At 46.4% G+C, this 121,896-nt stretch overlaps 1 protein-coding gene and 2 long non-coding RNA genes across 10 annotated transcripts; all 3 read right to left on the bottom strand.

Moving 5' to 3' along the window:
• Positions 1-3,651: 3,651 nt before the first annotated feature.
• On the bottom strand, positions 3,652-90,755 carry CD44 (CD44 molecule (IN blood group)). Of its 8 annotated transcripts, XM_014851040.3 has the most exons (17): positions 90,400-90,687; positions 55,793-55,958; positions 52,200-52,333; positions 46,211-46,279; positions 43,875-44,108; positions 36,105-36,230; positions 33,196-33,309; positions 32,618-32,734; positions 29,215-29,343; positions 27,603-27,740; positions 24,533-24,634; positions 22,688-22,777; positions 21,614-21,820; positions 19,010-19,063; positions 15,312-15,383; positions 13,032-13,110; positions 3,652-6,890 (listed from the first exon to the last, which is right to left on the bottom strand). In XM_014851040.3, exons 1-17 carry the CDS (start codon positions 90,464-90,466, stop codon positions 6,686-6,688), a joined length of 2,103 nt encoding a protein of 700 aa, XP_014706526.1. In that variant the 5' UTR covers positions 90,467-90,687; the 3' UTR covers positions 3,652-6,685. The 8 variants fall into 8 exon arrangements, with proteins under 8 accessions (XP_014706526.1, XP_070343618.1, XP_070343617.1 ...); XM_070487517.1 differs by lacking the exon at positions 27,603-27,740; XM_070487516.1 differs by lacking the exon at positions 29,215-29,343.
• Positions 90,756-100,057: 9,302 nt separating this feature from the next.
• On the bottom strand, positions 100,058-104,209 carry LOC106837490 (uncharacterized). Its single transcript, XR_001399630.3, has 3 exons — positions 104,009-104,209; positions 103,686-103,787; positions 100,058-100,465 (listed from the first exon to the last, which is right to left on the bottom strand). It is a non-coding gene; the product is annotated as an uncharacterized lncRNA (long non-coding RNA).
• A 1,330-nt stretch (positions 104,210-105,539) lies between these two features.
• LOC139040739 (uncharacterized) lies at positions 105,540-108,040 on the bottom strand. Its single transcript, XR_011495007.1, has 3 exons — positions 107,906-108,040; positions 106,023-106,079; positions 105,540-105,674 (listed from the first exon to the last, which is right to left on the bottom strand). It is a non-coding gene; the product is annotated as an uncharacterized lncRNA (long non-coding RNA).
• Positions 108,041-121,896: the final 13,856 nt, after the last annotated feature.

The raw sequence follows: 121,896 nt of genomic DNA, 5'->3' as shown, positions 1-121,896 counted from the left end.
CCCTTCCAGGTTCCACCACTTTCTGTGTGTGTAGCTTGGGGACCATAATTAACCTGTCTGCGTGCCAGGTGCCTCACCTATTGAAAATGGGATAAGAATTCTCCTTCATGGGTTGTAGGGAAGACTCAAAGATGTGCAAACCCAGGCATTCATAATCGCTCAGTAGGTGGTGAGTTCTGATGCTATCAATGATCTTCGCGTGTTGGAGCTACAGAGCCAAATTCTGCCCTCAAGAGGCTCACCGTCTCATGGAAGACACAGGCCCATGGGCCAGTTAATGAGATGGCAGTGTAAGACCTGCTTCATGGACATGTGGACAAGGTAAAGAGGCAGCACTGAGTGGAGGAAATGGCCCCAGCCTGGATAGGGGTGGGGTGAGACAACTTCCTGGAGGTCATGATTGAAGCCGGAGGCGGAGCCCCACCTCTGGTTAATCTGCAGCCACAACTTGAATGGCCCAGGCTGCCCGCTAATCTGCTTCCTGGACTCCTTGCTCGTCGGCCTTGCTTTGATAGCAAAAAGCACTTCTGTTAAAATCAAAGGGCTTCCCCACAAGGAACCTTGGATTCTGAAATATTCTGGTTCCAGGCACTCTGGGTTAATAGCAACACACAATTAAAAGCTGGTTAGAGTTTGGAAAACTGGAGACGATGGGGAAGGGAAGAGTTCAGTGCCTACGGTGTGTGTGTGGGAGATGAGTTAATGTTCAGATAGGAATTAATGTTTCTGAGGACCTAACATGTGCCAGGCACTGCCATGTGTTTATCACTTCCTTTAATTCCCATAGTGACCCTATGAAGGTCGTCTTGTTTTACAGATGAGAAACTGAGACTCAAAGTGTTTGAGATACGTGAGCTGGATTGCACAGGAGACTGGTAGAGTCACGATGAAAACTCAGGTTTGTCTAATTCCAGAGCACATGTTCTTTCCACTGTACCAGGCCATCTCCCCAACATGTATTTACACAGGATCCTGCTCCTTCCTTTGCCAACAAATGGCATTTATGAAGTTGTTTATGGTTTTCTACGTTAATGCTATTGCCAATGTGGCCAAACGGCATAAATGTGAGAGATGCCCTTGAGCATAAGAATCTTTCAATACATCTGTCACAGATTAATTGTACTAATGGCCCTGATCTCAATGTACAATGGCCTCCTTGTAGCCACACTTTTTGCAATGTGACTTTGTAGCTCCTCCCATTAAGAGATGGGAGCTATTTCACTTCCTTCAAATCTGGGCTGCTCTTGTGACTTGCTTTGGCCAATAGTATATGGTGGAATGATAGAGTGCCTGTTCTTGGCCTAGGCCTCAAGAATCCTTGAGAGCATCTGTTGTCACTAGGAACTCTGTCAGGTCTCGACTAGGCAGCTGGGGGTATGTGAGGGACAAATAGAAAGAGACTCCAGTCATCCTAGCCATCCCAGATGAAGCCATCATAGATTTTAGCTGACCTGCTTGTTAACCACGGTCATGCTCAGCTGAGCCCTGCTTAGATCAGCAGAAGCACCCAGTGAATGGGTAGACTCATGAGAAATAATAAATATTTGTTGTATTAAGCTATGTTTTGGAGTGGCTTTTAATACATCAATAGTTACCCGGTATAACTAAAAAGTAATTTTCTTCTTAATTAGAGGTCAATGAAGCCAAGACATTTATTGTTTCATTTATTAGTCAGAACTCTGGTTTGGACTGATTGCTCCCCAGATCTGCTGGACAGCTGTCATCTCGGGATCTCCCTTTATCATCATTTTAGGAATTCCCTTTACTTTGCTTTCTGAATCTCACAGCTTCCCCTGTCCTGGTAACTCCCTTGTTTTGCTGGAGTACATCCTTTGGGAGTTGCCTGAGAATGGGTGAATAGGTTTGGAGGCAATGCACGTCTGAAATGTCTTCGTTCTATCCTCACACTTAATTTGAGGTTTAGCTCAATTAGAGTTCTGGCTGGGAGACGTTTCCCTCAGAATTTTGAAGTCACTGTTTTAGAGTCTTCTATCTTCCCATGTGGCTGTTGAGAAGTCTGATTCTATTCTGATTCTCGAACCTCTCTATGACATCAATTTCTCCTCTCTAGAAGCTTATAGGAGACTCTCTTTGCCCTGATTGTCATGAATTTTGGAGATGATGTGCCTTAGCGTGGTTCTGTTTTCATCCACTGTGCTAAGCACTCACTTGGTCCTTTTAGTCTGGATACTCATGTTCTTCAATTCTGGGGAATTTTCTTGATTTATTTCTCGGGTGATTTCTCTCTCTTCATTTTCTGTTTTCTCTTTCTGCACTCCTATTATTTGCATGTTAGAGTCCCTAGGATTTTTCTCTCCTTTTCCTATCTTTTCTCCTCTGCTTCCACGGCTCTGTCTTTGTTCCATATTCTGGGATATTTCTTCAACTTTATTTTCCAAACCTTCTATTGAGTTTATTTTTTAACTTCTGCTTTCCATGTTTAAATTTTAAAGAGCTTCTTTTGTAAGGTGTTGTCTGATGGTGCCTTTTGACCTCAGCATTGTGTTTTTGTTTCCTAGACACACTGTCTCCTCTTATCTTACCAAGAGTATTAAAGATCTTTTTTTTCCTTAAGTTTTCTTCCCTGTGAATTGTCTCTGCTTCTCATGTGTGAGACTGAGCCACAGAGAGCTGATTAAGAGCCCTGAGGACCTCATGGGGCTTGAGATGTGATCTCAGCTGTAGATTGCTTTGCTGGGCCATTTCCTTGGGGAACTGTCATATTAGTATCTTTAGGGTTTTCTCTCAGTTTTATCAGATTCTCCAGAAAGACTGAGCTTCTGCGTGGAGGATATATGCTTGGCTGCCTGGCATTCTGGGAGCCAAGTTGGGGAGAAGCCTAGGGAGTCTCAACATTCCATATGTGTGGTTTCACTCATCACCATGGTTTTTCTAACATCAGCGGTGTATGCCTAGTTGCCCCTCAGACAGAGGCTCTCTCCAGGGAGTAAACTTCCAGTCTTTTGCTGGGATTGGGAAAAACAGTCACTGAGTACTTAGAGTCTGGAAGGAGGGCTGGGGTTCTATCTGCTTCGTAAACAGACTTTAAACCCATCCTCCTAATTTTGACCCTGCCTTCTCCCCAACATCCAGAGGTAGCTAATGCTGCCAATTCCTGAGCCACAGGGGGATTCTGATACGCAAATCTGGTTGCTTCTCAACTTTCCCTGCTGCTGGCTTAGGATTCAGCTTTTCCAAATTTTCTCAGTCAGTTACCAATTCAGATTTTTGTTGCTATTGTATCATTTTCCATTCTCTCAGACTCATTGATTTATGCCTTTTTGGGATATCTCTCTATTGTCTTCTTAGAGGCTTAGCTGAGGGAATGCAGCCGAGTATGTTCACTCTTCTCTCTTTAACTGAAGGCCTGAAGTAGTTCTTGGCTTTTGAAGAACTAACACTTTATGGTATCTCACTTAGTTTGAAACATGTGGATCACGCCCCTCCTATGGAAAATTAAGCTTTCTCCAAAAGAAGACCCCTAAGTGATAGAAAACCATGTAATTATTTCTTTTAGAAAAAATGAGTGTGAAGCTTCAGCCATCTCACAAACCTTTAACCTTGTGCATCGAAATTACCCAGCCAGCCAGATAATCACAGTTGCCCCCTCCCAGCCGCTCACTCCCCCTTAAATTAGAGATCCTGAGTCCATTTGCTTCCCTTTAGCCTTTTAATATTTTCCAAGAAGTGCTTTGAACTGGGCAATATACATGTCATGCTTTCCTGATTATTACCAGTCCATCAATAAATATACAAAAATCAGAGGATGGATGTGCTGTAGAAAGTCAAAGTAACAATGGTCATTATACATCACGAACAATGAGCTATTCTTTGAAAATTCAACCAGTGATTTACAAAAAGGAATATCTATGACATAAAGGTGAAAGGACAAGGTTATTCTTATCTTTCAGTACATTTTACTCTTCTAGAGAAGTCAGAGGTTTCCTTTCTCCTACTCCTCTGCTGTACCAGCATTGCATGAACATTGGCTTATGAAACCGATTCTAGGTGGCATGGTCTCAATGTGACACTTTTGGAGAAGTGCTGCTGGAGAAATCCATTCTGCCAAGATAGAATCTGCAAAATATGGATATGAAGGTGTCTTTGCCCCATTTTAGTTTTCACCTAGTGCTAATTTAAAGGAAGCCCCCAGAAGACACAAAAGATTTATAATTATAGGAAAAATTGCATCTTAAGCTCTCAGCTTTGCAAAATTCTCAGCTTTGTTCTCTTAAACTTTGCCAAATAATGAAATACTGACCCCTTACTTTTACAGACAAGACCCAGTTTAATGACGTAGCCAGGTCACCTGGCAAGTCACCGGTAGGAATGACATAGTCAGGTTGTGCTTCCGAAGTAACGCCATTATTTCAAGTGAGAGAGAATACATCCTATTCCATGAACTTCAGGTAGTATTGCATGGGTTTTGCAGTCAAGGATGGAAGCTGTATACCTCCCCTATTCCTATCTTGAGAGCACAGAGGTGTATGTAAGCAAGGCACTACAACTATAAAAGGAAATATTATATTTAATTCCAAAATAAGATAGAAAACATCTCAGCCTGTTCGTTGGGAATGTCTAAAGGGGTGGAAATCATCGAAACTTGCATGACTATCTATGGCCCCAAAGAGAATCTGGGGGACCCGTAGAGCCTGGGATAGCCTGCCTCAACCTGGTCCCGGAGTGGCTTGTTGCATCCGGGTCACAGAGCCTGAGTGAGCCTGTCTGGGTCTACAGCAGACCCAGGAAAGCTCTTGGAAAGCAGGGACCAGTTTGACACTGGTGGCAGTAACAACAGAGTGGCCTGATAGCCATTTTCTTTTCTTTCGACTTGAAAATGAAAAGAAAACCAGACAGCTGAGTATGGAACCGGCCAAAGACGTTCACAGAAAAAGAGAAAGGAAGTTTCAAAGACCATGGCAGCAGGGAGGGTGTGAGGGTGGATAGGGGAGAGCAGAGGTTGGAAACCAATGCAGAAAGTGAGCACTTCTCCTTTAAATATATCCTTCAGAATCAACTCTTGTATAAGCCCAGCCCTGGTTTATGTGGCAGCTTTTTTTCCTTTTTCTTCTTCCTCTTTCTTTTATCTGAGAACATTGTCAGTTAAGCATATTAATTTAGGCAACAGATAACTTTTTATGGGAAGCAAAGGAAGGAGGTTGCATTTTATAGGATCCCTAACTTTGTATTTTCAACATCCTCTATTATAAGTAGCCTTGGAAGTTCCAGGACCAATGGGGCCTCTTGGACTTATGAACAGAGACCACAAAGGACTTTCCAAGTGGGGAATAAAGGCATTCTTCTCTTATTTGGACATAAACCTGCCTATCTGGTGAAAAGATTCCAACAGTAGGAAGCCCTGTAACCTCTGAGGGATTCCCCAGCACTTAACTTATCCTGAGTAGCGACCACATGAGGGACAGACAACTGGCTTGCTAAAGTATAAACAAAGACAGCCATAAAAATACCCAACCAGGATCTACATTCGTCCTGCCCCCTTTACCAACCTGTGCCAATCAGTTGACTACTGATTTTGCTTTGTTTCCTTTCCATCGGAGCCTCCTTTTACTACAAGAAGTCAAGAGGCACTTCCATATTGTTTGTGGACATCACTAATAGGGTCAGGATCTATGAGACGGGACCCCACAAATGGTAGGTCATGCAAAGGTAATGTGACTTTCACAGCCCTTCAGGGGAGAGAACAAGTGGCTATTAAAACATAAAAGCAGCTGAAGCTCCTCCTTCACGATTCTGGTTCTAGGACAACAGGACAGAAAGCCTTTGGGGCCTCAGAAACAAAATAGTGCTGTCTTCCTTGATCTTCTAGGAGATTTGGTTGAGTGAGCCAGAGTCGGGGTTAGTGGCTCTAAGATGAAGACTTTCAAGGAGGACCATTCTCACATCTTCCTGATGAGCTGTTGGGCCCCAGACCTTACTGGCTAAGAGGCTGAAGGATCACAGCACAAAGGGTTAAGGTGGAAGAAGTGCAGGAGTTTATAATCAGCTGAGACCCTTTTATGCCTCTGACAATGTAACGAAAAAAAATCATACTGATCAAAGGACCTCCAGGGTTTAATATTTCAAAAACACAGATAAATAGCTTACTGCAGATAAATAGCTTCACCCTTTTGGGTATCTCCCAGAAGCATTGGAAAAATTTCCAGGGGGTTCGTAGAAGGGGATGTGTAACCGGTACACCCCAATCTCCCAGCCCACTGGAAAGCAATGTCCAGGGATTGGGCTGCTGGAGGAGCAATACAGACCCATTCAAATTTCCTCCCAGGGACCAAGCCTTCTCAGCCCTGGAGAATGTCCTTAGCAGGTGGCTGTCATCTGGGTAGACAGGTGGAGAGAAGTTTGGGGGTCGGGAAGATGTATTTGTGGCTTTTGTTAAAAGCCATGGATAGAACACCCCAGGGGGTAAGAGGTTTCTAAGTGGGAACTGGAACCGTCGAATTCTTACCGATTATTAATTGGGCCCTCATTTCAGAAAGCAATGTTGTTGCTATAAATTGAACCTGACTTTAAAAAACAAAACACAAAAAACAAAAAGGAGTAGAAAATTTTATGTTAAAAAAAGATCCCGAATGAAGCAGTCAGTAGCACATCGCATCTGTGAAGTATCCCAGCCCCCTGCGATTGCTCTCTCTGACTGTGGTTTCTTCCCAAGGTCAAGGTGCAGGTGCTACACCCCAATCTTCATGTCCACATTCTGCAGGTTCCGTGTCTCGTCGGCTGTCATAAACTGGTCTTGGGTCTCTGACGACTCCTTGTTCACCAAGTGCACCATCTCCTGAGACCTGCTGGCCTCTCCATTGAGCCCACTTGCCTTTCTGTCGTCCACAGCTCCATTGCCATTGTTGATCACCAGCTTCTTCTTCTGTCCACACCTAATAATGTAAAAAGTCACATGAGAAAGGGGTGCAACGACGCAATTGTCATTGTCATCGCCATCATCATCACTACGGTTTATGATGGTCTTAGTATGTTTCATCTCACTGACTCCAAACAATTGGCACTTCTCAAAGGGAGGTCCCTGGACCCAGCAGCAAAAGGCTCCCTTGTGAACTTGTTAGAAACGCAAATTCTCAGCCCCACTCTAGATGAACTGAATCAGAAAACTCTAGGACAGGGTCCAGCACCTGCGGTTTAACAAGCCCCCAAGGGGCTTCCGATGCACATTCGAGTTTGAGAATCAGTGGTCACAACTCTGGGAAGCCAGTGCTATTATAACCCCCCAGCACAGGTGAAGAAACTTGGGGGCTCCAAAAATTCAGTAACTTGCCCCTGTTCCTCAGCTCGTAATAAAAGAATCAGGATTCACCCTCTGGTGTGTCCGACTCCCAAGTTGTGATGCTTCTTCCCCGTGCCCCGTCACGGGAACGTGTGCCTCACTTCAGCACATTAGCAGTTTCTCCAGTCATGGCTAAACCATCAGCACGACAACTATAAATCCCTCTGATCTGTGTATTCAAGAAAGTCTCATTACGTCCTCTCCCAGTCAAGACTTTGTTGGCCTTGTCAGAGTTGTTACTTCACGTTCTGAGAAGAATGAAACAATATTTTTCTGGAAGTCGAAGGCCATATTGATTTTTCCCTAACATTGGTTAACTTCCACCTAACTGTGGAGACAGGAGGTTTAACTAAGATAAGCTGTTCATTGTTACTTTAAGGTTGCTTAGTAGCATTAAGATTCAAATGCAGAAGAAGATTTCTATGAAAGACCATGACCTTGATCTTGTCCCCGGGTCACAGCACTGTCATAGTGTCGCCTCGCCCCACGCGGCCTGACGCAAAGTTTCCTCCTTCCTGCAACATGATCACTGCTACATGTCTAGAAGTCGGATTATGCTTAACGGAAGCAAAAGGGCAGAGCCACACAGCTCCCAGCGGGGTGGGGAAGACCGGCGTGGGCCTCCTGAATGCCAGACACTTCGCATGTAATTTCACGTAAGCCTCACAACCCTGCCAGGCAGCTAGTATGCCCATCGCACAGCAGTGGAACTGGAGGTCCAGAGAGGTTTAACAACTTGCTTGAAGTCACACAGCTAGTAAGACAAACAGAGTCACATTCAAATCTAGGCCTTTATGACTGAAAGGCTGGGCTCTGCCCGGCTCTCTGCACGCTGCCAACCATCTGTGGATTGGGAAACAGCACGAAGTCGGAACTGTTCGCTTTGCTGCTGGATATTTGGAGTTGCAGAGACAAAGCCTCTATTATTCATGATCATGGGCCATTCCCTCTACGACTGCCAAGGCCATAAACTTTAATCTCTTGTTTGGGGAAAGAGAAATTATACCTCCTGAACAGGTGGCAGATCCTGTCTCCTGTGGCATCGTGCTTGATGAGGGGTGGAGGGAGGGATGCTTGAACCGTGGAGCAGAGCCGGGGGGCTGGGAATGTATATGGATGCAGTCCATATAGATAAGAGCAGGGGCTTGGAAGGTCTGGTTTTGAGACCTTACTGCTGTGTGACCTGGGGCAACTCACTCAACCGCTCTGAGCCTCAGTTCTCTTATCTGTAACATCAGGCTGTTAAGAGTACCAATTTCACAGGACTGTGGAAAGCTCTGGAAACAGAGCCTGGCACTGGACACACAAGTCTATTATTGTGATTATTTGTTGCTCTCAGGATGTGGGATGAGGAAATCAAGGCCTTGGATAAGGACTCAGAACAGTGTCTGGAACACAGTCGATGTTCGAGAAGCTCTGGCTGCAATTCCTTAACACAATGAGAGCCACAAGAAATTGGGGGGGTTTGCTTGTTTCTTCTGGCTGCCTCTATCTGCCCTGCTGTGTCTGCTATGACGAGGACCTCAAGGCTGCAGATGGAACTTCTCGTATCACGTCCGGTCCTCAGCTGTGTCTCAGCCGGTCTTCAGAGGGAAGGCGTCTTCCTAAAGTCACGCCCATCTTCTACCTAATGAGCGGTTTAGAAGTGGAATGAAATATTGTGGGAAAGTGATTTACAAGCGTAGAAACATGTCTGCGCACGGGGGCGAGGCGGGGCTTAGCGTCATCAGTCTGGACGAAGCTGATTTTGAAAGCGGAACACACTCGACCTGCGGGGGCTGGGTGGACCGCGCTTGGGCCTCGTCCTGCCCGTCTGTCTCTTTGGGTTTATGCGTGTCTGTTACCCGAGTTCTTTCGGGAGGGTAGGATGAGTCTGAGAAATAACTCAGTCCACTCTTTAGGGCTCCAGGCATCGAAGAAGTACTTTTGAAACACAAGTTCTAATTTTTTCATTCTTCTTAGTTACGGGAACTTTAAGAACACCATTAGAGCTGAGGGGACTTCAGAGGTCACCTAGCCTAAGCTCTTCATTCTGTAAACTGGAGACTGAGTCCAAGAAGGCAAGGCTAGCGACCAAAGGCACGCCGCTGGCTAGGGCAGCACCTACACAGTACCGACAACTTCAATTCTCTGAGTCCTCGTCAGAGACCTCCACCCCACTGCATCTTGCCTTTACCTCCTTTCCCCTTCAACCTCAGGCCTTAGCTGAGCATACAGTGACCACACAGTGTGGAAGGAGCCAGACTGGAGCCCGGCCGGGAGAAGGCGGGCCGGCTGGCTGGGGCTTAGAAAGCAGGTGACGTGTGTCTAGGGTGTGGAGGCTTTATCTGGAAAGACTTGGGGATGGGGGTAACTCAACAGCTGATCTTCTGCCTTTTCCAGCTGACAACCCTTAGAGATGTTTGGAGATTTATTTTGCACTGTGTTGTACGGTAGCCACTAGACACAGGTGACTATTTAAAATTAAATAAAATTAAAAACTCACTTCTTAAGTCAAAGTAGCCACATTTTTTTTTCTTCTTTTCCCCAAAGCCCCCCAGTACATAGTTGTATATTCTAGTTGTAGGTCCTTCTAGCTGTGGCATGTGGGATGCCGTCTCGTGAGCAGTGCCATGTCCGCGCCCAGGATCCGAACCAGCGAAAGCCTGGGCCACCAAAGGGGAGCGCGCGAACTTAACCACTCGGCCACGGGGCAGCCCCCAAAGTAGCCATAGTTTGAGTGCAAAGTAGCCACAGTGGTTAGTGGCTGTGTATTAGCGCAGACGTAGAACATTTCCAGCATTGCAGAAAGTTCTGCTGGACGGCTCTGTTGTAGCCGGCAGAAGGAGGTCGGTGAGCATAGATTACGGTGAGCCAGCCTGCAGCTTAAGAACAGGAAGACATTTCTAAATCCCGGAGCTTGACAGAGGGGACAACCAAGTGGAGGGTGGATGACTGCCTGCCTGGGTTTACAGGAAAGACGATTACTCCCACGAGAGAGAAAGCTGGGGAACGTCTTTTCTGCACAATCCATGTAGAAACATCTTCAATCATCCCTGTTTTTTGAAGCCTTCTCTGGTCAGGTCCTCACATTTTTTCTCCTCTTCATCACACAAATCAAATAAAATCTTTAACGGAAAGGCACCTAGCTTCTTCTCTTGGGCCTCATCCAATATCTACCAACACAACGGACTCCTAAAATAACTGTTTGCCCTTAAGGAGGGTGAATAAAGTACGATTTCCGTTGGGAAGCTGCAATTCAAGGACTCTGGTTATATGAAGAACAGCAAGGAAAGATGATGCGAGTTACGAGAGAAACGGGAAAAGCGCAAGAAATAACAGGACCCCCAAATCAGCATCTCTAAGATGAGATGACTCACAGATCACTTCGTCATGGAAGCCCCTGGTCCACCCTTGAACCTCAACTTCAGCCACAAATGCTCTTCCATTTTTATCTTTTAATCATAATTCACATAATAGTGCCTGGCACAGAGTATGTGCTCAATAAATACTAGCTGACTCAAATTCAATAAGCCAAGACTGCCACTACCTCTCAAGATTCTCTTAGAGAAGGGATGGTCCTTGCCGTTTTTAATCTTCTCTTCCTCCTCGTCAGTGCCAACAGTCATAGCAGCCACTCAGAAGATGTTTACCGAGTAAACGAAGGCCTGTCATAGGTCCCTATTTTCAACCAAACTTTCTTGGACGAAAATAGGATTCTGTATCTCTCTAAAATGTAACGCTCAAAGCAGAAAGGCCCCAGCCTTTTAAGAGGATTAGAAATGGGCTGGCGGCTTTAGCGACACAGCACACATTAAGGGGCCTGCACAGTCACTGGGCTACGTGGCAAGTCTGTTTGCGACAATCACATCAGGACATGGTGACTCATGGCGTCCCGTCAGCTGCTCTCCCGGTGGGAGACTGGCTGTGCTGGATCCCGTGTGGCCCTGTCTGCCTGTTGCCGGGGTGACTTGTTGCTGGTCTCGGGACAAGGGGGAGGGCAGCAGTGGGGCCCGTTTTTGCTGCTGACATGCTAGGGAGGAACACGTGAGCTAACTAGCCACGCTGCACGGACTCCAGCTGCATCCTCCTGGGGATAGCTGAGCGGCTTCTCCAAGGTCCCCCACGTCAACGGCACTGGGGCCAACGTTTCTATGGCGACTTATGCAAAACTTATGGACTGTGTATGTGAGCAGCAGTGGTGTGTTCTAGGGCCTGGAACAAAAGGACTGATTCCCAACAATAGGAAATTCATATTTAATTGAGCAGAAGTAATCTAAGAGAAAACAAGGAGGCTGAGGGAAAGTGTAGACTCTTTGTAAGGGTTCCCTCGAGACACACCATTTAAACCCAGCTAAACCCATCCCTTCCCATTTGCTCATGACAGACTTCCAGGAGGCCTTTCAGACTTCTTTTCCTGGTTTTTGTTCCTTATACAATCGGCTATGATGACTAATTTTTTTTTCTAATGCCCTCCAAGATGCAGATAGCAGCACAGCTATCTGACTGTACTGGAGTCTCTTCATTAACCTGTCCCGGTGTAAACGGCATCGTTTGATCCTCCGATCAGCACAGAGACAGCATGGGCTGCGCGCAGCAGTGCGATTCGCTGTTTGCTGCTTTCCAAAAGCCGACCAGAAAGAAACTATAATCTTCTCCAGGTCCTCTCCCAAACCGAGGGCCTTTTCCAGCCTGTTAGGCGATCTCGTGAGACAATAAAGGTGGCCCCACTTGGAAATACATTTCTTTTACCTTATAAGAAGAAATCTGAAGGGACATTTATGAAAGGTTTAATGTTACTCCACATCTGCTCAGAGAAGAACAGTGCACGTTGAAAACACCTGGAGCAGCAAATTTAGACAGACTTTTGGAGCACCCCGGCAAAGTGTGCTTCCTCTGTTGCTAGAATTACTCGTTTCCTTCACCTGGCTTTCGGTAGTGGTGTTTCTGGAGGCTGTCACAGCTCAACTAGGTATAGCCATCATTTCAATAACTTCCAGGCCTTGGTTGAGGGAGGCAGGGACATGAAAATAGCCCACACGCAGATGTCGGGAGTTGACTGTCTATTCAGACTTTCCTAAGGAAAGTTCATCGTTTCATGGATCTCACTGTCAGGCAGCTCTTCCTACGTCCTAACCTGAATCCTTTCAACTGCAGCTTCCAGAAAATAGAAAATAGTGTCATTACAAAAAGCAAACAACCAGCAGACACACAAACCCAATGCTTGCTTTAGGTAAGGGTTCTAGAAGGTTCCACGGGCCTTAGGCTAAAGAGGATGACCAATCCTTGAATCTTTATGCCGTGTTTTTCTGCATTGTGAACGCACTTAGTAAGTATTTGTTTAATGAATCAATGACTGAGCGTATACTTTTATGCCTTCCCGGTGAGATGGTTCATAACTTTCATCAGATAGGGTCTCCGTGGGTTTAATCCCAAAGATATTAGGAATCACAAAAGATTCAACCACTATTTAAAAGCAGTGATCCAAACAGTCACAGTATCTCCTTCGTGTAAAGAACACGCCAGAGCAGGGCTTGCTGCACTCTACTGTGCACACGAATCTCTGGGATCGTGTCAAAGCACAGGCTGGGACACAGGACAGCTGGGGCAGGGCCTGCGACTCCGCATGGCTAACTAGCTCCCAGAGTGCCGACGCTGCTGGTTCCAGGGGCTGCACTCTGAGTAGCAAGGACGCAGAGACTAAGTTTAACCCATGCTCTTTCGAAGTCGAAGGTCCCGAGGTTCGTCGACTTCTTACCTTCTTCGACTGTTGACAGCAATGCAAACTGCGAGAATCAGAGCCAGGGCCAGGAGGGACGCCAAGATGATCAGCCATTCTGGCGTGAGGAAAGAGACCAAAAGACACCATGAGCTCGGGAAAGACACTTTGTTAAAGCAAAAATGCGCTCTATAAATTGGCCTGGTCCAAGCAAGAGCCACAGTCAGCACCACAATGAGTCTGACCAAATGGCCGGCCAACAGGCAGATCACACTGGAAGAAAGACTTTGCTACAGGTGTTAGTCCCACAGGCCTCTTGTTTTAATCTCTTATCATCAGTCAGGATTTTCAAGTCCCTCTAGAAGGAACAGGTTTCCAAAAAAGTATAGAATAACCTGTTGAACTTGTGGATGCCTTTGGTGCAATATTATTAAACAGACTAAAGGAAATTTATGCTTCCCTTGAAGGAACATTCCTTTTCTGTATAAAAGTATCCACCTTACGTTTTATTAAGAAACAAAAATGGAGGCCACATACAAGAAGGTGTGAAAAAGGACACTCCTGTGGGGGGGCTGAACCTGATGCACATTCTCTGGGGAGTCATTTGGCAAAATTTGTCAAAAGCCCTCAAAATGTTCATGCCTTCGGTCCAGCAGTTAGACTTCTAGGAATTACGACCTGAGAATCTGCTATGAAGATGTTCACTGCTGTACTGTCTAGAATAGTAAAATTGAAAACAACCTAATATCCAATAGTAAGGGATTGGTTAAATAAATCAGGGCATATTCATTGCATTGTGTACTACGATACAGGGAAGGACATTTAACGACATTGGAACCAGTTGGGAATGGTAGTTTACTAAACAGCATGGATGGTATAATTACATTTTTGTATATAAATGACACTGACAAATGATAGGAAGGGCATATATAAAAACAGTAACACTGGTATTTCTGGATGGTGAGTTAGATAATGAGCAATTTATATTCTTGCCCTTTTGTTTAGCTGTATTTTCTAAAGTGTCTCCAAAAATCATAGGTCATTTGTGGACTGCTAAAAGGTTGTATTACATGTTTTAAAATCAAGCTTTAATAGGATCAAAATATGACTTGACAACATAAATAAAGTCTCTTGCCTAATTTCTCTTGCCAAGTGGGCGGTAAATGTGTGCGATAAGTGAGAGTTTGAGACACAAGGAAGATGGGGAGTCCTTCATTGCCCACTCCTCTTTGGGAGCCTCGGTTTCCTCCGATTTCCTGCTCAGTATCCTGCCTCTGCCCAACCTTTACCTCGTTAGGCTAGTTGGCGGACGGAGGAAGAGTCCGGAGGTGAGGGGGCCGCCACGAGGGTATCATTTCTGTTCTTTCTCCTGGACTCCAGCCCTGAAATGCCTCACATTCATTCTCACTGGAGCTGGGCAGGATCCTACTTCCTGCTTATAGCTATTTGCCTCTCACCCACCCGCTCCTCCCTGGCAGCCCCCTTCCTCTCTCCTTGTGCCCATGCTCTGCCTTCAGCTGCGCTCAGGCAAGCTGGGGCAAGGGGGCGAGGTCGCACGACGTTCTTCCCTCTCCCAAAGGGAGGCTCAGTTTGAGACCTCTGCAGGGGGAAGAGTTGAAAGGGTAATTTATAACCCTAGGAAAACCCTTCTTTTTTTTTTGTAATCCCCTTTTACAAATGCTCAATTTTGAGCCTAAGTCAAATAAAGAATTTGCCTCAAATGCCTTAAATCTTGATGCTCAGGTGAGCCAGGTGCCTCAGCACTCGCATGCACATGTGACAATTTCTGAAACTTCCTTCTGTCTGGATCAGCGAAGACTGTCCCTTGAGAAAAAGTAGTTTGGGGACCAGAAGAATGTTTTCACTCCACCCAACACACATGGCCCCCGCATGCCCTCACTATCTACAATGTGAGAGGAAAGTTACAGACTGCACCCCAAACCCAGAAACGAAGGGGAAACTGGACTGCGATAGGAAGAACCTGGGTGTGACATGGCGTCCCCTGTGCCATCACTCGTCTGGGAAGGAAGCTGCAGCAACTAACATGGCACTGCTCTGGGACAGGCCAGGGACAGGTCTGACTGTGAGCTCAGCCAGTCTATGGGACCGAGGGAAAAAAAGTTCCATCCTTTCCTACCCAGAGGCTGTAGTGCTCTCACTCATCCTTTAGCTTGCAGAGAGGAGCCAATCAGATCCAAGGGTTGGAGACTTAGGAGAAAGTGCTTTTGAACCGGTCTCTTCTTCCTTTCTGGGACATTCAGAGAAATCTGGTCTGGCGTCTTTTTTTTTTTTTTTTTTGCTTCACATCTTAAAACTCACCTGGAATTTGAGGTCTCCGTATAGGACCCGAGGTTGTGCTTGCCCCACCTTCTTGACTCCCAGTCGAGTGTCCTAAGGGAAAAACAACATCTCTCAACTGAAGCCTGGAACGCGTGACCACCAGTTCCTCACAGAGCAGCCCACGGGGGCAGCCTCGACGGCCGGCATCGCCGTGGAGCTATTCACAGACCCAAGCCACAGGCGGTCACAACGTGTTACACCAAAGACATCGCTCCGGAAGAGTCCGGTCTGATTCAGGCTAGGGTTTGGAAACGTTATTTTTCATCAAGAACATGAGGACTCTCCCCAGCAGGGTCGTCCAGTGTGTAAGACCTTGGGCTCTAGAGCAGGACAGCCCTGGACTCAAGTCCCACCTCTGCCTCTTGCTGGCAATGTGCACGGGCTCAAGTCACCCCTCCCAGGCTCAGTGTTCTCGCTCGTCAAATGGGGTAATAATAGAATCCACTTCATCATAATTTGACTGAGGTTTAAAGAAGCACGCAATCATGGTAACTGCGTGTAGTTGTTATGCTCTACTCTTAATTCAGGATCTCGCTACTCAAAGTGTGGTCCCTGGACCAGCAGCGTAGGCAACACGTGGGAGCTTGGTAGGAATACAGATTCTCAGTGCTCGCCGCAAGCCTACTGCATCAGAATCTTCATTTATCAAGATCTCTAGGAGACTGATATGCTCCAGAAAGTCCAAAGCAAGTCTAAAAATCACATCCAATATCATCTTAGAAGTGAACATAAATATTACAAAATAAAGACTTGGGGGCCATGGCCCTTTCTATGAAAAATCATCTTACTAGAGTCCCTGCTAATATATTACTGAAACACGCCTTGTTTTTAGAAGGCTGAACACTTTCTACTGCCACAAAACAAAATAAGGAAACAAACAAAGAGTCTCAAACTGGAAGGAAGCATCAAAAGACAGAGACTCCACCAATTAGAACAGGAGGTTCACTGAAAGGAGGGAGGTGTCACGTTTTAAAACAAGCTTCTAAGAAATCTAGAGAAGAGACTCACCCAAATGAAAGCTTTGGTTTTTGTGTTTTTTATGCTTCTTCCACTGCTTCAAAACAAAATTTGAAAATTCCCACTAATAGGAACTCTTTTTTCCCTACCAAATGGGAATCCACTGCAGAATCCGGAAGGCCTCCAAGGGAAGAAAAAACCCAGGGACGTCTTTTGGGCCAACCAATGGATGAAGATGCCTGGGCCTTAAGCGAAAAGCTTTCCTCGGAGAGTCGAACTGTGGACTGTGCATAGTGGACACTGAAATCTTGATTATGGTCGTTATTTTGATAGGATGGCTCCTGTTCACGCAATTTGATGTTTTTTTTAAAACTCAGAATGGAGCAAGACAAATTCTTACCAGATATCCTGACATTTCAACATACCTCATGCCATTTTGACAGTGGCTTTTCACTTTACAAACTTCAGAAGGAGTCTATGGCGCTTTTTCTAGCTGCCTCCCAGAGTCCTTGGTCATGGGCAGGTGTTCACCTGCACAGGTCATGGGATACTGGCCATCTAAACTGGAAGTCTTTGGCTTCGAAAACCACCTGAGAGTACAGTCATTCTCGCTAGTCTTTCTCTGACTCAGAGCAGCCTTTGATATTTGAAAGGGAGGTCATTAATGGATCATCTCTTTATTGTGATTTTCAAAAAAAGCCCTCCCAGCAAGGAAAGATCTGGGTGTGTGTAACCAGATGAAAACTCCTGTTTGAACAATAGACACCTGCACAGGAGTCAAACAAAAGAGACCGCTCCTGCCCACCTGATTCTCACTTCAAGTGAAAGGCGAGGAACATGGACGAGACGCAGCAGGCCCCATCTTGCGCCCTAGAAGTCTGCAAATCTAGCCAGGGTAGGGCTGGCCAGGAAAGCAAGTGCTACAAAGAGGGACACTTGACCCTGCAGTTAGGGGATGAGGTCCAATCTGAAAGGTGTGCATGGAGACAATTCAATTGGCTTCAACTGTGAGAAAAACAGTCTCGGACAGTGCTTCTCAAACTTCAGTGTGTAAACAAGCCACCTCGTGAAAGGGGAAGAGGGTTGGTGAAAATGCAGATCTTGATTCAGGAGGTCTGAACGGCTGGGTCCTCTGCATTTCCAACCAGCTCCCAGAGGATGTCGCTGCTGCTGGTCCAGGGACCACACTCGGAGTAGCTGAGGTCTCCTGATTTTAGACAGCATTGCCTTTTAGTAACAATTCCCTAGCTTTTCCAAAATACTTTCATATTCCTGATACCTCATGTTCTTCACAAGAACTCCAGGAGGTACCTGAGTCCGGTGTTCTGATCTCCTTTTTACTAGCAAGGAAACTGAGGCTGGGAAAGGTTAAACGCCCCACCCAGGCCCCTCGAGAGCCTGTGACTTCTGTCTTTATTTTAGAAGCATTTCTAATGAGCCCCCACACCCCGGGGCTCTTCCCTAAAAGGTTATGACTGAAGCTACCTTGTAAATACCCATCTTTATATTTGCTTTGTGTGTGAAGCGTTAAGCCTGGAGGCAACCCCGGCCCTGACTGAGGGCAGGAAGAGGAGGACAGCAGTTCACGCTGATCACCTGGCTTGCCTGGGGGCCCGGACCGACAATGCCTGGGGCGACCGTGGCAATACCAGGTGGTCTAGACGGTTCCGGAGTTGGCAGGCCCTTTCAGTAGCCCCGGGATCAGGGGGCACACGGAAACCTGCCTCAAGTCAAACTTTTGCTGCCTGGAGTAATGTTTCCAGGAGTGTGATCCAGTCACAGCAAGCAGGAACCCATTTAATAACGCATGCCTGGCAGGAATTCTGGTCATCACAGACGGCTTGCTCCAGGTCACGCTTACAAGAGGCAATTTGAGACCCCCAGGCTCAAAACCTGGCTTCACCACCCAACTCATTAGTCCTGTCAACTCAGCCAAGTTACTTAGCCTCTCTGAGCCTTAGTTTCCTCATCTGTAATATGGGAATAATAACAGTACTGCAGGATCATAGGGTGATTAAATGAGATAATAATAAATGAAAACCGGGGAATGGCTGATATCTGTTGACGTGCAGAAACGGCAGTTTCATAGGGTCCAACCTAGTACACGTAAAGTGTTTAGAACAATGCCACTGATGCGCAGTAAATTCTCAAGAAATGCTGGCTATTCTGCCATGTGCTGGGGGTAAGCGAAATGCTTTACATGTATTCTGCCATTTAGACTTTAAAACAATGCCCGGTGAAAATTACTATTATTTCAATTTTATTGGTTAGGAAATGGAGTCTCAGATCCTTTAAGCAATGTCCCCATTTAGTATGTGAAGTTGCTGGGATCAAATCCAAGCCATTCTTACTCAAAAACCCATGATCTTAACCACTCTGTTAGTGCCATGTTGAGACCCTGCTTGAATCTTGCTGATCTTCTCATATGAAAGAATTTTCTCCAAAGCAGGAGATTCTCAAAGGATAGTCTAGGTCCCAGCAGCATGAGCATCACCAGGGAACTTGGGAGAAACACAAATGGTCAGGCTCCACCCCAGACCTACCGCATCAGAACTTTACGGACAGGGCCCAGCAATATGATGTCGTAAGCCCTCTGTGTGACTGTGAGGCATGCTAAGAAAGTTGGAGAACCACTTTTGTAGAGACAGATTCATACTTCACTAATAACCAGCAGGTTCTATGAGGATGACAGTAAGCGACTAAAAGAAGCGCAAACTCACCACTTGTTTCAGATCCGTGGGTGGTCTGGGCCCTCCCGCCAGAGGCTTGGTCTTCTGTAAGGAGAATCGGGGAAGGTTTAGTGCGGTGTGCTCTGGTTACACTGTCATCTGCATGTCCCCATGTTTGCATTCTCATATAGCCCATCACAACATTTAGTCTTTTCAAGGTAGCCGGAAAACAATGGCAAAAGAGCCTTGAATGGGTCCATGATATTAATTAGTGGTCATCACTTAATCCCCTGAGGAGTGGGCTAGAGTTTTAATCAAAATTTAGGAAACTGAGAAAGCACAGACCATCGAGGATGACCATAGGAAGCGTGGCTTTGGTAGAAATCCAATACTGTAACACTCTAAGAAAAATATTACGATGTCATCACAGGTCTGAGGTTGAGACTTGAAGTGTCTTTAAAATAAGGACTATAAGCTTTGGATGATGACAAATGTGATCATAAGGAATGGGTATACTCTGAGGCGTTGGTCACGAGACATTGAAAGAGATTTCTCTGAAGCAGGAAATAGAAAAAGGTTTGGGTGTACAGTAAGAGATCTTGTGGTTGAATTATGTAAAGATTCAAAGAGAAAAGTCAACCGCTTATTTAGAGAAAAAGAACCTGAAAATAAGTGAAAAAGAAACGGGGAGATGATAGCTAACATGAGTAATGTATATCTGGCTACTAAAAAATATTTCAAATAATATTATTTTTCAAAAATTAGATCTGTATTTTCAATCATCTCAAACCTACATCACCACAAAGCTTTAGATTGAGACAAGTTCATGAACTGCTAAAATCTGGATTCACAGGTCAAATCTTGGATTTAGCATACGAAAACTCCCACTTTTCTCCCTTTTCCCCACACATTTTCCAAAACTATACTGGAATCTTAAAACAGAACAGAACAACGGTCTCATCAAATGGCTCTACTCCCCCACTATGAAAGTACCTATAAAAATATACGGTAATCTGATCATCAGCATGTCCTCCATTAGAGAAGGTGACCTGTAATCTCTCATGGAATTGTATCGAGGAGACAGATTGCTTTGTTCCTTGGCTGATGGTTAGAATAACTGAAAACAGCATTTGCTGAAATGCCAGCGTAAACACCACCATCACCACAATTCCGAATGTTTTAGTTCCTAATGTTAAGCATAAAGACTGAGAAAAACGTATGGGAAGAAATGAGCCTTATCTGAGTGTTTCGGAAGAAAACCAAGGATGACAGTTGGATCACTTACTAACCACCTAATTCATAAAGAACCACGGAAAACCTGTACCGTCATGGAATGCAGAAGGAATCAGCATGTGTGAATATAAATTTTATAGAAAGCATTTTATTTACTAACAAATAGGATATGTAATCCTTCTAGGCTACTATGACTACTAAAATTGCCATTTAAAATTTAAATTCATTAGGTTGCATAAGAAGCCTTTTTTGCCCAGAGAAACTAGGCAGTGCTCTAAGGTTCATTTCTCCAGAAGAATATCAACAATGCTACTTGGAATTTTTAATAACTGAGGGCAAGACCAGGCTGAATAAAGAACCAGAGGGTGTAAGGGGCTTTGTCTTGCCAATACTATGAAGTTAATATTTTTTAAAACTGTTTTCCTGGAAGCCCAGGGGTGGACAGCCCAGAGGAAAGAGGTCAAGCCTGTGGCATTCTGGGTCTTCTGTGCCCACATCATCAGAGCACCACCAAAGGCATCTGTTTCATATATTGGGGTTTCAGAAGACTTATTCTTCTCTTTTTTGTGGGGAGATGGAGTAAAAGGACTTCTGCTACAAAAATATATATATTTAAAATCACTAATCTTTAATATGCCTTCGTAGTTGAGTGTAAGAAGCACTTGGGTTTCTTAGCCAGAGTAGTTATTTTCCAGTTCCCTTTTCTTCAGTGTTAGTTTCTTAATGCAAATGGAGAAACAAACAAAAACAGAAGTAGGGAGGATTGCTTATTTGAGAAAAAAGTCTCATTCTCGGTCCACGTCCAACTTAATTGAATAAATCATCTTCAGTCATCTGTTTGCCATTGCAACAAGAGAAATGGTGAATGGCCTATTCATTAATAGTAGATTAAATCATAAAGTTTTAAGTGTGCATCATAACTAGAAAAGGTTTATCCACAAGCCCTTCACCGAAAAGTAAAATTCACCAATCCATCACCAATAAAAGATAATAATTTCAGAGCAAAGATAATAGTATATTAAAATTATTCACATGTTGGGTAGAACCTTACTAAATAGACAGCCTGTATTAGTTGAATCAAATGCAATCGCTAGTATTTAACTACTTTGACCTACAAAAACATTGATTTCATATGATTCAACTTAATACACCACAGATCAGGAACAAGACAAAGAAAGAAATTCTACCATAACAACCAAGTCCCACAAATAGATGGAAATTACACTGGTAAATGAAAGCATTATTTATGTAAAATAGATCTAAGTTTACTTGCACTAGAATGATGATGTCTGATGAAAGCCATTCCCACATCACAAAGCATTCTAACCACAGCCTTTACAGAAAATGTCTCCCGCAATATGAGAGTATGTGCTATTTTTCTTACATAGAGAAAGCAAACCAGATAACAAGTGGCCAAATTACCTGAAAAGGAACCATCAACATGAGAGTTAGAATCGCCAAGAACAATAACTTCAGTAACTCCTGGGGACCCAGTCTTAGCAGGGGTCACTGGGGTGAGGGTGTTGTATTCCTTTGTGTCTGGGGCATGAGCAGTATAGCCCTCTCCTGAAGTAGCTGAGTCTTCAGAAAAGTTTCCACTTCTTCTTCCACCTCTGCCATCATTCCTATCTGTGTAGAGGTGCAATCGATGGTAAACCCACATTTCCAAGACCACCACCCGTTGTAAACTTATCTTCAAAATGTGCAATTGCTGCAAAAGTTTTCCACTTGTCATTTATGAACATGGAGCAAAAGACAGTGCGACATGTTACACTATTGAACAGAATCAGTATTTTGCAATCGACAACACCTGGACATCACTCAATGGAAGAGATTTCGGTGATCCTAATATCCAGAAAAGGATTGTGTTGCAACATCTGCCTGGGTTACTAAAGCTTTACAACACTACAACTGCAACCTTGAAGTCAACTCGGGTACTAGATAATCTTGAGCTCTCACTCAGTTGGACCCACCTTAAATGAAGTAGAGGAAACACACCATTGAATGGAAAGGTAAAATTACGCTGCATGCAATTGGAATAGCAAATGCAAGCTTTCACAGACCTGAGGCTTTGGTTATTTTTTCCTTTGCTAGAAGGGCACTGTTTCTTAGTCACCATGGATTTATGGTCCAGAGGATAAATGGCAAAATAATATTATTAATGCAAGGAAAACAGTGAGTGATATAATTCAGACCTTTACACCAATTATAAATCATAGATAAGCAATCTGTTATTTTTAAATTAAGCTACTAAGTCTAGAGTTTAAGAAACTCGATCTTTAAGATTAAGAAATACAGTTTTAACTTAATGTATATGGCTTCTAAAGGTCTACAAAGCAGAAAAATCAGAGAACCATCACCAGCCACACTTTCTGATCAGAAGTAAGAGCATAACAGCAACCAATTGATGTACCTCCACCACAGACACTGGAAAAACACCCACAGTTCACTGATTTTTATCAAGAGCTGAAGCCAACTGGGCTTTACAATCCTTACTGCTAGATGATGGAGTAGAAGTCATTGGATGGTCTTTATCTTCTTCCAAGCCTCCATGTGACGTAGAGAAGCTCTGAGTATGACTCTGCTCTGTTTCAATAAGGGATGAATCCAGCGTTAATTCTGAGCCATGAAACAAATCGCCTGTTATCTGCTGACAGGGAGGATCTAGCTACTGTAGTGTCAGACGGGCAGGGGCGTAGGAATACCGAAGTTTGTGCACACCATTCTCTTCTGACTGAGGATTCTCCAGTTGGCTCCTCAGACCCTTCGCTTTTCAGTATAATCAACAAAGGTAATGAGCCAACATGATCCCTGAGCCAAACTTTGCCCACCCCACATCATCCTGGCCCAACTGTAGTATTTCTTCCAGTTACTCAGGAAAACCAGAGAACATAGAGACAGGGAAAAAGGAATGTTTGAATCCCAGTGTTCCTATCAACAATCGAGAGCCCCTAGCTGTGAGCCAAGAAGTGTGACTGTAGGGAAAATAAACACGACAATAGCAAGTAGTATACTTGTGACCACAAAAAGGAAGAAGCTTATCTAGAATGACCCGCTCAAGTAACTCCAGATCAACTTCATACAAGGAAATACTTAAGTCCCTTCCAAAGAACATTAAAGTTAATTTTACTCTGTTATTGGGTTTTTGATCTCATCTGTGGATGGGGATTCTCGTCACTGCACTGAAATGCCACGAAACGCCTGCCTGCGCAAACACAGAGCCCTCACTGACACACATCAATGTGAGGTTGAACCATTGCCCATATCTGAAATCACTTTGACTGTTTTGAGCTGATTTGCTTTTGCATTCTTCTAAGAAAGGTACTGACGAGTTGCGGGCACAAGCACTCCATAAAGCACACCCATAAGCTGCGTCTACCACCAAGCAGACGTGACAACCAGGAGAGAGGCATTCACCAAATCCCAAACCCAACAGCAGAACGTAAGTCAACAGGGACATAAAATGGAACTATGAGACCTCGTGTTGGCAGGGACCATCTTAGGCTTATCTGCATCTCCTTTGATGCTCAACACACCGCTATTTACATTGGTGATGCTGGCTGATTTTTCCCTTTGCCTAAAAGGGCTCACATGAAGGACTCTGCCCATTATGTGTAGCAAGCAGTGAAATGAGATCCTCTTAATTCTGGATTTCTTTCATGTTCTGCCAAGAAATTATGAATGATTTCAGAGTGATCTCTAGGATAGCCCTGTACAGATAGTGGCCATTAAGGCTCCTAGAAGTTTAGCATTGCTTCTACCAGATGTTTAGTAATAGGAAGAGATATTAGCAAAATGTCCCTCTGTTCCTCTTTTGTTCCTAGGCCTGACACCTTTGTCATTGTCAACAACAGGCCTTGCCCCTCCTCTGTGGGCTGATGCAATTTCTCTATCTTCTATGATTACTGGGCCCAAAAGTATCTTTTCACAACCATTAAAGCAATCCTACCCCTCTTCCGCCTTGATTGGAGGAAAGATGGGAATCCAAAGGAGATGGTCAGTTAAAAAAAAACATAGAGAAACCACTGCCCTAGCTGTGGCCTTGGGTTTCACTGACATAACCTAGTGAAGGAAAATCCACGGAATGGAGTCCCAAATCCTTTTTTTCCTTAATATAAAGTCATTGGATCTGGGAAGCACCAAGAATTAAGGCAAAATAAGATTTAAAGAATCCCGCCAAGAAATATAGATAACAAAGATATCTTTTACATCTTGGGCTGAGCTGAGCCACAAAGCACCAAATGCGCCATTCCGCCACCAAGCTCTGCATCCAGACCAACGTGAGCAAGAGCTGAAGCAGGAATACAGGTCAATAAAGGGGCTGCAGGTCATTATCCTTACGAGTTGTCATTGAAAGAGGTCTTGTCCTGTCCAACTCTTCCACCAAACCTGTGCTTGGATCTGCAGAAGGCTGAAGCGTTGTACTATGGCTGGAGTCCACATCTGAAGGAATTAAATTAGCGTTATTGCTTGACTTCCTAAACCACTACCTGAGGGTGGTTTGTATCTACAGCCAAACTATTCTTATATTCAAACCTGGGCAAGAGGAAAGAAAGCACATACTGATCCGTGTCTCCAGAACTGGAATACATTAATGTTTCTTCAAAACAGCATCACAAGAAGTAACTGGCTTTTATTTAAGGGCTGAATTGTATGAAAGCTACAATTTTTGTTTGTTTTCGCTGAGTCTGGAAGGACTCTAAGTGAGCAAATGATGGGCCTCCCAAGCTTCGCACAGAGACAGAACATAACCCCCGGTATGTTAGGGCGACTCCTAGGATGGCCCTAGACTTCCCCCATTCCATACACATCGCCTTTCTTGCAGACACATGGGATCTGACAAATGGAGAAAGGACAAAGCACACTGTTCAGGCAGCATTTTGTCACATCCCCCTTACTTGGCAAAAGCACATTTTTTATAGCCTTCTTCTCTCATTTGGTCCTCTTTTGTTTTACAAAGCAAATGTGCAAATAAAATATAAAATCATCATCTAATGCTACCTAGGTGGAGGCCACAGGAAGTATTCAGGGGCAAGAAATAAGAAGCAGTGGGTGTTAGTGAATCATTCTTCCTGTAAACAAAAGTATGAGGTGTCTTTGGAATTTAACATGTACAATGTTGAGCAGTACAAAAATTTCACTGAAATATTTATACGTGCTGTTTCTAATAATTATGACAGATCAAGTCTGCTGAAATAACATGTCCCGAGTGACGCAGAGGCCAAACAATCCATAAACACCATCATTGTTGCTGGCTCTCCAGTGAAAAGTCTACCCACACTGCTGCCTCTGGGGAGATGTAATCAGTTCCAGATGACTCCAGAGGGAAACACTGGAATACTGGTCACCCACATCTACACTGCAGCCTTTACGTATGAAAAGAAAAGAGAGCCAAGATCTTTGCAGGATGAAACATGGCTACTCTATTATCCCAGATTTCAAAAAGGAGGAAAGGTTAGCTAACCCCAATCAAAACCCAAAACAGATATTCTCCCAGAAAAAGTTCTGTCTGCTCTTGGTCTCTAGACATCTTGTTCATCTTCCCTCTTATAAGTAGAAGCTTTCAAGAAGTATCACACCATTCCATGGTTGAAGCCCACTGTAGTGTCCTTAATGTGTTCATCAATTTAATGGAATCTCTCTCCGTTCATCAGTAAGCAGACTTAACATAGATTCTGAAGTTATTTTACTGGCTTGGTTTTCCACTATGGCTGTCATCGGTGCCTCCAGCAGCCATGTGCATAAACGTGTGTGCTGGGTCTGCATGTGGTACTTCAGCCACGCAACATAATGGTCCTAGCCTAGCCATTCAAACTCATCTTCCTTTGTGACGAACGGATCCACTTAGTCTGACAAAGTCATTCCTTGGCTTTCCTTCCTTTGTGCCTTTCCTTACATGAGTCTCCTTCCTAGAAAAACCTTTTCCTGATTTCCTTTCTCTGATTATCCAGGTTTTTTTCCATTTTTCAAAAGCCAGATCCAATCTACCTTTCTCTGACATTCTGCAGACGGTACTCTGAATTTCTTTGGTGTTTATTGTTGGAAACATTCATTTGACATCTACTACTTACTGTCTCGTATTGTTAGATATATTTTGATGCTAAATGTTTACTTTTCTTAGCTAAATTTTAAGTTCCTTAAGAGCATGAACCATGAATGGTACATTGTCATGTCTCCATAATCATGAATGGTGCATTGTCGTGTCTCCATAATGCCTTGCATGTTAGCAGATATTTAATACAATTGTAGTTTAAGGGATATATGTTCACTAATATTTGGGTATGTCAGAGTGTTCTAAAAAACTGAAACTGCTGGATTCACTTCGGAGATAACTTTGTTTGATTCAATACCAAGAGACATCATTGTTGTGCTCTTAGAACTCACTTCAATAAGGACTGTGTTACATAAACCCTTGACAGTTTGGATCCAGGTTATATAGTCCATGCTATGACTGAAAATTCACATCCCCATATCGGTTCTTTTGGTTTATCTCCCTTTTCACAATGTTACATTTCTATGACAAAGATATCCCGTTAAAAAACCCCCAAACTTGCAGAACTATCCACGGGTATAGTAAGAAACACGGGATTCTTCGACTTGGCAAAGATTGAGAAAAGAGGAGCATCTCCTACTACCAACTCTGCAGATTCTCTAAGGAAAGTTGTCATCTGTTCTGGTAAAGGAAGAATTCCTTTCAAATATAAAAATTGGTCAAATGAAATCACAATTCTCCATTCCGCAGGACTACAACTAGTATCTTTTTATTCTCTCTTGTTTAATTTTGCTTTTGAATTGCTTATAGGTAAATAAGGATGATATTTAAGAAAATAGGGATTCCATCCTGTGTAAAAGTTGTCCATTCATTAAATTCACAAGTGTTTACTGAGGGCCAAGAGTGGTCTAAATCCTAAACCACTGAGTATTGTATTTATTTCTAAATGTGGCAAGAGTAAGTGATAAAGTTTTTTGAGCTTTTTAGTTACTTGTTTGGAAGGAGTACTCACCAATTTTTGACCTCCAAGATTTCTCTACCAAAGATGAGTTACATCTTTAGGTCTATAATGGAAATAGTCATGGAATAGATTCTATCACTTCATTCTGTTAAAAACCCTGCACTTGGAAGCAAACGGGAAAAAAATCTTGAGACTGCTTCTTCTTCAGAGGAAATGACTTTCACGTCATCTTAGAACTAATTCTTCTTTACTCCTCCTGCCAAATTCTTCACTCACAGCCCAGGACTTCATATTTAGATGAATGTGCTTATCACTTCTTACAAGAAAACTAACTTCTGAAGAAACTTCAAGTTCCTTAGGAAAGTAGACTGGTCTAAAACCAAAGGCATATTTCTAGGAAAATAGCCATTTGGTGGTTTTCAAAAACATAATATATAAAAAAGCTCAGATGTTATTACCCATCCATCTTTCCGTGTGATGACCTCGTCCCATTGGATGTGAGATTGGGTCGAAGAAATAAGTCCAGGAACTGTCCTCTTGACTCTGCGTTGTCATTCTTCGATTTGGATGGCTGTCGTGGGCTGAGGCTGTTGTGACTAGGCAGTTCAAGCAATTGTCAAAGTGTTAGTTGACATTTGGCCAGGGATATACTGATTTATTAAAAAGGCTATTCTTGAGACAAGACAATGAAACCATCTTCCTGGCATAGGGGCCCAGGAAGTTGCATAAATGCAGAATGTTTTAGCAGGTATGGGTTCATTCATGCTCATTTTCTTAGCAATCAGCATGTGAACTGGAGGACACAGAAGCATTAATGACTTTCTCAGTGGTTAGAGGATGAGCTAGAGACACTGAGTGAAGATGAAGAAGCAGTTCTCGACCCATGCCATGTTGCCACCGTCCCCCAAAGGAGGAAGTGTAAGAGCCCAAGCACATGACGTCATTCCGAGACAACCACACCCCAGTGAAATGCACATTAGGCTGGCAGTGATTTAGAGAAAGAATAAGGTAACACTCCCCATGAGATAAACGTGAAAGTAAACGCCATTCATCTCAAAAGCATGAATGGAATCCATTAGCAGCATTACCGTCTATCAATTGGATTTATGGCATGAGTGACCTATAAGAATGCAGCATATACTTTTGCTCCATTCTGAGCCAGTGGAGAAGTGTAGGTGGAAAAGAATACAAAAGTGGCCCCTTAGCAATAACCACACCACAAAGCCAGTCACTGAATCCATTGCTCTTGCCAGGAATGCATTCAGAAGTTGCCACACACTGGAAGGACATTATGCGTTATATTCTATATTGCAAATGGAAACCTAGGAATATTTATCAATGATATCAAATGAGAATATGGAATTCATATTCTTTTACAAGGCAGGATGCATTTCAATGTTTCCATCACACAGACAAAAGAATCATGCATAAGAGCTTGCAGAGCCAAGTTCTCTAGCATCACGTAGAGATGATGAAGACTTGAGTCCGGTTTCCACAATCCCACAAGTCAAGAAAAGAGAAGGTGTGTTTTTTTTAAAATCTTAGAAAAAAAATTGTATATTCAAGGAGAAATCTCCAAACAGACATGACAAAAGGGCCAAATGACATCAGACAGGTATTTTTCTCAAAATGTCTGGCTCCATTTCTTCAAACACTGGGGTTCTGACCAAATGCTTTCTAACAAGCCTAGTGTTTCATAGAACCATATTACAAAGCCTGGACCCACACCATAGAGTGGATTCCTCTACAAAAAAAAGGGAGCATTTTCCAAGATCAGAGTCTCTGCTACACTCTCACTAGGGCATGCCCAAAACTGGATCTGAGAGTGACATATTCCAGGGCACATTCTAGTCTCTGTGCCTCCTTCATGCGCTTATAGCCATTCCTGTCCCGGTGATTGGTTATGAGCACATAAGGGTTGGCTCTGTGTTGACTGCATCATAATTTATTAAGGAACTTTAACATCTCATGGCAATTCCTTCAACGTCTTTTTGTTCGCTGTCCTCAGTGCCCAACATTGAACCCAAGAGGAAGTTTCCACCCACATTTGCTTATTAAGCTATCCATTACCAGCTGTCCCTGTTGCTGAAGGAGAGTCTTCCTTTGGCGTTTGGGTGTATTCCCCACGCCATCCGTCCTCAAACCACTGCTCTTTCTGGGTAGCTGTGTCTTCTGCTGTCCTACTAGAAAGCGCCCAGGCTGTGAGAAGAATGGCAATTGTGAGGCATTATTGTTCAATTTCCTCACCAAAACATATCTCTCTACTTCAAGGGCATGTACAAGTGGGAGAGAAGGTAGACTAGAAAAGCGGCAAGGAGGCAGGCCGCCGATATTCTGAAAGGGAGCTTAGAAATCAAGCGGCCCTATCCTTTAACTTTTCAGATGGGAAAACTGGGGCCCAGAGAAGTTTTGATTTGCTCAATATCATATCGTAGATCGGCACAAAGTTAGAACTAGCCCAGAGTCTGTGAATCCCCAGTATTCTTCTTATTTTACTAGCGTCTATGGCCTCATGTATCCTGCCTGAGAAAACTGTTGTTCAAAGAATTAACCTCTTTGCTCCAGTGGTTTTGGGGGAAGGACTATCTTATATAAGAACCTACAACAGGATGAGTGTCATGGGAGACCTTCTCAAATGGTGGTCACATCAGCCATAATTGTATGCACTGGAAATGCACCTGCAGTGGATTTGCCCAGCATAGAAGACGTTGGGAATAACACAGAGGCTACTTCACTGACGCAAATGACTTGTGTTACGTCTGTGTGGCATCCAAAATTGCCAAAATTACTTTTTATCCTTTGGGGGGAAGATTAGCCCTGAGCTAAATCTGCCGCCAATCTTCCTCTTTTTGCTGAAGAAGACTGGCCCTGAGCTAACATCCATGCCCATCTTCCTCTACTTTATACGTGGGACGCCTGCCACAGCATGCCTTGATGAGAGGTGCATAGGTCCACGCCTGGATCTGAACCAGCGAACCCCAGGCCACTGAAAAGGAGCGTGCAAACTGAAGCGCTGTGCCACTGGGCTGGCCCCCAAAATCACTTTTTAATAAAATTAGTTCAGTGGAAGAAAAACTATCTAAGCCAGTGTTTGGTAATATATAAACAATACCAATGTGTGACAGACTTAACATTTCAGCCACTCAGTGTTGTAACTGTCCAGTTTCGAAAAGGAGAAAATGAATGGAACAAAATTGTATCAGGGTTTCTCTGGGAAAAATCAGAAAGCCACTGACATTTTCATCTATAGCAACTAATAGCAGATTTTTAGTTGATCAAGAAAATGAGAGCTTATCAACTTGCCAAGCCAAAGTATATTTTGCAACTTGTAAAACTGATTGCATTTTATTATTTTAGAAAACGATATGTGTGATGTGAGAACAGCAAATACATTTGAAAAATAAAACTAATTTTCCTCGTTTTACCCTTGCAATGGCCAAAACATTCCTGGGGCTAATTGGTTATCCAGAGGGAGGCAGAAAAAATCCCAAATCTTAAGTTTTATCTCCCACTGACTAAATCACTACCTCTTGACAAATAAGCAAGTTAGGAAAACCGCTGAATGCAATTACAAAAAAAGAAAAATTAATCCAAACATAGACTGTCTAGTCAAAGTTTTTACTTTTAAAGAAAAAAGAGAAATGCATATGCATGCACACGTGCACAAGCACACACTATATGCTCCTATCACTATCTTTACAAACACAAAGATCTTTTTTTTTAAATATATATATACCTTTTTTAAAGATTGGCACCTAAGGTAACATCTGTTGCAAATCTTCTTTTTACTTCTTCTTCTTCTTCCCGAAGCCCCCAGTATATAGTTGTATATTCTGATTGTAGGTCCTTCTAGTTGTGCTATGTGGGACACCGCCTCAGCATGGCCTGACGAATGCTAGGCCTGCGCCCAGAATCTGAACTGGTGAAACCCTGGGCCGCCGAAGCAGAGCGTGTGAACTTAACCACTCGGCCACGGGGCTGGCCCCCACAATGATCCTTTAACTATCTAGTAACCTGCTGTTTTCAACATATGAGTTAGCAGAGTATAGGATTTCCCTTGTAAAATATGAAAGTTGACTCTCTTCTACAAATTGTGATGTTCTTTTGATAAAGCCCAGTGGTCACCAACCAGAGCTCTGTGTTTGCAAGCACTGATAAGACAGTTGCTGCAGCTCTCGCTGTCTTCCCTCTGTTAGGCGCTGTCATGTCCGGTTTTTCAACTACCCTCCAGTGATGACGCCCCTCCCTCACCACCTTTTGACAATAGGTTCATTAATTCCAAGCCTCTTATGTAACTTTCTATTTTTTAAGTACAAACTGTCTTAAATCATTTCTGAGTTACACTGTCAGGACCCAAAGGGGACGGTATGGAATCCCATGCTTAAGAGACTTCTGCTTCTCGTTCCTTCTTCTAGCAGAAGATTCTTTTTTTTTTAGCTTGGCCCATAATCCTCACGCGTGTATCAGATCCATTGGGGTAAATAATGAGACATAGGCCTGTTGGACACATTCAGTACAAAGCCCAGGATTTACTAACCTAGTCCTAGCTGACGTCCGAAACATTTCTTTTGTTGTTTGAAGACATCCCTCAAACCATGGTTCCCCAAACCCCTTTGGTTTCTCCCTTTGGCTTCTAAGTGGCTGTTTCTTACATTTTTCCTTTAGGAGTATCCGAGGCTAGGAGAACAACGGTTGAATCCTAGCTTTAAAAATGCTACAATCCTAAATTAAGGCTTTTAAAATTCCAAACATGATAGACAGCTCTTTGAGAAACAGATGAAAGAAGAAGAGTATATACTTCTCACTTTTTGTTTCTCCTATCCTCATGGTCCAGGAGTGAACGAGATTGTTTTAGAAAACCTGAGATGTTTGTACATAAATGGAAATAACAGCATCAAAGCCTTCCCCAAGCTACCCCGGGTTCAAAAACAGAAATAGAACAGTCACAGAATTCAAATATAGACCATTTGAGCTATTGACTATCCTCCAAAATTACAAGGGATGTCTTTCTACAATGCAGTGAGGAACAGAATGGGAAAAAGAAACTGGATTCAACAAAGACCTTCATAGAAAATAAAAATCCCAAAGATCATTGCATTTGTCGAGCTTTCTTCCCAGATCCCACTACTAAACACCAAAAAAACCCACTCTTCATGATACAGTTCCATAAACACACTCAAACCACCCAAGTGGAACGTCTAGGAATCTTTGACACAAAAACCTTGTCTTGGATCTTTGTAAACTTTTTATCTTTTTAAACATTTGGCCTTTTGGGCAACCTAGAAAATTAGCATTTTTCTGTCAATTTCTAAAAATTGTGTGCAGATTTGGCAGCTTTTCATTCTCTGGGGATAAAAGAAATTAGTGTATGGAAATAGAAGATGTGGCCAATGTCTAAAAAGAAGACTTCCCTGTCCTCTGGAACGCCTCCACTAACTCATCTAAACAGACCGCTGACCGCCATCCTTCTTACTTGAGCTTGTAGAATGCTGGGTCTCCTCTTCGTCATGATGCTCATGGTGAACGAGAGGAGAATGTGGTTCCTGGGTCTGACTTTCTCCATAAGCACTGGTGCCACTTCTGTCCACATCTGTTGTGATGATGGTTATATACACTGTGACTTTTTATCAACCAAACTTGATGGTTCTGTTCTTCCATTGAAGTACATGCTACTTAATGGTTCTATCCCTAAATAATACCTCTGAGTGTCTACTATCAATACTTTTGAGTGACTTCACTAATCTCTCCCAAGAGAAAACCAACGGGCATGGAAATTCTTAATGATTAACTGTTATTCCACTATAACCTCTTTGTCAAGGGCAGCACCATAATGGTTTCATTTTTATAACAAAGCAGCATAAAATACCTTATGCCCAGATGGTATGATTGATAAATGACTCCTAAATTACACTGAGTATTCTCCTGAAAGCTCACTAAGAATGTGTGATGAGATATTAACTAAATTCCTCACTGTGTTCTGATGATTGACCTTTGCAGCATCATAGACTTCAAGGGAAAAAAGTCTTTAATTAAGTGTGCATAACCCATTACCAGTCATCCTTGTGGCTGTCTGAAGTAAGATGCCTGGAGTTGAATGGCCTGGGCTCCATTGCCGCCAATCCTCGTTCACTTCTGGGAACTTAAAAATCCGTGGTTTGGTTGGAACTGTGACAATGATGATTGAAGTAATTAAGAAAATGTTATTTCTCGAGCCTTCACCACTTTTTTTGCACATTTCTCCCTCCTTTAGTCTACAGAGTGAATCATCTATAACAGGTTGTATAGATGCTTGAGTGGAAATGGAGGGAAAGCAGAGAGTGCCTTCAGCTTGATTCAGCCATGTTGTTAAGCATCTCAGTGTCCTTTGCATTCTGTCATAGAATACGCTGGGGTCAGAACATGAGATCTTTCGGAGACAGCAGCCAAAGAAGCTGCAGCAGGAGGAAGAGCAGCTTTGAAGACACCAGCCCGCCACCGAGGATAACCAAAGATGTCGGAGCTTTGCCCGTCCGTGCAGTCTGTAAAGGCCCTCTGCACTTGAAAGCACAAGGAATTTGGATCGCTGCAAAGTGTGCTGCATGAGATTTTCAGGCTGCAGAGGTAGATACTTGAAATTTACACCACGATGATCACGTTATTTCGTTAGTAGTTTTGGCGGCGGAAAGGAACACCCTGAGCAGCCAGAGTTTTCCTAGAGATGATTCTAAGAGAGAATAGCTACCTAGAACAGCCATATGATTGAGCTCTACATTTCTGAATATATCAAACACCTATGGTATTCGCATCAAATACAAAGCATTTCATGAGCAAGCCATTCAGAGCCAAGAAAGCAAAACAAGACACACGTGTTCAGTGGAAAAACACCAGAGGCGACCAACCACCATCACAGCAGCTCCCCAGGAAAAAAAGAGGCATACATCCACCAGTGCCCTGATGCCGTCACTCAAAACGACAGGGCTGTAATAGGAAATGCACCTGACAGAAGGATCACGACAAAATCAGAATCAATGACTTTTGTGACAAGGTTATTGGCAAATCCATCCTAATTCTTTCCAACTTTATTTTGATACCCAAATAATACAAAACTCTTTTCAGAACTGTAATACTATCAGCTCTATTTCACAAGTTAAGAAAATCTGGTTTAGAATCCTTAACCATATTCTCAGTAAGTATTAAAAAATGGCAGTTACCACACCCCTACAGAAGAAGCAGGGCATCCTCCTGAATTATGTGCATAGGTGCCAAGCAGAAAAGTGAACTGAAACTGGAAAATATGACACAGAGATGAAAAATGCCAAGGGGAGTTTTCCCTGGTGCTTGATCATACAAATTATTTTCAAGTTAATCTTTTTGGGTTGCCACCAAAGAGAGTTTAGTTTCTCAAGTATCAAGACCACGTCTTTACTGATGACCCCACCTGGAAGATGGGGCCACATCCTGAACCCCGGAGAGAGTGTAACAGTAAAGTTCCAGTGTTTTTGGTTATTTGATTTTCTTTCTGAAGTGACTAAAAAGAGTTTCCTTTTTCTATAGACTTGTTTTCTGAGGTGTCCAGGTTAAGAAATACACCAGTCAAAAATTTAGATATAAAGCATCTAGTTCATCTAAAGTATTTGTCATCTCAGTGCCATATACTCAGATGCCTTCAAGGTCTAAGCTATTTTCTGGATCCCTCTTCTCCTGGCTGCTGTCCATTTGGGGATAAAACTCTTAGGTTTCAATGGGACAGATAGAACTTGAGTGACCTGAGAGAGCTCACGTAACATCCCAAAGGCACGCCTCCTCTAAGGGAAAGCAGAGCTGGGATGGAGTCAGGCTCAGCATTCTCATCTCTGTTCAGCAATATCTTAGGTCATTACAGGTATGTACAGGAAATTCAGTCATCTGGAAGAATATTAGGCCAACTTTTGCATTTTTTAAGGACATTTTTCAGCTCAATTTCCATGTGTGTTTTCAAAAAGCATTATAGCTGTCACAAATTCAGTTACTATTATGCAGTGATCACTATTTGCTTTTAACAATTGGCACTGTTTTGTTAAAGCTCAGCTGACATTTGTCCTTCCCTTCAATGTCTTTCTGTTATATGGGTGCCCAACTCTGGATTCGTCCCCTTGACCTCAATCAGGTTTTGATTAAGTAAGACAATTCTTGAGTTCTGGTTCCCATCTTTTAAGCCTTTCCAGAGCCTTCTAAATCTTCAATGTAGGATCATGTACAGCTTTTAATTACTACCCTCTCAGCCACATTCTCCAAGCCTATCGCTTCAACAGACCAGGAGTTCCTTGAAGACAAGGGCTCTGGCTTTTTTCATCTCTGAGTTGTCAGCACCTAGCACAGTAGGAACACAATGGTTACTTGTAATGTTTTGCTATGCCATTCTCTGACAAAGCTCAATAATTCAAAGAGAATCTGTAGCAGCAGATCATATAAATAAACAAAACAGGAAGAATGTGAGACATGAGAAATTTTATAACAGACACTTTTCCCATTTCTCCTCCAAATATGTTTTGGTTTCCATTCAAAACATTTCTTCATAATCCTTTTTTTTTTTTTGAGGAAGATTAGCCCTGAGCTAACATCCGCTGCCAATCCTCCTCTTCTTTTTTTTTTAATTTTTGCTGAGTAAGATTGGCCCTGTGCTAACATCTGTGCCTGTCTTCCTCTGCTTTATATGTGGAACACCTGCCACAGTATGGCTTGATAAGCAGTGTGTAGGTTCATGCCCAGGATCCCAAACGGCGAACCCTGGGCTACCAAAGTGGAGTGCACAAACTTAACCACTACACCACTGGGCTGGCCCCTATCCCTTCATAGTCTTATTGAGGTAGAACTAAGGTATGATCATGGGCTCATGCTCATTTTTCCTATTAACTATTTCCCAAGATAGATACTATTGGGCATCACTCAGATTAATTAGTAAGCCTCGTGCAAACGATTCTACTGTAATTGATTATTCTTACTGGTGCTGGAGACAAAATCTTCATCATCATCAATGCCTGATCCAGAATAACTGGGGTGTTTGTCTCTTTCATCTTCGTTTTCTTCAGTTGGCTCCCAGCCTGCTGAGATGACATTTGAATCCGTACCTGTTGTGGTGACTCGCATTAGTGGCTGAGCTGGATGTCAAGCAACCCATTTGACAAAGGAAGAAAGCCAGGTACAAAGTGTATAATGGAATCCCAAAGATTATAAGGAGAAAGCGAGATGTTTGACTTGTATACCCCAAATTCTTATATCCTGGTCTCTGAAGCTAATACATAGATCTAAAAACAATCGGCTATGATCTTTATAACTGAACATGCTCTTTAAGGAGTTTAAAACCATAAATATGGACATAACCCCACCAAAGCAGTAAAAAAAAAAAAGGCCAATGAATGCTCCCCCATGCTTTCAGATGCATTTCTTATTAACTTACTAAGCACATGCCATTAAAGTTAGGATGTCAAGAATAGAATGGAAAGGTTTCACATGTGCCTATTTGTTGTGTGAAGCCACCTTCAGAAAAACCTTGGAATCTAAACACACTTCAATCATTTCTAAGATTCCATAGTTGAAATCACAATTTAATAATTCACTTTTTTATCTTCTCTAACGTCAAATCACTGTAGCTCTGAACGCAAGTGAAAGCTACACTGCAGTTCCCAACAGCACTTTAGCATAGAGCAAAACAAGTTAGTCACTTAATAGAGAAGTCACGCTTGGCATTTATTAATGAACCAAAAGGGTTGACTACAGTGGATTGTAGCCAAGATTTTGAGAAATTCTCACTTTTTCCCTTTTGGATGCAATCACAGGAAAGGAGATGGAAATCTTCCAGCTCTGCTCAGTGGTTACTGTAGAAGATGTCTCTGCCCTGAAACGGGGTTGCCTACATTTTGAATGAGATGGGCAATATCTTTTGGAATGACTCTTAGTCTTTTCATATTATTAGTGTCTACCCCAAGAATAGTTCCACTGATGGAGATTTGCTGTGTTTTATTATTTCTAGCTCTACTGTTCTATTTTCTCATGAAAAGTCAAGAACTTTTTATAATTTTGGTCATTTTAGAGGATCTTTCAGAGGCAAAATTTTGTCCTCTCATCAAGAAGGACTTGGCCCCTTTTCACAGCTCCTTACCAGCCTCCTCCAGGGCTATAGTAATTCTACAGAGTAGGAAGAAGAAATCTGCTCACTAATGCTACAAAATCAGACATGGAGATCTCAGAGCTCATGATTTTTCTAAAGTCATCAAAATCATTTGTGAAACTAGAAAGGTCTTTAGACTTTGACAACATCTCAGAGGTCAATGAGAATTATTGACCACTGTCAAGGAGACACATGAAATGAGATAATCAACTCATTGCCAGCCATTCTTGTTGTTGTGTGAAGAAAATTCTTGGACTCTGATGGTTGAAACCACCATGAAAACAAATCTTGGGCTTCTCGCCTCTTCACTGCTGTTTTGGGAGCCGCACACTAGTACTCATCAAAGCCATTGTAACCATAACTGAGTTGATTGCTGAAAGGCTAATTATAAGTTCCTAAGAAATAACATTGTATATGCTTTAACTTTTTCACTACTCAAGAGAATTATCTGTAGTTGATATAGATGGCAGAAAGAATGGGATAAAAGCACAGAAGTTCCATTTCTTTCAGAGGCCCAAGCTGGAGTCCACAGAATGTCAAAGATGGAAGGACCTTACATATCATCTACTTCATGCTCCTCATCTTACAGATGAAAAAATTGTGCTGGACAGACCTTGACTTGTCTAAAGTCAGAAAGCTAAACAACAGAGAGAGATCAAAGAGAGCATGAGAGCAGTCTTCAAATTTTAAAAGGCTATAACATAAGAGAGAGATTAAATTTTTGCCTGTACTCCCAAAAGGCCAAACTAGGACCCGGGGTGTGAACTTCAGGGAGATAAATATTCTTTCAAATGTGGGATTTAAAAAAGTAATAATCTCAACTATCCAACAATGAGCTTCTTCATAAAATATTATGTTCCCCACCATCAGAAAGATCTATTAACAGGAAAGCTGTGTAAGAGATCAAATGATTAGAAGTGTTGACTGAACTAGACCGTCTAAGATCATCTCCAATCTGAGTCTGTGACTCCAAAACCTGGCTGTTCGGAGTCCTAGCCCTTTATCTTTCACACACTCTACCCTGGCCAACCAATATTGTTCTCCAAGAATTCAGGATATGATATTTCTTCCAGCAATCCCAGCCATCCTCAAAATATGGGAGAATGACACATGAAGGGGAAGACTAAAGAAGACGCCTTTCCACTTTTCTCCACTTAGAGTCCAAATCGTCTAACAACCTCGCTCATGGGCACTTTTTATATAAACACTATATTTTGCAAAGCAGAACAGGACACTTTGAGTCCTAGGTTTTGAAAATAGGATAATCAATCAAGACAGACAGACAGACATGAAGTAACCTAATGGTCTCACTAATCAGATCAGAAGCAAGAGTCCTGATCTGAAAACTTTCAAAGACTTCCATTTCTGCAACCACGACGTTCACCAGAAGAATATTAGATATTATTAGACGAAAAACTGAAAAAAAAGTTCTGCGACGCTGAAACTATCATTAAATTCCCAAATACAAAAATAAGGTGAATTAGATTTCTTTCTTCAGCTATCAAGAAAGCCCAGAAATGACCCATGATGAAACACTGACAAGATCATTTCCTTCACACTGTTTGTGCTATGAAGATAAACATTGCAAACATTTAAAAACGGCATTTTGTTATTCCGCTCTCTGTCTGTCTCTTGTTCCTTCTCTTTCCAGAATTGTCTTAATCACTATGATATGCAATCATGACATCAGCACTATTTTTCTTACTTGAATATTTGTCGAAATAAAGGATATAGTTTATTCAATGTCTTGTAAGCTAAGCAAACTTTACATTGGCTTAATGGAAGGACCATTTTTATTGCTCTCCTTCTGTAGAAAGAATGCCTAATTATTTTGAAATATGGCCATATCCTCCATCAACAAAAGTTAATGAATGAAGATATACTTGTAATCTCCCACTGTCAGAGACTTTGAGTCTTTTCCCACAAAATCTCCCAAGTCAGAATACTTTGCAGGGGTTCAGAATCAGTCGTCAAACATTCGGGAAGCTTGTTAGAGGCCTAGATTCTAAAGGAAAGTAACAGGGCACTTCCTACACTTTACAGCTGAGGTTTTAGATGTCCAAACAGACACCCGGGGCCTACACTTTCCATCTGTAAGTCAGTATCTCCATCTACTATTACTGACTGTGATAATTAGATCAGCAGAAAGTAGGAGTCTGCACTTTCTAACACACTTCTTTCTAGAGAACATGTTCTGAATGAATCTCCTAATCGAAGCCTCAAGGAAAAATAATTCTGATTCTACATGCACATTGCCAAAAGGAAAACGAGTAGGACATTGAGAGTATCTAGTCATATCCCCAGATCCATAGGCCTCTCTGATAAATGAAATGGTACAGACTCTGTTCTCACTAAGGATGCTGATGGAGCATCAATAGGAAACTTCAGCGTGATAACGGATGCTCTTTTCCTTAACACTGAAACACTTGGCATTCAGGACAGCAAGTAAGCAAAAAACATAACAGTTTACCTGTCACTTCTGTCGTTGTCCTATCTTGAATCTTAGGCTGTGAATTACCAAACCAGAACCATATCCAATTATTTTGCGTGTGAGCTTCTGCATGGCTGTTTGAGTGCACAGTTGAAGTAACTGGATCAATTATGAAAATATCATTCAGTGAGATCTTTCTACAAAACCTTTACTCTCAGTTCTGTCTATGTATACCATCTGTATCTGTTATAGAATGGAGATCAGAAACAAATCGAGGCCTGATTTTATCTTTCCAGTCTCCTAAAGTCTCTTAGAATCTTAGGACAGCATTAGAAATACAAATTCTGTATGCATATCAATTCAGTGCTGCTCATTCTACAAACTGAACCCCCTGAATACAGGCTCAGAGCAAAATCAAGTAGCAACTTAATAACCTGTGATGGAAAAGAGATTTTGTATTTACTTGTCTGGGTGACCCTGCTGTGAACAGAAGGTCCTTGATGCAGCATTTCCTAAAGTTGCTTTCATTCATTTATTTTTGGAGTATCTTTAGAGGTGCTTGCCTGTATCTTTTGGGTCTATCATTTTACCCAGGTAGCCTGTGATGACAATCAGAATTTCAAACCTCCACCCCCACTCATTAATCTCAACTTAAGCTTTACACTTGAGCAGAAATCAGATCAAGCTTTCTCAAGTATCTATCTACCACTTTCTGTCACTTTTAATTCTAACTCAGAATGTATTTCCAGAAAACAAACACAAATGCGCAAGTTAGAGAAATTCTGGACTCTGTTCAAATTAGAGAAAGGACAATCAGTAAGATTTTACAACTTGAAATCTCTCATTCGACTCTCACGTTGGACTTGAGTCCAGAATGTTTCCCCGTAGAAGAAGAATGGCAAAGATGATCAGGATAAACATGTACACAGCTGAGGTTTTCATAAATCATTCTGAGTCACACACTCCTTTCAAAATTGGATGTTATGGCCTTTCTCCTCACAAAAGTGATCCTACACACTCAAAATTTTGCATATTATTTGAGGCAGCTCTTGACTACCTTATGATCGATCACTGAACCTACTGGAAGTCCATGAACTCTAGGTTAAAATCTTTGACTCTATACACACCCATCGTCAACAACCTGCATAATACGTTCCATGCGACAGAGGACACATTTGCACAGAATAGAAAGTAGAGAGACAGCAGCCAATTTCACCAGTGATTCCCCAAGATAAAGCTGAGCAGCCCCTGGAAAAGTCACAGACACACCATTCTCACCTCAGAAACTTTATTAAGATACACAGCTCCTGCCAGCCTCACCCTCCGGTGCACCAGCAAGAGACCACGGCAAGCAGACAGACAAGCGCAAGCTAGAAATCTGCATATTTCTGGCTTCTGGAAAGCAGTTTTATGAAATTTTGGAAAAATGGAAAAAGCTACTGTCTAGCCAGCAGAGTTTCCAATTTTCCCCACCTAAGTAGGCGATGCCAGACCAAAAAAACAAAAACAAAAACAAAAAAATCTATCTATATAAAGACATATATATGTCTATATATATATATGTATATTTCTTTGACACCCAGAAGACAAGGAAATAGAGCATTCCAAGGCAAGGGTCTGCTTCCTGGGTTAGTTTAGGTTTCTGGATTCCAAAGAATTCCAGATCACCAATAGAAAAGAGGCCAATGACACACCTGCAGGAAGGCTCTTCCAAAAATAGCATTTATAATAAAAAGTCTGCAGGAATTTGAAACCTACCCAGATGGTTGTTCTTACTGGCTTTCCCTATCGCCATCCACTAAGGACCCTTAAGGCAGGAAGGAGCCAGCGGAGCCAAAGTTGCACTTCCATGTCCTGAGCCAGCCCTCCTCTGGACCTCTGCCCTCCTGCGTGCGTTAGGGAGGATTTGCAGCCAGTCCCTCTCACTGAGTCCTGACTCTCAGTCCAACAGTCATGAGGGTTTGGGAATCTCCTCACTGGGCTTAGAAAATATAGCCTATTCAGGAACTCATCAACTGCAACTTGTCCTAGTAACTAGGCTATATGCTACATTCAAGTTTCTACCTGCTTGCTTTCTTTGCCACCCTGCTGTGCATGAATGGATTAATTTGCAGCGCCCACGGGCCTTACTGGAGCCTATAGCACTTCAGTGGCCCTCAGGTTAGCCCTGGACTCACTCTGCTGGACAAACGAGCCTCTCTCTTCCTAAACCATCAACAGAAACTTAGCCAAGTGCTCTGGAAAGAGGAAAGCACGATTCTTTTCTCAACCCAAATCCCGAACTATGTTTTAGTTAAATCTCAAAGCATTCCTTTTCCCACTTGATTTCTGAACAGCATATAACTCCATGAAGACGGGAACAACTCTGTCCCCAGTAACTAGAGCAATGTCTGGCACAGAGAAGATCTCAAATATTGGTTGAATGGATGACTAGCTTACTTCTCTTCAATATTATTTCCTAATGGAGTTTACCACTGGATCCCAAGCCTTAAAACAAGCTGCTACACAGTAGTCCTCAAAATACATTTGCTGATTAACTCACTTAGGCGGGAAAGGTGCGATCTTTAAAAGATGTGCTATGAATGTTCATAAAATGTGCTAACTGCCTTTTCTAAAGCACATGTGAAATACTCGTTATTTTATATAGGCCACTAGCAGCTTGTTAACTTCATCTAGCTCCCACAAGACATATTTTGTCAGGGTTTTCTTCCTTGGTGGGAAATGGTACTTTAGGGTAGGCCTGATCTGCTTGTTGCTGAGACCATTAATTGTTGTGTTTGCCAACAGCAGACAAAATGGCACACCCGGATGATAAGCACCGTCAACACGGCGACTTTTAGAAGTTAGGGAACCCAAGGGGCAGCAAGTAGCCAGCAGCACTGCCTCTTGGTTTGTAAAAGCTTCTTTCATGAAGCGTTGGCCGTGGGATTTCAGACAATGAGGTGACACAATCTCCAGAGAGCCAATAATCCAGGAAAGCATGGGCAATTTGAAAATATCTGCTTTTTGAAATGCTTCAAAGAATCCACAGAGTATGACCAGAACCCCGAGCCTTTTTCCATCATCTGCTCAGCAAGCTGCTAACAGAATTTTAAACCACTGTCAAGCAAGTAAACTTCCATTAAATCATGGTGCTCTGGAGGTTGCCCTGGCTTCTGGATGACGAGGCATAGGAAAGTTCCCCGACTTCACTTTCATAAACCAGGAGATTTCTGCCACAGTCTTTGGAGACCAGAGTTCCACCCCTCAAGAGCCACAGCCCGGAAAACAGAAAATCCACACCATACTAGGAAAGCTGCTCAAGAGGCAGATGCCCTATTTGTGTTGGAATAATCCTCCACAGAAGGAACACAGCCAATCTGGAAATCTGTTTTAAAACAAACCATAGGGAAAAAGCAGAGGGAAGCGAAGAAGGAGATAAGAGGGCCATGTAAACAGTTGTCAACGAAAGTGAAGCACGAGGAGCGAAAACCCAAAGAAATCTAATGCAGTGTTTACATATACCCACTCTTGGCGTCCCAAAGCAATGAGTTACCCACACAAACCAAGCAAGTATTAAGAGCCTTCTCCTACAGCCTGGAAATAAAACTCTTAAGCAGATTTAATTTGATCAGGTAACTCCTTCAGATATGCTTCTTTTGACCAAAAACAAAGGAAGTGTTTAGTGAATCATGGATGATGAATATAACTGAATATTGTACAGTTGATAATATTAATATAAATCAGGTCAAAACGTAAAAATATAAAGTTAAGTTGAAAAAGATAGCAGATGGAATGGTATGCATACACTATGATCCCAACTTCATAAAAACCTTTTTATCCATAGGGTGATAAGAACAAGAAGGAAACACACAAAAAAGAAAATAGCTTCCGTATCAGGCTTGAACTGTCATCTGTCAGGGACAAGAGAACAAGGGAAGTTCTTCTAAGAAACTTCCAATATGGTACTTCTTATCCCAAGGTAAGAAAAGCAGAGCCATAGACGGACATCACTGTAGGCAGGAGCAGTCAGGGCACACAGGGCACTGCAGCCACGAGAGCCCCCACCTCTGTGACACCACCTACTTTTAGAGACAGGAGACACCAACAGGTGAGTGCGCATCACTCAGGAAGATCAGAGACGTTTTCTCAAACACATCGCTATTGGAAAGCACAGTGATTCATTCTCCTTACTGGTAGTGGGAGTCTTCTCTGGGCTGTCAGACACCCAGGGACTGCTCTGGTCTTGGGTGGGGCGAGTGGTTGGAAGGTGGGTGTGGAAGATGCTGTAGCCTCCTGAAGTGCTTCTTTCGCTGGAGGACCCACTGCTCACGTCGTCATCCGCAGGGGTGCTGGGGTTGATGTCTTCAGGGTTAGTTCTGTACTCGCCTTTCTTGGTGTAGCGAGTGCCATCACGGTTAACGATAGCTAGGAGAGAGAGAAGGCACTTTCAGAACTGGACAGCTGACATTCTCTGAGTACAGGAAAGACTGTGGAGTATCATATAAAACAGTGACTTCAAAGCTATTTTTTCCTTTTTATTAAGAAAAACACACCTAACTACCTATTTAGTGGGGTGACAGAATGGCTGAGGCACTAAGAAAATGCGCCCTTCTCTGCCCACCCACGCGCCCTGGAAATGGGGAGGGGAAAGAGGAGGTGTCGGGAAGTGTCCATGTTTGAATGCCAGCTTCGTGTGGCTCTGGACAAGGTAGCCCACTGAGCTTCAGTTTTGTCATCTGTAAAATGGGAATAATACTCCCTCCTGTTACGAGCACTATATGAGACACTGTAAAGTGCTCAGCATAGTTTTCAAGATATAGTTGGTGCTCAATAAATGAAAATTCTCCTGCCTGTTCCCTCCTCTCCCTTCTGAAGTACACGTAAAATTTGTTGCTACTAATTCCATCTATTTTCAGAAAAAATTTAAAGTAGAAGACAAAAAGTAGCCTCTGCAGGGAAGATACATTGACAAATCCATGAAGAATTAGATTTTCTTTTTAAGGAGCAAATTTTGTCAGTTTAGGCAAACCCTTATTTCCGGCTAGGAAATCAGAATGCCTAAATATTGACAGAGGCTCTGCCATCCTCAGAAATTCACCCTTGAAATGAACAGGCATGGATGCATAGAAAGATCAAAATCTTTGCTTTAAACAAGGAGATGGTTAGAACAGACAAGAGGAAAAAGCTGGAAGGAGTTTGTTCAGTGTTCCTCCCTAAAAGTATTTGCTGCCTTCACGTCTGGGCCAGCCACTACATAAGTGTGCATTTAGCTGAAATTTTTCTGCTATATTGTCTTGGTAGGACTAAATATTTCTTATGTCTATCTAGCTTGCCCAGTGGAACTGTTAATAAAACATAAATTAAAAAACAAAGTCTCAATCATCCTGATAATCTCTGTGGGTGAGACCTGATAAGGAAATATGACCAAATTTGTACAGGTCTGGACTTGAAAAGAGATCTGTGGGGACCAAGGAAGTGGAGCATTCATTGAGTAACAACTCGGGGCCAGGCATGCATTAGACATTTTATCTTTCTGAATTTCCGTGACAATTCTCAGAAGTCGTTCCATTACCCAGATGAGAAAACAGAGGCTCAGAAAGAATAAGTCGTTCCTCTAAGATTCAGATCAGACCTGACTGAGACAGCACATCTCACACTTCAGGTCTCTCCTCTCTTTTGCAAGGCACAGGCCAGGGACAATTCCTTGCATAACAGTGGGTGCTGGATCGTGTGGTCCAGGCATATTCTCATCCCCTGCCACCACCACCACCCATGCACACTGAGGGGTCTGCTTCTTAGGATGGAGAAATTGGGCCGCCCAACACTGTGGCATACTTCTCAAAGAAACGAGCTCAGAGGCAACAGGATCAGGTCAAGAGGTTGACCTATTTGAGCGTTCTGGTTGAGATATTCTGTTTTCTACAGGGCCGATACCCACTTCTGTGGGTAATTGAGATGATTTCAGATGGATGTGGCAGAAACAATGTTGAAACATATATCAGCAAGTTTATACCCTTCAAAATTACCTTTCAACACTTCAGTTAAATCAAATAGAAAAATTGGGAGGCTGAAATGCCCCTACCAACACTTACGAATGCCCTTCTATCAGAGCCTTTTCAGGAGCTGGAATTTAAGGACGTTAGTCAATTTTTCTTACATTTAAATTTATTCTTAAGGCTGTTTTGTATGACAAGGGGTGCCGGCTTTTCATGTGCCGTTTCTTTTTCTAAAATAAATGTATTTTAAGTAGAAAATAATGGGTGAATGAAGTGAAAAATATCAAGTAAATGATAGGGCTGTGTATATAGATATGCCCCCTAAAAATGTGAAAGTGGTCTTCAAATGCCTGAAGTCTGAGGAGCAATGTGTTGGGGTAAACCAGAGAGCCGTTTCAGGCCGTCACAGGAGAGCGGGGAGAAAGAGTGAATCGTAGCCCATCGCCCCTAGCCTTGGGGGAGTGACTGGGGTTCATTCAAACATGAGACGGAAAATGCGCCCGTCCCTTCGAGGCGAGAAGAGGCACGTACTTATGGTGATGGGTCCCTCGAAGGCGTTGGGCAGGTCTGTGACCGAGGTGCAGTCTTCTTCGGGCGGAGCTATGGAGCAGAAAAGAAAAGAAGGCATGAGATTTCTTAAAAGATGTGAGCAAAATAATTTCTATTATTTAGTTAGGACTTACATATCCCAAACTTATAACATCCCAAATAATTTTCTTTTTCTGAAACTTGGTTATGTCTTCTAGGAACTTCTCTGAGCTTTGTGTTGCATTTTCCATATTTATTTAGCTTCATATATTTCTAGAAGCTTACTTGTTCCCTTACCCACCCCAACAAATTCATTCATTAACACATACACATGCTTTATGTCAGGCGTCGTGGAAGGCTGGGAATACAATGGTGAGTAAGACAGACGTGGTCCTTCTCTGACGAAGCATACATGAGAAATTACCTTCTTAATTTTTTATAACAAAAGTAATGTGGGAACATTGTAAAACTTTTTTAAAATAAAGAAATGTATGAACTATAATGAGAAAATCATGCGTAATCTCAATAACCTACAGAAATGATGGAAAAACATGGCAGACATAAAATCAAATGTTTATCAACATGAACAGCATGAGAATCTGAAGATCAATATAATCTACAAAGAACTTACTTGATAGAAATATTTAAAAACAAACTTATCTCTAGCCTTTTTCTTAATGTAATAATTAATTTATTTATGAATCTCTTTAGATGCCTACTTCGTATAAGCTGCTCCTCAGCCTGGATTCTCTGCGGGGGTCCGCCTCTGGTCTCGGCACTCAGAACATCTCCTGAGGCTGCCGTTTCGCTACATCTCACCATGGGCACCTCTGGCTTCTTTTTCTTTTGTCCTTCATTTACGTTCTAATTCCCCCCTTTGCAGGAGTAAAGATTTCTGACTGTGCCTTGGGCCTGCCTGCCACCCGCAGACGTTACTAGTAGCCCTCAGAGCAGCACCGTGTAAAAAAAGCCCCAGAAAGGAAGTCCTGAAAGTTCCACCCCACCTGCCCTCCTTGAGTCCTACAAGACTGCAGAACGTCTCAGCAAACTGTTCCACTCGTGACCAAACGCTCTATTCGGTAGCTAGACCTTGTTTTGAGCTCTAAAAACTCAAAGAGCTTGAAACTGGCTTTGCTGTTACAGGAAGGTTGGATCTACTTTTACACTCTGTGTGTGAGTTTTAGGTTAAGTGGAAATTTATTTGTTAGATTGGTTTCTACAGAGTTTCTTCTTGGCAAAGAGGAAGGAAGAAATAAATGGATGGATAGAAGGATGGATGGATAGACAGATGGATGCATGGATGCAGGCAGAATGTTATCACAAGCAAGGCTGTTATCACAAGTATATATTAAGTGTCCTGCCATAAATCACTGGGCTTTCAGAACACTGGACAAAAATACAAGTTGAACAAAACAGGTTTCGGTTGCATCCCAGTTCCTAGGAGCATCTTTTCCCACAGATCAAGAGGATGGCCTTTACCTGCCTATTTCTTCGGCCTCATAGTGAAACTAACTGGCAGCTTTATGTATTCAACTAGAGAAAAGCAGGTGTTAGGAAAAGCCATTCCTGCGAAGCCTGATTAAAACATTTCTCAGAAGAGAGACTCTTCAAAGAGAAAGTCGCCTCCTCGGTAAGGCCATTCCTCGCCATCCAACCCAAACCACCCCCCACCACTCCCCACACCCATCACCATCACGTGTCATCCTGCTCTCGGTTCTTCTTCAGGCTTACCACTATCTAAAATTATCTTGTTCATTTTACTTGGTGGCTATTCACGGCACATCTCCCAGCCCCTACCCCCTGCTGCCCACCCACCTCTATAAAATATGTAAGCTCCACAAGATGACTTGTAACCTTATCTGTCTTGGTCAGAACATTTAAACGTGATGGAAACAGAGAGGCACTCAATAAATGTTTGTTGATGAATGAAAAAGCAAAAAGTTAACAATATAATTTTCCAAAGGTCCATTCTTCCTGTAAGCAGACCTAAGATGTTAACCCCCAAAAGGTCTGCAAATATAAACAGGTCAAGAAGCAATCAGATAAACCCTGGATGGCAACGTCATAAGAAATAATTAAAGGAAGTTTCAGATACATCAGTTCATTTATTCATTTTAAGGGTTTACTCAACACATATGCCAGATCACAAAATGAAAAAGGAGTGAAAACTGAACATGTTGCTGCCCCTGCTTTTGAGGAGTTCACAAGGTCACGGGGGCAATAATAATTAATATTTCTTGTGATGTTTACAGTTTTCAAAAAACGTTTTCCCAATGATTCCTCTATTTGAAAATCAGGGCGTACAGCCAACCTGGGAGATCTCGAAGAATATTTATTCTGTCTCGGGGACACGACCAGAAACTTCCCTGACCTGAGAGATGCTTCTGATATCATGCTGCACAAACCCAGAAACAGACTTTGGATTATTGCTTCTTAGTTGCAGGGATGGAAGAGTCTCCCCCAAATTCAAACACAACTGCAGACAACAGTAGCGTACTGGGCGTTTCCAGGAGTTGAGTTGTAACAGAACGGGGCATGATGCCCAAAACACTAAGTTTTGTAAATGATTAGAGCATTTGTTCACATGGTCCCCCTTCATGCTCCAATTCACCTTAACTTTTGTAAAGAACATCCAATCTGGCAAGCATACTAAGAAGGACGGTGACCTAAATGAGTAGTGAATACATCCATGCTCCCATGTCACATAGCAGAACCTCAACAGACAGCCTTTCATCCCATTTAACGAGCGTCGTGCTGCTGGCAGATCAAGCCTGGGGAGGTCTTCCTGAACTCAAGGGCTTGTTGGAAAGATTCTGGGATGGGCTTCCTAGTGAGCCGCATTCTCGGCTCCACGGCACCAAAGCGGCCAAGACAAACTTGAACTCTGCAGTCTAGCCAATCAGTCATGCCAAATAGAAAGGCCCCTTCTTCAATGCCTGACACATTCTAGGTAGCCAGGAAATATTTGTTGAGAAAACGAGTGAATGAACAAACAAATGAAGGTAGTCTCTTCCCCTAAATTCTACCTTCGGAAGAGAATGAAACACTGAGAGCAAACCTAAAGAATGAACCAGTCAGTTCTCTGTGTTGTTAACACAGAAGCCACCGGGCCCCTGCTGGGCAGTACTGCTGAGACATGAGGCAATCAAAATCTTCAGGGTCTGCTTTATTTTCATTTGTAAACCATGGGCCATGTTTTACGAAAATACCCTGAAACCGTAAGCATCAGAAACTATCTGCTAAGATGGAGCTGGCTCTGGTCCCGGTAGCCAGTTGGGGGGGGATCACATCATTGGGACCTGACCACCTGCTCGTGGGTCTCAGGCTAAGCTAGATTCAGGGATCTTTCCAGTGAGAGCCTTTGCATGTAGCAGACAGTATCAAGCTCAGTAGCTCACTCAATACCCCATCATCTGATTCCAAACCAAGGCACCCAGAATCTGTTTATCCTTAGACATATGTTCTTCTCCAGCTCCTTTTTTCTTTTTTCTTTTTTTTTTTGGTCTTATTGCTTTAACAAGATTCTTAACTCCCAAGACAAGAAATACGGCCTCCGGTTCTTTCTCACCCTACTCTGCCCAGCACAGTACTGAGTGGATACAGTTGATCAATAAATACTCTTTTTAAAACTTAAAAAAAACTTATAAAAGCAGCCTATCCACATTGAGTACATTTAGAACAGAGAAAAAGAAAAACATCACTTCGAAGTTTACTCCTCTAACGCAGCCATTTTGGTATGCAATACACCCCCAGGACTTCTCAATCTTTTCAACTGAACTAACCTCCCTGAAGAAGAGGAAAGTTAATTAGCACTATTCACTCCCTTCTATGAGGATAGGCCCAACCTTATGGGCAAAAATAAGGGCGGGGAGAAAAGTCTCAGCAGTGACTTGCCTAGTTGGCTTCAAGTCCGGGCAACAAAGCAGTGTGAGCTTCTACCTTCAGGAGTTAACGTTCTTTCCAGCAAGTGATACCAACTCGTAAAACAGGTGAGACAATGTGGATATGCAACAACATAATTTATTGCATCCATTCACTCGACAAGACTCAACGGGAGACACAACAGTCAGTATCCAGAGACATTCAAGAGCATGCGGTCTCAAGCTAGCCATTTGCCATGTGACCAACCCCTTCATCTAAAGCACAAAGTCTTCCTTGACCTCTGGCACTGAGAGGAGCTGGCTGGACCACATGTTGCTCGGTGTCTATTTCTGTTGACTTGCATGTGGGTTTTCCCCTTATAATGTCATTAGAAGGCACATCCCGGGTGTGGGTATTGGCCATGTACTGTTCAACCTCAGTTGGTCTCTCCTCCTTTTGGTCAAACTCCATTTGTGTTCTTTGCTCACATGACAGGGAGAAGTAAGCATTCGACAGTCTCCTTATTTTGAGAGTCCCTCCACAGGTTTGGTGACTTGCGTGTATAATTTATTGGCTTCACACACTCCATTCCAGCTAAGCAGCCCTGACACTTCTCTTTCTCCTAAACTCTAGGTTTCTCCTCCAAATCCCCACTCAGATCCTTGCTGCTCACGCCACAGTGGGTGGGTGTGGTGGTACCCCAAAGCTGTTGCTGTAATCTCACAATTTCTTTGATGTCCCCACTCTAGCTTAAAAATCCACACAGATTTTATAGTCTTCTACCATATACAATATGTTTATCTCATAAAAACAATGCCTTGGGGGCTGGCCCCGTGGCCGAGTAGTTAAAGTTCCCCGAATTCCACTTCAGCGGCCTGGGGTTCACGGGTTCAGATCCCAGGTGTGGACCTACTCCACTCAGCGGCCATGCTGTGGCAGTGTCCCACATACAAAATAGAGGAAGACTGGCACAGATGTTAGCTCAGGGCGAATCTTCCTTGCCAAAAAAAAAAGCGCCTTAAGTCATTATATAATCATATCTGTGTGTGTCTCATACAGATAATGTCTTGAGTCACTTTCCAGCTAATATAACACGCCCTTCCCATCTTAAAGGAAAACTGACATGCCAGGAAGACGTGTCAAGTTTACCTGTGGCTTCATCCTCCCCTTCACACAATCTCAAACCTTTAGGGGGAACAGAAGGCCCAGTTTGAAAAGTAAAACATTTGATTGTTAGCATTCAAAAATTTGACATTTATGGGTCCGACTTTTCTCAAAGGACCCTCAAGTTTCGTGATGCATAGAATTCTTTACTTTTACTGAATTTGAGTAGTAGGCGTAAGTTTCTGGGACAGCGATTGGAAGTAAGTCCCCAAGATAGGGAAGGGAGTTGGCCAGCAGCCCTGAGTGCACATTTCAACTTGCTTTTCTTATTCTCTGGTTGTGGGTTCTCAGTTGTTGGGTAAGGACACTCAAGAAGGTCAAAGGCCTCCGAGCCCTCCCTCCCACCCCAGCACATCCTAAATACCTTGAAGCTGAGCCGTTTGGCTTGTACTCCAGTGCCATCAGTAGATTCCTGTCACCCCTCTGTTCAAACCTGCAATGACTCCCCAGCACACAGAATGGAATCCAAACTCTCCACCACGGCCCACAAGGCCCTGCGTACTCTGGCCCCTGCTCCCTCTCTGACCACACGGTCCTCTCTGCCCGCCATCCTCAGAGCTGCCTGGCACACCGGCAGAACGATGGCCTGCAGCCCGGCTCTGGCTGGCCATCTTTCCCCTCACCTCAGTCAGGGCGCTTGCAAACGTGCTCCTCAGATGCATCCTCCCCAACTGCCGTCTCAGAACAAAGGCAGCCCCAGCACCTGGCAGCCTCTTGCTCTGCTTGCTTTCCTATAGTGCTTGTCACTCTGACTTCAGATAAAGTGTTTATTTGTTTACTGTTGGCCTCCCCGACTCAGCAGGTAAGCACCCTGGGGGCAGAAATCTCGTCTCTGCTGCAGAGACGTTCGGTGACTATGTGCCACGGGAAGTTCCATTTAAGCAGGACCGGGCCCTGTCGGCCACGCTGCCAAAGGCTTCCACGCCAAAAGCAAGCGCAACGCAGAGACCCCCGGCTCAGAACCAACCTGAGGCATTGAAGCAATAGGTGTCGTACTGGGAGGTGTTGGACGTGAGGATGTACACGCCTGTGTTGTTGGCGGCACAGATGGAGTTGGGGTGGATCCGGGGGATGACCACGTGCCCTTCTATGAACCCGTACCTGCAAAAGAAAACCTAGAGGTTACCCCTCACAAGGCTCTGACAGGGATTTCATCACACCCCATGGAGTGACGTCCCACACGGTGCAACGCCCCATTCAGTTCACCCCCAGGATGCTAGAGGTTCGACCACTGAATTATGTGACATCCCAAAACAACAGCAGACGGAGAGGGGAAGGGATCTGCAAGGCTGACAGGGACAAAGTCATTTTATTTAGAGCTCTACAAGGAGCTTTTTTTTTTTTTTTTTTTAAAAAGGCTCATGAAAGAAAATATTCGTTTCAAATAAAATCTGTGATCAGCAGTGTCGAGTGAATCTGCACAAGCAGACAGCAGCCCGAGTCAGGAAGCGAGAAGAATGAGCGCCTGATAATGGGAGATTCCCTCTGGCTCCCCATTACCTTCGCGTTTTTCAGAAAATACATAAAGCCACCAGCTCCCATAAGCCAGGGCCAGGCGGCTCTTGGTTACAGTCCGCAAATGTCAAACCCTCCTGATTTCTCACCGCTGCCCTTCTCTTCTGGTCTCATCTTTCCCGGTGATGCCCTTACTCCAGACTCCATTACTCTAAGAACGAAGCCTTGTTTATATGCCAGAGACAAGCACATTTTGCCTCCTGAGCATCCCAGGCATAATTCCATTGCCAGTGGAAGTCAAGTGACTGTCACTAAAATGGGAGTAATAGTGATTAAATGAACAGATAGCGACGCAACATTAGACAAAATGCGAAAGTAGACAACAGACAACACCCAGCCCTTTTTGTCAGCATCACAGTGGCCAAATTCTTACTCACTGCACAATTTCTCCTGAATAGAAAATGCCTCAAAAAATTAGATGTGGGCTGAGGAAATACCATTTGCAAGGGAAGGGCTGGTGGCAGAGGCAGGGCGGAGAGAGAGAAGGTAAATCCAGCGAGCGTTTGAAAATGCAGCGTTGGCTGAATGCACAGCGTGGACCCTTCAGTCTCTCCTGCCTGGGGCCACAGTACCCAGCGCAGCATCGCCCCGCGGGATCCACAGACATGGCTGTGAGTTTGAAATCTCTGAGCACATAGAAGTCATCAGGTCTCTGTTGCAATTGCAGCTCCTATGACTAACTCTTCGTCTGCATGGAGAGACTGGTTTCTCCAGAGGCTCCTTAGCTTGTTGGGGGTGGGAGGGATGCAATTAAATGTTAATAAGTTTCCATATAGCTGAGAAGTGCTACTAATCTGGGTGGGGCAGACAGAAGAGCGCAGCTGCTAAGGCTCTGACAGCCTCTGATACCGCCCTCCATCCTGGGCAGATATCGGATCCACGGCCACCGGAGGGAAATGACGGAAAGGAGTTTTGCAACACTGAAAACCAGCTATGGGTGGAACGATAGATTTCTCTGGCACAGTTTTTCTTTTTTCTTCTTTTTAAATAATAATACTCCCTGGTGAGCCTACACCCCACCCGACCCCCATCACACTCGGCAAGTCTATATATCGACATCTTAGAATCCACATTCCTTTTGTAAGTTATTCTCAGTTTTGCCACATCGTGTGGGCCGCCACATTTATGTGTTGCGCCGTACATGAGTTGAGGCTACTAAAATTTATCAGCGTGCATACTGCATGAGTAGGTTGCTCTTCCAGGAGGAAAGAACTACTGGGCAAATGCACGTGGCACACTTCCACCTCCTGTTTGCTCTCAGTCCTTCCGGAGAGCTTGGTCATTAAAATCTTGCCCTGGGATCAGATGAAACAGCGCAGACTGTGGACTCCTCCCTGTGCAAGTAACGTGGCCCCGGGGCGAGCTGCAGGACCTCTCCAAGCCGCAGTTGCTTCATCCGTCAGCGGAGTGATGCAGTCGACCCAGGTCTGAGGAGGAAGTGGGGGCTACGGGCCAGTGGGCAGCAGGGCCTCCAGCACTCAGTGCTCACTGATCAGCCATGGGGAGTGGGAAGAACCTGCCTTCTTTGCAGCATATGAGAACATCTCTGTATTTCAGAAGCATGACGTACCTGCCTTTCACAATAAAAATCCAGCTTGCTAAATCCACTTTCTAGGCTGCTGGCCTGGTCAGGGCTGTATTTAAACACCTTGCCTTGGGAAGAGAATGAATGGGTCTGCTGACTGGCCTTCCTTCACCGCAGCCTGCAGGTCTGGCTCCATACCTACCAGAGCTCTCTGCCTTTGCCTGCTGTTTTCCTACTCTCCCAGGCTGCGTCTGGACACACAGAGGGCTGCGTCCATCCGCTCTTAGTTCCAGAGCAGTGCTTCTCAATGGAACTTTCTGTGATAATGGAAATGTTCTGTAATCCATCTTGTCCAATACAGTAGCCATTTGTGGCTAATGGAGCACTTGAAATGTAGCTAGTGCCCCTGAAGAACTGAAGTTTTAATTTTATTTAATTTTGACTAAGTGTAAATCGCCACCTGTGGCTGGTGGCTACCACATGCGACAGTGCAATTTTAGAGTAAGATTTTCCCTCTTTCCAGCAAGCGTCCGCCACCACTCACCATGTGGGTGCCTTGTCCCGTAACCAAGGCCAGGGGAGAGATATGCTGACCTTACACTCAGTGGTTTCCTTGAAGAGTTCTGCAGCTCCACTTTGAGAAAGCGGTCCGTGTCTGTGTGCAGGTGTGTGGAAGAGAAGCGGAACCACGGTGCCTGACGACACAGCATGGCGAGAGCACAGAGGAGGGCAGCAGACTGGGGTGGTCACTGCAGGGCGGTCCTTCAGACCACCCAGAGCCCTTCTAATGAAAACAAACCAAGCCTAGACCCTCCACCGCGGGCCTCACTGCCCCACGGCGCTGGCTCTTAATGTGCACCACCGGCCACAGGGTGTCGGGAATTTAAAGAAAAGGCTGCTGTCTGCTGTGATTGTCCTGGAGCAGAAGGACTGCCGAGGGCTCCACAGAGCACTGCGACATCAGGTAAGAGGCAGCTGAGGAGGCCTTCCCCGCTCCCTCCGATTGCTTCCCAATCACTTGTAATAATATACTTTAATAACTTTCATGGTCTTTTATTTACCCTCCCAAACCACAGCAATATAGAAGAGAAATAAAAGAGAGAGCGAGTTGTTTGAAAAATCTGCTTTGAGCCGAGTCTGCAGGGCCAAGACTCCAGCCGGCACATATTTATTGGAAACACTGTCATTTGGTTTCCATCCTCCTGTGGTTCCCAGGACGCTACTGCACGCTTCTTCAGAGCTGGAGAGCGCTGGGGAGCCTTTCAGGCAAGAGGAGGGTTCCAATCGACGGCCCTTAGTGGCCTCCTCTGGGCAACCCCGCCATGACTCACAAAGGTGTCTTTAGCTGGCTTTAAATTCCAGCTGTCACAGGGGTTCCAGATTGCCTCGGCCAAAGTAATAGCTGGGGCCGACCATCCAGGCAGCCACCCCCTCTGCTGTCAGGGAGCAGCTTTCCCAGTGCCAAGCCCCACCCAGCTAGACCAGGCAGCCAGCTTTCTGCAGCGGGTGCTGGCTCTTACCTGCAGGTCTCAAAGCCAATGTTCAGCGCTTTCTGCATCTGGGCCATGGTGGGCAGGGTGCTGTTGAAAGCCTTGCACAGGTCCGCGGCCTCCGTCCGCGAGATGCTGTAGCGGCCATTTTTCTCCACATGGAATACCCCTGCGTATCGGCAGGTTATGTTCAAATCTACGGGATGAAGCAGAAGTGTTAGAGTCTTTCACATAAGTAATTCGGGAAGGGTAAGAAGTTTGTTTTAGGGTAGCTTCATTAAAAAGACTCATTAAAAAATGTCTCTATTGGCCAGAGCCTTCAACAGTCACACCAGCATTTCAAAGCCCCACTACAGTCGGCTGGAATCTGAGATCAGACTGAATACACAGCGTCAGGCTGACGTGTTCTCCAGCAATGGTCCACGACAAGTTTCTAAAAAGTATAGGATTTATTTCTGATTATCCAAGTAATACAGACTTGTGGAAAACTGACAAAATTCAGGGAAGAAGCGAAGGGAAAGTAAGTTCACCACTAAGAAAGCTATCGCAAACCTTTTTAATTAAATGTTTTGCCGTATCTTCTTTCAGTTTGTGTTCTGAATGTGTGTGTGTGTGTGTGTGTACACGCTTACATAGTTAAAATGGTCCTGAAAATACAGTTTTAGATTTGGGAGCCTTTTTTCCACTGAATCTTACATTACGAGCATTTCACCACAATCCCCTGGTGTTGCTCCCGCGCACACGACTTTCAGCGGCTTCTGGCTACACCCGGAATAGCTTCCTTAACGTGGCTGATAAGACCTGCGTGATCTGGCTCCTGTCCCCTTCTCTAACCTTTACGTAGCTCACTCTGCACCAGGCACCAAGCTTTCCCTCCGTTCCTTTGGAACTGAGCTCCTTCCGGCCTTCAAACGTCTGTGTCTGCCCTCCCCTCTGTCTAGAATGTTCCATCCTCAGATCACCACAGTTTCGTCTTTCAACTGCTCATCACCTCATCTTACAGTCCTTTCCTGAACACTCTCAGTCCAACAGACAGCATCTCCCTCATCTCACGCTGCTTCTGTGTCTTCACAGGAACTTGTTCATTTATTTGTACATTTAGTTATTAACCATTTGCCCTTTCTGTGATGGAAGCTCCAGAAAAGCAAGAGTCTTTTGCTCATTTGCAGCTATTTCTCTAGCCCTCACAACAGCGGCTGACAGAGAGTAGATGCTCAACAAATATTTGTTGAATGAATACATGACTCTGAAATTTCCTCAAAATCACACTTTCAACATATTGACAGATAGATCCAAGACCCTCAAAATTTGTTCCCCCAAATTTAATGGCATTCAAAATGAAGCCCAAATACTATCAACTGGTTAAAGAATGATTTAATCCAAGAACATGTGAGTTTCACAGACATTAATCTGAAATCTCAGGAAGGAGCTGAAAAATCATCTGGTTCTACCTGATTCTGTGTGACAATCTCAAAAGACGTCACAGACCTTAACTGAAAGCTCATTATTCTTCTGGGACTATATCATCTCCGGTTTGCACCGGAGGAAACCAACACAGAAAGGTTGAGTCATTGAAACTGTCCTGGTGAAGCAGGATTCCTCCTGAGCTCTTCCAGGAGCCTCAAAGCCCATCCTTCTCCACGGAAGCTTACTGACACTTACTCTGGGCCCACGACGTGGCAGCCCACGTGCCAGGCCAGGCGCCGCTCTGTTAGTTATGAACCAGGCCTGCATTCAGACAGAATTGGCTTTCACTCAGACCCTGTCTGTCACTCGTGCAGGTCCAGACATAGCCAGGAAGATTCTGCTTATTTATCACTGAGAAAACTGAGGCTGAGAGAAGTGAGTTGCCCAAGGAAGCGAGAATTTCTGTCCAGAGCCTGTGGCTGCCTTCCTGAATCCCAGGTGCTTTGTTCCACATTTCGGAGTTGACAGCAATGGAGCGGAGGGGGAAGGCCGTTTCCTGCAGGTCCCTGGGAACCAGCACCTTTGGGTTGTGTTGCATCATCTCCCAAGAACCCTGAGAGGTGAGTTCTATGTATGTATGGATGGATTATTTATAGGTGAAAAAACTGAAGCTCAGAAAGACTGAACGCCTTCCCAAAGTTGCCCAGCTATTAAGTGGCAGAGTGGAATTCCATCTCAGGTCTGTTTAACACCAACATCCGTGCTCCAAACCACTTTGCTGTGTGCCCTAGGATCCTCTCAAGTCATTAGAGCTAGTCTTCGCTCTCAAGGAGAGAGATAAACCTAAACACCTCTCACCTAAAGACAAAGATAGGGGCAGTATCACTGAGCTGTACACGCAACACTGCTTTCTCCTTTGTGAGCAGGAAGCAGGTTCCAACCACAAGAAAACAGGGTCTCGCAAACGCCAGATGAGACGATAAGAGAACTGTTAAACTCCTGTAGGGTCTTTCTTGACTGAAAATAGTAAAAGAAGAAACAAGAAATGGAGCTTTGAAAAGATATAAGCCAATATCAATTGGTTTCCTTTTCTTTTCTTTGCATCATTCTCATGTGGTTGTTTTGCATCAGAACTAGGTGAAATAGACAAAATGTGTTTTTGTGTGATCAGTTCATTTTGGAGCCTAATGGTGTCCTTCTGAAGCCACTAATACAACACTTGGCTGATGAAGCAAGAGGAGCAGAGAGGAGGAAGACTCAAAAGGCTCTTCTGAAACGCTGTTTGTTTTTACTGACATTTTTTCAGCTTTGGCCTCGCTTGGCCAATCTTAGCAAAGGGAAGTTGTTTCACTGGGTGACAGCCCTTCTGGGAGCTCTCCTTGTCTGGCGTACAAAAGACAAACACGGCTTCCCAATCAGCTTCTTGGAGGGGAGGCTGATGGGAGGGACCTGAGCGGGTGCCAGGAGAGGCGAACTGCCTGCCAGCACTGGGCCAGGTAGCTGCTGTCACTCCAGGTTAAAATAAAGTCTGAGGCCTGGACGGTGGTTTGGAGCTGACTGGCAGTTTCTGTCTTACTAAAATTAATTCTAGCTTGTCACCTGGCATGCAGAATATGCAAACGCAAAAGGAACCAACTCAGACTGAGAATTTGCATAAAATTCCTTGAGTTCCGTGTGCAGCAGCCAATGTAACTTTGTAGGCAATACATGCGTGTGTTGCGTGAGTGTGTCCTCATGTATGTATGCAAGTAGTGAGTGTGTGGTTGCGTGTGCTTGTGGTCAGCCAAGAGAGGAGGAAGCAGATAGCTTCAAGCTTCACCCTTCCTAGACTGCGAGCCTTCCAGAGGGCCTGACAGATAGGAGGGATCAGCAAAGGGCTGAGGAATGGATGAAGTTCTGAGCCACCTGAAAATTCCAGTTTACATTTATCTTAATCTCATAAAAAAGGTCCCACTCCTAACTCCTAACTCCTGATGGCATCTGGCTATCTAAGAATTGCAAAGATGGTGCCAAAAACCTCCTTTCAGGTCAACTATCGCACAAGTGTGCACAGTCCTCTCCTCCGAGCCCCTCTTGCCTTAAGAGGAATCGAGACTTCAGGGCTGTGCATTAAGTCCTGATAATTTATGGAGACTTTCCAACAGGGCTCCTTAACACTTCCAACCAAAATTATTACCCCAAAGGGTATTAATAATACTAACGGCCACACGGGCAGCTAATATATATCGTGCACTTACTCTGTGTACGCCAGGCCCCCTTCGAAGCACTTTACAACAACCCTAGGAGGTAGGTAATATTATTATCCCCACTTTCCAGATACAGAAACTGAGGCACAGGGAGGGGAAGAAACCTGTCTAGGTTCACAGAGCCGGTAATGGTGGAGCTGGGATCAAACCCAGCCAGTCTGGGCACCACAAGTCCACAGGCTCAGCCACTAGGCTACTACCCCTAGTCCCGATTTAAGTAAGTTTATGACCTCTCAACCTCCCCAACATGTAGCTGAGAGCATTCCCAAGGTTCAGGTAAAGTTAGCATAAGGCTGGGGCTTGAGTAGCCATGGACTACAGGTCACTGGGTAGGGCACCAGCATCTATGACAATGGCACTGGCCACGCTGCCAACCCTGGAGAGAGGCAGGACTCCCCAGACGTCTGTACATCTCTCTTGAGAAACAGAGGCCTCTGTGGTTCAGGGTCTGCTGTAACTCAAGAGGCTAATATTAAATCGCCAATTGCATCTCTCAAACAAGCCTTTCCAACTGGAAATAAATCAAGAATGTTTTCCGTTGAGCCCTCTGGTCTCCAATAAATCTCCTGTATCATGTAAGAAACTGTCCTGAGTCCCTCCCTCTGAGAGACCCAATGGACAACATTAACTGTTTGAGGCCAATTTTAGATGCAGGGAGGAGCCTGGAGGGAGAAATGCGCCGCCCCCGCCCCCCGCAGTTAGGGGGCTAGTTACTACAGAGTTGCCAGGAGGACAGAGGGCGTATGGGGCCCAGCACCCAGGGATCTCGTCACCCACATGGCAAGAGGTCTGCCGGTGAAGATCAGCAAAAGGAGCTCTCCAAGAGGGTGTCTTTACTATCTAACTACTGTCTGGCACTCAACTCGTGTGAAGGTTGGTAGTTCAGCTTAGTTTGGACCGACTCAAATCTGGGTTCAAATTCTGACACTGTCGCTCCCTCCAGGTTACACAGCTAATTAGTCCCTTAACCTCTCTGACGCTCAGCCTTCTCAGTGGGATGACAACACCAACCTGTCAAGGGTTTGTGGGACTGTTAAATGAGATGAGGTATGTCAAACACTTGACATGGTGTCTGACACTTATTTAGAGCCAATGGGGATTGCAAACTTATGAGTTGGCTTGTATGCTTCAGAAAATTTCATTTTCACAAAAATGCTGTGAAGTAGGCACTATTACCAAACCCATTTTAGAGACAAGGAAACTAAGGCACAAAGAGGTGTAGTAGCTTGCCCAGAGTCAGGGCTCTCATCTCTGTGCTATGCTGCCAGTTATGCAGGGTTCTGAGCAAATTCTTACTTGGATAAACCATAGCTGACCCATAACACTGTTAATCTTGCCTATATTTTCCACTAAGGCTCGGATCAAGGAAAACAGGTCTCTCTAGCAAAATCGCCCCAGCACATTTCAAACCTTCACCTAGATTGCAGAGCTTGAGACGAATGGTCATTTCCCAAGTGGTAGGAAATCCCAACAACATCTGCTGGGAGTAGAGCACCGTGTAATTTTTACCCAACTTGCTGTTATCTCCATCTTCCCACCCTTTACCGGGAGGTGAGTGAGGAGCCAGACAGCTGGCTAGTGATGGAGCTGGGTGACAAGAGGTTTTCAACCTGGAATCCATGAGTTGGTTTTAAGGGGTCCATAAACCTGTGAAATTGTGCGCAAGATCGTGTGTGTGTGTTTTTACACATGCATGGGCATGTGTGTGGGTGTTTTGGTGGGGACAGTATCCCTGGGTTTCACTAGTTTCTCAAAGAAGTCTATGACACAAACAGGTAAAGAATTACAAGAAACTATTATCTCCAAGGTCTCCTAGGTAATCAGAAATTTCCAGGATTCTGGAATTTTGGAACTTCCCTGTGGGCTTCATGACAGCAGGGTCTGTGTGTCTCCGTCACCACTGTGTCCCCCATACCCAGCACAGTCATGCACGGAGTAGGCGCACATTGAACAAATGAATGAACGAATGAGTGAACATTCTTCCCCTCCACATCCCACAGGACAAGCAGACTTATAGGGTGCAAAGAAAGCATCTCTCAGGTCCATTCCCCACGTCACATCCAAAGAATCACCAGCTGGGCTTTGTTGAGAATTCCCCATTGGACACTTTAAAATGTCTTTGACCCGAAGCATTTGCTTCTGAGAAACTTCGCTGTTTTCCCTGAAAGGAAATGTTTCAGAGATCAACTTAATTTTGTAACTGGCTTTCTGTCTGAAATTCGAAGCCGTCTTCTCAGCCACCAGCATGGCCTTTTGCATCCTGTCATAGCACCACTTCTGAGGTCAGATCTCCTGAGAGAGGACGACAGACATCAAGCATCCCACGTGGAGACCCCCAGAAGACCCTCTACAACCACACTCTGCTCAGAGACTCTCAGTTCTCCAAACCAGACTTCTCCAGATGGTCCAAAGTGAATTAATTTATTTTCTAACATGCCACCCAGATGTGCCTCGCCCCTATTTGTCATCCCCTCAGAGGGATAAGGCAGAATTAGATTTTTTTCTACTGATTTGGTCCGAGTAAGCTATGTGTCTGGGAAGTTGCTTTTTCTTGAAGATGAGAATAAGGCCAGTTCCTCCTACTCAATGACTGGTCAGTTCCCACGGCCCTGATGGTAACTTCAGGCACTCACCGAGTGCCTGCTCTGGGCCATATGAGGTTTTCAACATCTTACACCTAAGGATTCATTTAATTCTCACGACAATCCTATGTGCTAGGCACTTTGATTATCCCCATTTTACACAGGAGATGAGTGATCCATTGGGATGACAGGAATAACCTGAGCTGGTGGCCGGTGGACACGATTGCAGCCGGGCAGCCCAGCTGAACACACTGCAGTGCTAAATTGCACCTTGTGCATGGGACAGAGGTTAAAACGACAGGAAATCCACTATTCTCCATGAGGTTTCTAAAGTTCAGAGAGGTGAGCATTAGAAGAGAGTTCTGGAGAGAGGAATTTGAGGTAACTGAATATTATTTGAAGATCAGAGGTCCCCTGATTTCAGGCCATGAGGCTTTAGAAGGGCAGGGCCCTTTGCTCGAGAACTTTGTAAGACTTGAGTGGAAAAACCCTCACTAACGGAATTACCACCGTGCCTGAGGGAAGATTCCAAGGTGTCCATGTTCGCTGGCTTTTCCCAGCAGAGGGTGGCTACCTCTCTCTGGTTCCACCTCTGCTCCTTCCACGATTTCCTGGGAATCGAGAGTCCAGCCTGAGCTGCAGCCTCAGGCCTCCTCTGCCCTTCATAGCCCGTGGGCAGTGCAGCAGGGCAAAGGAAGGGAAGACCCTGAGACTCAGGGTTGGCTCAGGGCTGGGGTGCCAGACCACAGGCTGTCCTTGGGACATTTCGAGATGTTGGCCGCCCAACCTGGAAATCTCAACAGACCACGCTGAGATGCCAGCTGATCTGGCTGGAGCATGGGACTCTGGTCTGACTGCATCCGACTCTATTGAGCTGCTGGGAGCCGGCCACACGCAAGCCTCTTGGGCAGTGGCAGCCAAAAGTATTGGTGAGCTCCCCACATTTTTTCATTTTTATAGTGTTTATCATGAACAGCCAGGATTCTGTTTCTTTTGATTTGCTGAGCTCATGTCTGAAAAAGATTATGCAACTCACAAACCTAATTGAGCTGATTCTGATCAGAAGCCGGCAGAGAAAAGGCCAGTTTTTTCGAAGTATTATTGCTAATTGGATCCTCTGTGTTTAAAGTCAGGAGGGACAATAGAGAGCTGCTAACCAAATTCCCCTGTGACACGAGAGAAAACAAAATACAGAATGACTGAGCATGCTCCCTCAAGCCAGCTGTGAGAAAAGCAGAACCTGAGGGGTCCGTAATTGCTAGACTCCTGACTCCTAGTCTACTTTTATAAGAAGCCTGAGCAGGCCGTTCCCAATAAAGCCATAATCCGCTGTCTTAACAGGACACGAGGAAGCCGATCTCTTCTCCATCGCTTTGACTGCTTGATGTGGTCAAAGCCCAGAAGTTTCCATCTGGGAGTCTTCCTAGCTATTATAGCCCCTGCTGCCACCCAGGCCTGCCAGTCCAGAAGGCTTGCAGACTTCCTGCTGCCCCCACGTCACTTGCCCCCATCCCCTGATGCCCATGTGATGGGTGCCCAATGAAAGGGACTATTGTTCAGCATGCACTTCTGAATGAGGCCAGAATCACACTCGGTGACCCGATCGCCTTTGGCTGCCCAGTGCAGACCATGAGTCTTGAGTGACTCAGTCTCTCCCGGAATTGCCCTGGAGGCGGGTGAGGGTTTAATGAGCAGAGAGAACAGTCATGCACCATCATATCCAGGGAATTTCCTCCAGAATGTGTCCTGCGTTGCTTTCAACTGAGCTATTCATCTCTTGGCACTTAGAAAGGAAATGCACCCCAACTTCTTGGCGCCTGGCTACACCCCGTGAGCCCTCAGCCTTTTGTCCATGGAGCACAGAGCCTGTCATGGCAGCCAACTCTGAACCACAGGGGCCCGTCACATCCACTCTGTCAGAGGAGAATGCAAAGGGCCACCACTCTGGCCTTTCAGTCAAGAACTCCAAATGACCAGCCCAATGAAGCTCTTGGGTTGTTTTCACAGAGTCTAAAAAGAGACCCCAGCCCTGCCTCCTAGTAGGGTGACAGAACTGGGGGAGGGCGCGGGAAGGGGAGAGCAGTTTAGGCCCCCGCTCGGGATCCTGGGTCCAACAGAGTCTTTCTGGCAAAGGACACTGTGCGTCCCAGAACTGTCACCTCAGTGCACAATTCTGAAAGGCCAAGTGGTCCTGAGTGGGCGAGTCTCCAGGAAGAGAGCCGAGGGAGAGAAACCACAGCGTGGACCTCTGCGTGTTGCCACGGTGGTCAGGAGATGTTCAGCTCTGGCCTTGGAACCTTTGTCTTCTTCTTTTCCAGATCCTGTCAGTTTATCAGCCTGACTAGCACGACCCCAGGATGTGGTAAGTGACAGGAAAGAGCATCTGAGGGGCCCACATGGAGTTTTTCCTGTTGCAAGTAGGAAAAAAGGAGGCTCCCACAGTGCTTTGTAACTGGCTCTTTCCTCCGGGTCGTTACAGCGCCGGCTACTGCAGCCAATTCACGTCCAGCTTTTGCTCAGGGGTGTGTTGCCGGCACGTTGAGGAACAGGCTGACTTCAATTTGAGGTAAGTGCTCCCTGAGAGTGAAAGAGGCTAACACAGCCACTCACAGGCAACGGCTGCATTTTGGGGCATGTCGTGGGTCCCCGACACACTGAGAGTCCGGGGTCCACATCTGGGAAAAGGATGAACTGGTTCTAGCCTCAGTCCTGTTACGGAAAAGCTGTGTGACCCTGAAGAACCCACTCCAGCTCCCTGTTCACACCTAGCCTTCCCACCTCCCAGGAGGAAACAAGCAGTTAGGAAAGCTTGGAGCCTGTGGGATGAAAAGAAGAGGAGTGATACACACCCCTGGGACACGATTAAAATCTAGGAAAGCTTCTCAAAAATCCCACATGAATTAAGAAGACACGTTTGGGCTCTGATCCCCGCAGAACGGACGGGTCGGAGTCTAAGCTGGCTTCAGGAAGCCTGCCAGGGAGGGGCCCTCCCCCTCCAACGGGGAAGCCCTCACACCTCCCAAAGCAGCTCTGGGAGGCCCGTTGGGTAGGTGCCAAGGACCCATTTTACAGATGAAGAAACAGAGGAACAAGAGATTCGAGACTCAGTCTTAGAGTCTGAACAAAACCCAGACACCAGCTCCGGTTTTCAAGTCTGTCTCAGTTTCCCCATCCCCGTCCCCAGCGGATCAACAAGCAAGGTGGAAGTGGCAGCTCCCAGCAGGAGGGACGGCGCTCAGACTTGCCTACGCCGCCCCCACAAAGTCTGAGGCAGAACCTAGGGTGGGTGCAAGGAGAGCTGCCCAGTGGGAGCTGCGGTGAGGGTGGAGGGGCAGACCCCAGACTCTAGATCCACCCTCTGGTCTCTCTAGCCCAGCCACCCTCCCCCAATGGTCCCGACGCCCTCCACAATGCTCTAGAAGGCCCCAGGGAACATTCTGGAACCACCGCAGCAGAGGCCAATCACAGCCATGGTAACCACCCCTTAGCAAGGCCTGCCATGTGCCACAGGCTCCAGAGCATTTGGAGCCCTAGGAGGGTTAGTCATGCCACGTGACGGCTGTGGAAACAGGGGCTCAGAGCACAGGGCCCTGCAGCTCACATGAAATGCGTTGTATAAAAGTGCTTTACAATGACATGGGCTCAGCAGTATTGTTTATGTACTTTCTCCCTCGGACTCAAGAATAAAAATAGCTTGCAATGTAAAGCTCTCCACGAAGACCGCCCCTAGTTCACTCTGTGGAGAGCAGATGGCGAGTCTGAATTTCCAACCCTGTTCTCCAGGGTCAGGGACTGGGCGCCAGTGGGCTTGACGGGAGGTAGAGAATCAGAAGCTGAGCTGAGGCCGTCGTCCCGGAGCCACCCAGACGGAGGGGATCAGGAGGCCGCCACCAATTCCCACAGAGCCCAAGGTCACCACAGTCCAGGGCCTCTCCGACTTTAATTTTCTTTCCTCTTGCCTGTCTCTTTTAGCATCTTCTCCAGTGATAAAGAAAAGGTTCTGGAATTTATGGAGTGCCAGACACGAGTCCAGGTGCCGTGACAGATGTCAGACCATCTCTAACCCCCAGAGCAGCTTTGAGAGGTCAAATTTATCACCTCCATTTTGCAGATGAAATCAGTGAAGTTCAGACCACAACGACCCAATATCCCACTGGGACAGCAGCAGAGCCAGGCGTCAAACCCTGGGACGACACCTCGTCTCCAACATGAGTTAGTCAAGACTCAGTTTACCAAAGCCAGGCCTCTCTGCTCACGGCATGTGGGTCCTCACACGGGGGCTTGAAGTGCAAGTGCCGGTGTCCTTGGGACACTCAAGCTCCTGCAGACCCTACCGCTGAGCCCCTGGATGGGCTGCCAGTCACATCCACTCTAACACAGCACCTACTGTGTGCAGGGCTCCGTGCTCAGCGCTTCGCACTGATTATCTCATTTAAGCCCCACAACAACCACATCAGATAAGTGCTATCATCAGCACCAAACCTTTCTACAAATAAGAAAACTTATTTGTGTAGAGAGCTTGAGGAACCTGCGCGTAGTTGCACCACGAGGAGTCAGGCCGCCTGGGCCCTTCTCTTAGTCAGCACATGCGAATGCCTCACTCACTGCTTCGCTCCAGCAGCTTCCAGGCGGGCTGCAGGGCACCACCTCCCGCCAGAGAGTTTGAGCAGCTCTGGGTTCATATTTGCCTGCGCCATGCAGACAGGCTGGTGGAGAGGAGCTGGTTCCCCCTCTGTCTTCTACGGGGGGAACTAACAGACCAAATGAGATGGGGAAAATGTCACAGAAAAACAGGCCTGCACTGGGACTGAAGAGGCCTGTGCCCTAGACAAGGCTGACCGTCCCAGGACCACAGTCAGAGGGAAAGCTTGAGGAATGGAGTGCATATCTGTCTCGCCGGGATGGTGGACAGGTCACTTCCGCTTCTCTTTCCATGACAAACACCTGCTCTTCCCATGATAGACAGTATCTGGTTCAGACAGCCCTTAGACTGATGGTTTTTAGCCTCTTTTCCCCATAGCACCACTTCAATTCAGAGAAAGGACAATGCCAGTCACACTCGGATGGGCCCCAGGTGCCTTAGAGTCCCCAGCGGCCTCTATCTCCATCATTCAAAACATCTCATCTGAATGCAGGTGAGTGAGCATGCAAATTCTTCTAGAAATAGCCACGAGTTTGCTGCAGTTTATAAGAAAAGAAAGTCCTTCATAAGCCCTGGTACTTGGTTGCCAGGAGCCCTGTGCTGACAATGCACATACAACCAATTGTGATCTACAGGTGGACTGAGACAGAACCAGAATCACGCCCCGAGGTTACCGCTGTCCTCGTCAGCGACATCAGCAGCGAAGTGATGCAGCTGCAAACGTATTTATGTGCAAAAACAAGTATCGCAAGTGACTAAGGAGAATTCTAGATTTCCACTGATTCCAAATTCGAAGGGCTCAAAAATCCTCGGATCACATTTTAATAACTCAGCATTCTCTCTCCCTCTGTCCATCAGGCGCTGGAGCGAAGAGTGGTGTGCGTGTGTGTGTGTGTGTGTGAGAGAGGCTGGGTTTCCTTCCCAGTTCAACAACTCTATCACTACTCATTCTTCAGATGCTTTTAAGAGCAAAACAAATGTTTCGAAGCAGAAGCCCTACAGAGGGAGAGCCTGGATTGTGGGGAAATTTAGAAAAATGTGAGCCAAAAGATTTCCAGGATCAGTATGGTTCCAATTGCCCTGTGAGCTATACCTTGTAAGTCACACTTCTTGCCGAGCTCTCATGCTCTGAAATCTCATCCGTAACGACAGACGCCGGTCTAAAATGCCAGGCTCCAGAGAACTCATTTCTGACAAGCTTTTAAATCCGACTCAATCCACAGGGTTTGGACCAAAACCTTTACCATTTCATATTCATCTGGAGAGGGCCAAACATAACTTCCTGTTTTTAAGTGACATGGCCATGCAAAGATCCAGGAGGTTAAAAATGGAGGAAGTTACAAATGACCCTTCTGAGGAGTTGTCAAAGAAAATAAGGTCTTGATTTGCCTTCAAATAAACGGCATCAAACATGGCAAGAGACCACACCCGGTGAAGGCCTGAGATCCTTCCACCACGGACGTTCCACGGTGCTCTAGAAACATCAGCGTGAAGATAGCTGCGCCTCTTCCTGTGAAATCTGTGCCTCCAAAATTGCCTTTAGTCCCCTTAGGGCATGGCACAAGGCATCAATTTAAAGCACCTTCTAGAAGATACAGATGTAAGGTGCCAGATATGATGCTGGGTGCTGGGGAGACATACAACGTCCTGCCCTCAAAGAGCTTATGTTCTGGTGTGGGGAGACAGACAGTGTACAGGTAAATGACCACCAGATAAATAAGGCAATTTCAGGTAGCGACAGTATACACAGAAAATAAGAGGATGCTACAATAGAGAAAGGCAGGGGGGTGCCTTGTCAGGCAGTCTGTGTGGTCTGATGCTCGCTCTTCCATGAACTTATGGGCATATTTTACTTATTTATTATGGGGATTTTGCTGAGACCAGATACCTAGCAAAAGAAAATAATCCGCCTCCACCTCGGCCACACACCCTCCCCACACACATATACATACACGCAGATTAAGTCAGGTTTGGAACTCATCTTTGCCTTCTAGGGTACATAAGGAGATGTCTCTAGAATCTGGACTTAGTAGGGTAAGAAGACAGACTTGGAAAGCAGAGCCTATGGCATCTGAATGACGTGATTTCCGGGAGAAGAGTTTCCATTTAGGTCATAAGGTGGGTACAGTTGGTGGACTCGGGGTGCGTCTGCCCCTTCTGGGTCTTGGCCTGAACTTCAAGAAGGTAAATCAAACAATAACAGAGCAGCCCATCAGAGGGCAGTGTGCTGTGTCCGCTCACAGGCCCTCTGGAGGCTCCTAAGAGTCTCCTGGCAACCCTCATCCTCAGCATCCCTTATTTTATGGTTATCGGTAACAGGTGACTGGAGCGATTTACGCCCCCCCCGCCCCGCCCCCAAGTATTGTAAGATTGGCGTGGTGGCTGCGCTGACAGCCTTTCATATCAGAGGGACTGGGGTCCAAGTCCCAGCTTGCGCCCTGGTGGGATGCTCGGCATGCCAACATTTTCTTAACCTTTCAGCCTCGGTTTCTTCGTTAGTAAGTGAAGGTAATGCCTTCCTCACAGGGTGCACTTCAGGAGTCAGTGAGGAAATGCGCCTGGGACACTCAGCAAAGTACCTGACGCTCAGCGAAGTGGCTGGTACTTGATCCATATTAGCCAATCATCTCAAAGATTAAAGTGTAGTGACGGCAGCTTAAACATAAAGTGCCTCTTACTCTGACTTAAATCTTGATTAGCTGGTGAGCCACTCACTGCATCGTTGGCAACAACCACTCAAGACCTCCAGTTAGGAGCCAGGAGCCTAATTATCAGAAACATAATAGTGTTCTCTCTAAATAGACGGATGGATGGACGGATGGATGGATGGATGGATGGACAGACAGATAGACAAATAGATTATCTATAATACATCATTCTAGGAAGAAGCTGCCTCAAGTGATACTAACCCATATAATCAAAGTGGGTTCCACTGGGACCATGCCTTAGTCATCTTTATATCCTTGGGGTCTGATATATAGGATGGTGCCCAACAGATGTTTCTTTGGTTTAGTGAGAAAAGCACTAGGCCAAGTCCAGTGACCTGGGGTCTAGTGCCAGACTTCTCACTGATAAGTTGGCAGTACTTGGAGAAGCCTCCAGTTTCTTGATCGGACCAGGGAGAACTTGGGTTTGATGATCTCTAGTTCCCCAGCCTACCCAGGCTTCTGCTTCTAGAAGGAGAGGGCTATGTTTCTTTGTAAGTTGCTCTCTAAACACTCCAGGAACCCAAGTGGCTCCTTGCCTGCAGGGTTGTGGCGTTTCCCACTGGAATCAAGGCAGTGGTGGCAAGCAGGGTGGACTGGCCAGGGAAAAGAAGCAACAGACAAAGCAAGAGAGTGTTCCCAGCATCCTGCTCTCAGATCGCACCACATAAACGCCTGCCAGACGCAGAGACTAGAACCTGCCCACGGAAGCTGGAGGGAAAGAATCGTTTCAATTAAGAGAAATATGGCAGAATTGCTGATTTCCTTAGCGACTCCTCCAAAATTACTATAAACAGCCCCTGCCCTCCCTGCAGTGAATTTCGGCATCGTGGGCCAATTCAATCCATTCTTCAGTGGTGAGACAATCCTCTAGTGAGGCCCTGCGAAGCAGCCCCCACCTGCACAGCTGGGAATCCAGACGCCCACCTGCAACTGACTCCCTGACCTTTGGTGGTCTTGGAGGTCCCACCGCCCCGGCGAAAGCGGGAGAGGCAAGTTCCCAGCACCTCCTTGCCTGAAGATAACTCCCACTAGTTCTAAATTGTTTCAAGGCACTTAATTTTCAAGGAGGCAGAAAAATCCAGATTCTGAGGAAGAGGAGATGCCTTGAATTTTCAAGGCCCCAGGTTCTGGGGGTGGAAGAGCAGGATTAACTACATAAAGTGGAACGGGAACTCGTGGTGTAACGTTAAAAGGAAGAGGAAAACTCTGGACTGAATTCCAGCTCCACCACTTGAGAGCTGAGCCAACTCAGGCAAGTTACTTCATCTTTACGGGCCTCAGTTTCTCAGCCTGTAAAATGGCTCTGATGAAGTTCAGTCATTCGTTTGTTCAGTGGATATTTGCTGAGCACCTCAAAGAGAAGTTTATGGGAGTTTGATAATAAATACACAAAAAGCACCCGCATTGAGGGTGGATTATAACAGGTGTTTAGCAAATGTCAATCTTTCTCCTCCCACAGGAAAATAAAACCCGGCCACAGCCCTCCCCGATACCAAGGGGACCCCTGGGTTCTTATTTATGATGTATTTACACCCTGAAAAATTATTTGTGCTTTGATAATTTCTTTTTCAGCCCAAACAACAGTCCGCAGCCACTCTCATGAAATTAAAAGCACAATGAGAACCTGACACAAATGCAAACAAGGTGCAAGAGCCTTACTCACTTCTGAGGTGTGGCTGGGAGTGGGCAGATCTTCCTTTCTTTATAGGAGAGCTGAACTAAGCAGTGAAAGGCAATTAAAGGTATCTTTGGAGATGAGAGCATTCAACACCCCAGGGATGGACGGGTGGGCACTTGATGCGCTCAGAGGCTGGTCCCCCATCCACAACCAGGAAATTCCAACCTAGGGCTTCTGTGCAGGAAGCGGGCTCTGGGAAACTCCAAAATTTCCAGAGTGAGAAGGAAGCTATGCATTAAACTGCCCCTCAGGGCCCTCTCTGCTCTGAGGCCAGGGAACAGCACTGTGCTAGTGAGAGGCAGGAAAATACCACCTCCCCCTCCTGCCCCACCACCAACTGCCAGGACGGAAGGCAGGAAGAGACTGATCCTGCTGAGACAAGCGGCCTGAGAGATTGACTGTCATGTGCAAGTAAAGACAGGACCTGGGGTGCGTCTCCCCATCTGCCTTCACCAGTTACTGCAGAAGCCGGGGTTCCAGGAACATCCCATGCTGCTTTATCTGCTCAGCAAGAGTTGTTCCAGTAAGCACACGTGAGTGTCAACACTCCGGCGTGCCCTGCTAACCACCTTCAGGGGAATTTCAGTGGCTAATGTTTTGCCCAGAAAGGGAATGAAAATCTTCCAGAGGCAGCTGGAAACATTTCTCAAGTGCAGCGGGAACAAAGTTAGGGCTGAATGTAGGGGGAGAGGTCCCAGAGTTAATAACAACAGTGATCACAATTGATACCTAATGAATGCTTACTCCACGCCAGTCATTCTGTCAAGGGCTTCATGCACATGATCACACAAGTCCTTATGCAACCCTACAGGTAGGCGTTATTACTCTATTTTAAAGATGAGAAAATTCAGGTTCAGAGATGTTAAGCAAATTGCTTCGGGTCACATAATTGATGCGTGGCAGGGCTCAAAGCCAGGTCTAACTCCAGGACCCACGCTGCTTTCTGAGTGCCCGGACACCATACTCAGACCGCCTTGTGCGTCTCCAACTGCCCACGCTTGGCCGGAGGCTGCACTACATGGGCTTGAGTCAACATTCTCAAATCTAGCCCTTAGAAGGAGACAGGAAACCTGGCCTTGAGAGACACTCTTCCCACCTGGCCTATTGGAAGTGAGTTCTGTTTGTGAAAGTGTCCAGCGGGTCTAGGAAGCTCATTTAGAGAAGAAATCAAATGAGCTTTCCCAAGTTTTTAACAATGCAAACAATGCAGAATACACAAGTGACTGTTGACTTTAGTCTTCCAAACAACATAAACAATAGGAAGCTCGAACAGATAGTAGGGCACTTTTCCGATATCCTGAGAAACAGTCCTTAAGGAAGCCTGGAGATTATCTGATGATGCTTGTTTGCAAAAAGAGAAAGCTGCCCCACACACGTCCCAAAAGGAAGCCCCAGGGAGCCCCTCCCTCTGCCCGAGCAAGAAGCATCTAGACTATCCAAGGCTCACTTCCCCAAAGCTTGCCCCACCTTTCCCATCCTGAAACAGAAATGTTTCCCCCTTATCTTTCGCATCCAGCCTGAGTGCTCAGACATCGCACATATTCAGCTTCTCTTTGGTGCCCTTGCAGGAAACCACGGAAGAGATTGTTTCTTAGATGATGCCAGTCAAGGAAGGGGAGTGGGAATCGGGGTGGTACCCAGCCCTAAAGAGGAAGGAGAGGATGAGAGAAGGTGTGGCCTGCTTGCTGACCCTCTTTTGCTTTTTAAGCACTTGTCTCTCTCTTTTTTTTTTTCAAAGATTGGCACCTGGGCTAACAACTGTTGCCAATCTTTTTTTTTTTTTTCTGCTTTATCTCCCCAAACCCCCCCTGTACACAGTTGTATATCTTAGTTGCACGTCCTTCTAGTTGTGGGATGTGGGACGCCGCCTCAACGTGGCCAGATGAGTGGTGCCATGTCCGCACCCAGGATCCGAACCCTGGGCCGCAGCAGTGGAGCGCGCGAACTTGACCACTCGGCCATGGAGCCGGCCCCGCATTTGTGTCTTATTCCAATTCCAAATTCCAAGATAGACAGATGATAGATTGATCGATAGATAGATAGATAGATAGATAGATAGATAGATAGACAGGTAAAGTTTTTTTTAAAACTTGAATTTGGAACTCACAGCCTGAACCCACCATGGTAAGCCACAATTCCACCAAACCATCCCAACATTGAAACGGATACAGGCCTTCAGAAAAGAGAATCCCAATCCAAGCTTCATTCATTCAACAAGGTGTCATTCAGTGCTCTCATGTGCTGGGCACACTGCTAGGCACGGGGACCAGGCCACTGAACAAGGCAGGCAAGGTCACTGTCCAATGGAGGTTATGGCGCAAGGGAGAAGACAGACATTCAACGAGTCAACAACATAGCATGATAAATGTAACAGATATATGAGATGCTGAGCACTTACTCTAAAGGGAAGCTTTCCTCTCCAAGGTCTTTGCTATTCCCAAGGGAAGCCTTCCTGAGGCCACGCCATTTCAGCTGAGAACTCGGGATGGATTGGGAGGTAGCAGGCCAATCTAATGCTCAGCAAGACTCATGGTCAGGAAACTCACCCTCAGAATAAACCATAAATCATTTTGGTTTAACAGAATCCATTTCCTCTGGCTCTTTCATCATCAGATACCGAAAAGAACTGGCCCCCTTCCTATGTAAGAAACAATCACATCTTTGAAATGCACTTTAAACATCCTTTGGGCTTCTCTTCCCTGGGTGCAGTCATTATAAATCCTTTAATGATATTTAGGTCACAAAAGGAATGGAAAACAAATAAAAAAGAAATCCTCAAGTTTGTCCCCCATGGTGTTAGGTTCATGAGTTAAATTGCGTGGAGGCAGGGCACTGGCCCAGAAAACCTTCCTGTTCATTTTCGGTCTTACTAAAATGTTAAGATGTTGGACCCTTGAGCTTTGAACTCAAAGAAACTATTAGGAAGGAGTTTTCCTGCTTATGAAAGAGTAATTGTTAATATAAAGTTCAATAGTCAATTCCAGACTCCTTGAAAGTAAATCAGGTCCATTGGGAGCCAACATAGTATGGTGACACGGACATCAGCTCTGAGAGTGGAAAACCAGGCCTCAAATCCTGAATCTGTACTCGTTAACTATACGACCTTGGGAAAGTCATTAAACTTCTCTCCTATACAGAGAATAACAATGCTAACTACGACCTTAATGGGAGGTCTGGGTTAGATAATGGAGCTGAGACACTTCTCATTAAAACATTAAGCACATATTAAAACACTCTAGAAGTGCAGTTATAGAAAACAGAAGCCAGCTATCTCCCTTGGGGGTCATCATCTCGTAATTTACAGGAAGAGATGCTCGTCCAAGGTCATAATTCTTTTTAAATGGATCACTACAGAGTAGTGGTCCTCACGCATCGTGCAGCTCTTGGCAGTGCTGAGATGGGTTGCAAGTAATGAGTTTCTAGTAATGAAGTACTCCAGTGTGCAAAAGATCGACTATTTCTTGAAAATTATAACAAATTTAAGGTTATTCTCTGATACGCTTAGTTGGGGAGAGAAAAGGATAAAATTACAATTATGATTGAGTATAAGCCACAGATCACCTAAGCCTCAAACTAGTGTGTCCCCCATGTGAACTCTATCCATAAGGTGTGTCTTCTCAGGAAAAGGTTGAGGGTGTGGCTTAGGAATGCAAGAACTTAGCTTTGCTTTTTTTCTTTAGCCTAAATAGAGTCTCAAACCACAAATCTACCAGGTGGGTGGACACCTTTTGGCACCTTACTCATTGTAACAGACATTAGTACCAATGGAACAAACTTCTTCTAATTGAACCTTGATTTTGTTCAAAATCCAAAACTTATGCTTCAAGAAAAGTAAGACCTCAATTCCCAGCCCCAGTGGGTGGATCATGACTGGTTTAAGTCGAGCACCATGGTCAGAGTTCTCCTTGCCAATGACTGGTTCAGTGGGGGCATTCCATGGAATGTGACCCCATTCTTCCAATGAGAAGTAAAGGAAAGTCAATTAAGGACTTCTGGAAAAGCTGTTCCTCCATTTTTTAGAAAAGATGTTTATGAATAAGGATTCTTTCTTCTGTTCTGGATATTGATTTTTTTTTCACAGGAGGCCTAGAGTCAGATTGGAACCATGTAGGAAGACACTGTGAGTGGCAGAGTGGAAAGTTGGAAGAAACCTGGGCCCTTGATAATGTCATTGAGCTCCTGGAATGGTCCCATCTCCATACTTCTTGTGGGAGATAACATTTTGTGAGGGTTGATTGCTCTGTGCACACAGAGATATTCAGCCAGCATGCACTGATATGGGTATACCAAGAAACACAAGACAGATAATTACACAGGTGACACATGACAGTTTGAGGCATAGATGGGTTGTAGTTTATGTTCAAGCATGACAGCTATAATTCCATTCCTAACTCTCCTACCCAAGAAAGTACAGCCGAGTAGGATCTTATCATCAGCACTGAGGGATAACTTTGAATCTGTTTTCATTTACAAGTTAACAACTTTTGTTGTAACAGCTGACTGTTTTGGATTAGCTGGTGCCTATACTACCAGTTGAAGCACACTTTTATTATGACCTGTGCTTTCATTTGAAAGCATCTTAAGTGATGTTTTCTCACCACATCTGTCTCACTCTCCTGATAGAGTTCACTCTGACCATCTCCAAGAAATTACCAGCAACAAAGGAAATAAAGGAGTGAGGTCCTTTGGGCCAAATGGTTGGACATGCTTATCCCAGGGTTCTTGCCTGCTTCTCCTGCCTGGACTCGGGAGATGTACCTCCATGACCACTGGAAGTCATCCTGCAAACCACCCACTATGCACACACACTCAGCAAACCCTGGGCCCAAGCTCTAGCTAGCAAAGTGCTCAAAACAAGACCGAGAAACTTCCAACCGGAGGGGTTTAGAAGTCCAATAAGTAGTGTCTCTGAGGAGCTATGGGGATCCTGCAAACATATTTGTTGCTTTTCATCTACGGGTCTTGAGAGGCTTCCCTGGTGCTCTAGATCAGATGAGGACTCCCTGTCTTAGGAGCTCAAATACCCTGTGCTTGGCCTTCAGAGCACTTACCACAGTGTAATTAAATAAGGGGATAATTAGTTGTTTACTGTCTGTCTTCCCAGATAGACTAAAAGTTCCATGAAAGCAGAAAATGTGCTTTTCTTGTTTAAAATTGTGTCCCCAGTGCCAGGCAGAGCACTGGGCATATACTGGTATTCAGTAAACATGTGTTGAGTAAACAAATGAATCATTTGAAAACCACTGATTATTGGCTCAACTCACAGAATTGTTCAGAGAGGCTGGGCAAAAGCCATGCCAGGTTGTGCTGGGCCCCCTGGTTTCCAAATGTTCATTAAGTCAAGAAAGATCAAGATGAGCACCAAATATGCACATACGAGATCCTGCAAAGGAAGCCAGATCCAGGCACAATGTAGGCTCCAGTGGAGTGTAAACACCTATGCTATTTCCCATTGTGCCACAAAAAACAGTACCCTTTAATCTTCCTCTTTTTGTCACTCAAGTCTCCTTGCCCTGGTTGGCCCAGTGTCCTCTTGTCCAGGGTCCTTTCTTCTATCATCTCAAAGGTAAAATGGAAAGAGTGCTGGACTGACAGTCCGATGACCAGGCTTTTGACTTGAACTAGTTGCAGCCTTGGGCAAGTCACTTGCAGTCTTTGAAACGTCCTTCCCTTGTCTGTCCAATAAAACAAGTGGGCTACGCAATTTCTAGCACCCTTTACAATTCTGACATGCCATCACCTTTGGCTTTTTGTTACCAGTCCCTGATAACTTCTCACCTAGGGTCCTTTCTCTCTTTCTCCTCTTCTCCCTCTTTGAATCCATGCTTTGGTTGTGCTGTAAGGGCCCCCGCTCAGCCTGTACCTTCTAAGCTCTAGCAAAGCATCTGAAAATTCTCCTACCCATGCCTCCGGCACTTTCATTGAGTTATCCCAGCAAAGGCATTGCAACTCAACTTGGCAGGGCACCCCAGTCCCCTGCCACCCTAACTGCAGCTGCAGCCTCAGGAAACAGCACAACCAAGACGCCTGGGCACCTATCAGGTCCCAGATAGGCACTGTCCCGGATGGGATGCAGCCTTGAGGAGATGGGTGAGAGTGCCGAAGAATACAGTTTCAATGATTGGGGTCAACCAGCAACAGGAGACAGAGATAGAGGTGAAATCACCTTGGTAATAATAGGATCTTGTAGGCCTACATCACGGGCTTCTGCCCACCTGCACAAAACACTTTCACACCAGCAGGCAAAGGTGGAGAGGTCTCTGGGAGACAGAGGGACTATTACTCCCAGGTGGCTCACATAGTGTACCGAAGCATTAGACAGACAAAGCCCAGTAGTCCAAGGTCACACAATTAGGCTTTGACAGGGTGGGAATTAGAGCAGAGTGTCCTAATCTCACCCAGGAGCTATTTCTAGTAGACTCTTGACGGAGCCTTTTGTTTATACCTAGGTTCTCTCTTATCTTACCTGCCCAGGTAGTGCAGTGAGCTTGCTTTTGCCCTTGGGAATGAGTAATGGGAAACCTGAGTAACCCAGAGTTGGCTGGCCAGCCGAGTTCAGAATCCAGCCTTCTTGACTTGGATGCAACAAGAGGACCCAGGGGGCTGGTCTGTGGAATGCTGCTAGTGTTTGCATTTGGGAGGCAGCTGAGAATGCGGAGGCTCCAGGGCTGATAGAAGTTGTAATTAACGTGCACACACAACCCTTTCATCTTCAAAGGCTTGCCTCACATTAGCTAGTTAGTCCCGCTATCACTGCACCATTTTGTCTTCTTAGTTTGCAGATGGAGAAGCTGATGCGGAGAAGGGACCTTTTGCCAGGAGGCCTGGCCCTTGTTCAAACAGAGGAGATTCCTGGCTCCCAGCATCTAACTTAACTTGGGGTGATAGGAAAACAGAGTGGGGATGAATTGTAAGAGAAGCCTCATGCGACTACACTCCTCTGGGTAAGAGACTGTTTATCGTGTTCTGCAAGCAGGTGGAGTCTACCTTAGGGCTAGCTGACTAGATTCGAGTGGCCCCACTTCCAGAGTTACAACTAACACAAACGTAAACTAGAAAAGCCTGCTGCTCTACTGTGGTGATAAGCATGTGACATGCGGGGGTCAAATCCTTCATATTGTGCCCATGGCAGACATCGCTGATGGATCACGGCACTTTCTGTGGCTGAGCCAAGGTTTGGCTTCCAGCCCTCCAGGCAGCCTCTAGTAATCAAAGGGAAGTGGCACGTGAGCTGAAATCTGTTTGCTGTTGCTGCTGTAGGGTTTCTTTGGGATTCTCTTAAATTGCCACTCTCCAACTCAGGCATAGTTACCAAAGTTCTGTCTCAGCCGATATCGGAGCTGGCCTGCTTCTGAACTCTGTGTAGTACTGTCTGAAGAAGGGGTCGTGAGAACTTCTGAGTCTCTGGGGCAGAGGATTTGGATCTTGTAGATGGTGCCACGGTTACTTGATCGCCTGCAATCTGTCCCACCTCATCCCTCACTGTGTGTCAACATGGACTCTTATTCAGGCTGGCTGAGCCCTCTCCTGACCCCAACCATACTAATTTCTTCCACTAGACTTTCAGCTCTTGCTTTACGCTCCCCTGGGTTGCTCTCTCCTCTCCTCTCCTCTCTCTGTCCATTTTCTTTTCCATACTCAACTCATCCTCAAATTCCACTCCTTCCGTGAAGCCGCCCCATTCTATTGCCACTCAGAGATGTCTGCTCTTCCTGATCTTTCTATGCTTGTTGATGTGAAATCTTGTATATTTCTTCCACCTGTTCATCTTCTCCTCCACCCAACCGTAAGCTGTCTGAGGACAAAACAACATCTTCTACTTCCCTCACTTCTTTCCACAGTGCTAATTACACAATGCTTTTTTTGGTTTTTGCATTTGTTTGTTTGTTTGAGGAAGATTAGCCCTGAGCTAACATCCGCTGCCAATCCTCCTCTCTTTGCTGAGGAAGACTGGCCATGAGCTAACATCTGTGCCCATCCTCCTCTATTTTACATGTAGGATGCCTGTCACAGTATGGCTTGATAAGCAGTGCATAGCTCTGCGCCCAGGATCCCAACTGGTGAACCCCGGGCCGCGGAACTGGAGGGCAAGAACTTAAGCACGATGCCACTGCCCGGGCCCCACACAATACTTTTTAATGAATTGAATTGGTGAGTGTATCAGTATTTTACAACTGGGGAAACAGAGGCAACCAATAAGGGGAGGATCTTGCCCACAGTCATCCTGTGACTAAGAGGGAGAAATGCTAAACCTCTGCTGGCTACATGTGGGTTCTCACTTCTCCCAGAATGCTGTCTATGAGACTGGCTGGAAATAACAGATGACTGAACCGTATCCAGCAATAATTGAGAGCATTGCATACGACATGAGAACTGAACCCATCTGGTATTTTATTTCAACTTCTGGTCAGTAGATTGCAGGCGGATATGAAATGGGCACGCCCAGGATGGCCTGTGATCTGAGTAAGGACTTTTGGTGGCTGATGGAAGGGCAGGACCCCAACAGGGGTTTAGTCTGTGACCCACTTTGGCAAACTCCAAAGCAATGCAATCTTTATGACTTCCGTCTTTTTTTTTTTTTTTTTTTTGAGCAAGAGCTTCTCCAATTTCATGAAAACAAAAAAAACTCTTAGTAGGAGTCTGGAACGCTCTCAGTAGAAGCAGCAACTCACCATCTCAAAGCCTGCCTTGCTCAGTGCCTTGCTTTCTGTGTCTATCTGTCTGTCTATCTATCTACCTATCTATCTATATCCATCTATCTATCATCTATTTGTTTGTTTGTTTTGTGTTGCTTTTTTTCAGATTCCCAAGGCCACCCTAGTTATTTTTCATAGGATACTAGAGCTCATCCTCTAAGCACTGCTTTGGCTGAATATCCTGGTTCACCAACATGTTGCAGAGATCCCTTGAGGGAAGCTGCAAAAGCCATGGTGCTCATCAAGTTTTGAGAGCAAAGGACACAATCTTTTCTTTTCTTCAGGGGTTGGCTTTTCTGGCCACTGGAAGCTATATATTTTTTTAAAGTATAGTTTAAAATAAAGGGTATTGCATTCAGATCCTGCAGGTAATCCCAGGACCGGATTTCTGTAGTTTTATCTGTGTGACTGAAAGACGTTAACTTATCTGGCCTGAGCTTCCTCGTCTGCCCACCCCTGAGTGGTGGAGAGGACTCAGGAGAGTCCTCTAAGCAAAGTTCCTTGTCCCAAGGAGTCGTTCTTGCCCATCAGAGTTTAGAGTATAACTGGGTCCATGTGCTTATTTCTGGCATGGATGAATAATTCTCTTCTGACATTTAATCCAAACCAAGGCTTCACTGGTTTTTTGGTCACTGCATTATGGTTGCGTTATTCTTTCCATTAAGCTGTATGAGACTTTAGATTTTCGTGGGCCCACAGAGTGGTGGATTTTTAGAACATGACCCAGAAGGGACTTTACAGATCAACTAGAATCCACCTGTCTCATTTTACACGTGGGGGAAAGCAGGAGTGAAGTGGTTTCCTCAGTATCACATGGCACATCAGCAATGGAGGGGGACTAAAATACAATAGTCATTTCTAGCTCTTTCTGCTCCTGACGCACCTTCCTCATGCCAGACACTTAGCTCTAGACGCCATGTGCTAAACATCATTCCAGATGCTTCACGTGTGCAACTGCCAAGCTCACACTGCTCTTAAGTGGCAGAGAGGGGAATGGACCTGAGGTCTGCCTTGGTGCCCAGCGTTGCTCCCACACAGCTCTCCTCAAAGCCAAACCTCCTCATTCTCATTACACCACACTACACATCTGGTTTGGCAGAGGTGGTCTTTGGGATAGAAGGTTTTTAAACCATTGAAAGAAATAACTACTCCTTCTTTTGCTTTTAACATGGTGACTGAAAAGCCAACATCTTTTCTCTGAGTAGCACTGAGAACATGGCTTTGAGGCTTAGGGTTCTTTACACAAGACGCTAGATTCGAAAGTAACTGCTGGGTCATAGATCAGACAGACCTATAGGAAAGCAAGACCCCTACTCTAGTGGACAAAACCTAATGAGCTCTAAGCTTCCCCTGTCTTGTGTGACAGGGCAAACCTCAAGAAAGATACACTCAAATTGGAGAGAGTGCAAAGAAAAGCAATTTCAAGGTTTGAGGATCATGACAAGAGACACTAGAAAAAACACAAATAAAAAGGTTTTTATATCCCAGAAAAAAAAAGAGATGAAAAAGAATTAACCAGAACCCATAAAAATCACCAAAGGTAAATGATAAGGATGGCTTGGCTAGCCAAAGCTAGAAATTTCACTCATTCAGTCAGTCATCAAATATCCACTGAGCACCTTCTATAACTGGGGAATTGTGCTCATGGCTGGGAGCTATGGGGACACAAAACATACGTAAAGCATGCAGTTTTCCCTAAGGAGCTGACATGCTCACCGGTGACAGAGAACAGATGGCTGTGACACAGCTCTGAGGCATCCTTTGAACTTTTTCTTAGATGGAGATATCCTGTGGGGTTTTTATGCTCTATTAGAGAGAAATGACTAGTAAACAATAGGGGAAAGTAAAAGCCACTCAGGGAAGTCTAGAGGGATGGACCCGACCTCTAAGGCCGACATTGGGAAGACAAGTCCCACCGCAGAGGAGCCACTGCAAAGACAGACCTCTGGGCAGGAGTTTTCTAGAGCGGCATCACTACCTTCTCCGAACGCTGGTCTGCATCTATGTGACCAGTACTCCTGGGGGCACCTGAACCTCTGCCCTCCCCTTGCAGGGAAGCGTGGTCCTGCAACCCACTTGAGCTGCAGGGCTGCAGGGCTGAGTCGATGACATCAGCTGGGCTCCTGCAGGCTGTAAGATGACGCTCAGTTCTGGGAACTCTGCTTCTCAGACTGGACACACTCAGCCACGGCAAAATTTGTGACTGGCATATGGTAGCTACTCATTTAATACTTCTGAAGTGTCTGAAGACTAGGGCCAGGGGCCTTGGCAGAAACAGGTTTCTAGGCCAAAGGCAAGAGATCAAATACTCATTATGTGGAATCGTTAGTTTCTCGCCGGCATCTCAATTTGCCTAACAGTGAACATTTGTGAAAATGCCTTGCCCGTCATCTCTCCAATATCTTGGTGGGTTCTTTTTGAGGGAGGAAGTGAAAAAAACATGCTGCCTGGACCCATGACTGGCGTGAGGCTTCTTCTAGAAGACCCTGCAGACCTGCTCAAGTGCAAAGAGATGCACTGAGATGGAAACACGGGGATTCCGTGATGAGCCGCTGTCCCCGGGGCAAGAGCCTGGGTCCTTTTCTGCAGACTGAGTCAAGCGTCCCCAGGGGGCCCTGCCTCTTCCCTTCCTGGGTGGCTTGTTTCTCAGCAGGGGCACCCAGAGGAAACGCTGCCTGCCTCCCCATGCAGTGGTCAGACAGAATCCAGCCCTCTGGGTGGGCCAGAATCAGGAAGAAGGGCTGCAGGACGTTCCGAGCTTTTGCTCAGGTCCAGGTGCCGTGGGCAAGTGTCGCCTGATCCTGACAGCCCCCTCCCTCCCTCATCCATTCCGGCTGGTAGAGAGAAGGCTGTGGCACCAAAGACCCTTAAGCAGAGGGCAAACCTTTTACTGCTATTTGATTGGCTCCTTTCCCAGCTTTGTCCAATCATGAGCCAAAGTCCTAGATGATGGAGAAATACCAAAATACCCATTAGCACACTTTACCTTTCATCCAGGTGACAGGTAATGAAGAGATAACGACCAAACGACTCCATTCACCAGCCCTTTCGATCCTACCCCCTCCTCAACTTCCCATCACCTAGAAGAGAACAGAACTTCTATCCAGGGATTGGAACGAACGGGCCACTCAGACCATGAATGGGAAGAAATTTCCATTATAGCTTCTTTCTCTTTCATTTTTGCAATTCTAGCCCCCTCCTCTGACATTGTGTGTAACAGGGGAGAGCAAAGCCACCTCTGTGGATGTCGTGAGCCTACGTATACCTGATTCTCAAATGACATTTATAAAAACAACCAGAGTACTGGCAGGTACCATCATTCGGGTAGCGGCCAAGGGCATGAACCCAGTAGCCAGAACACCTGGGTTTGAATCCAGCTCCATCATTTCTCAGCTCTGTGGCCTCAGGGAAGTTACTTAAGTTCTCTATGCCTCAATTTTCTCCTAAGTAAAAGAGGGATAAGGTCAGCACCCCTTCAGAACGTTGGTACATGGATTAAACAAGTTAGTAGACACACAAGAAACAGCTAGAATGGTGCTGGCGCATGGCCAGGACTCTACAAGCGTTTGTTATTATTACTAATAGTTGTGATGGTATCTCAGAAACTTACGACCAGCCGCAAAGAAGCAAGTGCACAAGGTACAAGAGCTCTGCGTCTCAAGAAAGTTCGTGGGGAAGAAAGACGGGCTCTCAGGCACCGCCAATGGGGACTTGCAACGGCACCACAGCAAACGCTCCAAACTACCGGTCTCTGTGAATAATCTCTCTCCCACTGGAATTTTGCAATTAACCTTTACTCTCAAAAGCTGAAGACTCGAGGAACATTTTTGGGGCCTGGGTTTTGCAAATCACCTCCTTGGTGACTCAGGCCCTCCCCACCCACCCGGAACCTGTCTGCCCACACTTGTGCCGAGAAGGGACATTTGCCTCAGGAGGACACACCCAGGCAGCCAGTGCAGCCCAAACTTGGGGAGATCTGGCTTCATGAGGCTCTATTCCCCCAAGACACCCATTCCCCTCATTCTGTGCTTGACTCCCTGTCTCTGAGTCTCTCTGGGCAGATGACCGAGGGGTAGGCAGGACCCGCCGCTGTTGTGGGCAGCTTCAGTCTTGGCAAGCTCTGGGAGAGGAGGCATGCTTTGCTATTCCAGTGTGGCTCCCCATTAGACGTCACGCTTCCCTGGAGACTTGCCCCTTTGGTAGCTGCAGGAGGCCCACAGAGGAGGCAAGAAGCTTCTGTGAAGTGTTTTTCTGCTTCTCTCCCAGTGACCACCACCTTCCAAAAGCAGGCATGAGGGCTTCGAAGGGCGTGGGCCTCTCACGCAAGGAGTCTAACCTCAGATCAGCATCTCCAAAATAACCAGCCCTCCAAGTGGGCCACTGCTGGGGACTGTTTTATTTTGAGGCTTAAATTTGGGAGTTGGTGTCATCATCCTGCCTGGCTCCCACTTCCTTCTCAGCCCAAGAATCTAGGACCCAGAACTTAGACACACATCCCCCGCCACAGCAAGTGGCCACAAAGCCACAAACAGACTGGGTGATCTCCTAGTTTGGGCAGACCAAACACGAGCCCTGCAGCGGGCAGCTGGCCAGCCGAGTGCCCTCCTTGGCCCCACCCTGAGCAAGACAGCCATCCCCACCTGTTACCATATACGAATAAATGTTCGTGCGTCTTAGGTACCCTGTCCAGCATGCTTCCAAGAGATGTACATAAGTATCTCTATATTGTAGACATTCATTCCAGTTCCACAGTTACTGGTAACAACTGTGGGCCAGGGCTGGGCTCTGGGACCACAAAAATGAACGTGATACAATCCCTGATGTCAGGGGACTCCCACAGCGATGCAGAAGACAGATAAGAAAAGATATGTCGGGTTTGGGATTTCCCCGTTTGAGAAGTGTGAAAGTCATTAGCACCCCTTGAGAGCACCCAAGAGATAACGAGGCCTCCCTGCAGGGTTTTCCTGTGCAGCTTGAAGGCTAGTTAACTGAGGGCCCCTGGGGTCCAGACATCACACTGTCAGAGACGAGCTTACTTGGATGGCCACCATCCTCTCAAACCAGGGATTGTCAACGGGGCTGACTGCAACTCCCCCATTTTGACAATGTCTGGAGGCATTGTTGGTTGTCACAACTAGTGGGGTGTCCTACCTGAACCTAGTACGCGGAAGCCAGAGATGCTCATTCAGCCCTTATCCAGGAAACTCTACACTTGAAAGTGAGCTACTCAGGGGCCAGGACTGCGTCCTGACGATGAGCTTTCCAGGACCTAACTACTTGGTGCACTGAGCAGGCAGCATATAAATGTTTGTTGAATATGCTGTCTAGTTAATTAACTTATTTGAGAGTGGGTAAATCAACGCAGGGTAACAGAAACATACACGTCCCTTTCTCATTCCCTCTTCTTGATGTTCACATCCTATCTGGCCTGCATGGCCACCTCCTCTCTCTCATTGATTCCTCTAGCCCCACTTGTGCCTCAGCTCCGCAATGCTGTTAGCCTTACCGTCTAGACTGGCCAGGTGTCACTCGGTTGCATTGTGTTACACATGTAGGAGCATACGGTTCTTGGGTGTAAGGTCCACACCTTATATGTTTGATTCCCCTGTAGTACCCAACACAGTGTGGGAGCCAGAAAAGACACCTTACAAGTGCTCCACGATTGGCCAGGAATACCACATTATGTGTAGACACGTGTTCAAAGGCATATACACTTACAGGAACACAATGTGTGTATGTCCACATCTAGGAAGCAAGAACAGAATATGTGGATTTTCCTGGAATTTCACAAGCTGAGGTGACCAAGAAATGGAGAACAGACAAATATTAAATGTTTCTCTCCAAGGTACACATTTTCTGAACCGAACATCAATTTAGTGACACTCGACTGATTAAGGAGTTGTAAAGATGTGAATTTATTTATGTAGAAAGCCTTGCAAAGTATTTGACTTCTAATCACAAGAAGCCATGCATTTATTTATTTGTAGAAAAATACATAAACATTTAGTAAAAAATATACACTATTCATCAATTGGTGAAGTATTTACCTATTTGAAATCCTGACCCTCGTGGGAAATCTGGAACCCACACTCACTAATCCACGCCAAGTCAGATTCCACACCCACAAACTTGCAGAAAGCACCCCTCCTTTACTCTGGCAAATTGGGGTGGCTCCCCAAACCTTGCTGACCAGCTTTGCAGAAGTATACTTTTGAAGAAAACTTTCATCTTACTGAGTGAAAAATCGTGTTTAAATGTCAGCTACGAGACACTAGCCTACTCTGGCAATTCTAAAGAACACTTGTGTGCTCCCCATTCAAGCAGGACACAAAGGAAATTGAGTCATCAGCTTCTTGCTGTGCAAACCCCAGAATTTCTCTCTGAGGCAGGAAAGATCCCCTTTGAGAACTACCCTGTGTCTAGTAGCATCTGTTCCTGCTTCAGCTCATTCTTTCACAAGAGCCACTTCCCCTTCAGGCTCTGGGTGGAGTCAGTCAAAATGGAGGTGCCGAGGAAACAGAGCTGCAGCCCCTGCCCCAGCCAGGATGGACTGCTGGGGAGGCCCGGCTCACCTCCCACCACCTCTGCTCTGTCAGGGGACCTCAGCCGGGAACCATCTGACTCTGCAGGCTGATCTGACACCTCGTTTGGGTGGCCACATGTCACCTAGAGCTCCACGTTGGTTTTCAGTTCAAGATCCTTCCCTTTTCTAGAGAACTGTGTCAGTCCACTGCCCAGGATCCTCAAGACTTTCCCTCACTGGGGCACATACAACCAACCCACTAAACGCTGAAGGTTTCCTGTGAGCATGTAACAAGCGGGATTTCTGGTTAATGCCTTTAAATTGCTTGCACGGTCAGCATGAGTCTGGCAAAGCCTCTTCCTTAATTTTCAGGCAGAGGGCATTGCCCTAACTTGTCTCTTAGACGAGGAAAAGCCTCTCCCTTTTTTCCAAACCTGCAAATGAGAGCATGTCTAGAAGGGCAACTGGACCCTGATAAGGCAATTGACTTATTTTAGTAACAAATAACTGGGTTGGCATCTCTTGATAGCTGTGGCCAAGCCTGGGGAGAGACAGGCCAGGGCAGAGCGGATAAGGGCAGCCAAGAGTCCACAGCCTGCCAGGGGGAGAAAGAAGACATGCCAGGCTTCACATTAGCTGGCCACAAGGAACAGGGAGGGTGGGAGAATGACACACAATTTCCAAAGTCCTCCAGAGGCAAAGTAATGCATCAAAGGAGCACGGGCATTGGAGTCCAACATGGAGGGATGTTGGACCATGGAGGACCCCCAACTCCACCAGGCACTAGCTGTGTGTCCTTGGACAAGTTGTACCATCTCCCTGAGCCTCAATTTCCTTCTCTAGAAAATGGAGTTAAGAGAGTGCTAACCATGTAGAGGGCTATTGTAAGGCTTATATGTAAGAGAACCTGTACTATTCAGCCAGGGGGGCTGAATGTCCAGCACAGAGTCAGTGCTCAGTAGATGGTATTTCCTGGGGTCCCGGGACCGGGCTTTGCACAGGAGAATATGATGCAGTAGCAGAGGGTCAGGTTTTTAAAACTGGGGTGCTCCTAACTCTGAGGGATCCAGCAATGCTCCATGAGGCCCTGGGACCCCCAGGACAGTACAGAGACTCTGGAGCAGCAAGTTTGCTTTCTGGTGAGAAATATATATTATTATTCTTAGATTAAACTCAAACTGGGTATATTGTAGAGTAAAATACAAAATCGTAATGGGTGTTTCAGATCGTATTTAAGGAGTGAAACAAATATTGTCACACCAGTAGACCACACCCTCCCGCCCACTGCCTGGAGGTAGAGGTGGGGCTCCTGGCAGTCCTTGATGACGGGGGTGTTTCAGACACCAGTGTCTGTTACAGAGGAGAGCGTCTCCCCGAACTCAGTCTGGCAGAGGGGGAGTCGCTCCTCCATCTTTCAGGCTCTGTTTCCTCCTTGGGAAAAAGAAGGTTTTTTTCTGAATGATCCTGAGTCTATGACAATGAGTCAAGAGATATTTCTTGAATGAATGGAAGAAGATCTGTCATAAACTAAGAATTTCACGCTGCCCAGCATCCCCTCCTGCAGGGGGCAACTTGGAAGAAAATGGAATTTTCTGCCAAACTCAAACACACCTACTTGGCACAGCGCCTTCGCAGGAAGCAGAATGCAATGCGCATTGGGGGGGTAACTGAACTAACTGATGCCAACATCAAGGGTGACAGAGCTTTGCTTTCTTGCTTCTTCAGCTTGGAAAACACAGCCAAAGCTCTAACTCCCAGCAAGAGAGGTCTCTAATGCTCAGTGAGGGCAGAAGGGCGCACGCCACCCCCAAGCCCCGGAGCTCTCAGAGGCATCCCTGTTTCTCAACGCCAGGGGCACAATTCCCTAGCAACAACGCTTGCTCACACGAGAGAGGAGGAGGAGGCGTGAGCAGGGAGGGATAATCCCACCTGTCTTCCACACAGGGCCACTTTCCTGCTCCCGTATATGACACCTGTTTCAAGGCATATGTCCTCCAACTCAGGGTTTCTGGGTCTGATGTTACTTAACTACATTCGCCTACTTCTCTACTTTTTGCTTTCTGATATGAAGATTGGGCCCTTTTTTCTTCCCCAAAGCCTTGCCCTTTTTCAAGGTTTCAGCATTGTCTTCCAGAGGGCCCCCCACCAAAGGGGCAAACACAGGGCCTTTCCCCCTGCCTCCTCCTGCTCCTCCCCCGTCCGCTGCCCAGCCCCAGCCGAGCCCGCTGCTAACTCATATCTTCTTTCCGAGCGTCAGTTCCGTCCCAACAGCCTTACAAGCACATGAAAGCTGGGGCCCAGGCAGTTACGGCTGCTGCACTTTTTTGTGCTTCCTCCAAATGATGCTGCCCAAAGGGACCCTGGAAACCTGGGACAGGAGGGAGCCTGCTGGTCTCTGGGAGGACGGCAAGGGTCAAACAGTGCCCAACATTTGGGGGGTGAGGCCCTTTAAAAGAACCAGAGAGACAGGTGGAGGGGGTCAGGAGTCAGGATCCTCAGAAATAAAGCAGAGGACTTCACCAGAAGCTAAGAGACAGACAACTTCCCTAGAGGCCACAGGGAAGCTGCCGGGCCCTCTTCTCCAAGGCCAGGCCAGTGTTCTCCCTGCCCTCAGCTTTCTCTCTGCTCCCCCATCCCCAGTATTTCTGCCTTCCAAGGCTGGTTGGAGTTCCAGCTGCCTTTGGAAGCCTCCCCTAAGGCCTCTGGTTCACTACGACCTCTCCTTCCCCAAAATCCCACCTGAGTTTGTCCGGGCCATACACAGTCGAACATATTCTGACTAAGCACAGGCGAATGGGCCTGGGTTCACATCCCCCACCAATGCTTCTGCTGTGTGAACACTGGCAAGTCACTTGACCTCTCTGAGCCTCCGTTTGCTTCCCTCCTGTAGAACAGGGCTACTAAGAGGACACTTCTCACTGGGCCATTGTGAGGGTAAAATGAGGTGACACATGTCAAGAACTTAGCACAGCTTCTGGCATAGAGAAGGTGCGCGGTAAATGGTGGATGATGCAGTTATTCCTGTTACTATTATTCTTTCTGTTGCAGGAATCTGAATCCTAGATCCCCACTTATCCTCAGTCTAAAGTACCCAGGTGGGACTGTCTTTTACTTTCCTGGGACCCCCAGAGTCGGATTTAATAAATATTTGCTGAGTAGAATTAACCACAGGCTGAACTGTGTTAACGACCCAGCTGGCATTCCTTAAAAGAAAAATTAGTTTTGCCAGCAATAAGCAAATCGGCCATGTAATTATCTGAACACATATAGACAAAGAAGAGGGAGCTGGGAGCTCAGCCTTGCCGAACACCTCACACTCGGCCGCTCCTCCCACAGACCCCCAGAGGCACAGACCCCGTTTGGGTGGCATATTGGCAGCCCCAGTTCCAGGGTCCCTGTGTGACCCTGGCACCCAGGCTCCCCTCCCTGCTCTGAGCAGCCAGGCAGGGACTACAACCCACATGGCCGCCTGGACTTCCCCTGACTGACTGGCAGAAGCAGGAGGCTGCGGGGTTCGAGCAGCTGGCTCAGTCACTGCCTTTGCTACTCACACTGCCTGCCCCAGGCTGGCACCTCGTGGAGACCCAGAACCCCGCCACGGAGCTGGTCCAAGTTCCCACAGGCGCTAAGACAGGCAGCGACTGGAGCCAGCTCTAAGCGCTTTGGAGCTGGAACCGCAGGAAGCCAGGACTCCGTTCTGGAAAGCTTCCTGCCACCAGCTCTCACACATGCAACTGCGCCCAGCTCTACAGCCACCTTGCTGACGGTCCCCGCCCTGTTCCTGCCCCTCCCCGCCCGGCCGGGCGTCCAGCGCCCTTGGGCACCGGAGCCTGTTAGTCCAGACGGGGCCGCGCGCACCCAGAGGACAGTTACTTTCCGCCTTGTGCTCAGGCCCCAGGGACCTGCCCAGAGTGCGCGCCCGCAGCCTGCCCAGCAGACTTGCTTCTCTTTTTCTCTTTTCCTTTCAACAAAACTGCTTCCCACCAACAAACGCTCCAACAGCTTAGCGCAAATCCTAGCCCCGCTCTCCTTCGCCAAATCCGAGCCGCTCGCCGCGCACTTGACTCCGGTCCCCAGGGCCAGCTCGGCCTGCGCGGCCGCCGGGTCAGTCCCGGCCACTCCTGCCACTCCTCCCGCTGCCGGGCGGGCACTCACCGATCTGCGCCAGGCTCAGCGGCACGAGGCAGAGTCCCCAGGCTGCGCGCCACCAAAACTTGTCCATGGTGTGGGAGCGACGGCGAAGGCGAGCCAGTGGAGCTGGGGGTCCCGGGCGCTGGGCGGGGCCGGGGATCCGCGGGACGGGGCGAGGAGGGGGCCCGAACCTGTCGGAGGCTGGGGTCGGGCTGGGCAATGAGGGCGCCTCGGAAGTTGGGTGCAGTTTTTATTCGAGGCTGAAAGAGTGACATAAGAGGGAGGGAGCGAACGAAGGACACACCCAAGCGAGGGGCTGTGACTAAGCTGGAGATTGTTTAAAGACGTACCAGCCCTCCTCGGCGCCGCCCCCCGCCCCCGCCCCCGCCCCCGCCCCCTTCCCTTCCCTCCCGAGACGCTCCATCCGGGGCGCCGGGAGGGCCGCGCGGTGCCCTGTGCCCGGGACGCACCGCTTTCTTCCCCCGCCGGCTGCCCGGGTCCGCTGGGAGGGCGGCCTCGGGACGGAGGAGACGATGACTGAGTCCTGAAACCTCGCCCGGTTGGGTTCAGCCCCTGGCCTCTCCTCTCCGCTAAGTTTCTCTTTGAATCCGGCTGCGGGAATGATTCTCTCTGGGGTCCGCAGGCAGCTGGATATTCTGGGAGAGGAGCGGGAACACCGGTGAGGTCCTGCGCTGGGTAGTGGTGGTTCCCCGCCCACAGTGGGGAGGAGAGGTGGGGGGCTTGTGATTCTTCGCAGGGGAGAGAAGAAGAGCTCATTCTTTTTCCCTTGAAAAAGAAGCCAAGTCCACATGGCTCAGGTGGGTTTTTGCATCTTATCAGGACTTCTCAGAGAAAGCTAATGGTGGCCAGCCATGAGGCTGGTATTTGGCTCCGCTAACCCCTGTGTCATCCTCCAATCCCAGGCTGGCACCGGAATCCACCCAACTGCTCTTCATCCATCCACTCACCCACAATCTCACTCATCTTCCCAAACATCCTTCCATCCACCCCTTCTCCTATCCACCCATCTTTCCTTACATCCCTCCCTCGCTCACAAATTTGTCTATCCTCCGGGCCATCCATTTATCCAACCACAGATCCTTTCATCTATCCATCCATCCACCCATCCATCCACATATTCTTCCAACTACACTCCCATATAACTTCTCATCCATCTTTCCATACATCCTTTTGTACATCTCTTCATAAAACCACATCCATCTATACACTATCCTCTTGCCACCCACACACATATCTGTTTGTCACTGTCCCCATCCATCATCCACATATCCATCGTTTTACACATCCAATCACCCACCCATCCATCCATCCATCCATCCATCCATCCATTCTTTCTTGCTCCCGTTTATACTCCTATCTATGCAATCATTAATCTACTTTCCCCCATCTAGCCTACCTAGTAAATCTCAAAAAGGGGAGGGGATTGTCATATTCTTCAGGGGAGGCATTTTGAGTTTGAAAAATCATGTCTACCTATAAGATTTGAAAATCAGAAGCAGTATTTATTTCTCATGTGGACTACTGAAAGTAAATCTGAGCAGACTTCTTCTTCTGAGTGAGAGAGACAAGAAACGATAGTGGTTGTCCGTGACTGTGCGGCAAGACCCTAAGGGAGCCACGCCAGAATTTCTGAGGGCAAGAAATTCCCCTCTGGCTTTGTTATTTATTGAAAGAAATTGAAAAATTGAGAGAAAGCGCACCCAGCCATCCTTTCCTTCATTGAACAGCTGTGAGTACTCAAGGGTCTCAAGATAAATAGGACCTGCCCGGTCTTCAGGGGCCTCACACTTTGGTGGGGCATCAGACCCACCGCAGGCAGTGACTACACCACATGAAATGTGCTGCAAAACTCATGTGTGCAGAGTGCTGCGGATCCTAGAGAAGAGAGTCGCACCGTTCCCTGGGGAACATCCAGGGGGCTCCACAGTGCAGGCGAGATTTGAACCAGGTCTTGAAGGAGGAGGAGGAATTCTTCAGAAGAAACTGCAGGGACCAGGCACCCACAGGCAGTACTCTGCAGTGATTCACAGCACAGATTCAGGGGCCAGGTGCCTGTGTTCACACCTTGCCTTGACTGCTTACGACCCGTGTGACTTTGAACAGGCCAATGAGCCTTTCTGTGCCTCGGTTTTCTCATCTAAACTGGGGTTAATAGCAGTAGCGATTTCATAGAATTGGTGAGGATTAAATGACTCAAAAGTCCTGCATATATTAAGCACTAGATATATGTGTATCTATGCATACAGTAAGCACTATTGTATAAATGTTTGCTATTGTTACTAGAAGCGAATTTGTGAGTGAGCCTGGAAAGTTGAAAGCACATGCCTTGTTCGGGCAGTGGAGAGCAGTTTGGAATGAAGAGGCTGAGGGGGATAGCAAGACACGAGCCTAGAAAGGTAATGAGCCAGCCCTGATGGCATAGAGATTGAAAGTTCAACATGTTCCACTTCGGCAGCCCAGTTTCAGTTCCCAGGCGTGGAACCACACCGCTCATCTGTCAGTAGGCACGCTGTGGTGGCAGCTCACATAGAAGAACCAGAAAAACTTACAATTATACACAACTATGTACTGGGGCTTTGGGGAGGAAAAAACAGAGAGAGAGGAAGATTGGCAACAGATGTTAGCTCAGGGAGAATCTTTCCCAGCAAAAAAGAAAAGAAAGGTAAGCCACTTCGTTAACTATACCAGGAGGTTTGAACTTGATCCTGAGGAAATAGGGAGCCAATGTAATATGTTTTTATTGTTGTTGTCACTGTTATTATTATTATTGTGCTAAAATGTACATAACATAAAATTTACCATTTTAACCCAGTGCCTTCACATCGTGCAGCCATCACCACTGTCCTGGTCCATGCAGGCTGCTCATGACTCATTCACAGAACACCACAGTTCAGGAGGCTGGGAATTCCCAGATCAAGATGCCAACATGGCTGGGTTCTGGTGAGAGCTCTTTTCCTGGTTTGCAGTTGGCTGTCTTCTCCTATCCCATCAGGAGGGGAGCGGGGAGAGAGAGAGAGAGCGAGAGAGAGGAGCTCTCCTGTGTGTCTCTTCTCATAAAGGCATTAATCCCATTCGTGGGCTCCACCCTCCACCTAATTGCCTCCCTGAGCTGCGACCTCCTAATACCATCGCCCTGGGGGTTAGGATGTCAACATATGAATTTCAGGGGGAAATACGCATTCAGCCAGCAACGACCACTGTCTAGCTGAATGCAGGTTTTTGAGTTGGGGACAGACTGCTTGACTATAGGCTGCTCCTCTTGCATTTTCAGGGAGAGTGTTTGGGGCTGAAAAATCTCTGGACCTACTCCCCAACACTCAGTGGCTGGCATTCCATGACCTAAGGGGCGGCCTGTCTGAAAGAAAGACAGTGCCCCAAGCCCTACTTTGAAAAATGCTGCCAGTCGTAGCAGAATTGGCCCTGCTGCTGTCTGTGACCAAGAGGAGACTTTCCTGAAACACCAGGGGCAAACTGGCCCCCAGATAGATCTTCAGCTCTAACCACCGGAGAAAGCAACCCTGGTAAGTTCCATGGAAGGAGCACAGGACGAGGAGTGGCCTTGGACGTCTCATGCTACCTCCAGGGCTTTCGGCTTGCTTTGTTTGGAGAAGGGGAATAAAGGGGGATAGGCACTCACTAGAAAGAATGTTTGTCTTGCTGTGTTTCGTGGAGTTTGAAGTCCCTTGGAGACCCCTTAGAAAAGACACAGAGGTCAAAGCAAAGGCTTACCCGGGAACTGTGCCTTCCCCACCCCATCCCCATCCCAACCACAGGCGTTCCACCGGCATACATTAGACCACTGTGAGATTTCACTGCCACCAAGGATTTTACTTTTAAGAAAGAAACCAGTAGACTAGGTCATCTCAAACTCTGGTCCCTTCTGCATTTGTACAGTAAACGATCAGCAAATGAAGAAATGGGCTTGCAAATGCTCTGCAAATTATAGAGGGGCATGCAAATTCTAGGGGTTGTAACTAGGAGTATTCTCCCAGGGGAGAATATTTTGCCTGCCTGCTTCCCGACAGTTTAGTGAGGGACTGAGCTTGCTTGTCCCCGTGCCACAAATGACTCATTTCAAATAACTGACCTGGTGACTTACTGAGTCAGGGCCAACTTTCGGGAATTCCTGGATCACCTCTCTGAGCTAACCTTCTCATCCTATCCAGACCCCGCTGCCCATACCACACGTCTCGATAAGACTTCCCCGTGCTCTTCTTCATGCCTCTGTAAGATTAAATCCTTAAAGAGTTGCTAACTTTTGACCCTCAATGTCTGTTGCATGTTGTACCAGATACCTTTCTAAGCCACACCATGGGATGTGGGAAACTGAAAAAGAGAGCTTGGATTCATCTGGGTGACATGAGATCACACTGTCTGGAAAGAATCCAGGACACAAGCAGCAGCCTTCAACGGAGAGAGCCCAAGTCCAAGCATAGGCTCGCTTCCTCATCAGCCCAGTGGGTGACTTTACTCAAGTCGCTTACCCTCTGGGAGTTTCAGTTATGCTGTCAGAAAATAAGGTTAGTCAGACCTTTTTCACAGTTTGTTATGAGTAGTAACTGAACAAAGGCATCAAGACCTTTTTACTGGGGTGGCTGCTTGATGGTGGGACTCAGTGGCCCTCCAGCCTCTAAGCTACCTGAGGACAGGGACATATCTGTCTCAGGCCCCAATACATACTTAGCTCTCAGCGCCTGACAATTCCCTGTCTCTGGCATGTGTACCATGCTCAACGGACGAGCATTACCTAAATGCATGAATGGCTGTGTTCTTTTTCCTCCAACACTCTACATAGGGTCACTCCAGGGATCACATGAGCCAATAGGTGGAAGCATTTAGGCAACTTGACACTTTCCAGACAGAGGCAAGCAGCAGTGCCGTATCTGGGGGCCCACTTTCAGAGGATCCACTGGAGCCAGAGCGTGATTCAGTCTGGCAGACCAGAGTTTATTTAATTTTTCTAATATATTGGGGCCTTCTGTCTTCTGACTAGTAATAAATCACGTTCTTCTTATGCAAAAAAAAGTCAAATCTAAACCAAATGTGAGCAAGAGTGTGTGGTGCAAGGCTGAGAACGTGGAACTGAATCATGAGATTTGAGGATTATAAACACAGCAGGCCACGGGGCTCCTTTCAAGGGATGACATTCAATTCCTTCGTGGGGCTGCTTCCCAGAGAAGGAGCAATCTGGCAAGGTAAAGAAAACGTGCCATTCCAGTTCACTTTTAACCCTGAGAGAAATCCATTCTTGACGCACACTTGTGGTGTGAATTCTACATATGCAAATGAGCAATGGTGAAAAGGCTCTTGGGAAATAATTATTAGTGAAGTCTAAATAAACTGGTAATTTGGAAAGTAATCTTCCTGATAAATAAACGACGTTCCATAACTAATTAGTTTTGAGCTAACCAAGTGTGATTACAGAGCTGAGCTTTTAGGGTTACTGAGGCTTTCAAATTTTGGCAAATAAAGTAGTTGGTGTGGCTGCTGCATCCTGAGAATGCCAAGGGGACAAGGCACCCCTGGATCCTAGATGTGACTGTGTCAGTTGACACAGTCCTCTGGAAGTGAAAATGGTATACTAAGAGACCCAAATCGCATAATTGGATGGTAACTAATTTAGAAATGTGATTTTTTGAAGATGAAATTTGAATTAATGGTGTGTGACTTTGTGTAGCAAGCTAATTGGAAGAAAGACAAGTCAAAGAGTATATTGTATGCACTATTATTTAAAAGAAATGTAACTGTATTCCTTTTAAGTACATGTTATAACTAAAATTCTTATTTACTTATCTTTTTTGCACTTCATACAAATTGCTTAGTTAAATATTTATTGGAAGGCTCTAAGGGATCTGCATCAATAAACATTTAAGCATGATTTGTGTTGGTCATATCCATGGTTTGTATATAAATGGTGACAAATATCCTTGGGGTTGTCTGAAAATTGATTTTTCTCTTCATTCATTCACTGTATGACTACTATGGGTTGAGCAAAGTTTAAACATTCTTGATTCTGTCATGATTAATCATCACAGTTGTCACTACCCCCACCACCACCATCACCACCACTACTATGACCACCACCACCATCACCACCACCACCATCCCCACCATCCCCACCCCCACCTCCACCCCCCCATCACCACCACCACCGTCCCCACCATCCCCACCCCCACCATCACCACCACTACTATGACCACCACCACCACCACCATTATGACCACCACCACAACCACTATTATTGTCAACATTTCAGCTAGCCACCAGTACTTAGTACTTGCCAAACCTGACGTCATTTAATTGTTGCAACAACCCCATGAAAAGTTCATTCCTATTTTACAGATAAGGAAACCGAGGCTTAGGAAGGTTAGGTGACTTGTCCAAAGTCACATCTTCATTTTACTTAAAGGAAATCTTTCTTGCTGTTAAGAGATGTAGGAATAGAAAATTTTGATCTCTTCCTGATTCTTGATCTAGTAAAAATGCTGTCAATGGAATCTTAATTAACTAGTTTTCCCTGACTTTTATTCCAGTCAGTTTCTTTTAAGAAGGGAGGTCTACTTTGGAAGCTTTTGTTGGAGTTGGGGAAGTGGAGAGGAGGTTGCTAAGGTAGAGAATGGAGAAAGTTGATGCTCATAGCTCACTGAAAACTTCGGCTCCTAGAATAAGGTGACTTTCAATGCAGAGACTCAGACCTTGATTGCTTACTAGAAAACTTTAGATTTGCACAGCACTGTGTCTTCCTTCCGTATAGTACCATTGTGAGAGAGCTGTATGTCCTGCCTAGAGATGAACACCGTTCTCTGTTTATTGCCCCTGAGGGCTTATTCGGTGACTATACTCCTTGCAAGACACTTTTTGGTTTGCTGGCCCAACTTGAAAGTTCTATAACTTGCAGAGTTCCTTCTCTGGATATTGCATCTAGATCCTCAAAGGTAACCCCCAGGTAGCCATTATTTTACTCTGTGACTGCTAACCCCCGTGCTCATGACTGATTGGACCCAGTGCTAGACGCCTGATGCAAGTAGGGCCAATCAGAGTCTTTGTCCTGGAAATCTCAGATTGGAGTGTGGCTAAACCTGTGAGACACAAAGGTGGAAGCTGTGGGGCAGCCATATACCTTCATGTGTGTGGAGAAACAGGAGAAGGAAGAATAAGGCAGAAGCTCAGAGAAAAGCAGAAAAGCTTGAGTTCTGACATTTTGCAGCTTCCTTGTTCTAGTCCATTTCTTGACTCCTGACTGCATTCGTGCCCAGGACTTCTGTGATGCACCTGATGCCCTTTAATAAGCCCCTTTATTCTCCTTGTGTTAGCTCAAGCTGGTTTCTATTGCAACTCGAAAGACTTGAACATAGGAGGGCATCACTCCATTTTACACAAGAGTAAAGAGCGGCTCAAACGGAGGGGGGATGCGCCTGCTACTGGGCTCGAATTCAGGACTCCTGACTCTAAATCTCAGTTCTGCTCATTCTAAGTTCCGTCCTGTGTTCTTTTCAATACCTGGCCTCACCTACAACTCCTCCCCCATATCATTCAATTATACAGAGAGAATGCACTGTTTCTCCTTCACTCTTATCCACACTTGACATCCCTGGTGATTTGCCCACAGTTGCATGGCAATCCAAATGAGTGGCAGGTCTTCTGAGCCCTGTCTTCCCAGGCCTTCTCCAGAAAGCCCCTTTTTTGCCTGAACATGCCTCACAGTCAATTTCGAAGGCAAAACCTTTCAGCTGACAAATAGTAACAGCTGCTTCTCTTCAAAACACCCAAAGGGCAACACTTCTGGTTTCCAACATAGAGGCATAAGGCTCCAGCCAAGTGTGGATGGGGCTTAGTGTCAACTCCTGCAAAAAAGGGAATAGGTACTGAAATTGGACATGAGGCCGGGCCAAAGCACAGTTTATCGCTGGATACTGTTTTTCAGCCGTGGTAGACCGCTGCTTTAGAAGGCTCCTGTGGGTGAGAAAGAGGCTTGTGCTGAACTTAATTGGGAGAGGATGTGGTGAGGAAGGGGGAGGGAGAGAGAAAAGAAGAGACATCTTGAGAGAGCGTAGGAGAAGTGGAAGAAGGACAAAAGGCACAGACATGACTCCACCATGATGTGGAGGGAAAAAAAGTCTTCTAACCATCGATCAGGAATTTAATAGACACCTACTGTATGCACTGCAAAAGCCAAAGATGAACTGGACCTGCCCTCTCTCCTCAAAAAGATCACGGCCTAGATCAGGGCTGGCAGATCAATTGCCTTTATTAGTTCCAGAAATACATAGTAAGCACCTCTGTGCACCAGGTACTACTCTAAGTACTAGAACGACCACAGCAAAAAAAGACAGAGTAGTATTTTATTATCATCGAGGAGGTGGGTGGAGGGTGCTGGGTAACTTCAGTAAGGTCAACAGGAAGATCTGTCTGAAGAGGGGACATTTAAGCCAAACTTGCAAAAATATGAGAGAAAAGCTTTCAAAAAAGGGCACAGCAAAAGTAAAGGCTTGAGAAGGGAATATTCTTGGTGTTCGGGGAACAGCATGGCTGCAGCAGAGTGAATGAGGACGTGTGTGGTAAGAAACGAGATTGTTGAGGAGGGGAAGGTCCCGCTCTTGTGTGGTCTTGCAGGCTGTGGAAAGAAGTTTAGGTTTGATGCTGATTGCACTGGAATGCTTTTGGTGGATTTCTCTTCATCTTTCAACTCTGACTAATTAGTAGTGACTGCTTAGGCCACTGTGATGAGAAAGATTCTGAGGCCTTACAGCTCAGTGGGTGAGAGATCAGTGAGCGTTAATCATATATATCATGTCTCCAGAATGGGGCAATGGTGACACTAATGATCAATACTTGCCATCTCGGCTCAGGACAGAATATTAAGTTGCATTAGTCAGGACAGTCTGGGTTATGCTGCAGTAACAACATCACCAAATCTCAATGGCTTAACACAATCACTCACTGGCTTCTCACCGTACTAAGTCTGCTGTGGGTCCAGACATTTCTTCAAGTCTTTCAGGCAGGAGCTCATTGATTCTGGGCATTTTGATTTTATGGCACCTCCCATTTTCACACAATCAGGGAAAGAGAACAGAAGAGGACCTCATACCAGTGGTTAAATGTCTTGACTCAGAAATAATACGTTGCATTTCTACTCACAACCCATTGGCTAGAACTAGTCATTTGACCCTATCTGACTGCAAGAGGGCTGGGGGAGCCTAATTCTCCCGTGTGCCTCAAGGTAGAGGAGAAGCTAATGGAAGTGAGCAGTGAAAATCCAGCGCACATAAAACAACTTTGAAGAAAGTCCAGTAGCTCTCCAAAGCAGTTTGTCGAGAAGTGAATGAGGAGGAGTAAATGATAAAGGGGTTCGAAGAGTAGTGAGAAGGACTGGTGTAGTTCAGAAAGGCTCTGTTGGAGGGATGCCTGAGTGCGATCTTGATGGGTAGAGTTTAGCAGATGGTCTTCCACCAGCTCAATCCTTCCAACCCCAAACCCATTAAACCCTTCCCTTCCCCTGGTCCGTCCCCATCCACCATTCTGCAACGGGCTGTTTGCACTTACCTGGCTCTTCAGACTTCAAGAGCACTTACCTGGCTCCTCGTTTCGGAGGCAATATCATATGATACTGAAGAATATTATTTCTTTGCGGTGTAACCTTGGGCAATTTACTCAACCTCTTGAAGACTAAGTTCCTCATTTAATGTTTAACATAATTATTGTGAAAATTGAAGTCTATAATGCAACAGTGTATCTATTTAGCTTGACATAGGGTTTGGAAGACAGCAAGGTCCAAAAAATTGTAGTTACTATTACCTTTTTTAAGAGAAAGGCTTTATTGTTTTCTTAACAAAAAGCACAGAAAAAAGTAGTTCCAGGGTTGGTTCAGTAGCTCAATGACAGTGTCACACAAAATCTGTTCATCCTTCTGTACCACTCTTAGCACACCAGCTTCCATTCTCATGCTCTTTGCCTCATCTCACAAAATAGCTGCTGCAGATCCAGGCACTAAATCCTCACATGACAATGTCCAAAGCTGAAGAAAGGAAGTAGGCAGGAAGAAAAGGATCTTTCATCGTATGGTTTTCTCCTTTAATCAAAAAGAAAAATTATTTTCGGAAGTTCACTATCCCCCAGCCAACCTCCTCATGCCTTAAGTTCTAGGTATTCGTACCCAGATGTAGCTATTATTACTGTTGACACACACTTCCTTTAAATTCTACCCTCTCTGACGTATATGCCCTGGCCCATCTTTTATCCTACCTTTAGGATAGATTTCTGTTTTTTGATTTTGTGGTCTATTTTTAGCTAGTAACAAATTAACTCAACAATATACAATGGCTCAAACACATAGAAATTTATTTTGGGGGCCAGCTAATACTCATAAGTGTTTCTGGGTAGATAGGATGGTGGGAAGGGATGAAGGATTTGGGCTGATGGAAGCCCTGCAATTCTCAACACATGACTTCCCAATTCACTGGGTTATTTCCACTTAGTTGCTATAAGGAAAAAAAGCATGGAGGAGCACTGTTTGTGAGGTTTCATGAGTGAGGCCGGGTATGGGACCATCCCTTCCACTCACACTCCATCGGCTAGAAGCCAGTCATATAGCCACACCTAACTACAGGGAAGCTGGGAAATGTAGTCCAGCTGTGAGTCCAGGGGAAGTAGAATGTGGAGTTTAACAGGCTGTTGTCTTCGCCACACTTCTCTCTCCATTCCCGGCCCCTCCTCCGAGTCCTTTCCCCCATTCCTTCTCCTGGTATAGATGTTCTGGTCTGTATCTGCTTGTTCACTTTTCCCTAGGCTTACTTCAACTACGATGCCACACACAGTGACGAAAAAGGAGACACTGGCTGACCTGCACTCACTGAGCATGCCACACCTTCCAAAGTCCCTGTTCACTTTCCTTCTTCCTCCTGCACCTGAACACCAAGTAAGCCCAGCTGCACAGTCGGGAGAAGGTTTGGGCGAAAAGAAAGAGAATGTGGTGCCAGCATGGGTTTGATTCCAAGACCAGTGATCCATGTAGTCCTACACTATAAACCTGTGCCTTTCTCTGCCAACTCACTGGGACCTTGTGAGACTGGTTTTAACACAATTTATAAAATGCTTTGAGATCATTTCCCAAAATACCAATTTCAAGGGATATTAATATAAGGGTGCTCCTCAGTAAAAGGCTTTCAGAGACAAATGTGTTTGGGAAACACTAGATTAAATATAGGTTAACAAGTTTCCTTACTCCGGAGGCTGTCCTTGTTTTTTCACCCGTCAACCATGTGTTGAGTGTTTGCTAGTAACAGGCCCGGTGCTGGGCCTGCAGGTCAGTGTGGCCCAGTCACGCAGTGCCTGTCCTCCGACAGCACATGACCCAGCACTAAGAAACGTTTCCACGAGGGCCCATGGTGTGCAGCTTTTCCCCAAATTATCTGACCACAGACACCTCCCCTTTTTTAGAAATTTCTCAAAAAGTTAGTGCAAAACATAATTTTAAAATCCCCGAACTAGAGTATGCAAGATATTAATATTGACCAAATAAATAAAGTCTTATTTTCAACACATTGTTACAAATCCCAACAGAGTACAATTTCTCTCCAGGTGTATCTATGTATAGAAAAAGGACTGAAAGAATATGGGGTGGGATTATTGATGATTTTTTTCCCCAGATAAGTGAATGAAGGTTTAATGAAAGGATATGTATGGTACCAAAGGAAGATGGAAATCTTTAAAAAAATTTTTTTTTGATTATGGAAAATTTCACTCATAAATATATGCATGTAGAGAAAAAAGGATAATAAATTCCCATGTACCCCTTACCCAGCTTCAACAATTACCAGCTCTCATGGACCATTTTATCTATCTGCACCTCCTACTTCCTTCCTCACCACTGGATTATTTTGAAACAAATCCCAGACATCATGTCTTTTTATCTGTAAATAGTTCAATATGTACCTCTAAAAGATAAGGACTCTTTAAAATAACATAACCACAATAATATTATTACAGTATTGGTGACTTAAAATTTTCACCATTAGAGGTTTGTATATGTATTATAAAATACATATATCACTTTTGAATCAAACAACAATCTTATTATAAAAACGTATCAAGATGCAGTAGACATAACCGGCGTATTCAGGTACACACGCACAGACACACACGAGTGGCTCTGACATCATCCCTCAGAAGATGCCCTGGTCCTGAGGGCAGTCCCACCACACGCTGGGTGGACCCGTTCTGCCTGCAGGAGTTGGGAAGCGGGTCCCGCCCATCCTCATCCCGGGCCCGGCCCCGTGTGAAATGCAGCGGAGGGGATCTGGCCCGGTCTTACACGTGCTGCGAGTAGCCCAGTCAGGTGGCCGCTGAAACGTGATGGGAGTGAGGGGGCAGCAGGAGGCAGAACCACCAGGTGACGTCCCTCAGACAAGGTCCTGTCAGCCCCTCTTATGCCAGCCAGCTGATGCCCCAGTGGCAACCATCAGAACTTTCAAAGTCCGGTCGGTCACTGTAGGCTCTGGGTCAATGAGTTTAGAAGGTCACTCGTCACCAGCAAGTCTGGTCCACGGATGGTGGATGTGGGTAAAGCCATGAGAACTCTGAGCATTAGGAAAACCCAGAAAGAGAGAAGACATATGTGGCTTTTGCAGCCACTGTCCCCCTTCCCAGTCCTGATGGGGCTGTGCCACGGAGGGTTGGCACTCTTCAAGTCATGGCTTGTGCAAGGATGGAAAACTTTCTTTATCCTGACCTAGCCTTGAGGGGCAGGGGGACCCCCAGGTCAGGGGGTCATGTATATCCAACTGTGGCACCCACATTGCCTCATCTCATGGAGAAACAGCCCCATGCCCAGTGACCAGTCCTGCCCCACACAACGTTCTATGCATAACGCACCAGTGCTGGGCGTGGCTGGATGCTGTCCACAGGCTGCAGAGGAATGAGGAGAATCCTATCATTTTCTCAGGTATTTTTCATCTTTCCCACCCCGCATTCCTTCTACCTTCTTTTAAGGTCTGTTCTCCTCCTGTCCTGTCTCCCTCTCTCTTTCGCCTGCCCTCCTCACATCCTCGTTGCTCAGCCTCCCCCATGGCCCTTCATTCCTATCTCTTGACGGGCTTTCCCTCCCAGCAGCCACATATACGCTCTTTCTTAGAGCTTCACTCTCTCTCTGACCTTGGATCTGCCCAGTGGCCACCTCCTCATTCTGGGTTTGTCCCTTTCTCTTTCCCCTCCCACAGAATGCCGGCCCCTGGCGGCCTGATTCAGGCCGTTCATAGGCTTCCATTCTCATCACACGCAATCTGGAAACTCACCTCAGAGCAGAAGGATGGCTCTGCGGTGCCGCCCGCAGGACATCCCCGCTTCACACCTCTCCCTTCCCTCAGGAAAGCGTGACGGGCTTCTCTGGTCACTCGCTGGAAAGAGAGAAAGCATAACGGAGTTACCCCACAGGGTGGGTATGGACGGCCCAGGAAGTGCTTCGCTGTTGCGGTGGTTATGGGGAGTCCCATCCCCACGGGGAGAGAAATGCAGGATGACGACAATACTGTTTCTGTTACACCCCAGGCACTGGCAGAAGGCTTCCTCGGGGCATCTCACTGAATTCTGTGTTGTAGGAGTGGCGATTGCCACTTACAGCTAAGAATCTCAGGATCAGAGACGAGAAGTGGCTTGCCCCACAGCCACACAGCCGGGAAACAGTGGAGCCAGCGAGGGAAGCTGGTCTCATGCCAAAGCCCGTGCTCATTCCACTGTAATGAGGGCCTCTGCGGACTGAGGAAGCCGGCTAATTGCACTGTCTTTTTTTGTCTTAACCATCTGAGAAAATCTATCACCCAACACTTCAGCATTTGTTTCTCTCCTTCCTGCCCTTTACTCATTTGCATCTCGTTTCCTCTAGAAAAGCTTATGGTGTATACGTGCTCACCGCCGCCCCAGTCCTGCCTGCGTCTCGTCTCGGTGGTGTCATCAGCACTCTGGGCAAGTTTGGGAAAACTTCCCCAACATGTTGGATCTTCAGGATTCAGGCTGTCTGGAGTCAGGGCGGAAATCCCCCTTCCCCGTGCGATGCTCACAGGAAACTGCGCGCAGGGCCTCGCGTCTGCTTCAAGCTGAAGGAGCCCCGGGACTGGCGAGGAGGGCAGTCCGCTGCGGCCTTCTCCCAGCCTGGCCACTGTCGGCAGGCGGAGTGTGGCCGGGCCACTCCGACTCCCCGGCTGGCCTGTGGGCCCCCTCCCCGCCGTGGGCTATGCCCTCAGCACCTCGCACAGCTTTTATTGACAAGGTAGAGCCTTGGCAGCGTTGAGAACACTACTGGTTAAAAAAAAAATTCACCCAGATCCTGCTTGTTAGTAAAAGTTGTTTCTGTTTTTGCATCTTTCCCTTCAGTTTTGAGCACACATGGGCAAATGTGCCTTGTCACACTGTTGCCGTCGTGGAGCACACATCGTGTTCTCTTCTGCCTTGTCCGTTTAGCTTTGTCATCTACGGGGCTTCGTGTCCAGCGTAACGTCCAGAGTTCCCATCGTAGAGCAGGCCTGGGCTTCTACAGAACGTATTGGACCAGAACGTACTGAAATAGCTCCCTTCTCGTGTCCCTTCCATTTGCTCCTCTGGCCACAATTCCATAAAACATTCTAAGGGAAATTTTTATGCATGTGACTTTTTGTTTCTCTTGGATTGTTTCCTCAGAAAATGTATCAGGAATGGAGATGGTCATGAACGGTTCGACTGTAACATGGAGTCAGTACGAAGAGTGGAGTCGCAGGGAGCGGGTCAGAACCCAGGGTCGGCACCTGCTAGCTGTGTGACCTCGGGCAAACGACTTGACTCTTTAAGTCTCAGTGTCCTCAGATGTAAAACAAGGCTAATATCATCCTCAATCCACAGGGTTGTAGTGAGGCGTGCATACAAGGATTGAACAAAACAAAACCGCATAAATGCCATAGATCTTAGCCCTGAGGGGCGGCCCACTGACACTAACACCACTTCTCTGTCCCTTTAGACTAAGCGGACTCAACACCGTGTGGCTGAAACCCAGAATGTTTTCTAGGGGCAAATGCAGCGTGGTTTGCAGCAATCCAACAGGCAAACTATTTTAGAACTTTTTACTCCATGGACACCCGCACCCGCACTGCCTGCTCCCGTCACAAACCTGCCGTCCATCCGGAACAGAGACTGTAGGCCGGTCTCAGGCTTACCTGACCTCTTGAAAGCCTCTTTAAAGCCTTTGTGGGGCTCTGGCCCTCTTAATTTCGGAAACTACACTGCAAATCACATCAGGCACATTCACTCCCGCCATCCTGCAGGAAATATAATCATATAGGAGCAGCAGAATATATAAGAACAGTAAACTCGTAGATGAAATGTGAGGTTTTTGTATTAAATTAAATGCCTACTGATTTTGATTTTGTGGTCTGGGTTAAGGTTTAGGGGTCCAACAGATCATGTTTTTACCTTCCTTCTTGAGTTCACAAAGAACTCACATAAGAAATATATTCAGAAGACAGATAGGTGGGGATCAAGATACCAACTTTATTGCTAGGAAAAGGCTGAAGAAAAGAACATCTTAAATATGTAGCCACAGGGAGCTTTCTAATACTGCCCCTGAAATGAAGCACCGCCCCCCACAAAAGCCCCTTCTGTTTTACCCCACTTGCCACAGAGTGGAGACACCTAGAGTGGACCCTCGCTGCAGGCCGGCATACCTGAAAGAGAGGAGAGGGAGAGACCAATGGAGAACATTTAGTTTCTTTCCAAACTCACTGTTAGAAAAGAGGGAGCAGAGGGCAGTTGGAGAGGCCAGGAGGATTCGTAGCTGCAGTTCCGCCACGTGGACCTCTCAGGCCAGGGAAGGACAGGTTTCTCTCTGGACCTGATGTTTGATCTCATGCTGACAAGCTGGATGGGAGGACAGAGTCAGTCTCACCCTTTGGACGTTGTGTTCTCTCACAGCCACGGCTAGACCCACTCTCTCCTTCCTCCTCTCTGTCCTTCCCCAGAACGCCCAGCCAGTCCCTGTCCCTGGGACCAGTGTTGACCTACAACTGGCGCTCCCAGGACAAGGATACAGAGCGCTGACATTTATGGCTCTTGAATCATGTTCTGGCACTGCTTTTCTGTCAATTTATAATTCCATCCACCATATAAGAAGATTATGTCGGTACCAAAAAAAAAACCAACACACAACAAACAAACAAAACAAAGGTCCCAACTCAAATTGGCCCGAGCAATAAGGAAATTTCTTATTTCCCATCACAAGAAGGGAAAATCCTAATGTGGTGTTATCAATGACTCAGGGATATTGAACCCAGGTTCTTCCTATCTGTCAACTGCTCCCTGGCTTCATCCTAAGACTGGTCCCTCTTGTGGGCCTGAGATAGATGCTGCAATTCCTACATCCCATCCAGCATCCACTTCATCCAGAAAAAGAAAAGGGACCATGCTGTTGCTGTTTTCCCTTTTTAAAATGAAGAAACCTTTCCTAAAATCCCCTCCCTCTGCATTGGCCGCTACTAAACCAATCTCTAAGCAAGAGGATGGAAACACTATTAATGTCTTAGACCAATACACGGAGTTGTGACTAGATAGGTGGATACCCTCACAAAACTGGGGCTCTGACTAAAGGAAATGGGGAGAACGGATGCAGGGTAGGCAGCCGGCCACGTGTGTTGTGCATCACTATGCGTTTGTTTCAGTGGTTATGATTTTAAAGAAGCAGTTTCCTTCTATTTCTGTGTTCTCATCTCTGAACCTCAATTTCCTCATCTGCCTTCTGCACCTTGCAAGGCAGCTGTGATGATCAAGTGAGATAAGAATATAAATTACAAAGTGCTGTGTAAACCTTACATCTGACGAGCATGATGCTCAGAACATGAGCTTTTCCTCCCACCACTGAGATGTAACTCCTTCCAGACTTGAGCAACTGTTGGCAAAGTTGGGGTAGTCCCGGTAAGACCGGAAAGTGGAAACATCACATCACTAGGATAAGACCTCCAAATATAATGAAAAAATGTAAACAAAAATTAAAGCAGGAGCTGGCCCCATGGCCGAGTGGTTAAGTTCGCATGCTCCACTTCAGCGGCCCAGGATTTCGCCGGTTCGGATCCTAAGCGTGGACATGGCACCGCTCGTCAGGCCACGTTGAGGTGGTGTCCCACATGCCACAACCAGAAGGACCTGCAACTAAGATATGCAACTATGTTCTGGGGGGATTAGGGGAGATAACGCAAAAAAAAAAAAAAAAAAAGATTGGCAACAGTTGTTAGCTCAGGTACCAATCTTTAAAAAAAATTAAAGCAGATTAAACCAGCAAACATACGAAACGATGCTCGATCTCACTCGTCATTAGAGAAATGCAAATCAAGAACACAGTGAAATGTCACCTCTCCCCCACTCGGATGACTACTCTCACCAGTGTTGACAAGGACGTGGAGACACCGCTACCTTGTGCACTGTTAGTGGAAAGGTCAAATGATGCAGCCATTATAGAAAACAGCATAGTGGTTCCTCAAACAATTCAAAATAGAATTACCATCTGGTCCAGCAATGCCACTTCTGGATGTGCGCCAGAGTTGGAAGCAGCCTCTTGAGCAGGTGTTTGCACATCCGTGTTCCAAGCAGCACTATTCACAATGGCTAAAAGGTGGAAGCTGCCCAAGTGTCCACTGAGGGATGAATGGATAAGCAAAATGTGGCGTAGACATACAATGGAACATTATTGAGCCTTAAAAGGAAAGGAAAGCCAGGCTGGCCCAGTGGTGTAGTGGTTAAGTCTGCACGCTCCGCTTCAGTGGCCTAGGGTTCACCGGTTCAGATCCTGGGTGCAAACCTAGACACCACTCATCACGCCATGCTGTGGTGGTGTCCCACAAACAGAATGGGGGAAGATTGGCACAGATGTTAGCTGAGTGACAATCTTCCTCACCTAGGCAAAAAGAAAAAAACAAAAGAAAGGAAAGCTGACACTTGGTACAACATGAATGAACCTTGAGGACATTATGGTGAGTGAAACAAGCCAGTCATAAAAGGACAAACACTGCATGATTCCACTTATGTGCAGTATCTAGAGTAATCAAATTCACAGAAACAGAAAGCAGAATGGTGGTTGCCAGGGGCTAGGGAAGGGGAAAATGGGGAATTATTTAGTGGGTAAAGAGTTTAAGTTTTGCAAGATGGAAAAGTTCTGGAGATTGGTTTCACAACAACTTGAATCTAATTAATGCCACTGAACTGGACACTTAGAAATGGTTAAAATGGTAAAATTGATGTTACACATTTTTTTACCACAATAAAATTTTTTTAAAATTAAAGTTCAATAATATGCAGTGCTGCATAGTATGTAGAGAAATAGACACTTACCCCCCGCCCCAAACAGTTGATGAGACTTTAAATAGACCTATCTTTTGTGGATGATGGTTTGACCATATCCATCAAGATTAAAGGCAGAAGAGGGATGAGAGTCAGAGGAGCATTATCAGAAAGGAGGTCTGTGGAGCCTACAGAAGGGACATCATCTAATAGGACCAGGCAGGACCCCAAGAACAGGAGCAGAGTCAGTGTCCAGAGACTGCCCAGCTTCTGCCCAGCAGGTACCATTTGCAGCCAACATTAGGAAACAGAGCAAACCATCCCTTACCAGTTGAGCGAACTTTCCAGTGCGGCGGGCCTCTATCAGCGGTTCTTCTCCTGGCCACCAGGTCGAGGCCTCTTACCTGTCACTTGCTGATCATGTTGGTAAAACTGCCATCTACCTATGCCCTGAGATTTTGCTAAACCCTCTCTTTACCACCTATATCAGGCAGGGTTGGCTAATTATCAAACAACCTCAAATCTTAGTGGCTTAACACAGTAGAACTTGCTTACTCTCTTATACGAGGGTCAGTGCAGATGTTGCTGGTTGAGTAGCTCTCCTGGCAGTTCTCCTCCAGGCAGTTACTCAGCGATCCAGGTTTCTCCCATCTGGTAGCTTTGCCATGTCCTAAAACCCCCTCCGAGTCTTCCACTGGAGCCTCTGCATTTGGCCAGGCAGCAAGCCAAGAGAGAGCAGGGGAAATTGTGTGGACATCTAAGGGGCTAGGCTTGGAAGTGGCATATACCATTGCCACCCACATTCTACTGGCCAGAGCTGGTCACAGGGCAGCACTCAGATGCAAGAGGTCCAAGAAACGTAGTCTTCCCGTGTGATCGTAAAGGAGATGAGATAGCTGGTGAATACATACCAATGTGTCTGTCATCACCCATATGGACAAACCTCCTTAGAACAATCTAGAACACTTAAGCCCACGGAGGGAGCACTTAGATACCCAGAGGAACAGTGGTGACAAGTGATCCCCACCCTGCCCACCCCCCGCCTTGGCTGGGCTCACAGAAACACATCTGAAGATATTCCTACCCCATCCCCAACTGCCACTTCTGTTTTATTTTATAATCATAGAAAAAATGAAGACGTCATTTCTACTTGGACAAAACCTACTTTCTTCCTCCTCCACCTGCCAGAATTTAATTAGTGAGACCACATTTCCCAACCATTAAAGAGAACCTCTCAAACCACTGCAGTGGCTACAGGAACTGAGAAACAGACCCCTTGCACCTGCTCAGCCCTCTCCAGGGAGGAACGCCCCCCAGCTCTGCCTATCCAACTTCTGCCAGGCCACGGGACACATCTCAAGACCTAGGAACCCTCTCCTTGCTTCTCAACCAACAGAGATCGTGTCCCTTTCTGCCTTATGGAACAATGGTTATTTTTGTTTTCATCATTTGCGATTTGGTTATCATTTGCACTGAGTTCCGCATCTTAATGTAACAAGTATCTACTAAGCATATCTGGTTCCAGACCGAGGGATTCAAAGGTGATCAAAGGGAAACACCCTCCATGGAATATGCAATCCAGGTGGGAACACATGAGCACGCCGTAAAGCTGAACGTTCTAGGCTGTCAGGCAGATGCAAAGCATGGTAGAGATTCGGGAAGGGAGAGAGGCCTTTGGAATGAGAGGATGAGTTGGTGCTTTGGAATCCGGACTTTGAAGAGTGAAAAAGACCTTGACAAGCAGAGCCTGGGGAGAGCGCTCCAGGTGAAGACAAGAATGAGCAAAGGCACCGAGGTGGGAATGTGTGGGGAAATTTCAGAACAGGCAAGTTATTCTGTTGGCTGGCGACAAAGTGGGAAAGGTGGGTGTATCAGTTAGGGTTCTTTGAGCTGCAGGTTATGAAAGCATGTCTCAAACAAGCTTAGGCAATAAGGAAATGTATTCACACTCTGGAGATCCCGAGGCAAGGCCACTCGAAGAGCAGTTTGACCAGGGCTCCATGTCTGTTTCTCTGTTCTTCTGGTTCTCCTCCGCTCTGTGTTGACACTGCCCTCCTGGTGGCCATCCTTGTGGCTACCAGATGGCTGCCAGCTGCATCCAGGGCATAGGTTGTTCATGTTGAAAGGGAGAGAGAAAAAACAGTTCTCTTTCCCAGAAGCCCTGAGCAAACCTCTGCTCAGATCCTGTTGAGGCAAAGTGGCTTGGGGCTGCCCATTCCTGCACTAGCCAATGACAAGGGGATTACCACGAATGGTATCAAGTAATCGCCTGAGCAAAATGCAAGGTAGAGTCCATGACAATGACTCCTGCTGGGCTTGGGCTGGATTGTGGAAAGTCATGAATCTCAGCCTGAAGAATCTGTATGTGGGGGCCAGCCCTGTGGAGTAGTGGTTAAGTTCGCTATGCTCTGCTTTGGCGGTCCATGTTTGCGGGTTTGGATCCTGGGTGTGGACCTACACCACTAGTCAGCCATGCTGTCGCGGTGACCCACATATAAAGTGGAGGAAGATTAGCACAGATGTTAGCTCAGGACTAATCTTCCTCAAGCAAAAAAATGAGGAGGATTGGGGCCGGCCTGGTGGCACAGAAGTTAGGTTCGTGCGCTCTGCTTCAGCAGCCTGCGGTTCGCTGCTTCAGATCCCGGGCATGGACCTATCCACTGCTCATCAAGCCACGCTGTGGCAGGCATCCCACATGTAAAATAGAGGAAGATGGGCACAGATGTTAGCTAAGGGCCAATCTTCTTCAGCAAAAAGAGGAGGATTGGCAGCAGATGTTAGTTCAGGGCTAATCTTCCTCAAAAAAAAAAAAAAAGAGGAGGAGGAGTGGCAACAGATGTTAGCTCAGAGCTAATCTTCCTCAGCAAAAGAACAAAAAGAACCTGTGCATGAAATAAGGCATGGGGAGCCATTGACGGTTTTTCAGCAGGGGAGTAAACAGAACTGAGTTCGGGGATGTTCTGATCAGAAATAACCAAGCAGAGGAGAGTGAGTGTGGAAGAACCATGTGTCCACTGCCATCATGTCTTCTCTTCCCAACATTAAAAATGGCTCCCAGAGAGCCAAGAGCATATGATGGAGAAAGGAGAGTCTCTTCAATAAATGGTGTTGGGAAAACTGGACAGTCACATGCAAAAGAAGGAAAGTAGACCATTCCCTTACACCATGCACAAAAATCAACTCAAAATGGATTAAAGACTTGAATGTAAGACCCGAAACCATGAGACTTCTAGAAGAAAACATAAGCAGTACGCTCTATGACATTGGTCTGAGCAGCATATTTTCAAGTCCCATGTCTGACCGGGCAAGGGAAACAAAAGAAAAAATGAACAAATGGGACTACATCAAACTAAAATTTCTGCACGGCAAAGGAAACCATCAACAAAACGAAAAGACAGCCTAACAATTGGGAGAAGATATTTGCAAACCACATATCAGATAAGGGGTTAATATCCAAAATATACGAAGAACTCATACAGCTCAACAACAAGAGAACCAACAACCCAATTAAAAAGTGGGCAAAAGATCTGAACAGAGATTTCTCCAAAGAAGAAGTACAGATGGCCAACAGGCATATGAAAAGATGCTCAACATCATTAGCTATCAGGGAAATGCAAATGAAAACTACAATGAGGTATCACCTCACTCCGGTCAGAATGGCTATAATTAACAAGACAGGAAACAACAAATGTTGGAGAGGGTGTGGAGAAAAGGGAACCCTTGTACACTGATGGTGGCAGTGCAAACTGGTGCAGCCACTGTGGAAAGCAGTAGGAGTATCCTCAGAAAATTAAGGATAGATCTACCATATGATCCAGCTATTCCACTGGTGGGTATTCATCCAAAGAACTTGAAAACACAAAGGCATAAAGATGCTTGCACCCCTATGTTCATTGCGGCATTATACACAATAGCCAAGACTTGGAAGCAACCTAGGTGCCCATCAAGGGACGAATGGATAAAGATGATGTGGTATTCAGACACGATGGACTACTACTCAGCCATAAGAAATGACGAAATCCAGCCATTTGTGACAACATGGATGGACCTTGAGGGTATTATGCTGAGTGAGATAAGTCAGAGGGAGAAAGTCAAATACCATATGATCTCACTCATAAGTAGAAGAAAAAAACGACAAAAAAAAAAAACACATAGCATTGGAGATTGGACTGGTGGTTACCATTGGGGAAGGGGGGGGAGGGCAAAAGGGGTGATTAGGGTCACATGTGAGGGGATGCACTATAATTAGTGTTCGGGTGGTGAACATGATGTAATGTATACAGAATTTGAAATATGATGTACATCCGAAAAAAAGAAAAATTAAAAAAAAAATGGCTCCCAGGAAAGGAGCTGATATACTCATTCACACCAGGCATAAATGACTGATAAGATATGATGCCAGTGGGAACGGAAAGGAGTGTTTTAATGAAAGAAACATTGCAGATAGGACTGACAAGATGATTGTAAACGGGGAAAGAAAAATTAAAAATGATGCTGAAGTTGTGAATGTGCATGACAAACATGTAGTGTCATGAAAAGAAACACAGTCATCTAGGAGAGTCAATGAGGTGATTTGGAATCCATAAATCAGATGCATGACTAATAGTACCCGTAATAATAAGATGATGTGAATAATGAAGAAATGGTAATAACTGATCATAAAAGTTAGCATGTATTGAGCAGTTAATCTACGTCAGGCACATAGTAGATACTTGGTAAATATTTGCTGCTCTGATGTGTGTGTGTTCATTCACTCCTTACAGCAGTCAGTAATTATCCCTACTTTGGGGAGGAGGAAACTGAGGCACAGAGTGATAAAAGTAACAATCGAAGGGCACGGAACTGGTGAGTAGGAGAGGTGGAATCAGGCTGTCCAACTCTCTCATTCGGACAAGGACTAGCCCGCATTCAGCACCCACTCGGTGGCAGCGGCGGCAGAGCTGGATACATTCTCTTTAATCCCGAGGGGTCAACAGATAAAGAGGCCGGTAGGACGCCTGTGCGATGGAAGAGGACGCTGGGGCCCAGAGGGGCAGGAGGCCCCCCCAGAGTCGCACGGCTGGCCAGCAGGTGGGACAGATGCTGTCAATCACGCCCTCTGGCCGAGCTATCACGACAAAGACACTGCCCCTGGGGCCGCAGGATCTGCGTCCCCTGTCTCGTGCCTGAAAATTTAAACTCCTGGTTGGGGAGCCAGGCTCGGTGGGTCCGGACCGGCGCGGACGTGCCTGGACCCAGCAGGACTGCGACGCTCTCTGTGCGCAGGAAAAAGCCGGAGCCACGGCGGGCTGCCCGGCTGACCACCGAGGCCTGAAAGTCGACCTGGGGGTGGGGGGTCGGCCGTCCTGAGTCGGGCGCCCCTCGCCTGCCGGGGCCCCGGGCGCGCCGCTCGCCCTCTGAGCTCCCGCGTCCTCCGCCGGGACACGCGGCGACGGCGGCTGGGCCCCTCGGACGGAGGGAGACAAGCGGAGACACTGCTCCTCCTACGACATGGGAGCCACGCTGCTCTGATTGCTGATGTTACTGTCATTTCTGCAAGAGAGTGTGGGAAACGGACAGCCAGGCCTCCGGAGGGGCGGCCGCCGCTGCCTGCTCACGACGGGCCCGCCCTTGGGGGCCCCGCCGCCGCCTTGGCCCCCAGCGCCCCCAGGTCCACGTGCCCCAGCTGCTGGGCGGGAGCCGGGGCCGCGGGAGGAGGGGTGCAGGGCGAGGAGCAGGGCGGGACGGGCCTGCGTCCGGGAGCCTCCCAGGCCCGGAGCGAGCGCGCTGGCCGCCCAGGCACGTGGTTTGCGCTTCCGAGTGTAACCGGCAGCAGCTGGCCGCTGGTTCGGCTCCTGGGGACATCACCCAGAAGCGCTGGAGCCGCGAGGCCGCTCTGGCCCTGAGCAGCTGCTTCTGCCTCCACTCGGGTGGGAGCGGGAGGGTGGGGGGAAGCCGGCCCAGCGGCCCAGGAGCCCTGGGACCCGCAGCACCGGGCACTGGCCGCCCCAGAGGGGTTTTCAGATCTCCCAGACTGAGACCCCCAGCTCGGCTGGCCCAGAGCCAGGCTTACTCACTGGGAACAAGCATCTTCCCCGCAGCAGCCAACGCTCCCAGAGGTTTCTGGAATCCTGTGAGTCTCCAAGTGCTTACTCATGGGACATTAGAGCTGCCAAAGCCCTGAGCCCAACCATCCCGTGTTTTGGGTCAAGAAACTGAGGCCCAGGGGGGAGGTGACTAGTCGAAGGCCCCAGGAGTCAGGGTGGGGCTGGGGCGGGGCTCTTGTTGCAAACAGCCGCCCTGGGGCCTTTCCTTTACTCAACACCCCCGGCTGGCCGGCCCAGCACCCTTCCTAAAGGGGCTGGAGGCGGGATCCAGCTGGGACCCGCGGCCCCGCTCCAAGCGCCCTAGCCGAAAACACATGACGGGCAGAAAGGATGGCAAAGGAAAATGCACTTTGACGTGGAAACGTGCTCACCGTACAGTGAACTGAAGAAACAGATTCCCCAGGCAGAGCTTACCCAGGGGCCCATTTGGGTAAGGAGCACATGCACGCGCACCTGCCCCGCAGAAAAAAGACTGGAAGGAAAAGGAAAGTGAACTTGCTTCTGGGAGGCAGCATTGTGGGTGGTTTTCATTTGTTTCTTTTTTGGTCTTATCCGTATTTTCTAAATTTTCTACTTTGGGAGTGTTTATTTTTGTAACAACAATGTTAAAAGGATGCAGAATAAACAGAGAAATGCCAGGGTCCCTGTCACCTCCCTCAGTCAGGCTTGGCTTGCAAGCTCCCCAGTGCAGACTGCACCCATGGCACAGGTGGGGGCGTTTTCCTTTCCCAGGAAGCCTAGGCGAGAGCTCAGACCTGAGGGAGGCACAGGGCTGCGGTTCTCCTGCAGTCTGGGAATAGCAGCCCTGGCTCCTGGCGCTCCCACCCGGATGGCCCATGCACCCCAGGGAGGAAGGGCCAGGCGGCAGACCCCAGACTCACACCTGGCTCCGCTGAGCATGTGTCTGGCAGGCCAGGCGAGCCAGCCTGAGGTCTGATGTGTGGAGAGTGGAGCGGAGTGAGATAAAGGCCAGATGGCCGTCTTGGGTGCTTTCCCAGAACCAGGCCACACCCTCCAGGAAACCTCAAGGCCCGGTTTTATCTTTCAGGCACGCACATTTCACTCACATTTTGCTGTCACTTGCCCACTCTGATGCCAACATCCTTGAGACCAAGCCACGTTTCTGGCTTACTCCATGAGGGCTGCCTGCCGTGTAGACCTCCCAACTGAGTACAACCCGGGGAATGGTGAGTCCCATCACTAGACCTGTGGAGCTCAGAGACGGTTGGTTTAGACAGAACCACAGGCCATGCCAGGTATCAAGTCAGGACTGTGGCGCCCACCCAGTGCCCTGGCTGGACCTGCTGCTTCTGAAACGTCGACTGATGCATGCTTCCCCAAAGGGCACCTCCGTTAGGACAGCTTCTCCTGTTGCATAAGGGTGGGTCTTATGACATCTTCACATGGTGATCACAAATGCAAAGGGACCCTGAGCCACCAGGCCCAAGGGCATCCTGGAGCAGAACGGCAGAGCAGAGAGCCTGAATCCCGCTCCGCTCTCCACCAGCCTGCCTCCCGGTCAGTCACACGGCCTTCCGGAGCTTCAGTTTCGTCAGGTGTGAAACGAGTCTCAGAGGTGCTGGCAGGATTAATCGGCCCTAAATCTCGACATGTGGGGTCAGTAAATTGCTGCCCTCCGGCATCCGGTGCGCTGCCTGTTTTTGCATGGCCCTTCATCGAGAACGGTTCTTACATTTTTAAATGGCCGGAAAAAATAAAAAGAAGAGTAATATTTCACAAAACATGAAAAATATGTGAAATTCAAATGTCAGTGTCCATCAGTAAAGCTTTATTGGAACGCAACCAGGCCCTTTCATTTCCGTGTTTCCTGTGGCTGCTTTTGTGCTGTGATCGCAGGACTGAGTAGTTGCAGACACCGTACGGCCGACCGAGACTGAAGTGTTGACTATCTGGCCCCAGCCAAAAAAGTGTGTGCTGAGCCTGATCTGAAGGGTCTGGTACGTGGCAGAATGTTAACAAGCATTACTATCCCTTCTCATCGTATTTTCCATCCTCTCCACCAGGAACCTTTTTGTTCTGTCCAAAAGACGGGAGTATTGCCACGTCTGGGGGATGGTGCCGGAGGGGGACCTCCTCACTGTGGATCCTCAGGCTTGAAGTTGGAAGATCAAGTTGCAGAGATTGTATCTTCATTCTGCCACCAAATGGTTATGTGACCTGGGGAAAGTCACTTGATCTCTCTGAGCCTCGGTTTCCCTCCCCTATAAAATGGGATAATGATCCGGTCAATGCTTACCGTGTGTCAGGCATTGTTCCAATCATGTCAGCCACTTATTTAATCATAACGGTTCTATGAAGGAGGTATTCGTATCCCCTCATTTATGGGCCAAGAAAGCTGAGGCGATGGAGGGTGGGGGCAAGAGAGTTGCCCAGGCTTTCGTAGTTGGCCAGTGGGGTACAAACAGTCTGCACAGATTCAAGCAGCCTCCTCACTTGGGTGCTTAAACAGCTGTGTCGTGGGGCCCTGTGCGCTTCACAGACAGACCGAGAGACTTGACTGAGGTCAGGAAGCCGATGCGGTGGTGACCTCATTCGTGGCTACGTGGTCTCTTCTTATCTTGAAAGAAGAGGAAGGGGCACCTCTCAGTAATGGTGGCATTTCAGAGAGCGCAGCAGCCCCTGGACGGGGAGGAGACGTTGGTGGGTGACGGCAAGCCCGACCTCCATGGTCTGTATTTCCCAGCCCTCTTGGAGCAGGAGAGAAGCAACCCTCCCTGTTGAGAAGCCAAAGCGGCCGTTATTGAGACCAGCTCTCGACTGGTAGACAGGAGTCGCCTTCCTCCCAAGGTGGTCGGGAGCTGGCGGCTCCTTTCCCACCTTGGTCTCAGGTCTCCGCCCAGCCGCTGCTCCTGCCGCGTCTTGACAAGATTGCTGAGGACCAGCTGTCTTGCTGGCACTGTGCTGCCCCTCCTGGTCCTCCCAGGCTGGATGAGGGAGCCCTTCTCTGCCCAATCCTTCCTCCCGCCCAGCCTCAGCACTTGCTCCCTGCACACTCCCACAGGAGCCTTTGGACAGGGTGGGTGTTGAGGGTTGACACAGGCTGTGTCTTGCCTTTGTGTCTGATTGATCCATGTGAGGATGTCTTGCCCATGCTACGTGCGGGCTGCTGTGCGGCTGCGCGGGCAGGAGCTGGCACTAAAGATGCAGCATGGATGGTGTGGGGTTAACAGCACGGCAGTTGAAGCGCCTCCACCAGTTCCTGGCTGTGGGACCTGGAGCAAGTCGCTCAACCTTTCTGTGCCTCTGTTTTCTAATGAGCAAAATGGAGAGAGCACAGCCTCCCCGGGTGGTGATGAGGATTCAGGAGGTAGGACTGCAAAGAGGCTATAGTATTGCCTGGCGTATGTTAAGTGCTGTAAGTATTTTTCTTCTTCTCGGCAGCTACTTCAGCTTAAGGTACCTCAAGAATGGGACAAAAGCTTTTTCCACATACTTCTATAATGCTCTATCCCATAGTGCATCCTTGACTCATCCCATATGTACTGAGGGCCTACTAAGTGCCAGGCACTGTTTGAGAGCTGACGAATGCGAGGATTTCACACTCGAGGGGAGGGAGGAGAAAGACATAGAAACAGATCGGAACTCTGGAGCCAGGAGTGGAATGCTTTGAGACCTGTGGGCGATGGGGCAGGATCCTCCAACTCTGGTGAGCGTGTGGTGGCGGAGGGAGCAGAGAGCATCTGCCAAAGGAGATGACCCGAGGCCTGAGTGGGGCATAGGTCTGCCTCCACGGGAGCAGGGAGAGCAGTGCGGAAACAGGAATCCTGCGGAAAGGCACAGGAACCCAGTATACTCCATGTACACGGCCCCCTTGTGAGCCTCCGCGAAGACCCAGCTGGGTGCCCAGGCACTGGTCCATGCGGGAGGCATGAAAGTTCCTTTTAGCATCTATGTTAGGGCCATGGCTGCCAGGACTGGGCAGGAAGAGGGAAACTCTGTGAGCGCCTCAGCTGGGAGGGCCTGAAGAAGTGAGAGTGCCGGGCCAGGCCACCGCCCCACCTTCCCAGGGGAGGTTCAGAGTGACTCCACCCCGAACCCAGCCGCCAAGGAGCGAGGGTGGTACAGCCAACCTTCCCAAGCCCTGCGAGGAGGGCAAGGAGCCAGCTGAGCCTGCTTGGGAGAAGAAGAACTGGGCTAGGGAGGTGCCATCCTTGCAGGCCAAGAACAGGAACCCCGTCTCGAAGCCTCTAGTTCTGGGGAAAGCCACACTGTTTCCCTTTGCAAGAACTGGAGGAGGGGAGGGCAGCGGGGAATCATCAGACCTCTTGTGGGTGGCAGATGTGACTGCTCTGGTGTCTGCAACCCCAGCATGCCCTCCTTCTCCAGTGCTCCCTCCACCTCCGTCCTGCCAGACACAGGCACATCTCTGGTATCCGCACTGGGGGCAGGACAGAGTCCGGAGAGGAGAGAGCTGGTCTGGGAAGCAGAAGCCCCGGATCCTAGTCCAGTCTCTGCCCTTAACCAGCAGTGTGGCCTTGGGCAAGTTTCAACCCCCTCTGGCCTTCTGTTTCCCTTACAGTTTGCTGGGAGGAGTTAACATGTCGTGAAAAAATGTCTAAATGCTTTACTGGGGACTGGGTGTGTTTTCCGACCCCTTCACTCGGTGTGCAGTCTCTGGGCATGGGAACTCGCCGGGTTCACCATTGCAGTCTGACATGGGCACACCTAGCACCTCTGGAGGCCGTTCTCTGGAACAGCGGGAGTGGGGAAGTGATTTCAGGCTCCAGTGGGTCCCTCTTACCTGCTCCTGCCATGTGATTACCCACAACCACAGGGGAGGCGAGACCTACGGAAGGAACCAGTGGGGCAAGAGCAAGGTACCGAGAATGAGGCGCTCACTTCCCCCACCCACCCTGCGCCCTGGGATGGTTGCCATAGGTGCCTCCCCAGGAGCCGCTTGACCTTCCTGGTCAACAGAGTCCACTTTCGTCTGAGTGGGCAAAGTTCAGAGTCAGAAGCTACATTTCTCACCACGCTTGCCTCTAGTGTAGCCATGGGACACAGTTGTGGCCAAAAAGATGAGAAGGCGATAGACTGAGATTCTGGAAAAGCTCCAACAGGTTTATCTGGCGTTTTGTCATCTGGTCTTCGTATTCTTACTGCCTGGAATGTAGCATTGATGCATGGAACTTTAAGAGGCATTTTGTAACCGTGAGGACAGATCCACATGCTAAGAGTGACTGTGCAAAGGCCCTGATGGCATCTTTGAGCTGCCGTACAAATCTGGACTACCTGTTTCTGGAAATATAAAATTCCTAATTGTTAAAGCTGCTTTTTTTTCCCTGGGGGGAGATTAACGTGGGGGGGGGGGGGTTGAGTCTGCTGTTTGTAGACAAGCACAATTATAACCAATAAACCCTTTCCTCCAAGGACTGGGTCAGTGCCACCTTGGGCATTCCCTAAGACCCCACAAAGGACTTGTCGCACTGCCCTGGAAAGCCAGTTACTCATACACAATCCCCAGCAGACCTCAGGCTCAGGGAAGGCAAGGTTGGCGCATTCCGTGTGGACTGGAGTGCATCCCCAGAGCATGACAGTTCCTGGAAAACATGAGCTTCTCTGCATGCTTTTCTTGAATCAATGAATGAAAGAACCCTTTGAGTTCTGATTCCAGGAGATGTAGCTAACTTGCCTTAGGCCTAAGACTCATCCTCTCTGGCTAATTTTGAAACCTCTGTTGACAGCTCTTTGAAGAAGTCAGCTTTTAAAATGTTTTGCCTAAAATACCCAAAGCTTTGTAAATAACTCTCCCAGCCTCTCACAGAACTGCTGCCTTTTCCTAACCACCCACAGCCCATCATGGCTGCCCTCAACTTGCCACTACATGACCCAGAAGGCAACTCACGCAAACCCTCTGGCAGATCCTGATGCCAGGTGATTATAGTAGCTGAGAAAGGGCACGTCCCACAACATACAGAGAGCTTGATGGAATATATACAAATGCATATATGGAAACATTCACAGACATCTTTCTCAGGTTGTTTTCCTACCATAAACATCTCAGATATTTTTAGATTTGTGTAAAATTACTTTTTCCATGACTTCCAGAAGGTTCTAACAGTCTCCTCCTCCTCTTTCCTTTATTGTGACTTTCTCTTCAAAACCTATTTTCACTATGTCCCTGAAACATTCACGCTTTTTCTGCATCCAAGTTATTCAATTTGGATATCCAACCCCACAACTTCTTTGTTTGCCTATGAAAAGCATAGAAAGTCCATGTATTACTCATGAGAATGCAAAGTCCATATATTTCCAATGAACTTGGAGTTCATTTATTGAGGATGTCTGTTGAGAGTCACTTGAAGAAAATCACAGAAGATGCAGCAGGCTGCTTGCTAAAACCCTCTCAGTCCCTTCTTCCTGGGTTCACACCCTCCCATGAAGTTCGAGGCCACACAACCTGAGGCCCGCCACTCTCCTTCCTCATCCACCGGCTGAATGGGGAGGACTTCAAGGACTTGGAGGAGGATAGAGCCACAAGATGGAAGGAGCTTGGGCCTCTTGAGTGGCTGCATGAAGCGGAGACCTGCAGATCTGCACTAGTCTGCTACAGGAGCAAGAAATAAATTTTATGGTACCAAACCAGTGCTTTGGAAATTTATCTGTTATAGCAGCTAACATTATTTACAGATTCCTCCTTACTTACCAGTAGCACTTTTTTAGTGTTTCTATTCTAAAATATCACAGTTTGCTTTGTATTAAAGCTACTTGCACCATAACTGTGCTGAATGCGAGGGTTTAGATCAATGGTTCTCAACCTTGGCTGCTCAATAGAAGTAACTGGAGAGATTTTAAAATTTCCTGTGCTTGGGCCTCATGCCTAGAGATTGTGATTCAGTTGGTCTGTGGTGGGACCCAGCCTTTGCATTCTGTGAGTTTCCCAGGTGGTTCTAAAGGGGAGCTGGAGTTGAGAGCCACAGTTCTAGAACAAGGGTTCTCAAACTTGAGCATGAATCAGAGCACGTGAAAGACGTGTTGAAACATGGATTTCTGGTCTCCGCTCCCAGAGCGTCTGATTCAGTGGGTCTGGGGTGCAGCCTGAGAATCTCCATTTCTAATACATTCCCAAATGAGGCTGTTGCTGCTGGTTTGGGGACCACACTTTGAG

This window comes from Equus asinus, chromosome 17 (assembly GCF_041296235.1).
Source record: "Equus asinus isolate D_3611 breed Donkey chromosome 17, EquAss-T2T_v2, whole genome shotgun sequence".
Taxonomy (NCBI): domain Eukaryota; kingdom Metazoa; phylum Chordata; class Mammalia; order Perissodactyla; family Equidae; genus Equus; species Equus asinus.
Note: the sequence above shows the minus strand (reverse complement) of the source record. Positions and strands in the feature narration are given on the sequence as shown.

Bases quoted from the DNA above. Each gene is read 5' to 3' on its own strand.
- CD44 (XM_014851040.3), bottom strand. From the start codon at position 90,466: ATGGACAAGTTTTGGTGGCGCGCAGCCTGGGGACTCTGCCTCGTGCCG. The intron at 55,959-90,399 runs GTGAGTGCCCGC...TTCATCCCGTAG, and splicing joins GCTGAGCCTGGCGCAGATCG to ATTTGAACATAACCTGCCGA. The intron at 24,635-27,602 runs GTAATAACATCT...TAATTCCTTCAG, and splicing joins TCACACGGAAAGATGGATGG to ATGTGGACTCCAGCCATAGT.